The sequence below is a fragment of the Diospyros lotus genome, chromosome 1 (assembly GCF_014633365.1).
Source record: "Diospyros lotus cultivar Yz01 chromosome 1, ASM1463336v1, whole genome shotgun sequence".
Taxonomy (NCBI): domain Eukaryota; kingdom Viridiplantae; phylum Streptophyta; class Magnoliopsida; order Ericales; family Ebenaceae; genus Diospyros; species Diospyros lotus.
In genome coordinates, this window is record NC_068338.1 from 3,698,735 (window position 1) to 3,842,913 (window position 144,179).

Here is a 144,179-nt window from a genome sequence, read left to right on the forward strand (position 1 = left end):
CTGATGTATGATGGCTGAAAGTTCGTGCCTCAAGAGTAAGAGGCTTTGTTAAGAAATGGGGAGATTTGAAAAGTCCTAATGAAATTGAAGTTGGGCGAGAAAAATTTGGCTAGAAGACCACTACAAGAGTGGGGGTGTAACCATGATAGCTTGTTGTGGTGTGGACCAAAGGCACGAGTCATCCTACCGGTGCGATGCATAAGTGATTGTGCAGATGGTAACAAGCCATTCACTTGTGCCACGCACCGTGGGTGATGATGAGGGCTGATTAATGGTCCTGCGACCTAAAGCGCAATGGTAGGATCCTGGACTCGTGGTAGGGTAAATAGCCAAGGTAAGGCCTAGCATGGGGACATAATTGTAAAATCTGAAATGGGGTGAAGAATTGAAGAGGGGTTGCTCAGTGAAGAGTTCCCTTGTATGGGTAAGAGACCCCTACTAGCATGTGATATCGGCTAGTAAGTACCTTGTGTGCTTAAATGCAAAGAACTCCTGGTTAGGAGAAGGAGGTGGCCCGAGCATGGTTAAGCTCGAGGTGAGATTGTAATGGTGCGTGCATCGTCAAGCTCGAGTTGGACTCGGGTAATGCACGTATGGTTGAACTGTGTAATTACCTGGCATGGTGTTAGATAAGTTGATTTTGCGTAATCATATCGAAATTGAGGGTCGGCTGGTCAAGGTAGAAGGCCATGTATGAAATGGTCGAAGTTGGCAAGGTAGGCCAAATGGGTGCTTCCCGTGTAGTACTAGCACGATAAGTTGATCGGTAATGAGAGGTTGCCATGAGGATCAACTTAGACTATCCGTGCATGTGATAATGGCGGTATGCCATGATGAATGGGTGTCGGAGTGTCTTGTGGGCACTAAAAGAGACATTGCGGTGGATGATCAGTGCTAAAACGTTGCTGGTTGGACCAGCGTAAAATCGTGGCCATGTGATTTGGCAGTGTGAAACGTTGTCGTGTGTGATCGGCGTAAAACCGTGGTAGACTGATCAGTGAAGCAATGTTAGTGAAAGTTGTTTGATTGATGGAAAATGGGAAGTGGGCAGCAAAGTGATGCTTCGCGGTAGAGAAAATCCATCTGTAGATGGATAGCGTTGCAATAAGCGATACCAGTGACCAAAGGCGCGGCTTGGCGGGAGGCCAAAGCGGTATTCGATCGGTGAATGTCCTCGAGAGTCGGAGGATCAAAAGCCTAAAGCAAAGCCTTGAGGTAGGTGTAACCCAAGGTAAATGTGAGAAATGAATAGGCTATGAGGTTCTTGAGCACAAAAAAAAATTGCCATGTAACCTGAGAATGCGATTATCTTGGGCAGGAGATTATGGTAAGGTGAATTTCGAGGACGAAATTCTTTTAAGGAGGGTGGAATGTAACACCCGGTGTAACCGGTGTTAAGAGAATAGGAAAAGAAGTAAGTATACTTCCAAAAATGCCCTTGAGGAAGTGATGATCCTTGAGATTGAGAATGCCCATGAGAAGGGTATTTCGGTAATTTGGATAGAGAAATCCAATAAAGGGGTATTTTGGTAAATTAAAAATAATTCCTATGAAGAATTAGGTGTGTAAGTGAATAAAAATCCCAATTTGGTATTTATGTGGAGATATATGGGATTAATAAATTCACAAAGAGTAATTGGGAATTTTGGAATTTAATTCCATAAAGGAAATTTAATTTTGAAATAGGGAAAATGGTGGATATTAAATTATTTGAGGAGAATAATTATATTTTCCCTAAGTTGTGAATTAATGTGGTAATGCCACTTGGAGAGATGAGATTAAACTTGGAAGCCAAGGTTAGTGTCTTGTTGTGACACTTGGCATTTTGTGGTTCAAGTATAATTGGGTGAATTAAATAAATGCAAAAGTTATGATAATTGGTCTTGTAAGCATTTAATGAGAGGCATAATTATATGGATTAAAGTAAATCCAAAAGAAAATGGTAAATGGTCACCATGCCTTGGAAAATATGAGGGATTTATTTAAATGAGAAAGAAACTATTATGTCTTTCAAGTGGTCTCTCATGTGATGGTTATGAAAATAGTCTCATTTAAGTAAATGAGAAATAAATGAAAAATGCAAGTGATCTAAGGGCTTAGATGCATTCTTGAGAAGTAGAATGAATCCAAAGGTGAGGATTCAAAGAGAAGAAATAGCATGGATTGCCAAATATTAAGAGATGAGTGGTTGAGATTAAATCTTTCAAAAGCACTTGGATTGTGCTTTAAATTGAAGGTTGAGATCTTCTCTTATAAAGTGAATAAAATCCAATGGATGAGAGTAATCAAGACCAAAGCACATGGATTGTGCTTTCTTGTGTGGTTGGGATTTTCTTTCAAAAAGCAAATGGAAATCAAGGGCTAAGATCAAGTCTTGAAATTGAGATTTCAAGACAAGAGTAGTATTTAAAGGGAAAGTAAGCCCTTGTCTCAAGTTTTGCCATTTCAAGGAGAGAAAGAAAATGAGAGGAAGGAAGAGTTGTCTTCCAAGGAGAAGAAAGGGAGAAAATGAAAGAATGGAGAAGAAAGGAAGATCAAATCAAGGTAAGATCCATTCTTCTCTTCTCTACTTAGTGATCTTATATGCAAGGAAAGTGAGTTTTTGTTTTAATGCCATCCTAGATGGGAGAAGAGAATGGGGAAGCTCTCTTGAGAAGAAGATTTAAAGCTTCAAAGAGAAGATTGTTAAGGTAAGGGATGGCCCCAAGTGGTGGAGGCCTTGCATTGCATTGTAAGTAGGTTGCATAAATCTTTATGTATCTTTTTGCATGCTTTACTTGTTCATGAGACCTATGGCCATGGGGGGTGGGAAAGAAGTGGTAGGTTGATGCCTCAAACCATGTTGGGTTGTGAGGATGGAATGACCTAACCATACTTGCATGCATTTGTTATTACATAGACTTGTTATGCTTATATTTACTTTGCATATGCACCCTTACTGAGCTTTTGAGCTCATGAGGTTTTATCCTCCCCTTGTAGGTTGTTCTTATGCCAAAGAAGAAAAGGGAATGTGTTGGAAGCTTGTGGTTGAAGCTCATGGTGTATCATTTTATTTTTGTTGTAAAGCTAAGGTTATGGCTTGAGAAGCCTAGGTTTGTGGTGTTCAATTTGTGGTTTAATGGCTTAGGGAAGCCTATTATTGGTAAGTGCTTCATGTGATGTATGTTAAGGGTTGCAAGGGCTTGTGAAGGCCTAGAACCATGAATGTAATTTATTTTGGAATAAATTGTGAGTTTGGAGAAAAGAATTTTTGTTGTAAAAAATAGGCTTGGAAATTGGAAATGTGGAAATTTTCAATGCATTTTTTGGAGTGGAATTTCTGGAAAATTTGGGGTTTTATAGCCCAAAGAAAAGAAAAAAAAAAAAACAAGAGAGAAGGAGGGAAACCAGCAGCTGGAAGCTGCTGGAAATCAGCAGCAGCAGGCTGCAGCCTGCACGCGGGCGGCCGCCCGGCATGCGCAGCCAGCGCCCAGCGGGGCCCCACGCGGGCCCCGGGCGTGCCAGTGGGCCCCGCCGGCCAATTTTTTTAAAAAAATTGGAATTTTGGGAGAAATTGGGGCATTTCTAAATCGATTTTGGGCCCCGGAAGAATTTTCAAAGCAAATGGATTTTCGGGCATTTTTGGAGAAAACACCGAAAATTTGGAAAATTGAAAATGATGAGTTTTTCCTCCAAAATTGGTGATCCATCAATGGATTGGTTTAAATGGTGATTTTTTTTAGAGCCCGATAAAATTCTTCGATGAAAAAGAATTAACGAGAAAATGGCGATTGGGCGCCTGAAGGAGATTTTCCTTATAGCCAATGCAGTGTGGCTAAAGCCCAATTCTGCTAGCGAATCTTGGGATTCCGCGAAGGGAAGGTCGAGCCTAGTTCCCACCTAGGGTGTTTCGTCTTGAAACATGGCCCACCCTTCGCCAAAGGCCGGGCAGGTGGACAATTCGGGTGATTGTTCACGAGTAACACCCGTAAGTGGGAGCGGGGCGTTACACCCCCTAACCCGATGGCATGCACCTCCCCTTGTTTCGAATGCTCCATAACACCCAATCCAATAATCTGACGGCCTTCCAATGTTGTCAAAATATTACCCGAGCGTGTCTCGTTGTCTAGGTGATCCTCCAAAAGTCCACGCATCGCAGGGAGCACCTGGCTGGGGTCTCTTGTCCGAGTACGAGTGCTCCTTCGAGTTGCGTTAGGCGGGTTTGCTAAACCAGTTGACTTTGTCCCTCTCGACATCTTGCAAACGATTGAGCTTTTTGTTTGTTTCCCACAGACGGTGCTAAATTGTTGCTGCCAAAATACAACAATTAAAATTTCTATGAGTGGGACGTTCATGAATGCCGTCGACCCCGAGATGCGAACAAAGAATGCTTCCGCAGGTGGCTTCCGAAGGATACTTCCAAAACAAACTCCCAAAGCTGGCCCTGTAACGCCTCCTCATCTCAAATAGTACGGTAGGTTTACACCTAGTTGTCCAAGAGGCGTTAGGAAACCCTAGCAGCGAAAACAACGGATCAAACCTGTTGAAATATGTGTAGGGTTCCCATGCAAGCTAAATATGCACAATTCATCTGTTAAAATAACATGTAAGTCCAGTATAACAAAAAGAGGTACAAATCTCCAAATAGTTACAGTACTTTTGAATAGAATTACATAAAATGATAAAATAATGCTTAAACATCCACTGATTCTTTCCTGTGTGCCTCGCTTGCTTCCTTAGTCCCTGGCACACCAAACATACCTATAACGTAGAATGTTCCAGGGGCATCAACCCAAGTCAGATTACAGGAATCCAAGTGAGATGTTCTCAAGAAATGAATAGCTCATGTATGAAAATGCAAGTATGCAAAAATAGAATCCCCTTTGTGGAAGCCATGTCAAGGTGTTGCAATCACCCCCGCGCACGCCATGCTCACCTCAAAACATGCATATGTGACTCCGCGAGTCACTCATGGCGGCCAATAGCTTGCCACAAACAACCATATGCCATAAAGTGATGAAATAAGTAAAACTTCATGCCAAACAAAGGAAGTAAGTGAGCATGTCCACATATAACACAAATGAATCAAATGATGATCAATATGAAGTAAAAAAGATGTAGAGAACCACTTACACTTGCTGTATTTCTTGCTGGACCACCGTTTTTACGAAATTAAGCCCTTTTAAGCTGCAGTTACATACAGTTCGGGTCACCAAACTAAAATATTTTTATATAGGATTGTAGGATATCATTTAAGGAGAAAACTATAAAAATTTCAGAGCAAAAGGCCTAGCCACGCGCCCTCACACACCACCAAAAGTGTGGCCACGCGCCTTCCCGCGCAGCTACGGCAGGCGCGTGTGTCACACGCGCCGAACCCCTGGTTCTTACGGATTCCGTTTTTGATGTTTAAAACGGCCATAACTCCTTCATTTTAACTCCGATTTGACTTTTGTTTGAACCTACGAACTCCCCTTTCAGTGTACTACGATTGTACGAAGAGAAAAGTGGATTACCTCTTTGGTTTCTTCTCTGTTTTTAGTGTTTCCTCATTCTGGTCTTCCTATTTTCGCTTCTTTTGCTTCCTTTCTTTGAATTCTTCTCTCCCTTACTTTTCTCTTCTACTTTTCCTCTACGTGGTCCACCTCTCCAACCCTTTTATAGTCCTTTTACCTCCAAGATCAAGATTGCACTTATCCTCTTAGGTTGGCTATTTCCTTCCCTAGCCATAATGGCTATCTTTGAAAACTTTTACCATTTGATTCTATCTTCTTTAAAAAGCTTTTACTCTTCCAATCTTATTCCTCCATTTGCCCCTTTTGTGACTTTCTAAACAACCCTTCTTATCTTCATCTTTTAGAGAACCAATAGGATTCTTCCAAATCTTCTTACTTTGAATTAAGGATATGAGTAATTATGGTTATCTTAACTTTAAAACTTTTGAGTTAAATCCTCCAATACAATTTCACCAACTTAGGGCTTCTCAAACAAGCCTTTATCATGACAATTATTTGGAGAAGTTATCCTTTATTTTGCATTTAAGTCCCTAAAACCATTTTCATTTGCATGCAAATCCAAAACTTCCATTAAATCACACTTATTACATCATCCATCCTTTACATTATATCCAACCTCTACCTTAAATTTTTGGGGTATTACAGGCCCGCCGGTTGCTTCCGAAGCTAAGTTGTTGTGCTTCCAAATGTGGTATCAGATTGCTTCCAAAGGTTTTTTTCAGGTAGCTTCCGATAGAGAATTGCTGATCACTTGACAAGGTGACTTGAGGGTGGCTTCAAAAGGCAACTTACAGTTGTTTCCGAAGGTGCTGTAAGAGACAGGTTAGAAGGCTTGTGGGACTTTTCCCATGAAGACCCTCCGATGCTTAAGTCAGTGCGGAAGGAGTATATGCGTGAGGAATGGAAAGGAAACTAAGACCTTCAGAAGGTAATTTGTGAGCGAAAACACTAGGGTTCCACGATCCCCTTTGGAGTGTTAAGCTTGGCCTTATATAGAGATCAAGAATGGAGTGCAGGTGATTGCTCAGAAGTTGGCTCCCAAAGGAAGCTTCCGAAGCTCCCTTGAGAAGGACCCTTCCGAAGACCTTTCGAAGCTCCCTCCCGAATCTATGCTGCCTTTAGCTTTCGAAGCTACCTTGCTTCAGTTGAATTCCCTTCTGATTATTATTGGGGCATAATAGGTATGGATTGCCAAATGTGGATATATTTATAAAGGGAGATGAGATGGAGGGTGGAGATTTATTCTCCAAAATAAATCCATGGAGGAGATTTAATCTTTGATAGGCACATGGATTGTGCTTTCTTTGAGTGGTTGAGATTAAGTCTTGGAAAAGGAAAAGTGATCCAAGGGTTGAGATTTATAGAGATCAAGTGGCATGGATTGTGTGTCTTTCAAGGGCAGAGATTTATTCTTATAAAGAAAGATCAAGGGTTAAGATTGAGTCTTGAGTTTGAGATATCAAGACAAGGAAAAATCTCTCAAAGAAAGAAAGAAATTATCAAAGGGAAAGTCTCTTGAAGAAAGTAAGAAAGAAAGAAAGAAATGAAGGAGGAGAAGAAAAGGGAAGAAGAGAAAGGTAAGGGAAAGTCTTCATTTTCTTGTTGCATAAATTCTTTTGCTTCTCTTGATAATGGCTTAGTCTCTTTAGATTTTGTTTCAAGGTTGTTATTGAGAAGAAGTCTTTGGGGAAGCAAAGAGGTTCTTGGAAGCAAGCTTGTTAGGCATCCAAGGATCAAAAAGGTAAGGGATGGCCCCATGTGGAGGTGGCCTTGCAAGTGGGTAAATATGGTTTATAAAATTTTTATGTAGCATTTTCATATAGTGGTTAATACTTGCATTTTATGAGTTCTAGTGTACCTATGGCCATATGAAGGACTAGTGTTGTGGGAAAGGGTAGGTTAATGCCTTAAACCTTGGTGGGTTGTGAGGATGGAATGACCTAGCCTCATTTGCATGCACTTGGCATACATAATCATGTTTTATTCATATTTACATGCATTACACCCTTTTTGAGCTTTATAGCTCATGAGGTTTTCACCCTCACCTTGTAGGTTTTTCATATGTCAAGAGGTTGGGAATGTTGCAAGCTTGAAGCCTTAAAGGATCTAAGATGCTTGATGTAAATTTGTGTTATTTGTTATGGCTTGTGATGTATCAAGCTTGGATGAAGTCTCTTTGGTATATGGTGTTTAATCTCTATGTTGGGATGTATGATTTTATTTTTAATGTGGGATAATGGCTTATGGTATGTTGAAGCCTAAGTCTTAGTATAAATCTCATGCTTGGTACGTGTTGTTAGAAGCACCAAAGGGGATGTATAATATTATTTATTTTGGTGAATGTGGGAGATTTATGCTTTATTTTATGCATATTTAAATTCTGGAAAGTATGGGTTAAAAAAAATAAAAATAAAAGTGAAGAAGTGGGTGGCAGCAACTGGGGCCACCAGGGGGGCATTAGAGGGCCACAGCGGGCAGCAGGCAAGGCCCGGCGCGCATGGGTGCAGGCGTGTGGGGGGGAGCCCACGGGCACGGGTGAGCGCGCTGCCAGCGCCTCGCAGGGCCCCAACTCACCCTGCATTTGTCACTTTTTGTATTTTTCTTTCACTAATCCAGCTGATTTAACAACTAATTATGTTTACAGATAGGATGAGGCGTTTAGACTCGCCAGTGCACGAGTGTGATTGTAGCAGAAAATTTATATGTAATTTTTCCGGGCAAGACCGGGTCGACTCACAGGGAGATTACTCATGGAAGGAGATAACCACACCAGTTCTTTTGATTAACGGAATAATGAAATGAGATCAAACTAAATGTGATATAACTGTAATCTGGAAATGGAGAGATCTTGGGTCAAGACAAATCTGGTGCCAAACCCAACTGATTCACCATATAGCTTTCTGTGATGTAACTAGCAGCTCAAATAGCTTGGGTTTTCAACCATTAAATGTATTACTGAGATGATGATAACTCTTTGTTCAAGCAACCTCCATACATGACATGGAGACTCTATGGTAAGAAGCTATCATAAATCAGTGTATAAATAATGTTTTGACAAAATAATTGCTCGGGGCTTGGGTATGAGAACGTTTCCAGGTCAAGCAGCCCCCATACATGGCATGGAGACTCTAAGTTAGGCGTACGAACCAATCCAAGCCTGAGGTTTTCGTTAATAATATTTCCCAAACTGCTTTTGCTTTTGTTACTTTGACATATGGAGTTCTGTTATATTGATTCATCAGTGGCTTTGGGCACCATCTTTGCCTTAACCCAAGAATCGAATTAGCCACACATCTTCATAGGAAGTGCACGACTAAAACTAATCTCTACAGATGAATACACGATTCGTAAAGGAAATAAACTGAGACAACAGATAAGAACTTGGTAAACTACTGCTGTATTGATTACTGAAACGAACTACAACTTGAAGCAGAAATTAAAATGGACTTGTAATACAGAGCTCAGAATTAGCAAGAACAACTAGTGTAACTGAAGTGCTATATGCAAAGAAAGAAATACAGACAAGAACAAAAATAGGAGAAACAGACAAAAGGAAAGGAAAAAATCTCTGCTTTCAAAATGATCTTCTTCTTTCTTGTATTGTTTTTCTTAGTATCTTCTGCACTCGCCAACTTCTGATTCCAAAGAATGTTGGTCCCTTTTTAAGCTTATGGCGCATGGAAGCGGGGACCATTTGAAAAGTTGTTCAAAAAGTTGGTTGAATTTACCTTAGAGCCACCGCGTGTATTTGCGTATGTCAGAATTTTTGTTCGGCTGCTCATTCAAATGACTAGCAGAGATATTCGAATGCTTGCTGAGTTTCTTTTGGCTGATCGGCTCATTCGAATGAATTTTAGTCCTATTCGAATGAATTTCACGCTTTACTGTTCCTTACACGGCGATTTTCTCGGTCATTCGAATGCAACAGTACTTTCATTCGAATGAATTTCTAATTTTTCTCTTGACTTCTTCATTGCATTCGGATGACTTGGAGAGCATTCGAATATGGAATTCCTTGGGTTGCTTCTCATTTGAATTACTCAGCCTTCATTCGAATAGATTTCCTTTCTTCTTCAACTTCATTCGAATGACTTGGATTTCATTCGAATATGTCTTCACTGTTTCCAAACGATGTGCTCATCCGAATTTCTTCTTATGCTCGGCTCATTCGAATGACTTGGTTTTCATTCGAATATGTCTTCACTGCTTCCAAACGATGTGCTCATCCGAATTTCTTCTTATGCTCGGCTCATTCGAATGACTTGGATTTCATTTGAATATGCACAATCTTATCTTGAGATCTTGATTTTTGTTACATCTTATTCGAATTAGGCCAAGCTTATCTGTATACATACCCGATATCTTGCATATTCGAATGTCTGAATGATTTATTCGAATGTTTGAGTAGCTCTCTTCTGTTTTGCTTCATATTTGAATACCTTTGAAGACTCATTCGAATGGCTTTGACTTTCATTAGGACACCTTTATTTCTTGACTTTTTATTCCTCTTTCAATCATGCTTTTGGAGAGTATGAGTCATTCTTTCATCTCTTTTCCTTCTTTTGGACTGCAACAAGCAATTCTGGAGATTTTAAGTTGATCAAATGGATTAGGAGGTAATAAAAACATAACAAATATTGCATTTTTTTAACATCAATCATCTATATATAAAAAGGTTTCGTAAAAGCATATGTTTAAAATTACATGTTTCATTTTACTTGTTAATGCATAAAAGTTTTCTAAATTACCTTTTTAAATACATATATTCTAACAATCTTATATATGTTTATCAAAAGTTCAAAATCTTTCAAAAGAAATTTTATAAAAAAACTTTTATGATGCATAAATGCTTGCTTGCATTTTTCGCTACTGCACTTGTTTGTAGTTTAAGAAAATATTTTTTCTTCAAATAACTTTACTACATCATAGAATTTCATGATATTTTCAGTATTTACAAAATTAGTCAAAATATTCAATTCACCCCCTCTTGGATAGCCTTTCAAATTTCCTCGATGCATTTTGCTCATATAACACATGTAAAACCAACCTAACAAAAGAAAAATAAAGAAATAACCAGTTTAAACTCACTACATACCAGTCAAGAATGTTATTTCCCATTTTTGGTGACTTAATGCACTACTCCAACGATGGTTCCCCTTCTCTAACAATCTTTTCCTCATTCTTTATTTCTCTAGATCTTTCTTTCTTTTTATTTCATTCTTTTCTTTCTTTCTCTTGACAAAAATGGTTGAGATAGTTCCCCCCCCCCCCAACACACACACACATATAAAAATTTGTGGAAATGGCAAAAAGTAACCACTATTCAAATATAAAATTCCTTTTTATCCCCTTTTTAAAAAAAAACGTTTATGTACTTTCAAACAAACTAATTACATAATATAGCCACTTTGTCAGATTCAACCATTAGTTTATTTAAAAAGTTAGAAAGAAATAAAAATTAAACACAATAATAGTCAAATACTAAAATACCCCTCACCCCCTCATTACCCATTTCACCCACCCACTTCATCTCTCTCACTAAGCAACTGCCCGCCGCCGTCGTGACAGCCACTCGCCGCCGCCGCCGTGACAGCCACTGGACCGCCGACATCAATCTCATCTTGGCTAAACAAGGTTAGAGTTTCTTTGTTGATTTTAATGAAGAAGATGCTGGAAATGGTCGCCGACGACAAAGCTTCATCGGCGACCATGGAGATCGACCGGGCTTCGTCCCGAACGAAGACCCACGGTCGGGCTTCGTTCGCGACGAAGCCCGCTGTGCCCGACGGGCTTCGTCTTTGGGGCTTCGTTGCAGACGAAGCCCGATCGAGCTTCGTCTGCAACGAGCCCCCTGCATCTTGACAAAGCTCGATCGAGCTTCGTTTGCAGGAAGCCCGATGGGGCTTCCTGAATCGAAGCCCTAGCGGGCTTCGTCTAGACGAAGACGAAGCGTCTTCTTCTAGACGAAGCCCGTTAGGGCTTCGATTCAGGAAGCCCGATCGGGCTTCCTACAAACGAAGCTCGATCGAGCTTCGTCTGCAGACGAAGCCCGGGGCTTCCTGAATCAAAGCCCGATCGGGCTTCGTTTAGACGAAGCGTCTTCTTCTAGACGAAGCCCGTTAGGGCTTCGATTCAGGAAGCCCGATCGGGCTTCGTTTGCAGGCCAAGCCCGATCGGGCTTCGTCTCACTGCAACGAAGCCCGATGGGCCGCGACCAAGCCCACAGCCCAATCAGGCTCTCTTGGGCCCCAGCTCGATTATCTCTGCCCAACGAAGCTCGATTAGGTTTGGGTTGCGATGATCTGGCTGCGACAATTGGGCTTCTTCTTCTTTTACTTGTGTTTTTACATGGTCACTATCTAAGACAATTGTTGTTTTTTTTTTTTTTTTTTCCTTACAGATGGCTGAACAACAAACTATAAAATTTACTTATGTTCATACTCATCGAATATTACCGCCCGGAATGCGAGTTACTACTCATTGTGGGATCAAACACCTTGAGGCGATGCGTCGTGCTCTAGACCGATACAAGTTATTAGATAGATTCCTACAGGGCCCATTAGGACATTTCTTAAAGATGCCTTTGTCTCTCCATTTGACTGCACCACAATTGATATATCATGTTCTACTTAGGGAGGTGACATTTCCAGGTGCCCACCACGATGAGATGTGGTTCGAGATTGGTGGCACACCATATAGGTACGGGAGGCAGGAGTTCATACTTATTAGTGGACTCCGATTTGGGGCTATTGATAGGGAAAGCCTTGAACCGAAACCTATTGAGCCGGAGAGTTTACGTAATCGACTATTTCCACAACATAAGAAGGGGGTGACTGGAGACGACCTTGAATTACTTATTAGTACCAGAGAGGACATGGTTTCAGAGGATGCCCTGAAACTGATTTACATTGCTGTGGTCGATATGTTTTTGTTGGGCCAGGATGAGCGCGGGCATGTGGATGATTTCTTGTGGACTATGGCTGAGGATTTACAAGCATTTGAGATGTTCCCTTGGGGCACGTATGTCTACAGTAAGAGTCAACATTACATCCGATTGGCCACGAAAGAAAGAAAATTGACTGGTGAAGGTGGGAAGAAAATCAACCTTTATGGTTTTGTATGGGCGTTTCAAGTACTCTTTCCTTATTGTATATGATTTGTCTATAATAACTAAATGTTTGTATTGTTTTTTAATTTTTATTTTTATTTTTATTTTGCTCTCTACAGTGGTGGTTGATCGAAACGTTCCCATGGATTCAGAATAAATGGGCCGTTAGACTGTCTGATGCAGACATTCCAAGATGCAGAAAATAGCTATCAAAAAAAAGGCCGCAAATAAAAAATTACGACGATTGTCTTAGGAAGGAAGTAAGTGTGCAACTTACCTCTAAATTTTGTTTATTTTTAAATCATATCTATCTAAATAATACAATTTTGCAGGCACGAGGATCGAGTCAGACTCTTGAGCCCACTGATGATGAGCGGGAAATGAATTTTTGGAGATCTTTTAACCCTCAACACTCGGTTGGGGTCGATGTCTATAAATTTGGGGGCGGAGGGGGTGAAAAGGAGGAAGAGAATGGCGGGGATGAGGATAAGGCGAGTAGGATACATTTAGATGAGAAGGGAAAGGAAGAGAATGGGGAGGAGAAGGATAAGGAGAAGGCAAGATTCCCTTATAGTTCGCACCACGGACAATACGAGGTAGGGATATGATTTTTATTTAATAATGGTTTTAATTTATATTTTTTGTAATTGTTTATATATTTTTTATAGGAGGGAAAGGAGGAGAAGGCAAGATTCTCTGATAGTTCGCACCACGGACAATACAAGGTAGGGGTATGATTTTTATTTAATAATGGTTTTAATTTATATTTTTTGTAATTATTTATATATTTTTTATAGGAGGGAAAGGGGGAGAAGGATAAGGAGGAGGTAAGATTTGTTGATAGTTCGCACCACGGACAATACGAGGTAGGGGTATGATTTTTATTATCATAATGGTTTTATATTTTTTTTGTTTGCCTTTTGTAGATCACTGAGATGCTGAAACAAACTCTAGATATGTTGCGGAGAATAGATGGGGAAATGAGTCAGGTGAGGACACAATTGTTGAGACTAGAGAGGGAGCAGGAATCACTAGAGAGGGGGCAAGCAGCACTAGAGAAGGGGCAGGCAGCACTATGTGCTCATCTACGCATCCCGCATATTTCCCCAGATCACAGCGATAATGTTCATGAGCAGTCCCAGGGTGGTGATCAGGTAGATCTTGATCATCACGATGAGGAGCAGGCATCTACATCTAGAGTAAATTCTAAATTTACTTTTATATGTTTTACTTCATTCTAAAATACTATTTTGTAACGGTTAGGTTTTGTTCAGTTACAGGAGGAGGAAGTGGTTAGGGTCGACAGGCGACCTATGCGAGATAGATTGCCATCGCAGTTTCGTCGTCCACCCTTCACCGATCCAACAAAATATAAAAGGAGAAAGAAGGATGCTACTTTGGAGGGGTCGGACGTGGACCCGATGCCGCCGGTACTAGACCCAATGCCGCCGGACATAGAGACAAAGCCCCCTGAGGGTTATATTGAGTTCATAGGTTCTAATGAAAATATTAGGTAAGTAACAATATTTACATTTTTTCTATTTGCATAAACAATATATTCTTACTCTTATTTTTCTTGGTTGTTGTAGTCTTCACACCGGTTTCATTCTTAACCTAACACCGGATGACCTCCGAAACATAGAGAATGAGGCCAACTGGTTGGAGGGTTACCATATCGATAGTTACATGTGTTGTCTGAGACGTATACAGTCTCGGCGTCAATATGACACAAACTACGCTATCATGTCAACTTCGTTTTTTGTGAGTTTGCACTACTTTTTTTTTTTTTTTTTTGCATATTAATTTAATCTATGACCAATATTTTTATTTTATTTTATTTTATTTTATTTTTCAGGCATCCATGGTAAGATTTTGGGAACAGGAGTACGGGGGCAATAGGAGGGTTTTTGTGCCTTCTATCGCATCTGTTCCAGAAGAGTGGATCGGTTTCGTTGACGAGCGCACTGACAGAAGTCTCCCTTGGTGGACAGTCGATTATGTAAGTCTTAATTCATTCTATTTAATTATTTATTTATTTATTTCCGTACGATTGACATATTAAAATAAAATACAGGTGTTGCTCCCTTGTAATGTAGCAAATTCTCATTGGTTTCTCTTAAAGATTTGCTTGAAAGATAGGAGAATTATCATATATGACTCCAATTCCATAAATGAAGATAGTCGTAGGAGCAAGGTCGAAGCTATACAACCACTTGTGAGTTTGTTACCCATTCTACTAAAGAAAGCTGCATATTATGAACATGTAACTGCAACTGCGACGCTAGACAGAGATTGGGAAGTGGAGAATACTGATCCTCAGAAGTTGCCTCAACAACCGGATGGGTAAATTAATTTAAATTATATTACAGGGTCAATTTTCATGAAAATATGGTTATGCTACCAATGTGTGTTATGTCTAATACAGGGCCAGCTGCGGGTGCTACGTTATCAAATATGTCGAGGACATACTGAGGCATAATGAGGATCACTGGCAGATGCACCCAACTGTGGATGTCCGTACCCTCCGAAGACAGATTGGAATATTTTTGTATAGACATAGCACGATAGTATACTTGTAGATCAATAGATTAGAAGATTCTTTGTTTTGTGTTTTTATTTTCATCTAGTTCAAATGTTGTATATTTTTGTATAAGTATAGCAAATAGAAAATTGTATATTGCTCACTTGATGAAATGTGGTTTGCGGTGTTGTTGATGGTAAGGGATAAGTGGTTGTGGTGGCAGTATGTTGTTGGGAAGAGAGACTGAGTCTCTAATGTTGTGATGGTAAATATTGTCATGTTATTATGTTGTTGAACATAGAGACTGAGTCTCTAATGCAGGTTCATTGTCCAAGAAACAAGGGAGACTCTGTCGAAATTTTTAAATTACACTTATGGGGTAATTTGAAGATCATTACATCATGTTGATCCAATGTTAGTAGTTAGAACAATTCATCATGTATTTGTTGTGCATTCTACCTTTAACTAACTTGAACAACGTAACAAGAGATCATTTTAGTGTTAGTGGAACCCATATATTGAGAGGAAAAATGAAAAACTTGGAAATGACTAATGAATTTTTTGTAGTTGTTCCTCACAAAAAGTGAAAAATAATGACTTTGTTGTGATATATACATTTGGGTTTACCCAAATAACATTAAAAGACATTATTTTAGTGGTAATGGAATATATTAATTTGAAGAAAAATCAAGAAAAATAAAAAAAAATCATTTTCGGGCTTCGTGGGCCACAAAACCCGATGGCCGGGTTTTGGTGGCCCACAAAGCCCGATTTTTTTTTTTTTTTTTTGCAATTGAATTTTTTTTTGAAGTTTCCCACTAGTATAGTCTCAAATAACAGTGATTGTTAAGAAATTACACTCTAAGTTTTGAGCAAGTTTATTATCATAGCGTTATTATCTTGCTTTGTCCAATATTATTAGAAGCAATTGATCATGTGTTGGTTGTGTTGATGGTGGATGGACATCCTCACACAAAGTGAAAAATAATGACTTTGTTGTGATATATACATTTGGGTTTACCTAAATAACATTAAAAGACATCATTTTAGTGGTAATGGAATATATTAATTTGAAGAAAAATCAAGAAAAATAAAAAAAAAATCATTTTCGGGCTTCGTGGGCCACAAAGCCCGATGGCCGGGTTTCGTGGGCCACAAAACCCGATGGCCGGGTTTTGGTGGCCCACAAAGCCCGATTTTTTTTTTTTTTTTTTTTGCAATTGAATTTTTTTTGAAGTTTCCCACTAGTATAGTCTCAAATAACAGTGATTGTTAAGAAATTACACTCTAAGTTTTGAGCAAGTTTATTATCATAGCGTTATTATCTTGCTTTGTCCAATATTATTAGAAGCAATTGATCATGTGTTGGTTGTGTTGATGGTGGATGGACATCCTCACACAAAGTGAAAAATAATGACTTTGTTGTGATATATACATTTGGGTTTACCCAAATAACATTAAAAGACATCATTTTAGTGGTAATGGAATATATTAATTTGAAGAAAAATCAAGAAAAATAAAAAAAAAATCATTTTCGGGCTTCGTGGGCCACAAAGCCCGATGGCCGGGTTTCGTGGGCCACAAAACCCGATGGCCGGGTTTTGGTGGCCCACAAAGCCCGATTTTTTTTTTTTTTTTTTGCAATTGAATTTTTTTTGAAGTTTCCCACTAGTATAGTCTCAAATAACAGTGATTGTTAAGAAATTACACTCTAAGTTTTGAGCAAGTTTATTATCATAGCGTTATTATCTTGCTTTGTCCAATATTATTAGAAGCAATTGATCATGTGTTGGTTGTGTTGATGGTGAATGGACATCCTCACACAAAGTGAAAAATAATGACTTTGTTGTGATATATACATTTGGGTTTACCCAAATAACATTAAAAGACATCATTTTAGTGGTAATGGAATATATTAATTTGAAGAAAAATCAAGAAAAATAAAAAAAAAATTATTTTCGGGCTTCGTGGGCCACAAAGCCCGATGGCCGGGTTTTGGTGACCCACAAAGCCCGATTTTTTTTTTTTTTTTTTTTGTAATTGAATTTTTTTTGAAGTTTCCCACTAGTATAATCTCAAATAACAGTGATTGTTAAGAAATTACACTCTAAGTTTTGAGCAAGTTTATTATCATAGCGTTACTATCTTGCTTTGTCCAATATTATTAGAAGCAATTGATCATGTGTTGGTTGTGTTGATGGTGGATGGACATCCTCACACAAAGTGAAAAATAATGACTTTGTTGTGATATATACATTTGGGTTTACCTAAATAACATTAAAAGACATCATTTTAGTGGTAATCGAATATATTAATTTGAAGAAAAATCAAGAAAAATAAAAAAAAAATCATTTTCGGGCTTCGTGGGCCACAAAGCCAGATGGCCGGGTTTCGTGGGCCACAAAACCCGATGGCTGGGTTTTGGTGGCCCACAAAGCCTAATTTTTTTTTTTTTTTTTTGCAATTGAATTTTTTTTGAAGTTTCCCGCTAGTATAGTCTCAAATAACAGTGATTGTTAAGAAATTACACTCTAAGTTTTGAGCAAGTTTATTATCATAGCGTTATTATCTTGTTTTGTCCAATATTATTAGAAGCAATTGATCATGTGTTGGTTGTGTTGATGGTGGATAGACATCCTCACAGAAAGTGAAAAATAATGACTTTGTTATGATATATACATTTGGGTTTACCCAAATAACATTAAAAGACATCATTTTAGTGGTAATGGAATATATTAATTTGAAGAAAAATCAAGAAAAATAAAAAAAAATCATTTTCGGGCTTCGTGGGCCACAAAACCCGATGGCCGGGTTTTGGTGGCCCACAAAGCCCGATTTTTTTTTTTTTTTTTTTGCAATTGAATTTTTTTTTGAAGTTTCCCACTAGTATAGTCTCAAATAACAGTGATTGTTAAGAAATTACACTCTAAGTTTTGAGCAAGTTTATTATCATAGCGTTATTATCTTGCTTTGTCCAATATTATTAGAAGCAATTGATCATGTGTTGGTTGTGTTGATGGTGGATGGACATCCTCACACAAAGTGAAAAATAATGACTTTGTTGTGATATATACATTTGGGTTTACCTAAATAACATTAAAAGACATCATTTTAGTGGTAATGGAATATATTAATTTGAAGAAAAATCAAGAAAAATAAAAAAAAAATCATTTTCGGGCTTCGTGGGCCACAAAGCCCGATGGCCGGGTTTCGTGGGCCACAAAACCCGATGGCCGGGTTTTGGTGGCCCACAAAGCCCGATTTTTTTTTTTTTTTTTTTTGCAATTGAATTTTTTTTGAAGTTTCCCACTAGTATAGTCTCAAATAACAGTGATTGTTAAGAAATTACACTCTAAGTTTTGAGCAAGTTTATTATCATAGCGTTATTATCTTGCTTTGTCCAATATTATTAGAAGCAATTGATCATGTGTTGGTTGTGTTGATGGTGGATGGACATCCTCACACAAAGTGAAAAATAATGACTTTGTTGTGATATATACATTTGGGTTTACCCAAATAACATTAAAAGACATCATTTTAGTGGTAATGGAATATATTAATTTGAAGAAAAATCAAGAAAAATAAAAAAAAAATCATTTTCGGGCTTCGTGGGCCACAAAGCCCGATGGCCGGGTTTCGTGGGCCACAAAACCCGATGGCCGGGTTTTGGTGGCCCACAAAGCCCGATTTTTTTTTTTTTTTTTGCAATTGAATTTTTTTTGAAGTTTCCCACTAGTATAGTCTCAAATAACAGTGATTGTTAAGAAATTACACTCTAAGTTTTGAGCAAGTTTATTATCATAGCGTTATTATCTTGCTTTGTCCAATATTATTAGAAGCAATTGATCATGTGTTGGTTGTGTTGATGGTGAATGGACATCCTCACACAAAGTGAAAAATAATGACTTTGTTGTGATATATACATTTGGGTTTACCCAAATAACATTAAAAGACATCATTTTAGTGGTAATGGAATATATTAATTTGAAGAAAAATCAAGAAAAATAAAAAAAAAAATTATTTTCGGGCTTCGTGGGCCACAAAGCCCGATGGCCGGGTTTCGTGGGCCACAAAACCCGATGGCCGGGTTTTGGTGGCCCACAAAGCCCGATTTTTTTTTTTTTTTTTTTTTGTAATTGAATTTTTTTTGAAGTTTCCCACTAGTATAATCTCAAATAACAGTGATTGTTAAGAAATTACACTCTAAGTTTTGAGCAAGTTTATTATCATAGCGTTACTATCTTGCTTTGTCCAATATTATTAGAAGCAATTGATCATGTGTTGGTTGTGTTGATGGTGGATGGACATCCTCACACAAAGTGAAAAATAATGACTTTGTTGTGATATATACATTTGGGTTTACCTAAATAACATTAAAAGACATCATTTTAGTGGTAATGGAATATATTAATTTGAAGAAAAATCAAGAAAAATAAAAAAAAAATCATTTTCGGGCTTCGTGGGCCACAAAGCCAGATGGCCGGGTTTCGTGGGCCACAAAACCCGATGGCCGGGTTTTGGTGGCCCACAAAGCCTAATTTTTTTTTTTTTTTTTTGCAATTGAATTTTTTTTGAAGTTTCCCGCTAGTATAGTCTCAAATAACAGTGATTGTTAAGAAATTACACTCTAAGTTTTGAGCAAGTTTATTATCATAGCGTTATTATCTTGTTTTGTCCAATATTATTAGAAGCAATTGATCATGTGTTGGTTGTGTTGATGGTGGATAGACATCCTCACAGAAAGTGAAAAATAATGACTTTGTTATGATATATACATTTGGGTTTACCCAAATAACATTAAAAGACATCATTTTAGTGGTAATGGAATATATTAATTTGAAGAAAAATCAAGAAAAATAAAAAAAAAAATCATTTTCGGGCTTCGTGGGCCACAAAGCCCGATGGTCGGGTTTCGTGGGCCACAAAACCCGATGGCCGGGTTTTGGTGGCCCACAAAGCCCGATTTTTTTTTTTTGCAATTGAATTTTTTTTGAAGTTTCCCACTAGTATAGTCTCAAATAACAGTGATTGTTAAGAAATTACACTCTAAGTTTTGAGCAAGTTTATTATCATAGCGTTATTATCTTGCTTTGTCCAATATTATTAAAAGCAATTGATCATGTGTTGGTTGTGTTGATGGTGGATGGACATCCTCACACAAAGTGAAAAATAATGACTTTGTTGTGATATATACATTTGGGTTTACCCAAATAACATTAAAAGACATCATTTTAGTGGTAATGGAATATATTAATTTGAAGAAAAATCAAGAAAAATAAAAAAAAAATCATTTTCGGGCTTCGTGGGCCACAAAGCCCGATGGCCGGGTTTCGTGGGCCACAAAACCCGATGGCCGGGTTTTGGTGGCCCACAAAGCCCAATTTTTTTTTTTTTTTTTTGCAATTGAATTTTTTTTGAAGTTTCCCACTAGTATAGTCTCAAATAACAATGATTGTTAAGAAATTACACTCTAATTTTTGAGCAAGTTTATTATCATAGCGTTATTATCTTGCTTTGTCCAATATTATTAGAAGCAATTGATCATGTGTTGGTTGTGTTGATGGTGGATGGACATCCTCACACAAAGTGAAAAATAATGACTTTGTTGTGATATATACATTTGGGTTTACCTAAATAACATTAAAAGACATCATTTTAGTGGTAATGAAATATATTAATTTGAAGAAAAATCAAGAAAAATAAAAAAAAATCATTTTTGGGCTTCGTGGGCCACAAAGCCTGATGGCCGGGTTTCGTGGGCCATAAAGCCCGATGGTCGGGTTTTGGTGGCCCACAAAGCCCAATTTTTTTTTTTTTTTTTTTTGCAATTAAATTTTTTTTGAAGTTTCCCACTAGTATAGTCTCAAATAATAGTGATTGTTAAGAAATTACACTCTAATTTTTTAGCAAGTTTATCATTGCATCATTTTGGTGCTATTGAAACTGCATTATATACTCAGTTCTTTGCTCAACAACATACTACAACACAAGCTGTCAATTAAATTAATTATTATGAGTTTAGATGAAAGAAATTGAAAGATTACAAATATGAATAAATCTCAATTTCAAATATTAATGTAAAAAATAATATTCATTTCTGAACCCCCGACAAAAAGATATTTGATTGATGTTGTCATCCTTTTTGTATCGTGCCAGTGATTTTTGAGCATTGCTGAAACACAAAGGATATATATGGTCAATAAAAATTCCATTAACACTTTGCGAGTAAAAAACATTTTTTTTTTCACAAACGATCTAACAACTATTGATAACATATGTGATAACATTATATCATACCTGAATGAGTTAATGTCTATTGATTGTTTTCATCATTGACAATATTATCATCACCTGGAATTGACAACTGTATAGGGCACCGACGACGAGTGTGTCCAGTCTCTTTGCAAATGCTGCATTTCCGGCTTGCCCTTGCAGAGGCCCTAGCAGCATCCCTGGATTCTGAAGTAGTGGCTGTGCTCGACTCTCCAATGGAGGAAGTCCATTCATTAGGGCAACCAAGACTGTTGTGTCCTAGTTCACCGCATTTTCCACATTTTTTTCTTCGACGAGCTTCCCCTATGGAAGGAATCCGACCATTTCTCGGTCTACCCGGTTGTCGTCTTTGCACAGGTGGGAGTATAACTATCTGTCTGACGTACGCTGGAAGAACCCAAGCGGCCTTGTTAGGGAGAGGATTGATGGGAAGTGCATATGCGCGTCTGACCCAATCTGTAGTGTAATATGAATGGCAAAGCATATGGTAGTGCACCCTCATGAAACTGTCGCATAAGGCAAAGAAACACATAGTGTTAACATATCACACTAAATTACGAACATAATACGCAAATAAAAGTCAAACCATGATACCTGCTAGCAGCAATTGCATGAAGACATGGCATTTGATCAATGTCCCACTTGCGACAACTGCATATACTCGCAACAATGTCAACTATCCCATCGCCTTCCTTTGCATGTTGCACGAGGTATTTGTTCCCTTGTATTATAGGAACTACACGACATCCTCGGTCTAATGTTTTGGCATGCGCCAAGTTAACATGTGCCACTGCAGCGGAGGTCACAATGGTTTCGAGTCTGGCGGCTGCAGCACGTCTATCACTAAACCATTTCTGAAGCATATGTCTCAAAAATTCATGTGCACTTGTTATAGGCAACCGACGTGCTTTCATCATGCATTTATTGAGAGACTCGGCAATGTTGGTGGTCATCATGGAATATCTTCTTCTTGGACAATATGCACGTGACCACTTTTCTGGTCTTGCTTCCATCAATGTCAGATGAGTCTGAGGATGCATCGATTGTATTTCTGCCAAGTATGTATCACACTCTATTGTGGTGTAACTGTATGCTGCAAGGTAGAATGCAGTCATCACATCTTTTCGCTGTCTACAACGTTTCTTCAAGTTTTTCTTAAGGTGGAAGAAACAAAAGACATGTGGGACAGAAGGGAAGACATGACTCATCGCATTCGCAATGCTTTGGTGACGATCAGAAACAATGACTAAATCTTCTCGCACTCCGATAGCCTCTCTCAATTTCGTCAAAAACCATATCCATGATCTGTCAGACTCACCATCTCCAAATCCAAAAGCGATGGGATAAATCATTTGCTCCCCATCTTTACAAGTTGCAACGAATATCACCCCTTTGTGTTCACCTTTCAAATGTGTGGCATCAACGGCAACAACCGGTCTTATGTAAGATCGAAAACCATGAAGGCAAGCTCCGAGTGCAAAAAATGAATATAAAAAATAATTATTTTCATCTGTCTCTATTGCCGTGATACTGCCAGGATTTGTTTCTTTTAACATGTGAAAATATGAGGGTAGTTGCTGATATGATTCATCTGGATTACCATAAGTAAGTCTCTTTGCATGTTGTAAAGACCTCCAAGCTTTAGTGTACATAATCTGCACACCATGTTGTTCCAGCAACTCCCCCATTAGCATTCTAGGTGTATATTCACTACTCGCCACTCTTTCAGAAAACAAACTTCCGATGACAATAGCCTTCACACTTCGAAAATGTGAATCGTATATGTCCGGAGTACACGTGTGACTCGGCATAAATTTCACCACATGCCAAAATGAACAACCAGGTCTACATCTTGCACGAAGCATAAATTTGCAGTTCACATCCTTGCAACCAGCCTCAAATCGAATTGTGCACGAACGTCTGACTCGATAGTCCATCTTCACATCAACACAATATTGTCCAAATGCCAAAATTAGTTCATGTTTACTTTTAAAGAGTGCACCCATGTGTAAAAGATCACCTTGGTATGGAATAGACACTTCAGGTCTTGTTTCCTCAATTGCATAATTTTCTACACCAGGAACGATCCAGTTTCTTTGTAAATGGTTGTCCTCAAATTGTGAACCTGAAAATCTTACTTCTGGGTACTCCGGACTCACTTCTCTTTCATCACCACCATCATCACTATTATCACCATCGCTATCGTCACTATTATTATCAGTTTCATTATCACAATCATCATCCGTATGTGGAGCGTCATCTGACAAACCACCCATACCATATGTACCAAAATCATCATTTTGCAGTGGACTACGTGCGGATGTAAATGGAACGGCACCTGAATCTTGATTACCACCACTACGTAGGTTACAAACTCCAATATCTTTACAAATCATATCAACATACATCACTTTATATTTTCTGTCATCGCACATAATAAACCTGACACCGTAGTCGTCCTTGATAGGGAACTTGGTAGCTGGAAGTTCGCTTGAGTGTTCCGTTACAAAATGAATGGTGATGTCGTACCTTGTTTTATCAATTCCCGTTACTGTGTACACAATCTCAACCAATTGAGTAAAAGTCGTATTTTTGTAGATTCTCGCACACATCCTATTATCCCCAATATACTTATTATCATTCCATTCCCCGTTCCACACGATGACCAACTGCACTAAATCCATTGTTGCAAGATTGAAAGGAGTAAAAAATTAGTCTCACCATTACCATGGATGCAACGGACCCACACACACCCAAATCGGGTTCATTTCCTTATTAAACCAAGTCATAACTATAAGTAAGTAAGTTTATTTGCTTTTTGAGATTTGTATTTTATTTTCTTTTTCTAAAGAGATGATTTGTACAATTAAACATGATTTTTGACTTATAAACTAACAACCAAGTTATGATAATTTTTCATATGTAATTTAAGAAAAATATTTAAAAATTTTATGAAAAACATTGGAGGATTTTAACATAACACATTTAGGCACAAATGCTTGAAAAGTTAAATTTTGTTAAATAATATGATAAAATTAAATATATTATATTAAATTATATTATTTTACTCATATATAATATTAAATTATTTAACAAAATACTCATATTATTTTAAAAAATAATATATATAAAAACCATATCAGGTTTGTAGGCAACAAAAATCATAATCGGGCTTAGTGGGGGAACAAAGCCCGATCGGGCTTCGTTCCCCCACAAAGCCCTATCGGGCTTTGTTCCGAAACTAAGCCCGATCAACTGTTATCGCCCACAAAACCCATAAACGATGTACAGTTTTGAAATTTTTTTTTTTCACCCGAATTAGAGCAGATTTGGAATGATATCTATCAAAATATGTTCTGCTCACAACTACAATCATTCTACACAACCTTAATAAGCAATGTGAACACAAAAATTATTTTAAAAAAATAAAACAAATACAAATCGAATAGATACCTTGAGATTGGGTGAAATTATTTGTTGGAGAGAAAGAAACTTATTGAATGAGACTTCAGTGAGGTCGCTGCAATTGATAAAGAAGATTGAATGACCCAACAAGCAAAAAGATTGAATGTATGAAGAATGACTGAGTTTGGATAGTTTGACAATGGAGAGAAAGAGAGTAACGTGAATGTGGGAAGATGAGAGAGAAGAAAGGTTATATGAAAGAGATAAGGATATTTTGGTAAATGAGGCTAAGGACAATAGGGTTTTCTATTTTAAAATCTCATTAAGGGTATTTTTGGTATTTTACATAAAAGTGACTATAGAGTGTAATTAGTTTGTTTGAATAGTTAAAAAAGTTTTTTTTCTGTGAAAAGTACAAAAAAGATTTTATACATTTGACTTTGGTCAAATATGAATTCATCCCTAAAAATTTTGGGTAGTTACACATTCACATAAACCCTTTTTGGTTCTTCATATTTCACTTAGACACCCACTTCATTTAAAAAATTCCATAAATGCCCTAACATTTATTAATTTTCTCATTTAACCCCAAACTTTGCACCTTTAAGTTTATTGAGCTCTCAAGAATTCTTAAAATATTCTTAGGTTCACCCTTTAGGGTCTACTTGTACCTATTCGATCTTCTCAAATTTTATCTTTTTACTCTCGTTTCTATTCAATCGAAAGGAGCATGTAATATTGAGTATTATATATTTTGTTCCATGTTCCCAAAACTAAAATAGTTCACATTGAAATTCATGTCCCAATTTTCTCACTTAGTCTTTCTTGCCAACTTTTTTTTTTTTTTTAAAGACTTTAGATCTTTCTTACAAAAAATTGTTGGATGTGGTTCACTAAATTTAATTGGACAATCAAACCAACAACACAAGTGGCAATCAACAGAGGTAATATGTCCATAGTCATTTGGGTTATTTTCCCTACGGGCCTTAATTGGGAATCAATATGGTGCCATAATAGGATGCCTCCTATTCATCATATCCATTGCCATGACATATCTTGGTTGATTGATAACCTACGTGACCGTAGTCCTTGTTATGCCGAAGTTCATGCTCATGCTCATAACATTAAATCATGCATGAAAATAAATTTATAACCCTTATTAAGTGTTATATATAGAGAGAGTTACCTTTCACATTCGAATGTTCTCAAGAGATACCAAATCTTTTAAGGGAAAGGAAAAGCTAGAGGAATACAAAATACAATAATCTTTTTTTTTTTTTTATTTCTTGTTTTGTTACACATTTATGTGTAAGGGTCAAATATTGAAGATAAGAGTCATAAATGGACTTAGTTTATGACGTTTGAATGCAAATGATCCCACAAGAGAAATGGAAATGGGTTTTCTAAAAGTCAATTCTTGCTAAACGAAGTTGCTTTCATTAATGAAATGATCACCGGACATTGTAAAGAACATTATGCGTGAAGACATTTGAAAAAGAAATATAAGTTTCAGGGGGTGAAAGAAAAGAAGGGGCTTGAAATATGCCAAAACAAAGAAGCAAGTATTAAAAGGCTAAAAAGCCAAGGAGCTCACAAACCTGTCTGTGTCAATGTCAATCAAGAAGCCAGCCGATCAAGTTGGGCAGTGAGCTCTTGGTAGACTACTAGGTTGCTCAACTTGTTGGTTTACCAAACTTGTCTAATAAGCTGAAGATTGTTCCAAGAAGTTTAAGAACTAATTAGTTAATTATGTGTTGTTACTTTTTTTTTTTTTTTTTTTTTAAGTAATGAATTAAGGTGTTATAAATGTCCTAGTTTATGAAGAATAACACCTCTAGGAAAAGTAGGGGGTATTACACTTTTTTAAAGTATGCATGCAGTCAAGTACTTGGAAGTAAAAAGATAAGGCGTATATTGTATTGTATGTCTTTCTTGATCTCCCAAGTTAACAGCGACTACTTACATCAGTGTCAACTTCAATGGTAAAATAGTTAATGCATGTTATTAAGAGTTGTAAGTAGTAGCAAGTAGGGATGGCAATACAACAGTAGAGAGCATATGCATGCAGGGGATCCCCATCTCATCCTCAGACCTACATCTCCATTAATTAATTGTTGTTGTTCTGGTTCTAGTGCTTGTACCTTAATTTGAGGATAGTCATTTGTTTAACCCTCCCCCCTCGTTCGTATGCTCATACGGTAAGGTAATAATAGGTATCGATACCCCATAAATTTCATCCAAACAAATTCATAGTTTTAAATAGTTTAATAAAAAAAAAAAAATTAGGCTACTTTTAATTTCAATTATTAGTTACAAAGAAAATAAAAACAACCAAAAGAAATTTATCTACGCCAAGAAACAAAGGAAAAAGAGGAAATGAACAAAACAAATTCTTGATCATATATACTTTGGTTTTTTTTTTTAAAGTATTAGGAGCAATTCCCAGTTTGGGCATGAGGCCAGGCAACGAGCTAATTGTAACTTCATTCATTCATGGTTGATTCCAAAAATTTTAGTTGAATCAAGCTTCTCAAACCAACTTCATTTTTTTTTTTTTTTAAATTAAAGACTTGAAAAATATTGTTGGTCACTTGATACACAATGGCCACTCAAAAAGAGGGGGTGAATTGAGTGTTAAAAACTTAATAAATAGAATTCTTCCATTTTAAAAACTCTTGAGTTTTTTTAATACAAAAAAAAATATTTGTTATAAATATATATATTGTTTGAGAGTGATAACAATATAAATATGCAAACAACAATAATAACACAAGAATATATAGTGATTCGGTGTCTCCAATACCTACTCTACTGTCTCAAGGTCAACCGATACTTGAGGTTTCACTATAACCACACCTAAGTTTTCCAACAAGTTCACCTGGAAAACTTTTACACCACACCGAGATTTTTCCCTTAGCTCACCCTGAAAACTAATACAACAAATACACCTAGATTATTTGGGTTCTAAGAGGCCACTCATAATCCACAATTAATACAAATAAACAATCATATGTCCAACAAACTTGGACTAATATAGATATGAATACAAGAACAAATATTACAAGACAAATGAACAAAAATAATGATACAATTTTTACCACTCGAAGATAATATCTCCTTTGCCTTGGGCTCCAAAAATTTAACTTTAACTTTACAGATTTGTTGGAGCTTCCAACAAATTTGTAACGGCTAGAAAAATCCGACTGTTGGAGTCGACTTCTTTAAAACATGAGTCAACTTTCATTTTAAATAGGAGTCTATTCTAGTTATACAAGAGTCGACTTCTCTAATGCTAGAGTTGACTCTTCGAAATATACCAATGCTGTCAAGTGTACTCTACATAACATGCTCTCAGCTAGGTCGACTAACTTTGCAAGAGTCGACTTCAGCTTAAGGATAGTCGATTCCATTAAACCAAGAGTCGACCTCTGAGGTCAATTTTACAAAAAATAAATTTTATACATATAATAATTGTTTGAAAATATAATCCATATAACATGTATACATTATAAGATATTTACATTTCTTTAGTTTAGTTAAATGTCCTTATTTTCTTTAATTTATATTTTACCTTCCATTTACTTTAATACATAAATGTAAATAAAAAAGTACCCCATTTAGATTCAATAAAAATATCTAAAAAATTAAAATCCATAACAATAAGAAAGTAAAATTTTGAATTTAGAACAAATTCGGGATTTGACGATTTTCTCACCTCCAAAATACATACTTTCTATTTTTTAGAAAATTCATTAAAAATTATTTTAATATCAATGGATATTAGTTATCAAAGTATCAGAAGATAATTTTTAAAAATGAAAATATTTTCTTATATGTCCCCTTATAATGCGTTAATATTTTACTTAGAACAAATAGCATTTCTTGACTTATTTTGATACACAAAATATTATAATACTTAAAATATGTTATCCAAGACATATTGAAATTCCATTAGAAGATTTTAAATATATCAAAAATAATTTTACTAAAATTATATTTTGTTAAATATCAAAACACACAAATAGATTAATTGGAGCAATTTAGCTCAACAAATATTGCTAAGCTAGCTATGTATGGCCCATGAGCTGAATCAAAACAGACGAGAAGAAAGGGGCAGTTGAATAGTGTTCCTCAATTTTATGACTGATTTGCTTTGCATTAAAGGGCGGTTGAGTTGCTCAGGCAAAGAGTGTCCGCACACAATGTCTTGAAGGACTCATAAGAAAGGCCTCTAAGGATGCCTAGAATGACCCAGATAGATGTTGAGGTCCACCAAATTGCCACTATCTACCTAACAAACAATCGAATATTGATAATGTTTTGGCAAATTAAGAATACAAAGTTGCAACAGAGAACTCAAATTGAAAATTAATTGGGTGGGGTGGAGGTGGGGGACTATTACTAACCTAGAACAATATCCGGTCTTGATAAATGTCCAGCGCCCGCATAATCTTCTCTATGAATAATTTCCTGTGTAACCTATACCTGCAAATGCAAATGCAAATGCAAATCCAAATCCAAATCTTCATCTTCTCACCGTACTAACTAAGAAGATGTACAACTAATAGGAGTTTATTTATTAGCTCATGCAAAGAATAACTTAATATCATTACGTACTTGATTGCCACTTCAAGAGTCCGCCTGGCTGGCACCGAAGCTGTTGCCAGTGAAAAGAAGGAAAAAAGAGAGAAAAATCAAATTAAATACCAAAATTTTATTCAAGTTTATATATATGTATTGATATACTTGAATACATCCAGAATATTCAGGTTGTTCTAATAAGGTCTTGTTGTTTCAATAAATTTCTTTACCACCTCTTCTGAAAGGAAAACTGCAAAATGCAAATATCCTCTAATGAAAAAAATTGTAAACATCCATGCTGAAGAACAAACATCATGAGAAGAATGAAAAAGAAAAAAAAGAGGTCCTAAAACCCTAAAAATAAAAAAAGAGGCACACTTAGAAAAAACTTTCAGCGATCTGGAGGTAAATGGAGTTAAATAGAGAGAGAGAGAGACCCGCTTAGTGTCGGCCATGTTAACAAAATTGACAAATGGATCCAATCCCCAACAACGTCCAACCTGGTGTAGTTGGGTGTGTATGTGTGTGTGTATTCGGGAAAATTTTGCAACTATGACCATATCTTGATTTTTCAGGAAAATGAATTTGCTTGCTGAACCAAATTTGAGAGTTGAGCAAGAAATGATAAAAACCAAAAACAGTACATTATCCAGATATAAGCAAACAACTCAATTGAAACATTTTGCAGCAGCATCGAAGGTTTTGTTGTTGCATTAGCAGCTCTAAGCTCTGACATTATATAAGCAGGATACAAGAGGAAGAAGAGGTACCTAGAATTTGTTGGTCATGCTCAGCTGTTGTGGGGAATTCTGCAAGCATCCGTTGGCATTCCTCCTGCAGTTCCTTCACAGCTCTCCTTTCTGCGCTCGGTATTGGAGGAACATCACCGTCTGACCAGATAGGCAAAGTTCTCGCAGCTGCTATGACTGCTCCGTCAACAAAACTCTCTCCATCACTAGCTAACTGACCTGCTGTAAATCACATAGATCATACAACAAAATTAAGCCTGTACTAACTAATAACAGATATATATACCACATTGTGAACATAAAATTATATGGCACGTACTGTTATGGTAATATTCTTCAACTAGGCCAGATATGTTGAAGACTGACAAGAAGGAATCTAGGTGAATACGTGCATTGCCGGAGAACTGAACGACATCCCAAGGGTTCTACATTTTCCAAAACAAAATTACAGTAGTGTTAATTAAAGAAACAGAACTACCAGTAACACTAAAACTGCTAAGCTAACAGATGGATGGAAGATCAGTCTCTAAAATGTCAAAAAGAACAATTTTCTTCTTTATCTTTCTTGGCACTAATTAGATGAAACAAGCCTCAAAAGAACAATATCAAAAGTAAAGTCATAGGATGACAGCTAAAATTAAGATGAGTAACTAAAAGACTACATAATTAAATAGAGAGAGAGAGAGAGAGGGGGGGGAGTACTCCTCTCATTGTAGAACGGAAAGCAATAGAAAGAGGCCCCCCTTCATATGGTTTTCTTCTTTTTGCTAGTTGTTCAATACCTAAAGTTTCTTACACCAATAATTCGTCAGAATAATATTAGAATATCATGTGATATTGACACCTACAAAGTAGATCAAGACTAACTTATTACGGTTTCCAATTTGAAGTTAATAAAAGAAATTACATGCTGGTTCAATATTAGCTATCTTCTAGAAAATGGTGGAGAAGACTTCAAATAAAACGATCAATATAACCAGATCTGACAATCACTTCCCAACAAGAAACCTTAGGACCTGTTCAGTTGTAGAAAAGAGCTCTCATTTTCTGAAAACTTTTTTAACAGAAAAAAGAAATCGAAATCATGTACAAATGACAAAAACTTTTCATTTTAGCAAAAATAATAATAATAATAAGGCCCTGTTCAGTTGTAGAAAACATTTTCTCTTTTCCAATTCTAATATTTTATTAAATAATTGAATTTCTCATTAGAAAATAGAAAAATCAATTTCTAATTTTTCAACTTTATATTATGAATTAGAAAACATCATTCTTTATGTTTTCTAAATTTTCTGAAAATGAATGCTATGATTTTTTGAAACATAAAGTGTTAGTACATCTGTAGTTATAAATTTGAAGTAGAAAACTAGAAAATGCTTTCTGAAACTAAAGGGGGCTCAAGTTTTTTTCGGTTTTTCAGATTTACACTACCAATTGTAAAACACCAAAAAAGTTGTTTTTTAAACATTTCTTCAAAAAGTTTTGGTTGTGTTTAAAATTCAGTTTTCCTTCTCAAGCTCTACTGTCAAACCCCTCACCTGGTCTCCTTCCAGAATCATCTCCTCACACAGAGCATCTCATCACAAATCATCTCCCTCAGGCATCTCTCTCACCACAGAACTCCCTGCTCATCTCAATCATCTCCCTTCTTTGTCATCTTGCTATTTCCAAATCTCCCTCCAAGTTGAGATCTCCCTCAGTCTCCTAGATACTACTAGGGCATTGTTGTTTCACAAAAATGTGCTTAAACAATTTTGGGGAGAAGCTATCCTCACAGCCACTTATGTCATAAACCGACTACCCTCTCGAGTGTTACATTTTCAACCTCCAATGGCAGTCTTATCCCACGTCTATACTGCTCTTCCTATCACAAATCAGCTTAGTCCTGAGGTATTCGAGTGTGTTTTATTTGTTCATGTTCACAGCCCTCATCGGGGGAAGTTGGATCCTAGAGCTCTTAAGTGTGTCTTTGTAGGCTATTCTTTTACACAAAAAGGGCACAAATATTATTATCCTCCGACTAAAAAAATTTTGGTTTCTGCGGATGTTACTTTTGTTGAAACTGAACCCTATTTTACTCACCCTTCTCTTCAAAGGGAGACCTTGAGTGTGGAAGATCAGGATAAGCTACTCCTTCCTAACTTTCTGTAGCCAACTCCAGCTCCTAAACCTCTACTTGAACAACCTGCATTTGAACCTTCCCTTGACCTATTGCCCGAACTTGCATTTGACTTTACCTCACAAGCTCATGAACCTAAATCCTCCCTCCAACTTGTTATCCAAACTGCTGGGGAGGAGACCACCACTGAAAAAAGATTTCTCTAGATTTACTCAAGAAGAAATAATCCAAAACCCGAACCAAGGCTGCACCTATCATCAATTCTAATGCATAGAAAAGAGGTATCATCTATTGACTCATCTTCTAATGTTCATTCAATGGTTGATATTGACCTTCATATAACACTAAGGAAAGGAATTAGAGAGTACACAAAACATCCCTTATATCCACTCTCTCACTTTGTATCCTTTGAAAGATGTTCTCCATATGATAGAAGCTTTCTTACAAATTTACACACAACATCCATTCCTACCACATTATTAGAGGCTTTAAACTGTGAAAATTGGAGGAATGCCATGAATGTTGAAATGCAGGCTCTTGAGAGGAATAATACATGGGAAATTGTGGATTTACCAAAAGGGAAGAAACCTGTTGGGCGCAAATGGGTCTTCACAATCAAGTATAAAACAGATGGGACACTTGAAAGATACAAGGTTAGGTTAGTAGCTATGGGTTATACCCAAACATATGAAATAGACTACCAAGAAACCTTTGCCCCGATAGCCAAAGGAACACGATAAGAATTCTCTTATCCCTAACAGTTAACTTTAATTGGCCTTTGTTATAGTTTGATGTGAAGAATGCTTTCTTGCACGAAGACTTTGAGGAGGAAATTTATATGGACATACCCCCAGGATTCAACAAAACAGACCTGGGACTAGGATTTGTAGACTCAAGAAAGCACTATATAGCCTAAAACAGTCACCTAGAGCTTGGTTCGGGAGATTTTCCAAAGTAATGCAGGCCATGTGTTACAAACTAAGCCGAGGGGACCACACTCTGTTCATAAAACACTCAGATTCAGATTTTCTCACAGCTCTTATTGTTTATGTTGATGACATTATAGTGACAGAAAATGATGAAAATGAGAGGTAGAACTTGGGAAAATGTTTGGCTGAGGAGTTTGAGATTAAGGAACTAGGGAATTTAAAATATTTCCTAAGTATTGAAGTGGCACAATCCAAGCATGGGATATTCATATCCATAGTTATCAAAGGCGCGCCTAGGCGCGAGGCGCCAGTTTGGCGCCTCGCCTTGGCCAAGGCGAGGCGGTTTTGGCGAGGCCCTCGCCTTGCGCGCCTAGGCAATGGGGCGTGAGGCGCGCCTCATGAAACTGAGGTTTTCTACTTAAATCTTGCAGCCCAATCGCGCTTGCCTCTCCTCCCGACTGCATCCAGCCGCGCTTGCCTCTCCTCTCCAGCTCGGTGCTCGCTCCTCACTCCTCTTGACTATAGCATCTACCGTGCTTGCCTCTCCTCCCAACTCGCTGCTCGCTGGCCCTCGCCCGATCTTCCATTCTTCCTCTTCCTCTCTAGCCCTAGCCGCGCGGCCGCGCCTGCCTCCTCTCTTCCTCTTCTCTCCAGCTCGCCCTCGCCCGATCTTCTTCTTCCTCTCCTCTCCAGCTGCGACCCCCTCCTCTCTTTCTCTCCAGCCCCAGCCCGATCCTCCTCTTCCTCTCTGCCGCGCCTACCTCCTCTCTTCCTCTCCTCTCCAGCTCGCTGCTTGCTCGATCTTCCTCTCCAGTCTCCAGCCGCGCCCTTTCTTCTATTCTCCTCTGCTGAGTCTGCCCACGCCACGGTCTTCTCCTCTCTTCCTCGCCTCTTCTCATCTGCTCTTGAGCTCTTCAAGTTGAAGCTGTTAAGGGCCTAAAGCTGCCGCCGCCGCTGCCCACATCTTCTCCTATATTCATAATTTCATATTGTAAGTTCTTTAGTTGTATTTTATTTGTTTATTTCTTGCATTTTTGCTTAATTTATTTTGCTGGCAGCTAGTTGCTGAAATTTGCTTTTAAGTCTTTATAATTTATTTCTATAATTAGGAGAATTTTGATGAAATTGGAACTGTGTTGCAACAGCCCAATAAATGTCGTCAACCACTTCCAAAACGGACCCGGCATGGAATTATTTTGAAGCTGATCCTAATGATAGAAATACCACCACATGTAAATTTTGTTGTAAAGTAACAAAAGGTGGTATATTTCGGGCGAAACAACATCTTGTGGGCGGTTTTAGGAATACTAAAGCTTGTCCAAAATGTCCTCCATCAGTAAAAGAAGAGATTGGAGAGTACATGCAAAAGAAGAAAAATAATAGGGATGAGCGAAATATAGCATCGTTAGATGATGATATTCAATTTGGTGAAGGGTATGATGATGATGATGGTGAGCCGCTGCCTCAAAGTAGAAAAAGACCCAATGTATCTACCGGAAGTGGAAGCGGTACTGGTAGTATTGGTAGTGTTAAAGGGCCAACACAAAAAGGTCCACTTAATGTTTTTCTTAAAGACCCAGAAGTTAATGTGTTGAAAAGCAAGGGCAAAGGAAAGCAAACAAGGTTGGGTGAGCATGATTTTGCAAAAAAAGAGTTAAGAGCTCGAGTTTGTAGAAGCTTTGCACGATGGATGTATGATGCAGGCATTCCATTCAATGTAGTGATATATGACAGTTTTAAAGTATTTATAGAAGCAGTTGGTCAGTATGGTCCGGGTGTGAAGCCGCCTAGTTACCATGAAGTCAGGGTTCCCCTTCTCAAACAAGAGGTGGAAGCCACTCGTAAAATGATGAAAGATCATGAAGAGGCGTGGGCCAAATATGGATGTTCCATTTTGTCAGATGGCTGGAAAGACAAGAGGGAAAGGACATTGATTAACTTTTTAGTCAATTCTCCTAAAGGAAGTATGTTCTTGGAGTCTGTTGATGGTTCTAGCTATTCAAAGACTGGGGAAAAGATGTTTCAATTATTAAGTAAATGTGTGGAAAAGATTAGAGTAAGAAATGTGGTGCAAGTGGTCACCGATAGTGCTTCAAACAATGTTTTAGCAGGTATGAAATTCATTTTTGTAATTTGTATTATGTTTATAAATAGAACAATTTGAATATTCATTAGATATTTATTAAGTACTAATATCTTGTTAATTTCACTCTAAATAATAACAGGAAGATTTTTGGAGACAAAATATCCTACGTTGTTTTGGACACCATGTGCAGCGCACTGTTTGGATTTAATGTTGGAAGATATTTTCAAGTTACCTAATATGAAGAAGACATTTGAGAGAGCTGTTATGGTGAATAGCTATATCTATACTCGTTCGGGTCTAGTAAACATGCTTAGAAGGTTTACTGACAAGAAAGAGTTGTTGAGGCCTGCAAAAACACGGTTTGCAACTGCCTTTATCACTTTGGGCAGGATGCATAGTCTGAAAAGCAACCTTAGAAGGATGTTTACCTCCGAGGAGTGGATGACAAGCAAGTGGGTAAAAGAAGCGGGGGCTAAAAAGGTTGTAGAAGTGATTTTGATGCCTTCATTTTGGAACAATGTTGTATTTGCTTTAAAGGTGGCTGGTCCATTGGTGCGTGTATTGCGCTTAGTGGATGGTGAGAAGAAGCCTGCTATGGGATACATATATGAGGCCATGGATAGGGCCAAAGAAGCGATTGCTAACTCTTTTAATGGGGATGAAAAGAAGTATGCACCCATTTTTCAGATTATTGATAATCGATGGGATGTTCAGCTTCATCGCCCCTTGCACGCAGCTGGTTGGTACTTGAACCCAGAATATTTCTACAAGGCTGAACGTATAGATCCAGAGATCATGACTGGCTTATATGAATGCATTAGAAAGTTAAATCCAGATATAAAGGTTCAAGACCAAATTGATGCTGAGCTTTCGATGTATAACAATGCAGATGGGTTCTTTAGAAACTATATGGCTATTAGAAAGAGAGCTGAGAAATCACTAGGTACACATATATATATTACATTATATATATAATCATTCTAGATAATAGATAATAACTAACCCATGAATTTTATTGGACAGCTGAATGGTGGGCTTCATATGGAATGTCAACACCCACGTTGCAAAAATTTGCAATTAAAATTCTTAGCTTGACTTGTAGTTCATCTGGGTGTGAACGTAATTGGAGTGTGTTTGAAAATGTAAGTGCATTGTACATATACACTTACAATTTTTATTAGTAGTTGGTTTGTTTCATGTAACTTATTCTTAGTATGTTTTTGCATAAATTGTTGCAGCTTCATACTAAACGGAGAAACAGGCTTGATCAACTTCGTTTAAACGACTTGGTGTTTGTGAAATACAATAGAGCATTGAGGCGTCGATATCAAATGCGTGATACCATTGACCCTATCATATTGACCGACATTGATGAAAGCAATGAATGGTTGACTGGAAAACTTGATGAGGAGAATGATAAAGATGATGAAACTGTTTTTCCAGATGACATTGGGGATGGGTTGACATGGAGTAATGTTGCTGCGGCTGCAGGAGTTGGAGAGCCTAGTTATCAATTTAGAACTAAACAAACTCGATCACAATTGGGATCAACTTCGGTTTCGACTTCAAAGCGGCGAGTAACTCAAGAGATTGAAGAGGAGGAAAGTGAGGCAGGGACCGAAGATGATGAAGACTTGGAAGAGGGCGAAGAATTGAGAGATGAAGAAGAAGATGAAGGGGTGATTGAAGGGGATGATGAAGATATTGACCTTGATGTTGATGATCTCCTTGATGATGATTGATTAAAAAAAAATTTTATATTGATTGTGGACTTGTAGTGTTTATGTGTTTGTTTAGAACTTTGCATTATAATTGGTACTTGGTAAAGTTTAAGACTTTAAGTTTGAACTTTGATGATGTTTCTAGTTTAGAATTTGCATGATGAATGAATTAACTTTGATGTTGTTAGTTTATAGAATTTGAAGATAATGAATCATGAATGATATGAATGTGTTATTATTGATAATTTGATAGTTGTTTATGATTTTACAAGATTTTGAGTTTTTTTCCTAAAAGGTGCGCCTCGCTTCGCAAAGGCGCGCCTCGCCTCGTGCGCCTCGCGCCTCAGGCTCCATGACCTTTTGCGCCTCGCGCCTTTCAGAACTATGTTCATATCTCAACGCAAGTATGTTCTTGACCTTTTGAGGGACATAGGGAAAATGGCTTGCAAACCAAGTAGCATCCCGATTGATCCAATAGGGTTCAGTTTAGAATATAATGGAAATAAGACTTCTTATGTCTTTGTATTAGTATAGTTGTTAGTTTCTGTAAAGGGCAGATTTGTCTGTTAGGAAATGTTTTTTATTCTTATGTTTTATGTGTTTAGAATATAACGGAAATATCTCTTAGGTTATTTCCGATTAAGCCTTGTATTTCCTTTTATTGCATTTCAGTCCTTAAGTTGTAACCGCCTCTATCTTTTATAAATAGTGGCGGATAGGTTCTGTTGAGGGTATAAGAGAATCCTTCTATTGTATTCGCACATACGAGTTAGAGAATTGAGAGAGAGCTAGTGCTTGGTCCTTGTTTTCTTGAGAGAGGCTATTGATTATTAGCCTAAGTGTGTGCGAGGAAGAGATCAGAGAGGAAGAGCTGTATTCTTGTTTCTTTGATAGTGGATTCTGTCGGCATCATCTGGCAGTCTGGATGTAGGGCAACTTCTTGCCCGAACCAAGATAAGTCTTCTTGTTCTTCACTGTTGTTGCTTGTTATTCTGATCTGTTTTACATTTCTTTTGTTTCTATCTCTATCGGGTAAGTATTTGGGTGTGAGAGAGTGTTTAATTGTGTGAGGAATCAAATCCAAGACTCAACAGATGTAATTAGCTATTATTTAAGCCTTAATTTTAGCCTTAATTATCGTATAACTTACTATAAATTTCAATGGAAGAATGCTAAACCTAATATAGAGTTCTACTCCTAAAAAGGGTTTTCTCTTTTTTCTATCTTATTCAACATTGTTTTTCTCTCTTTTCCACAATGGATGTTATCCTACTTTCCACTTAGCAAATAGTCCTATTGAGCACGTTTCTTATCCAATGCTAATTATAAGGAGTTCCTACAATTTCAGGCAGCTAAACAACCTTCATCCTCTATCGCCCCTATTGCTTACACTAGTAATTATGTTGCTTGTAATTCTCAATCTACCTTTCTTGGGCCGTAGATTTAGTTTATGGTGCTTCTGATCATATCTTTGATAATATGTCTCTTTTTACTAAAATTAAATGTTTTGAGTCTCTTCCTACCATTACTTTATGTTGAATATTTTGTTTCCTTGAACAGTGTATAGATTATGTTTCCATTTGTTTATTGTTTCTTAAATAGTTGTAATCCTCTTCCCTATTAATAGGGAATGTAATCCCTTGCACATGGTTAAGTGAATAAGAGATTTTTCACTGTTCACTCCTATTTCCTGTATGGTATAAGAGCGAAGCTCCTAGGTTCTTTGGCCTTCATTGCCATTTGTTTGCTACGACCAGTTGCTTCTTCGGCCTTCATAGTCGGGTTTTTTTAGCCTTTATTGCCATCGCCGTCCGCCATTTCCTACAGCCAAAGTTGCTAGCACAAGATTTGCTTTCGACGTTCGAGGGCGGATGCTATCGCCGTCGATCTGCCACTAGATCTGGCAATCAAGTCCGCCATCGATTGCATAGCGGCCTTTGTGGCTTTTGTCTTTAGATCTGGGCTTAGGATCTGAGTTTTTTTTCTGTCAAGCACTAGGAGCAGAAAAGACGAAGGGTCTCCTGCCTCCATCGTCGCCAGTTCATTGCCTTTAGCCTACGGCCTTCAAATTTCCCATTGGTTGTTGCGTGCTCACCTGCGGCTGACCCTTCGCTGTTGCCCGCATCTGCCGTCAACCAAATAATCCTCGGCCACGAGTCGCCTCCGTCCAGATCTACTTTCAGTCGCCATCGTCCTCCATTTTCCAGTAGCCGACGCCCAGATCTGCCCCATCACCGTGCCGATCTAGCCACTGCCATCAGATCTGATCGTTTTCGTGTCAGATTCGACCATCGTTGTCCTTTGTCCATTGTCCCGAGCCACCACAACCTCTCTATCAGCCGTCATCCCTCAGATCTAGTAACCTTCACCTTCACATCTTCGGTGTCGCAACGTCCATCATCTCCGTCTTCTCGACCACTACCACTTCCGTCAACCTTCATCGCCATTGCCACTCCATCAGCTGCTGCTACTCCTGTCAGCCTCGTTGTTTTTTCTATCGCCCATCTCCAATCTCTAACATCACTAACCTAGATTGAGGAGGTGGTGTTGTTATTTCTGGTGAGTTGTTATGACCTCGCTGTGAATCTTTTTTTTTTCTTTCAAGATTTGTTTCAAATTGAAGCGTTCTTGCCCTGATGGCTGTTGGTATTTTCTGCTATGATGACTAACAAAATGCAGGGTGTATGGATAAAAACTCAGCAAGGCAGAGATCAGCCTACACTGAATGCAGAAGAAATTGGGAAACTAAAGTCCTTCTTAAGGACTCTTCAAGGTGACTGCTCTTTGGCTCGAGCATGTGTGTGCCTTAATTCTGAGTTCTTTAATGCCTCATATACAACTAGAAATAACCTTTAGGTCTTAGATTCTGGAGCCACTAATCACATAACATCTAACATAAAATTCTTTGAGACCTTTGAACCAATATCTAGCTCCAGAAAAATTACAGTTGCTAATGGCCAAGCTATCCATATAGTTGGGTAAGGAAAGGTATGTTTAAACTATTAAAGCACTTTGTATTCAGTAGTTTATATTGTAGCTTGGTAGCTTGTTGTGTGCTTTACTATAAGCTGCCTTAGCGCGTTTATTAGTGTGTTGCTGTAAAGCTATAGCTGTTCTCTATATAAACAACAAAGCTATCTGTTTGTTTATTCATTGATTCATTTTGAAATCTGAATTACGAAGTTAGTTCGATTTTCTCTTCTCTTGTTCGCTTATCTCTTCTCTTTTTAGTCGATCTCCTCTTCTAGGGTTTCTGATATTTTACATGGTATCAAAGCCTTCGACGTAAGTCATGGCGTCCGATTCGAATCACTGTACCTCTTCTTCAATTCCTCCTCGTTTGTCTTTCTCTCTTTCCTCGGCTTCGCATACTAGCTTTGGTGCAGTTGCGAAAGCCTTGAACTACATACCAATCAAGCTTGATAACAGGAACTATATTTTTTGGAAAGCTCAAGTTCTAGCTACTATTCGAGCGTTTGATCTAATTCAATTTCTAAACAATTCGACACCTCCTCCAAAGTTTATTATGGATCCAGATAGTGGTGATGCTGAAGCTACGAAGTTGAATGATGACTATATTGATTGGCTACGATCAAACCAGCTTCTTCTTGGCTGGCTTTTCTCAACCATTGATAAAGATGTCCTGGCGCAGATGATTCATTGTGAATCATCTGTTAAGGTATGGTCTACCTTGGAGAAACTTTATTCTAGACAAACTGTTGCAAAATCTTTTCAATTAAAGCAACAATTGCGTTCAGTCAAGAAGGAATCTCTATCTGTTAATGACTACATTTTAAAGATCAAAACGATCAGTCATGCGTTGGCAGCCATAGGAGAACCTCTTCCTGATAAGGAGCTATTATTAGCTATTTTAAATGGATTAGATCATGACTTTGAGACTATTGTTAGCCTTATAACATACTAGATGGATGAAATAGATTTAGAAAAGGTGCAATATCTTCTATTAATGCATGAACAGCGATTAGTCACACAAAATGTGCCACCTTGGACAACTGCTTTTGATTCACCTATGTCATCTTTAATGTATGTTAATGTTGCTTCTTATTCAGCACAAAATGTGTAACACCCCGCCTTACACGGGCGCGTTACTATAAGGAAATTCCCGGGAATCTTTTTTTTTTTTCTTTAAAAGTCTGTCACACACGGCGCCGTGGATACAATCTTCACATGCAGATGAAAAACCCGTCACATAGAATGGCCGACGCCCGCGGTGATTCCAAGAACAATCTTCACATGCAGGTAAAAATCCCGAGAACCCCAGTCTTACTCGCTTAACTAACAAGATCAAAAGACTTAAGACTAAACGAAACATGATATAACACAGCGGAATAAATACATCAAAATGTCGTGGCCTACCACGAGTTTCATACAAAGTATTCCCGTACTGAAATATGTAATACAAACTTTCAAGTGATACAGCGATGTCATACAACTGATTATACATATACCAAAATAATTACTAACATTCCCAAAATGGTACAACGATTATCCACTAAACACCGCTGGCCCCACCGGCCATCTCCTCGATCTCGCAGCTGTCCCTGGCTGGAACGTTGAATGTTCCAGGGGCATAACCCAAGTTAGATGATAAAAACATCTAAGTGATGCCATGAGACAGTTTATACAATGCATGAACAACATATGAGCATGGCATATACAGATAATGACAGCATGAAAATATGTCTAACTTGAGAAATCTCCCTGACATACTCAACTTCCTGTGGAAAAACCATTCCACACACCGTTGGGGTTGACCTTGCCGCGACATACTTAATCCCTTGAGTGCCCTACCGTGTTACTCGTTCACCAAGATTAACCTTGTCCCATTCTCAAGAAGACCCCATCCCGTCCCACATGGACCCAACAACGACTCGAAAATCGATACCCCGATGTTATGAAAATACACGCCATGCACCGACTCGTTTTAAAAGTAAAAACAGTTGATGCAATATATCATATGTTAGATTTGCAAATGATGCCACAATGTACATAAGTGTAACGCCTTTATAAAACAACCCGGTGTTCAGGAGGGTATAACCGCTCACTAGAACCGATCCGATCACGTGGATCCTAAGCTCGGGAGGGTAAAACCACTCACTAGAACCCTCTACACGCACTTCAAATCATATTTAAGACAAGACAAAACTAGAGTCAAACCACTCACCTCAAATTGGAAAAGTTTGGATTTCACCTCGAAAAACGTGCCTCGCCTCGAAATTCGTGCAATCCTTCTTTCCAACTCACCAATCGTCTCCTATTCATTATTAGGACCTCAGAAATCAATATTTCTATTTTTCCTCAATTTTCTCTATTTTTCTTTATTTTTAAACCTTTCTTACCTTCGGAAATTCATAAAAAATACCTAACATCAAGTTTCACCAAATATTTTTCCATGATAATTCCTAAAATAATTTTACAAAAATTACAAAATTAAAATCAAGGACAAACCCTACCTCACGCGCCCTCACGCGCCACCTAGGAGCTCGGCGAGTGAAGCCCACGCGCGACCGGTGCAGTCGTCTTCTCTGGTCTTCTTCTCCGGCTCCGGCGAACTCCAATGCTTCAAATGACCACAGGGGCTTGTAGAGCTTGATGAGGCGACCTCAATGGTGCCTTCAATCGTCGGAAAAAGTCACTGGAGATGGCTTTAAAAGCCAATTGCAGGTCGCGGCGTCGGCAAACCCGATTTTCCGGCCAACTCACTGAAACCTTGCTATTTCTACACCAAACGATCCCAAATTCTCCAGAATTGATCCTTAAAACACAAAGAACAAAAGCCCCCTATCCTTGAGCCTCGATTCAAGCCAAAATGCCCTTAATTTCACTCGATTTTTTTGAAAAAATCTCGGCCTCGAGTGTCTATTTATACCCTCTCTCGACCCGATTTTTCACCACAAATCGGTTGCTCTTATCCCCTTAACCCTAGATCTAGCTTCCTAACCAATCGAGAAGCACCAAATCGAGAGCTAGAACCCTCGAAAAATTCGGCCAAATCGAAAATCTTTTGGCCATTATTTCCAATCACATCAAGGCCATTTTCCGGCCAATGGAAGCTCCTAACGGCCTCATCATCGCCTGGAAGCTATCCTAGAGCCTTCGGGCGACCTGCCCGACGCCTCAGAGGCGGCCGCCGGCAGCCACAGGCGGCCGGTCGGTTTCACACTATGCAATTTTGAAAAATTGCATTTTAGCCCCCAGCCAACTTTTAATTGCATTTTCTTTCATTCTTTGATACCCCTAGACTATCTAATACTTTCACTACAGCCCACAAGATCTATATTTTCCATTTCCTCAAGAAATTTCTAAAAAATTCGTCATTTCGACCTCCCTCGGATATTTTACAAAATCTGTACTTTTGCCCGAACACCCTTATTTGCATGTTTTTGACTTCAAACCTTCGAAAATCCCTTGATCTTGTCGAACATTGATTATTTGGGAAATTTGACCTTTATTGGCTTGCTTGATATAGTCCCTCATCTTCTGTTTAAGTTTTGAGTATTGCACAAAAGCCCGGAACTATAATTAAATACCAAATTTGACCTCAAAATTTCTAAAATGCTTATAATATTGAACACCGGATATTACAAAATGGAAATGGAAATGGATCTGTTCTGAATACAAGAGGGGGTTATAATAATCGAGGAGGTCAATTTGGTACTAGAGGAGGTAGAGGGAGAGGTAGATCGAATGGCAAAAGAATTTATTATCAGCTTTGTGGCAAACCAGGATATTTTGTAGATAAGTGCTACCACAGATTTGATAAGAATTTTTATCAAAATTCTGGTTCTAATTTTGGAAGAGGAAATTTAGGTGGTCCAACTAATTTTCGTGATTCTCAGGCATACCTAGCTTCTGTTGGGGACTCTAGCGAAGGCTACATGACTGATTTAGGTTCATATCATGGCAATGCTCATGGCACTATCCCTCAGCCATCTGAACCTTCATTCTTGCCTTATAATCAGTCTGATCCTGCATGGTTTGTGAATTTTGGTGCCACAAACCACATTACCTTCAATGTTCACAGTCTGTCCAATCATTCACCCTATCATGGCAGTGATAAAGTTACAATTGGTAATGGTAAGTCTTTACCTATCTCAGCTATTGGTGCAACACAACTTTCCTCTTTCTTATCTCCTCAATCTTTTGTTTCTTTATCTCATGTTCTTCATGTTCCTCACATGAAGAAAAATCTGATTAGTGTTTCTCAATTAACTCAAGATAAAAATGTTGTTACTGAATTTGATTCCCATTCATATGTTGTCAAGGACAAGGATTCCAAACAGATGCTACTTCAAGGCCATCTTAGGAATGGACTCTACTACCTGAATTCAGCTTTTGTTCCAGCTGCAATCAGTCCCTCTGTTCATTCTATTGAGCCTATTAATGTTGTTCCATCTACTTCTTTTTCTACATGTAGAAAGCAGTACAATAATGCTTGTAATAATAAGCACTCATTCTGTCATGAGTTGCCGCATCATTGTTTCAGTGTAGTTCACACTAGTTCTGATGTTTGTAAACAATGGCATGCTCGTTTAGGGCATCCATCAACTCGTGTACTGTAGCTTATATTGAATAAAATCCAAGTTCCTTTTTCTCCTATTCCTTTTTGTGATTCCTGCAAGCTTGGGAAATTAAGTCAGCTGCCATTTAATCATTCTGAGATTAAAGCAACTAAACCTTTAGAACTTGTCTATTCCGATTTATGGGGGCCTTCCCCTGTTCTTTCCATTGAGGGTTATAGATACTATATCATCTTTGTGGATGCATATACCCGATATACTTGGCTATATCTTTTGAAACTCAAATCAGATGCTCTACCCACCTTTATAGCCTTTCATAAATTTGTTGAACTGCAATATCACCACAAATTCAAAGCTTTACAAACTGACAATGAGGGAGAGTTTAAGGCCTTTTTGCCTTATCTTTGAAGCTTCGGTATTCAAGCTCGGTTTTCATGTCCCTACACACATCAACAAAATGGTGTGGCCGAGAGAAAACATCGATATATAGCTGAAATGGGGTTAACTCTATTAGCTCATTCCCATATGCCTCTTAAGTATTGGGTAGAAGCCTTTCAAACTGCAATTCATGTCATAAATTTGCTGCCAGCGTCACCTATTAAATTTTCTAGTCCATTTCAGTTGTTGTTTAAGAAACCTCCCAACTATTTGCTTCTCCAGCCATTTGGTTGTGCTTGCTTTCCTTTTCTTAGACCATATTAACAAGCACAAATTTGCTTTTCATACATCCAAATGTGTGTTTCTAAGATATAGTCATTCTCAAGCGAGGTATAAATGTTTGCATCCATTCGGAAGGATCTATGTATCAAGGCATGTTCATTTTAATCCTAATGATTTTCTCTATCCTTCACTGTTTGTTTCTCCTTCTTTTTCATCATCTACTACAAATGTTGGGTTATCTACTTCTCATTTTCAGTCTCTTCCTTCCTATTCCAAATTGTCTAAAGTAGCACCTGTCTTACCTCCTTCCTTGTCAAACTCAGGGGTTTGTCCGCAAGTTTCACTAACTTCTCCTACTATCACTTCTCCTTGTGAAGAGTCATCTGTTCAATCTTTTCCTTCTCCCTCTATTTAGCCGGTTTCAATTCCCAAATCCAAACTGCCCGCTGCTCCTTCTATACATCCTATGATGACCCGCTCTAAAACTCAAAGACTTGTTACTGCCTCCCCTCATGCCTTAGTGAGTTGTCTAGAACCTTATTCAATTCATGAGGCTTTGCTAGATTCTCAATGGTTGCAGGCTATGCAAGAAGAATTTGCAGCATTGCAGAGAAATAAAACTTGGGATCTTGTTCCCTTTTCAGAAGATATGAACATCATTGGCAGTAAATGGGTTTTTAGGGCCAAATATAAGTCAGATGGTTCTATTCTTAAGTATAAAGCAAGGTTGGTTGCTAAGGGTTTTCTACAAACACCTGGTGCGGATTATGCTGAGACCTTTAGCCCTGTTGTAAAGGCTCCAACAATTAGAGTATTGTTTTCATTAGCAGCCATCTTTGGTTGGAATATACAACAAGTTGATATTAATAATGTTTTTCTAAATGGTGACTTGAAATAAACTGTTTACATGACTCAACCTGAGGGTTTTGTGAATTCTCGATATCCCTCTCATGTTTGCAAATTAAAGAAGTCCCTCTATGGTTTAAAACAAGCACATTGTGCTTGGTATGTAAAGCTGAAATCTGCGTTTCAGAATTGGGGCTTCACAAGAGCTACCTCTGATGCTTCTCTCTTCATTAAACGGACTGCTTCTTATGTTTTATTTGCTTTGGTTTATGTTAATGATATTCTGATAATTGGATCAGATTCTGCTGCTCTTCAGCTTTGTATTAGAGATTTGGACAGCACTTTTGCCTTAAAAACACTAGGTTCAGTCAATTACTTCTTAGGGTTTGAAGCTTTTAGAAATCCAGCTGGAATTTACTTAACTCAAGCCAAGTACACTATGGATTTGTTGAAGAAAGCTGATATGTATGACTGTAAGCCTTGTGCAACTCCTGCCACTTCTGCATTTTCTCTTACAAATGAAGGTGAACTATTTTCTAATCCATCTTTGTATTGAACTCTAATTGGCTCTCTTCAATACTTGACATACACTCGGTCGAATATTGCCTTTGTGGTAAATAGATTAAGCCAGTTTTTGGCATCTCCGAAAGTGCAACACTGGGTTGCTTGTAAACAGCTGCTTAGATATTTGAAAGGCACGGTGGGTTATGGTCTTTTCTTCTCTCCCTCACCTGGTAGTTTAGCTCTTTCAGTATACACCGATGCAGATCATGCAGGGTGCAAGGTCACAAGGCGCTCCACCAATAGTTTTATGCCTTTCTTGGCTGTAATCTGATTGTTTGGGGTTCTAGAAAACAAATGGTGGTTGCTCAATCAGTTAGTGAGACTAAATACCGTGCCATTGCTCAAGGTGTAACAAAATTATTATGGCTGAAGTCCTTATTTTCTGAGCTGGGATTTTTAGATTCTATTCCTTCTAAACCTATTGTGTGGACTAACAATTTGGTTGCTAAGAGTATGGTTGAAAATCCAGTTTTTCATGGGAGAACTAAGCACATAGAGCTTGATATTCATTTCATTCAAGAAAAGGTTGAGAAGGATGAAATAGAGATCAGATATGTTCCTACAGAACATCAAATTGCTGATGTTTTTACAAAAGGGCTCTCTCAGGCTCGTTTTCGGTTTTTGTGTAATAAACTTGGCTTAAAATTTTCTCCAGTGCACAAGGGTGGCAATTCAGAAGAGTCCTCATTGAGGGGGAATGTTAAAGCATCTTGTGGGCAGCTTATGGTTTAGGAGAGTTCTAATTGAGGGGGAATGTTAAAGCACTTTGTATTCAGTAGTTTATATTGTAGCTTGGTAGCTTGCTGTGTGTTTTACTTTAAGCTGCCTTAGCGCGTTTATTAGTGTGTTGCTGTAAAGCTTTAGTTGTTCTCTATATAAACAGCAAAGCTATCTATTTGTTTATTCATTGATTCATTTTGAAATCTGAATTACGAAGTTAGTTCGATTTTCTCTTCTCTTGTTCACTTATCTCTTCTCTCTTTAGTTGATCTCCTCTTATAGGGTTTCTGATATTTTACATAAACCCATCTCTACCTACCCAACAAGTACTTTATGTGCCTAGCCCCTCCACCAATCTACTTTCAGTTCACAAGCTTGCCCAAAGCCTTAATTACTATGTAATTTTCTCACCTCATGATTGTGTGTTTTAGGACCTAGCCCCAAGGAAGATAATTGGTGCTGCTAAGACACTTACTGGGTTGTACTACCTACAAGGGAGCAGTGAGCCACTTGTAGGAGATCATCCTAGCTTAGGTCACTCCTCTTCTTTACATACTTCCACTCAGTCCCCTATCTGGCTTCAACATTGATTAGGTCATCCTTTTTTCCTTTTGTCAAAATCTATTCCAGACTTGTTTAAAGGGGTAGATATCAGTATGCTTCATTGTGATGTGTGTTAATTGTCCAAACACCATAGGGTGCCTTGCTATCAGCAATAAACTTTCCTTGTCTCCTTTTTCTTTAGTGCATTCTAATGTGTGGGGGCCTTCTAGAGTCCCTAATTGTTTTGGGGCCAAATGGTTTGTATCCTTTATAGATGACTGCACTAAGATGACATGGGTTTACTTACTCAAAGACAAAGCAGCTATTAACAGAATTCTACCCTTGATTCATAGAATGATTCTCACTCAATTTGGGGTTTCTATTAAAAAGTTTAGGACTGATAATGCAAGAGACTATTTCAACCATCATCTTAATCATTTTTTCCAACAAAAGGGGATTGTTCATGAATCCTCATGTGTGGAAACTCCCAGCAGAATGGAGTTGCTGAGAGAAAGATGAGGCATCTCCTAAATGTTGTTAGGGCTCTCTTGCACCATCATTCAGTTCCCAAAACCTTTTGAGGTGAAGTAGTGTTGACAACAACCTATTTAATCAATAGGGTTCCCTCAAGAGAGTCCTAAATCAACTCTCCCCATTTCAGTGTCTCTCTACTCACTTTCTAGAAATTGATTTACATACTTCTCCCACTCTTAAGATATTTGGTTGTGTGGCTTTTGTCAATGTGTTTAAACATTATCGGGACAAATTTGATGCTTGAGCCCTTAGGTGTGTATTTCTTGGCTATTCTCCTACTCAAAAGGGGTACAAGTGCTATCATCCTCTTACTAGAAAGGTCATTGTATCTAAAGGTGTAACTTTTGTTGAAAATCAATCCTTCTTCAAGGTCCCTACTTCTGGTCCTCAGGGGGAGAGTGTTTTAGTTGACCATGATCTTCCTATTCTAGAAGAGTCTTAGCCCTATCAACTTGATTCTTCTTTGGATCCTAACTCTTCTAATTCTCCTATTTATTCTAATCTTATGACAACAAGTTCAGGAGACTTGGAACCTTCTTTTGATCCTCCAATCTCTGTTCAACCAACAATATCTCCTATGCAATTTAAAGGCTCACCATATGTGTATAAAAGGAAGGAACAACCTAATCTAGGTCCTAAGTGTCATGACCCTGGGGGTTATTTTGCAATCTTTACCTCTACTAAACTGTTGGGGGGAAGTTAGGAGGCGGGAGAGGCTGTTGTAACAGCCTCAAGAGACGGTTAGGAGGATTAGAAGAACCATTGTATAGCTAGAGGTCTTATTAATAAAGAGACCCACGGCACATGGGGTTTTTACCGATTGATTCATGAATAAATCATTCTCTCTCTTGACTTCTCTAATCTCTCTATTCTAATTCTCTTTCCCTCTCTTTCTCGATCGGAATTACTGAAATTGCCAAGTCCTAATTCAAGGACTTGACACTAAGCAAGATCCATCATCTACCCCTCAACTAGGTTTTGAGCTCACTAAGCATTTTGATTTGCCTAACCTTATAAATTGTTATAACCCTAAAAACTTAGACCTGGATTTGCCTATTGCTGTTAGAAAAGGTGTGAGTTGTACACAACACCCTATAGCCAAATTTGTTTCTTATCACGGATTGTCCCTAAAACACAAAAGTTTTTTGTCCTCCCTTGATTCCATAGCTATTCCTAAGACTGCAAAAGAGGCATTACAGAATTAGCATTGGGTACAAGCTATGCAAGAAGAAATGAGGGCCTTAAAAATGAATAATACTTGGGAAATGGTGCCTAGACTGAAGGGGATTCAACCGATAGGGTGCAGATAGGCGTTTAATGTGAAATACAATATTGATGGTACATTGGAAAAATACAAAGCCCAATTAGTGGCTAAGGGCTATACTCAAATATATGGCATAGATTATTTGGAGACATTTGCACCTATGGCAAAAATGACTACAGTAAGGGTTCTCCTATCTTTGACTAGTTGTTATGACTAGGAGTTGATACAACTAGATGTGAAAAATGTCTTCCTACATGGTGACTTGGAGGAAGAGGTATTTATAGACCCACCACCTGGTTTTCCTAATGAAGTTTCAAGTTATGTTTGTAGATTAAAGAAAGTTCTGTATGGATTAAAGCAATCCCCAAGAGCTTGGTATGATCAATTCTCAAGGGCTATGAAGGCAATGGGGTATTAGCAAAGTAGAGGGGATCACACGTCATTCATAAAGCATTCAAGGAAATGTGCTCTAACAACCCTACTTGTTTATGTTGATGACATAATTGTTACTGGCAATGATGAGGATGAGCAGAAATTATTAAAGGGAAATCTGACCCGAGAATTCGACATCAAAGACCTTGGTAGGCTCAAGTATTTCTTGAGAATAGAGGTTGCATATTCAAAGGAGGGTATATTTCTTTCCCAAAGGAAATATACCATGGACTTATTGGAAGAAACTGGATTGCTAGGTGGAAAGGCAGCAAATACTCCCTTGGATCCTAACCAAAAATTACGACCAAGTGATAGTCCATTGATTGATAAGGGGAGATACTAGAGGCTAGTCGTAAGGTTGATTTATTTATCTCACACCAGGCTTGACATAGCTTTTGTTGTCAACTTGGTGAGTTATCAGTTCATGCATAGTCCCACTAAAGAGCACATGCAAGCTATACGGAAGATTTTGTGCTATCTAAAGTCAACACCTGAAAAAGGTCTATTGTTTATGAACAGATTTTGTTCTAAGGGTATAACACACCCGAGAACTTCAACTAAGTTTGTAGAACTCAAACTTGTTAATTGATTCAATGAATAAACATCTATTTATACAAGTTCTAAGCTATCTAATCCTAATATTTAGGAGATAATATACAGCAATAAGATAAACTATAACAGAACTTTAAGCAATAAACAATAAAAGATAACAATCAAATCTAATCCTATTATTTCTCCTGATTTCTAGGAGTTTCAATCTTCAAACTTTCTGCTTATCTTTCCAGCACTTTAGCAGTCTTCTTTATCTCTTTGTAACACTCCTATTTCACTTAGGACTCTCCAACACCCCCCTTCAAGCTAAGGAATAGATATCTCTCATTCCTAGCTTGTTAATGAGAGTCTCAAAGCTTGATCTTGTCATGGATTTGGTGAGCACATCCGCTTCCTGTTCTGCTGTAGGAATATATGTCAATTTGATGTCTCCTTCTTCAATTTCCCGTTGAATGAAACTTCGGTCAATCCTGACATGCTTCGTTCTATCATGTTGTACTGGATTATTAACAATACATATAGCTGATTTACTATCACTGTAAAGCTTTGTTGGCTTTGTTAGAAGTAGTTGTAGATCCTCCATTAATCTTACTAACCAAATTAGCTCACAAATCCCTTGGGCAATGGCCCTAAATTCTGCCTCAGCACTGCTTCTTGCCACTACAGATTGTTTTTTGCTTCTCCATGTGACTAGGTTGCCCCACAATTTTGTGCAAAAACCTGATGTAGACCGGCTATCCATCACTGATCCTGCCCAATCTGCATCAGAATATCCTTCAGCCCCCCTTTCATTACTCTTTTGAAACAATAATCCCTTACCTGGTGTTCCTTTCAAGTATCTCAAAATGTGGTATACAGCTGCCATATGTTGTTGTGTTGGAGCATGCATAAATTGGCTTATGATGCTCACAGAATAAGCTATGTCTGGACGAGTTAAAGACAAATAGATTAGTCTTCCAACTAGTCTTTGATACCTTTCCTTATCCACCTGAGGATCATTATCTCTTTTCACATATTTCCAATTTCTTTCTAGAGGAGTGTATCTTGGTTTGCATCCGATCATTCCTGTATCTCTTAGAAGATCAAGAGTATATTTCCTTTGAGATATTATCATACCTTCTTTACTCCTTGCAATTTCCATCCCCAAAAAATACTTCATTGTTCCCAAGTCTTTTAGCACAAATTCTGCCTTTAGCTTCTGTTTTAGGGCTGCAATTTCTTGAACATCATCCCCTGTAACAATTATATCATCTACATACACAATCAAAATGCATCTTTTTCCATTGGTATGTTTAATAAATAAAGTGTGGTCAGCCTTGTGTGTACCCGAATTGAGTCAAAGTAGAGCTGAATTTCTTAAACCATGCTCTAGGAGATTGCTTTAAACCATAAAGAGATTTATGAAGCTTACATACCTTGCCAATCCTCTCTTCTTTCTCAAACCCGGGTGGAATTTTCATATACACTTCTTCTTCTAATTCTCCATTTAGAAATGCATTCTTGATATCAAATTGAAATAGCTCCCAATCTAAATTCACCGCAATAGACAATAATACTCTAATGGAGTTTAATTTAGCAACTGGAGCAAAGGTTTCTTCATAATCTATTCCATAGGTTTGAGAGTAACCTTGGGCAACAAGCCTAGCCTTATATCTGTCCACACTCCCATCTGAGTTGTATTTAACTGTAAATACCCATTTGCAGCCAATGATCTTCTTATTTTTCGGACTATCAACCACTTCCCATGTGTGATTGCCTTTGAGTGCCCTTATTTCTTCCATCACTGCCTCCTTCCATTTAGAATCAGCTAGGGCTTCTTGGATGTTTCGAGGTATACTCACTCCATCCAAAGTAGTAATAAAGGTCTTGAATTTAGGAGATAACCTAGAATATGTCAAGTAATTGGAGATTGGATGTTTCACACATGATCTGATGCCCTTTCTTATTGCAATAGGAAGATCTAACTCACTGTTAGCAGCATTATTTTCTCCCTCAGTTGCTGGACCTTCCCTCGGTTCTAACAATTGGCTGAATTGAGGAGCTGAACTTTTACCTCGCCTTGAATAGACTTTTATTGGTTTTTCCATGTTCAAGTCTTCTGCTATATCAGTTTCCATAGGTCCAGCTGGGTTTAGAGATTTTTGAGAGGGAGGAAGGCTCAGACAATGAGGCTCAAACAAGGCTGGCTGAGGACAATCAGCAGCAGTTGTTGGATTTGAATCATGATTAGGAATGGGTTGAAGGACTGGAAATAAAATGGGCATAGGAATAGTAGGATCCCAATGGTTGTCCTTCATTTGAGGTGTGGTATTTGAGTAGTATAACTCATTCTCCACAAAGGTTACATCACATGAGATAATAACTTTTTGTGATGTTGGACAAAAGCATTTATACCCCTTTTGAGTAGGAGGATACCCAATGAATATACACTTTAAGGCTCTTGGTTCAAGTTTATGACGATTTGGACTGGTTTGGTAGACATATACTACACATCCGAATACTTTGGGAGGAAGATTGTTTAGAATCCGAACGTGAGGAAAAATAGATGTAAGGTTGTGCAAGGGAGTTTGGTATTTTAGGACTTTGGAAGGCAGCCTATTGATGAGATAAGCGGCTGTTAAGACTGCCTCCCCCCAATATCTATTTGGAATGGAACTTGTGAACATAAGGGATCTAGCCACTTCAAGTAGGTGTCGATTTTTTCTTTCAGCTATTCCATTTTGTTGAGGGGTGTAAGGACAAGTACTTTGGTGAAAGATCCCATTAGTAGTTAGATATTGGGTGAATGGATAAGAAAAGAATTCTTGGCCATTGTCAATCCTAAGAATGCAAATAGAGGACTGAAAAACATTCAAAATGAGTTTATGGAAAATCTGAAAAATAGCACATGCCTCGGATTTTTCTTTCATTAGGTATACCCAGCATAACCTTGTATGGTCATCAATGAATGTTATGAACCATCTTGCACCATTTAAGTTTGGAATTCTAGCTGGGCCCATATATCACTATGAATCAAATGGAATGGTTTTGATGGAGTATATGGGTTTGGTTGATAAGTGCTATGAGTTTGTTTGGCAAGAATGCAATGATCACACTTGAATACCAATTTTTCTTTATTGATAAATAAATTGGGATACAAGCGTTTCAAATATGGAAAACTAGGATGACCAAGACGTCTATGCCATAATAAAATTTCAGAATCTAAGCTAGCTGTAAGAGAAAACCTACGTAGAGCTTGACTAGGAGAATTCTTGTTATTGGAAAGCCAATAAAGTCCATCCCTCTCCTCAGCACTGCCAATCGTCTTCCCCGAGAGTCGGTCCTGAAAAACACAATATGAAGGAAAAAATGTCACAATGCAATCCAAGTCTTTTGTTAATTTGCTCACTGATAACAGACTATATTCTAAGTTTGGCACATATAACATTGATTTGAGCAATAAATCAGCCACATAAACACTTCCCTTTCCTTTTACCAATGATTGTGTTCCATCAGCCATCAAAATATTTAGCCCCTTTTCTTCAATCTGAAAGATATCAAGTGTGGCAGCAGATCCGGTCATATGATTGAATGCTCCGGTATCTACCACCCAACAATCCTTATTTATTTTTCTAGTGGTCAAAGACAAAGGCTAATTACCTTTTTGTGCCATAGATGCTGAGTGACCTGGTGCAACATCCTCCAATTCCCTTGTAATATGAGAGTTTTGTAACAGCTTCTGTAGAAACTCAAGCTGATCATGAGTTAGACTCATACCTGTTTTGTTTTCACTAGTAGGAGCACTTGTTGTTGCATAGGCTAATCTCTCTTTCTCCTTCTTAGACCTAGGTTTCCAGTTTGGGGGTTTTCCATGCAACTTCCAGCAGGTACTTTTGGTGTGATAGGGTCGGTTGCAGTGCTCACACCATTGCTTCTCCTTAGAATTATCTTCCCTCTTTGTAGTAGTAAGGGCTGATCCTGAGTTATGTTCCGTTGTAGATGGCAGCATTACTCTTTTTCTGCTCTCCTCCCGTCTTACCTCTGCAAATACTTCTCGAAGGGATGGTAATGGTTTAGTGCCTAGAAGTTTGCCTCTTACCTCATCCAAATCTGGATTGAGCCCTTGGAGGAAATCAAAAATTCTCTCCTTTTCCAGCATCTTGCTATGCTTTTGGCTGTCTTCTGCACACTTCCAGTCAGGATCATAAAATAGATCCATCTCTTGCCATAACTCCATTAGGTTGTTATAGTATTTTGTCACGCCGAGGCTGCCTTGCTTGGTAGTCCGAATTGCAGCTCTAATCTCGAAACATTGGGCAGTATTTTCAAGATCGAAATAGATTTCTTGAACAGCCTCCCAAATTTCCTTCGTCGTTTTATAGAAAAGGTAGGGTCGACCTATCTTTGGCTCCATAGAGCTGATGATCCAAGCCATCAAGATCGAATTTTCTACCTCCCATCTTTGATAATCTCCTGAATCTTCTGGTGGTGCTGGAATTGCCCCGGTTAGGTAGCCATATTTTCCCTTGCCTTTTATCACCAAGGTTACGGATTGAAACCATTCTCTAAAGTTTCTCCCGTTTAACCTATGTTGGGTGATTTGCAAGGTGTTGCTGTCCAATGACAGGGTGTTGTGAGACGCCACAGTCGCTGGAATTGAGGATTGCTGAAGAGCCGAACTATCAAATGATTCCGCTGCAATTGGAGCTGTATTCCCACGGCCTTGCGGATCCATCTGTCTTGGATCGTGAGGCTAGATAGAGCCGAGCTCTGATACCATGAACAGATTTTGTTCTAAGGGTATAACACACCCGAGAACTTCAACTAAGTTTGTAGAACTCAAACTTGTTAATTGATTCAATGAATAAACATCTATTTATACAAGTTCTAAGCTATCTAATCCTAATATTTAGGAGATAATATACAGCAATAAGATAAACTATAACAGAACTTTAAGCAATAAACAATAAAAGATAACAATCAAATCTAATCCTATTATTTCTCCTGATTTCTAGGAGTTTCAATCTTCAAACTTTCTGCTTATCTTTCCAGCACTTTAGCAGTCTTCTTTATCTCTTTGTAACACTCCTATTTCACTTAGGACTCTCCAACAGTTTAAGTCAGGGCAAAAGTTGAAAGTCAGGGGATACATCGATGCTGACTATGGTGGTTCACTTATTGATAGGAGGTCCACTACTCGCTACTGCATGTTTTTTGGGGGAAATCTAATGTCATGGAGAAGCAAAAAACAAGGGGTTGTGGCCAGGTCTAGTGCTGAAACAGAGTTTAGGGCCAGCAGAGTTTAGGGCAATGACCCTTGGATTGTATGAATTATTGTGGCTGAAAATTGTGCTTAGTGATCTGAAAATACTTGGTCATTGTCTTATGGAGTTAATGTGTGACAACCAATTAGCAATCAACATTGCACACAATCCGATGCAACATGACCGCACTAAGCATGTTGAGATTGATCGCCATTTCATCAAAAAAAAGCTAGATGCAGGAGAGATTTGTTTATCTTTTGTTCCCTCATAAAATCAGCTAACTAATTTGCTCACTAAAGGTTTACCTCTCAGGCAGTTTGAAGAACTTGTAAGCAAGTTGGGAACGATCGATATTCATTCACTAGCTTGAGGAGGAGTGTTGAATATTTTGTTTCCTTGTACAGTGTATAGATTATGTTTCCTTTTGTTTACAGTTTCTTAAATAGTTGTACTCCTCTTCCCTATTAATAGGGAATGCAATCCCTTGCACATGGTTAAGTGAATAAGAAATTTTTCACTGTTCACTCTTATTTCCTACACTTTAGCAGATAGTTTCAAATCCATTGCAAAGGGTTTTGGCCAAGCGAAACCTCTTCCTTTGTTTCCGTTATCCTATGTTCTATATGTGCCTAGTGATCCTTTTAATTTAATCTCCATTAGTCAACTAACTCACACTCTTAATGGCTCTATCACCTTTGGTGTTGATTTTATTGTTGTACAGGATTAGAGTTCGAGGCAAGATATGGTACAAGCCAAGAGTCCAGAGGGCTTTACCATCTCATCCCACCCACAACGCCAATTCTTTGCACACCCAAAGACTCTCCTGCTCCAATTCATGGGCTGCTTGGGACATCCTAATCTATCCAAACTTCAGCTGATGGTTCCTAATCTTTCTGGGCTACATTCTTTAGATCGTGAGTCTTGTCAATTAGGCAAACATCTCTGTATTTTTTTTTCGGTCGAGTAATTAATAGAGTTGAGTCCTGTTTTTCTATTATTTATTTGATTTATTGGATCCTACTCATGTCAGTTCAACTTTAGTATTCTAGTTTTTTGATTGAAACAGTACATACTTTATTACATCACGCTTATGTCCACTTTGTTTTTGGACTAATACTGTTATCGCTTCCAATTATCTTATTAATCGTATGCCCACATTGGTGTTACAAAACAACACACCTCATTCTATTTTATTACCTTGTGACCTAGTTTTCTCTCTTCCTCCTTGTATCTCTGCTATTTCTGAGGTTTTACTTGTTTCTTAATTTGATGTCATTTCTGCTCCGGACTTTGTTTGCTCTTCAACATCTACCTCAACTCCATCTCTTCCAACCTCTCATTGTTGTCCTCATACTACTTTAGAGGATATGCCTGTCAGATTCAGAAGGATTTGGCAATGATTCAATTCTGATCTCTTCTGAGAGGAGAGAGATTACAAGGAAAACGAGAGAGATCTCGTGAAAATGAGGGAGGGAGAGAATTAGAGAAACTGAGAGATAGTGAGAGTAAGAGAATTGAGAGGGAAATGGAAGAGAGAATCAAAGAATTTTCATTCAAACTTTAGATGCCTCTAGTAGAAGGGTTGGCCTCAACTAATAGCTTTCCCGTACAAGTACATAGGTGTTGATATGCAGTAATATCTCTTATAAATATTCCTTGTAATTAGCTGATTACTTGCCATATTTAGATGATACTACTTGCTGTATTTAGATCAATCAATCCCTAAAATTAAGGGAGTTGATTGAGGTTCTTGTAAATATATATAATCAAGAAGGCTGTGAGTGATTCTCAAGCCATATTACACACCAAATATTCTATTCTAACTTGGTATCAAAGCTGGTTCGTCCTGGGGCTGCAAAATCCCTAGTAGCTAGTCTCTCTCATCTCTCACATACAACTAGCCTCTGTCCAAGGCTGGATCTGCTACCCAGACACCTTCAATTGTCCAAGTGAAGGTCCCAATCGTCTACCTTGGTGATTTCAACCGACCCATCAAAGTCCCATCGCCGGAAAGCCCTCCACGCCCTGTCACGCTCCTCCTCTCCTATCGGCACTTGAGAGCCATGCGTCGCCTTCCCGTAGCCAGAACGCCACACCACCGGTCTTGTCTAACTCGTTGGCACCTCCTGGTCCTCTTCCAAGGGTTAGATCTCTAATTACAGGTCTCTGTCTTGGTGGGTCAGATTTCCACCATCTCCTTCCATGGCTTTCGCATTAGAAACTTCATCAGTCACTTCTGAAACACCAAAGAAGGGACTCATATCCTTTGCCTTCTTTGGTAATCCCACTATAACATCAAAAAAACTCAATGGAAAGAATTTCTTGGATTGGCATGCTAGTGTTGATATTTGGTTTTTGGGCCAAGGACTCTCTGAACACCTTACTAAGCAGGCAAAAGACATTCCTGATAATGAAAGAGAACAATGGCAGCGGGCTAATTATCCGTTAGTCTTTTTATTATGGCAATCCATTGATCCCAAATTGTTGGTTCACTTCCGGTCTTATAAAACCTGCTATGATATATGGAAGAAAGCTCAGAGCGTCTACTCTAATGACATACAATGTTTGTATGACTCAGTTCATAATCTCACAACGCTTCAGATGATAGACCATGACTTACCTTCATATCTGAACAAAGCACAATCTACTATTGAAGAGATCAAATTGAGATTGACAGAAGATACCCTTGAAAAGGTGTTAAACAAGCTTGACAAAATGTAATTGGTCTTTGTTCTCCATGATCTTCACAAAGATTTTGAATTTGTTCGAAACCAAGTTCTGACTAATCCTAATAACCCTACGGTGGAGGACCTCATTGATCAGTTATTTCGAGTTCCTTCTCCAAAGGTAACATCGAGATTTGGTTCTCAAACAGTTTCAGAATCCTCGGCCTTTGTCTCTAATTTGGCTGAACGTGGAGGTTGAGGTGGTCATGGCACTAGTAATCATCCACAATGTTCCTATTGTAAACGGCTAGGCCACACTCAAGACCGGTGTTATTCTTTGCATGGCTTCCCAAAAAATTCAGCCAATGTGATTCAATCTCAGGCGTTGGGTAATGAGAAGAAGACTGAGACTGGGAATGATGGTCAGAATGTTTTATCAGACATTGAATTTAAAGAATACCTTCAACTTAAGGCAGCACATCAAGCTTCCTCCTCAGCCACTATAGCTCATACTGGTAATTCTATGGTTTGTCTCTCTCATTCTTTGTCTATTGATTCCTGGATTTTGGACTCTAGTGCTTTCGATCACATAGCCAGTAATCCTTCCCTTTTCTCAAATTTATTATCTCCCAAGACACCACATCACATCACATCACCCTTGCCAATGGCTCTAAAGCTAAGGCCATTGGCATTGGTCAAGCCAAACCTATCTCATCTCTATCCTTAAATTATGTTCTTTTTATACCTTGTTGTCCTTTTAATTTAATTTCTGTTAGTAAACTTACTCACACTTTTAACTACTCCATAACCTTCACTATTGATTCCTTTCTTATACAAGACCAGAGTATGGGACAAAAGATTGGCGCAGGATCTGAATCACGTGGACTTTATTATCTACAGCCTCTTTCCTCTACCATATGTGCTGTCACGAAGTCTCCTCGTCTACTCCACTATCGTTTGGGTCATTCGAGTCTAGATAAGCTAAAGAAGATGGTCCCTCGTTTCTCTCATTTATGGTCCTTAGAGTGTGAGTCGTGTTAACTTGGAAAACATATTCGGGCATCGTTTCCAAGCAAAGGTCAGTCTAGTAAAGCACCCTTTGACATTGTTCATACTGATGTTTGGGGTCTTAGTCGTGTTAGTTCAATCTTAGGTTATCGGTACTTTGTTGCTTTCATAGATGACTTTTCCAGATGCACTTGGATATTTTTAATGAAAGAACGTTCAAAGTTATTTACTATATTTCATAACTTTTGCAATGAAATTTTAACTCAGTTTGGACATCCTATTCGCATTTTAAGGAGTGACAATGCAAAAGAATATTTTTCTGCTTCTTTCAATTCTTTTACGGCATCTCACGACACGGTTCATCAATCCACTTGTCCACACACTCCACAACAAAATGGCATAGCAGAGAGGAAGCATCATCATATTATTGAAACCGCTCGTACTCTTTTATTACATGCTAATGCTCCTTTAAAGTTTTGGACTGATGATGTCCTTATTGCTGGCTACTTAATAAATCGCATGCCATCCTCTCTGTTAAATAACAAAGTACCTTATTCTCTTTTGTTTCCTCAAGAGCCCCTTTACACTGTTCCCCCACGCATTTTTGGTTCTACATGTTTTGTACATGATCTCTTTCTAGGTCTTGATAAATTATCGACTCGTGCTATCAATTGCGTCTTTCTTGGGTATTCTCGGGTTCAGAAAGGGTATCGGTGTTATTCTCCTTCCACACATCGATTTTACATGTCTGCAGATGTCACCTTCTTTGAGAATACTCCCTACTTCACCTCACCAGTGAAACCTAACTTCGTCTCTCAGCTCTTACCAGTTCCTTGCCTTAGTCTACCTGTCTCTACTCCTTCAGGTCCCCCTTTACTTGAATCCTCGACTCCACCAAGACAGTCCTCACCCTGCCCAATTATCACCTATCAACGTAGGTCACAACATCCACGTCCAAAGGCTATTCTTTCTCCAGATCCACCTGATTCATCTTCTGCTCCAACGTCTCCACCTGCTCTGGACCTGCCTGACCCTTCCGCTGACCTGCCCATTGCTCTTCGTAAAGGCGTAAAGGTACACACTCCACTCGTAATTCTCATCCTATCTATAATTTCCTTAGCTATCATCGTTTATCATCATCCCATTATGCCTTTATGTCTGCCTTGTCCATTTCTATTCCTAAAATTGTCCAGGAAGCACTTTCTCATCTAGGTTGGCGACAGGCTATGATTGATGAGATGGCGGCCTCGAATTCCAATCACACATGGACTCTTGTTCCATCCCCTCCTAGGAAGTCTACAGTTGGTTGTCGATGGGTATTTACAGTCAAAGTGAGCCCTGATGGCCAGATCGACCGCCTGAAAGCTCGCCTTATGGCTAAAGGCTATACACACATCTTTGGCCTTGATTATGGTGATACCTTCTCCCCGATTGCCAAGATGGCATCTATTCGTCTTTTCCTCTCTATGGCTTCCATGCATCATTGGCCTCTTCATCAATTGGATATTAAAAATGCCCTCTTGAATGGTCACTCGGAGGAAAAAGTCTACAAGGAGCAACCACCTAGGTGTGTTGCTCAGGGGGAGTCTGGTCTTGTTTGTCGATTACACAAATCTCTCTATGGTCTTAAACAGTCCCCCCGGGCATGGTTTGGCAGGTTCAGTAAAGTTATACAGCAGTTTGGCATGATTCATAGTGAGGCAAATCACTCTGTGTTTTACAAACACTTATCTTCAAATCAATGTATCTATCTTGTGGTCTACGTGGACGATATTGTTATTACAGGAGATGATCATGAAGGCATCAAAGGTCTTAAACAGCACTTATTTTAACATTTTCAAACTAAGGACTTGGGACGACTGTGTTATTTTCTTGGGATTGAAGTAGCCCAATCAAAAACAGGCATTGCCATTACTCAGAGGAAGTATGTTCTTGATATCTTAGAAGAAACTGGGATGCTAGATTGCAAACTAGTCGATACTCTCATGGATCCGAATGTTAAACTTCTACCAGATCAAGGGGAGCCCTATTCAAACCCTAGCAGACATCGGAGGCTGGTGGGAAAGCTAAATTACCTCACTGTGACAGGCCAGATATATCTTTTATTGTTAGCACTGTAAGTCAGTTTCTCAATTCTCCCCATGAGAGTCATTGGGATGTAGTAATTTGAATCCTGAGGTATATTAAGGGCTCCCCTGGCAAAGGCTTAGTTTATGAAGAAAAAGGCCATACTGATATTATGGCATATACAAATGCAGATTGGGCAGGCTCTCCGAGTGATAAGAGATCAACTTCTGGGTACTGTGTTCTCATTTGGGGGAATCTCATATCTTGGAAAAGCAAAAAACAAAGTGTGGTCGCCAGGTCAAGTGCAGAAGCACACTATCGAGCCATGGCCCTTGCCACATGTGAGCTTGTTTGGTTGAAACAATTGCTCCAAGAATTAAAGTTCTGCAAAATAGGTCCTATGAAGCTCATATGTGATAATTAAGCAGCCTTACACATTGCTTCCAATTCAGTATTTCATGAGCGAACCAAACATATAGAGATTGACTGTCACTTCATTTGTGAGAAAATTCTATCGGGAGAAGTCACTACTTCCTTTGTCAACTCTAATGATCAATTGGTAGATATTTTTACTAAATCTCTTAGGGGATCGGGAGTGTCATATATATGTAACAAGCTAGATGCATATGACATATATGCACCAGCTTGAGGGGGAGTGTTGATATGCATTAATATCTCTTGTAAATATTCCTTGTAATTAGCTGATTACTTGCCATATTTAGATGATATTACTTGTTGTATTTAGATCAATCAATCTCTAAAATTAAGGGAGTTAATTGAGGTTCTTGTAAATATATATAATCAAGACGGCTGTGAGTGATTCTCAAGCCATATTACACGCCAAATATTCTATTCTAACTATAGGTTCCCACCAATTATTCATAACCGCCTACGTACTACACGCCTTAGCTCTACCCGCGTACTAACATCTACTACTCTTAACTATTTTTTTTTTTTTATTACAAGATTTCTACTTCTACTATCTCCCTCGTAAGTATATGACAATATACCCTCCCCTTGAGACATTTCTTATCCTTAAGAAATGGTTAGGAGACTGGCTGCTTTTGGTAATTAAGTAGGACCGGGAGATACTCCTAAGTGGGGTTGTCCTGGTGCATGTTGGACCAGCTCACTAGGATCTATATGATCGGAGATCTTTGTTGATAGACCACTCGTCTGTCCATAATGGTAGCTGGTTCTGGAGCAGGGCTGGTGTCCATGGCTCCTTGTGGTAACTGAGAACTGGCCAGCTATGCGCCTACAGCTTTCTTCAATAACGAGACATGAAGCACCGGATGGATTTGTGTCTCCTCCGATAATTGTAGTCTATAGGCCACATTGCCCACCTTAGACACAATAGGAAAAGGGCCAAAATACTTGAGGCTCAACTTGGAGACTAGGCCAGGGGATAAAGACTTGAGATGGGGCCCGTTCAACTTCAAATAGACTGTCTCTCCCACACTGAACTCTCTTTCACTTCTACCATTGTCAGCTAATTGCTTCGTCCGATTTTGAGCCATGGCTAGGTCTTTTTTAAGCTGTTGGAGGATCCGCTGCCTCTTTTGCAAATGTTCATCTTGTGGGACTTGGTAGGGGTGGTTGTAACCAAAAAGGGCCTCAAACGGTGGCATCTTAAAGGCATTATGGTTGCTAGAGTTGTACCACCATTGTGCCAACCTTTCAAGTGAGTGAAACACAAGCATCTTCGGTAGGTCTCCAGGCACTGATTGACTAAGATTGACTCGCTTCGTTTGTCCATCAGTTTGGGGATGGTAGGTAGAGGATAGGTTAAGCTTAGCTCCCAAGGATTTCATCAAGGACTACCATAGGAGACTAGTAAAAACCTTGTCCCTATTAGAAATTATAGTTTTTCGAATCCCATGCACCTTTACCACCCGATCTAAAAAGACCCAAGCCACTTCTTGTGCAGAGTAGGGATGAGTAAGACTTAGGAAGTAGGCAAATTTGGTGAGCCAGTCCACCACTACAAATATCCAATCCTTCCCTTCAGATTTGGTAATCTCTCAATGAAATCCATCGATACACTCTCCCATGCCTGTCTCAAAATTGGTAAAGGTTGTAAGAGCCCTAGATAAGCCACCGTTTCATGCTTGCATCTTTTACACACATCACATGCAAACACAAACTTCATCACCTCCTCTTTGAGCTTGGGCCAGAAAAAAATTACTTAACCTTATGATAGGTGTTCTATGCCCCTGAATGGCCTCTAATTGGGGATTCATGTAGGGCCTATAGTATCTTCCTCTTCAACTCCGTGCAGTTTCCCACAACCAGCCTGCCCTTAAACCTGATCACCCCATTTGCTAGTGTATAACCTTCCTTACTTGTGAGGTCAATTATTAATTGCTCCAAGAGGGTCTTGGCTTGCTCATCTCCCTCAGAACTCTTGACCACTTCCCGACACCACTCTGGAACTAAAGCTGAGATTGAAGCAACTGTTCCCTCTTTATGGCATTGAGATAGAGCATCTGCTACAATGTTCTCTTTCCCCCTATTATACTGAATGACATAATCTAAGCCCATCAATTTAGCCATTCCCTTTCTTTGTAAATGAGTGTGAAGTTTTTGTTGTAGTAGAAACTTCAAACTTTCGTAATCAGTCTTAATGATAAACCTACCCCCCTCTAGGTAGTGTCTCCACTTGTCTATAGCAAAGATAACCACTAACAACTCTTTCTCATATATGCTGAGACCCAGATGTCTTGGGGCTAAGGCTTGACTTATAAAGACTAAAGGCCTGCCTTCTTGCATGAGGACAACCCCTATACCCATCCCACTTGCATTAATCTCCACCACAAACGTCTTACTAAAATCTGGTAGGCCTAGTACTAGGGTTTCACTCATGGCTTTCTTTAATAATTCAAAGACTGCCTTAGCCTTTTGATCCCACACAAAACTATCTTTCTTTAGCAAATCTATGAGTGGCTTGCTAATTCCTCCATACCCTTTCACAAACCTCCTATAGTAGCCGGTTAGCCCCAAAAAACCCCTCAAGGTCTTAATGGTTGTAGGCCTTAGCCAATTGGTCATGGCTGCTGCCTTCTTGGGATCCGTACTCACCCCCAGACCCAATATGATATACCCCAAATATTCCACTTGGCCTTATGCAAAGGCACACTTTGATCTCTTAATATACAATAGGTTGAGTTTAAGAATCTCAAATGTAGTCTTCAAATGTTTTAGATGGGGGCCAAAGATTGGGCTATATATCAGAATATCATCAAAGAACACAAGTACGAAATCTCTAAGGTATGGTTCAAAAATCTGGTTCATTAGTGATTAGAATGTAACTGGTGCATTTGTTAGGCCAAAGGGCATGACAAGGAATTCATAGTGGTCATGGTGGGTTCTAAATGCGGTTTTAGGTATGTTAAGGTGGTTCATCCGGATTTGGTGATAATTGGATCTTAGGTCAAGCTTTTAGAAAAAATGGTAGCATGTTTTAAATCATCTAGCAAGTCTTCAATGAGTGGGATGGGAAATTTGTTCTTGATGGTTATTTCATTTAGCTAGCGGAAATCAATGTAAAACCGCTAAGAACCATCTTTTTTCTTTACCAACAATACGGGGGATGCAAAAGGGCTGTGGTTGGGCCTTATGAGTGATTTGTGGAGCATCTCCTTAACCAATTTTTCTATTTCTGTCTTTTGGTTAGGGGGGTATCGATAGGCACAAACATTAACAAGGTCTGTGTTGGGTTTAAGGTTGATTATGTGGTCAATGGATCTGGTTGGGGGTAAGGCATGAGGCTCTACAAAAAGATTCTCAAATTCAGCTAGTAGCATATTAAGTAGATCAGAGTAGCTCATTGTCAGATTGTAGGGGGCTGCACATGGTCAACATAAATTCTCCTTCTATTTCTAGCTCCTCCTCCCTTCCTTCAGTGGCTTGGATAGAGAACAACTGAGCCACTTGATTTGTAACGACCAGTTAGTGGGTCTAGAGTTTTATTGGGATTATGAGTTTCTATGTGTGATAAATTAGCCTCAAGAATTAGATGTTATAAATATTGTGAGGTGCCTAATTTAAGGGATTGGGATTTTAAAGAAAACTTGGGTTGAGCCCAATGGGAGATTTTGTATATTGCAAGTGTTGTATGGTTGTGAAGCCTTTGGGCCTAAGAATATATATATATATATATATATATTGGGCCCATTGTGTTGGGCTAATGAAATGGGCATTGGGCCCATGAGCATAAAGATTTGTGTATTTTAATTAATCAAAATGAATGAATTATGAAAAGTCTAATGAGGGCTTAATGTTATGTTGAGGCCCTTTTTGGTGGGCTAATGGAAATGGGCCATTATAATTAATTGAGCCAATGAGTTGGGCTTGGACCTATGTAAGTGTATGAGTGGATTTTTGAATTGGGCTTAGGCCCATGTGTAAAATATGAGAGATGGAATTTAATAAATGAAATTATATATATATATATACATTTGTATTTTGTGGATTAAAAGAAAAGAAGAAAAGAATTGTAAAATGCAAAGTGACCAAATGGTCCTTGCTTTATTGAAAAAAAGGTGAGGGCAATTAGGGAATTACATAATGAGGTTGAATAAAGAAAAGGAGAAAGAAATAAGGAAAATGAGAAATTCCAAAAATGGGCAATTGATATTTTGAATTGTGTGAGTGTGCAAGATGGGCAAACTTGTAATTTGGCCAAGGGAGTGGTTGGAAAGTTGATGGGCGACCATCCCTCCCCCATGCTTTCTTTTCTTTTGCTTTTTCTCCATTCTTTTCTTCCTCTCTCTTCTTCCCTTCAGCAGAACTTCTTCTTCTTCTTCTTCTTTTCTTCTTCTTCTCCATTTTGGTGTCCATGGAAGCTTGAAGTGAAGTTGCAGCTGGGTGTATTCTTCTCCATTAGGTTTTTCTTCATCAAAGGCAAGTTCTACTTGCATTTCTTTTTGGTTATGCAAGTTTCTACTCTATTTCTTTTATATTACAAGTTCACGTTAATTCTCCTTGTAATGCAAACTTTGGTTCTTTTTCTCTTGGGTTAAGTTGGTTTCCTTCTTGGTTCCCTTGTCTTCGAGTCTTCTATTTTATTAGAAGATCAAATCATGAGTTTATATTGATCGGTGGATTATTTTCTCATTTCTTTAACTCTTGTGTTTTATCATTGATGGGTCTTTTTGAGAGTTTTCGTCAGGGTCTAGTTCACCCTAAATTCTTAAAGGAATGACACTTGATTGATTAGGAATGTTAGAGAAGCAAGGTTTGGTGTATCTTACTTGGGATGTTGAGTTTTGTAGGTTATCGTTGTTATTTTTAAGTTTCAGGCCTCTGTTGGTCGACCAAGTATTTCTATCAGTCGACCAAGTATGTGTTTTGTTCTTCAGTTGGTCGACCAAGTATTTCTATCGGTCGACCAAGTAAGTGTTTTGTTCTCTGATTGGTCGACCAAGTGTTTTAGTCGGTCGACCAAGTATATGTTTTGCTCTCTGTTAGTCGACCAAGTGTTTCAGTCGGTCGACCAAGTAATAATTCAAACTTCTATTAGTCGACCAAGTATTTCAGTCGGTCGACCAAGTGTTTTAGTCGGTTAACCAAGTGGGCTGTTAGTCGACCAAGTGATAATTTAAGCTTCTGTTAGTCGACCAAGTGTTTTTACTCGGTCGACCAAGTCCCTATTTAGTCGACTAAGCCTTCTTCATCGGTTGACTAAGTCCTCAGTCGGTTAACTAACTCTTTTATTCAGTCAACCAACAGAATGCATTGATTCTTTCTTTTTAGTCTGATTCTTTTCTAATGCTTGCAATTCTTCTCCAAAGCTCTTGTGATGTTTTAGTTGGCTTCAAAAATCATCATGTGGATATGTAAGTGTTCCAAAAATGGGGAAGTTAATTAATGGTGGGAATTAAAAATGAAAATCATGAGTTTTTAATGGTGAATTCATGTAATCAACTTGTTTGACCTGGAGAAATAGTATGAAAATGAATCCCAATGAATAATGCTAAATCACGTGGTGAAAATATCATTAGCTCATGTGAGGATATAATCTTGAAATGTCTAAGTGTGCATGATGATCATGATGAGAACATTTCTAATAATGAAGCATGTCGATATGTTTACTTGAAAACCCTCGTGAGCATTGCATGGTACTATTATTTATGGTATGGAAATGAATCTCAATGAATGATGCTAAATTATGTGAAGAAAATATCATTGGCTCATGCGAGGATATAATCTTGACATGCTTAAGAGCGCATGATGATCATGAGGAACACTGCTAATAATGAACCATGTTTGATATGTTTACTTGAAACCTACATGAGCATTGCATGGTATTATTATTTGCGCACTTATTATTTTGCGCGGCGGTTATGTACCGCGAGGTGAGAAAATGATATCCTAAAGAGCGCCTGACGCGAGTAAAGTGGCCATAAACTCGATAGGTGATGCTCAAGCCAAGTGAATGGCTAAACGATTTTTCTATGTATATGTATGCATGCATGTGAATGAAAGGCCTTGAGGGCCGATATGCTGCATGAAAAATTATATATTCATGAGAAATGAAATGATGCATAAAATGCATAATGATTGAGAAATGAAATGATGCATGAAATGCATAATGTCAATGGCATGGAAATGATCATATTGATTGAGAAATGAAATGATGCATGAAATGCATAATGACAATGGCATGGGAATGATAATAATGAGGGGATCTAATGGGAAATACTACTCGTACTTGGGAAGTCGGGTCTATTCCATTTTGGTTTATCCATGCCTTGACTCCATTGTCTTTATCTGTCGTAATATATATACTTGTTGAGCCTTGTGGCTCACCTTGCTTATTCCTGTCATTCCAGGTGAGGGATAAGCTATTGCTGAGGGCGAGTCCAATGAGGCTAGAGCCCGGGTTTAGTTGTGTACAGGGATGTCCCAGCCTCAAGATCTATGGGTGTAATGTTGAAGGCAGGAAATAGAGGGTTCAATTTGTTGTGAGAACCTTAGTGCCCTTTTATTTGAAAAATGTATGGGCGGTAAACCCAAGATGATAATGTTAAGAGTGTGTAATATTTATTTTGAGCTCCTATTGATAGTGAGCAAATGTGAAGATGTTTTATTTTGGCTCTTGATGATTAGTGAGCAAGTTAAAGGAAAAAAAAAAATAATAATAATAACAATATGGTGTTTATTTTGAGTTTATTGTTCTTGTATCCATTTTGTGACGACCTCCTTTCGGATTTCCTATGCTAGCGGGATGATCCGGGAGAGGGCCGCTACATGATTCACGTGACCATCTTACAAATTCCCAACTCCTTGCTCCCTGCCAGTGTTATCTCTTTATCGAATGTCACCTACATTTTGTTAAAGTCAAAGTAAATTGAGCTGACATACTTCATCCAGTCAACCCCTAACACCACATCACACCCTCCCAATTTTAAGAGCCTCAAATCAGCTTCAAACACTTCTCCTTGCATCTCCTAGCAGAACCAAGTGCAAGCAAACTGGCTCATAACTTTATTGCCATTGGCTATAGTGACTATCAATGGTTGTGTAGGGATCAAAGGGCATTTCAATCTCCTAGCTGTACCCTCATCCAAAAAACTATGGGTGCTCCCACTGTCTATTAGGATCATAAGTCAAGTATCCTCCACTTTCCCCTCTACTTTGATTATCTTACTATTAGTCAATCCTTTTAAGGCATGCAAAGATATCTCTCCATTGTCCTCCTCTTCCTTTCTTGGGGCTTGGATGCTTCCCCCTCCTCAGCTATATCTCCCTCTTCCCCTTCCAATAATAGGAGTTGCTTCTTACATTGGTGGCTAAGGAAGTATTTATCCTGCACTTCAAACAGAGGCCAACCCGCCTCCTCTGTTCTATAGTCCTTCCACCTTGGTTGTTCAGAGTAGGTAATGCCAAATTCTTCATCCTAGGGGTTCCCCTTCCAAACTCTTCAGCGTGGTTCTTACTTTGCAATAGGTTCCTTGGGGCAATTCCCCTATTCATCATCCTCTGCTTCTTCATCGGCAGTTCCACTGTTAGTTTATGGAGCCTAGCACTATCAGTAGCATGCTTGAGAGTCCTAGGCTGGAGCACTTTCTCCATTGGCCTCAACTCCTCGTTCAAGCCACTTTTGAAGCTTGAAACGAAATAGGCCTCCATCAAATAAGAGTTATAATAAGCATCAGGGCCTTCATCTCTTCAAATGGTATTCCATCACCGTCCCTACCGGTTTAATTTTGTTAAAGTCCTCCACCACATCATATAGGCCCTGATCTCCAAACATCTCACAAAAATCCTCAGTGAAATCCTCCCATCTGCAGTCTTCTCGGACCTTAGACCACCCTTAGTACCAAGCATCCCCTGCATCATTAAGGTAAGTCGCTACTATAGGCACTTTCTGCCTCTTTGCTACCCCGTACCATTCAAACATTCGCTCACACCTTCTGATCCACCAATGTAGACTCACTCCATCAAATAATGGAATCTCCAAACGCGACATGGGTAAACCGTGCTGGTCTTGTCCCATCGACACCTCAGGCCGCCGTCCCCATCCATTCTCATCTGGCTTTCTATGATCATCCCTTCTTATAGAGGTTCCGGTTTCCCTCTAGTGCACCCCTTGGCCCTGTATAATTGGATCTGATCTACCCTGCCCCAGCAGAATTGGATCTGATCTCTCCCTAGGAGGAAAGTCAAGAGAGAGACTCATTTGATTTTGCCTTCTAGCTTCCCATCGACGACCATAATAGCCTCATGGTTTCGATTGGAGCCCAACTCCAATTGATGCACTCGCAATTGCAGAACACTCATCAAGGATCCACATTGTCGCACCTAAGTCACCAAGTTCTTCATCCTTGTTCCTTCAGCCATCTTCGTCACCTCTGATCAAGTGGCCAAGGATCGGCTTTGATTCCAAATTATCAGATCAAGAAGGATCTAGTAATGATTCAATTTTGATCTCTTCCAAGATGAGAGATCACAAGGAAAATGAGAGAGATCTCGTGAAAATGAGGGAGGGAGAGAATTAGAGAAACAGAGAGATAGAGAGTGAGGGAATTGAGAGGGAAATAGAAGAGAGAATCAGAGAATTTTCATTCAAACTTTAGTTGCCTCCAATAGAAGGGTCGGCCTCAATTTATAGCCTTCCCGTACAAGTACATAGATTACCGCCAATTATTCATAACGACCTATGTACTACACACCTTAGCTCTACCCGTGTTCAAACATCTACCGCTTTAACTGAATTCTGTTTTATTACAATATTTTCTACTGTCTCCCTCGTAAGTACATGACAATACCTATGCCAACAATCCTATTAACTTACCTTCGTCTTATCGCCTCCACCTATCTTTAGTCCTCCTATTGCTCTTTGCAAAGGTGTATGTACTCGTAATCCTCAAGACCTCATCCCATTTATAATTTTTGAGTTATCATTGTTTATCTGCTCCTTATTATGCCTTTGTTTCTTCACTTTCTATTGTTTATTCCAATGGCCACTAGCAAGGCTCTTCCTTAGGGTGGCACTTGGCTATGATTGATGAAATCACTGACAGCCAGTTGTTGCTGGGTTTATATTGTTAAGGTGGGTCTAGATGGTTAAGTTGACTGTTTGAATGTTTGCTTGGTTGCTAAAGGCTACACAACTTTTTTGCCTAGATTATAGTGTGATTATTTCTCCCATTGCTAAAATTTGTAATGTCCAATTGTTACTTTCTATTTTTGTCATTCAACATTGGCCACTTCATCAATTGGACATTAAAATGCTTTTCTACATGGTGATTACAAGAGGAAGTGTAAACAGAGCAACCACTCGAGTGTTGGCATTATTTGTGAAGCTCCAATCCAGTTTTTGTTTGGGCCAAGGGGTGGACGGCCTTTTGGCAACCCCCCATGGGCCTTCGGGAACCCATGGGCTAGAGGGTCAAAACGGCAACCCTCCTTTCCGTTTCAAGCTGTCGGCGCCCTATTTTCCTTTTGTCTTCATCCGATCTCATCCCAGCCGTTGAATCGCCTATTTATCTCTGCTGGCTCTTTGAGATTTGGACATCGGCAGCCTCCGCCTTATCAGATTGTGTTTGTTCATTCTCGATATTTTTTGTTGTATTAAGCTCTGTATAGGTTTTCGTTTTCTCTCACTGGTGTCTAGGGTTCTTTGCCTCTAATCTTTGTCTGTGATTACGGGGATTTGCTGTTAGAGGGTATTTTTTATCTTGTACAGAGTATCAAGACTGTGATGTATTTGTGGAGGCTGTATCCATTTCCGATTAGTGCAGTGAGCTCTCCTCTTTGGAGCTCAACGTGGACGTAGCCCTCATTAACAGGTGAACCACGGTAAAATCACTTGTGTTCTTTGCTTTGATCTGCTATACTTTTATGTGTATGTGTTTGGTTGTTTCTATCGAATGATTTGTGTATGAAATCGGTCTGTTTATTTTAAAAGGGTTGAGCTTAGTCTCTTCCCAACAATGGTATCAGAGCCCTTATACTTGCAGTATCCACGGCTGAGTTTCTGTTTTACCTCAGTTAGGGTTTACTGTTGTGGTGTCGATTTTTCTCGGTTCCTAGGGTTTATTGAAAGTCTCTCGTTAGTCTATTGTTTTCTTTGCTGAGTGAGTCTTGGTCAGTGTCTAAGGTTTCCTAGACTACCTTCATGCAAGGCGAAGATGACATCAACTCGATTTGAAATCGATACATTCGATGGTAAAAGCAATTTTGGTAGTTGGAAAAAGAAGATGAGAGTCCTACTCTCTCATCACAAAGTGCTTATTGTACTTGAAACCGATGAACAAAAATGGACAGCAGAACAGCTCGCAAGAGCTGATGAGATAAGGGAAGAAGCATTCAATCTTATTTTTCTGCATCTTGATGATAGTGTTATACGCAAGGTAGATGGCATGAATACCCCTATTGAATTATGGAACAAGCTTGAATCATTATACTCTGTTTTGTCTGCTCCTAACTTAGTTTATTTAAAGGGTATGCTATTTAATTTTAAAATGAATATTTCTAAATCTATGGATGAAAACATAGATGAGTTTACCACACTTAGTTTATTGTTAAGAGGAACAAATCAAGCCCTTGGTGATACCAGTGAGGCTATGATCCTTTTAAACTCATTGCCTAATGAATATAATGTGGTTAAACATACTTTGCAATATACTGGTATTGTGCCTAGTCTAGATCTTGTTATTTCTGGAATTAAGGCAAGAGAGTTGGAATTGAATACCTCTAAGAAATCTGCTAACAACCTGTTTGTTAAAGGTAAACCTGATAAGAGAAACAACTCAGGGAATAGTAACCAAACTGCGGGTTCTAGATTTAAGGGTAAAGGTAAAAAGGGTAAACAAAAACCTAAGTGGAAATGCTATCATTGTGGGAAAGAGGGTCACATAAAGAAATATTGTTATGACTTATTAAAGAAACAAAAACAAGGGGGTGATGCATCCATAGCTGCAAGCAGCTCTAATAACCTAGCTGAAGTTCTTACTGTTTCTAGCTCAATTGTTGCTAATGAATGGATAATGGACTCTGGATGTTCATTTCACATGCGCCCAAACATTGAGTGGTTTCAAAATTTTAGTAACAAAGAAACAGGAACTATTTATATGGGTAACAATCAATCTTGTTGTGTTCAAGGCATAGGTGACATATCTTTTAGAGTGCATGATAACAGAATTAAAATACTCACTAATGTTAGATACGTGCCTGGATTAAAAAGAAATCTAATATCTCTTGGTACCTTAGATGAATTTGGTTATTCATATAAAGCTGAAAATGGGTTTATGCATGTCTTTGAGGACAAACACCTGATTCTCACTGGTACTAAAAAGCATGGTCTATATGTCTTAAATGATTATTCTTTGTGTCTATTGTTCAGGGGAGTCTAGATTGATGTGCCATTTATGCAAGTCCCTATATGGTCTGAAACATACACTTGCTTGGCTTGGAAGATTTAGCACTGCTATACAGCAATTGGCATAACTCATAGTGAGGTAGATCATTTTGTTTTCTGTCATCATATTCCATCATGTCAATAATTATATCAATTTGATTGTATAAAAACATTTGTTTCATCACTTTCAAACCAAGGATTTGGGTAGATTGAGATATTTTATGGGAATATAAGTAGCTAAGTTAAAGGATGGTGTTTGTATTTCACAGAGGAAATATGCTCTAAACATACTTTAAGGAACTAGAATGTTGGTATCACAACCTATTGATATTCCCACAGATCCCAATATCAAACTTCTACCAGGATAGTCATAGTTGTAATCAAAGCCTAGCAAATACTGGAGACTTGTTAGAAAAATGACTACCTAATAATAATTTGACCTAAAATTTCCTTCACTCTGAGTGTTGTCAATCAGTTTCTAGATGTTGTGGTCTGGATTCTTAGATAAAGGGAGTACCAGGCTAAGATTTATTATACATAGATCGAGGACGTGTTCAAATGGTTGGCTATTAGATGAAGATTGGGTAGGCTCTCTTCAGATAGGTGCTCAACTTCTGGATATTGTATCCTTGGGAATTGGATCTCCTAGAAAAGGAACAAGCAAAATGTAGGCGCAAGGTCAAGTCCGAAGTTGAATATCAAGCTATGGCTTTAGGAACTTGTGAACTTATATGGCTAAAGCAACTCCTTAAGGAATTGAAATTTGGTGAAACAAACCCTATGCAACTCATATATGATAATCAGGCAACCTTACACATTGCTTTTAATCCAATCTTTCATGAGAGAGTCAAACATAGAGAAATTAATTGTTATCATCATTAATTGCACTTTATCCTAACTAGCTAAATTAGGGTCAGTAACACAACTCATAATGTTGTGTTAACTCAAATGATCACATTCATAGAAATTGACTGTCATTTTTTTTTTAGAGAAAAGATACTTTTCAAAGAGATATGGCTACTGCTTTTGTTAACTCAAATGATCAGTTAGGTGATATGTTTTCCAATCCCTTAGAGGCCCTAGAGTAAATTATATTTGTAACAAGGTTGGTACATGTGATATATATGCTCCAACTTGATGGGGAGCGTTAGTACATGACTGCATATAATTGTATTCGTATAGAGGTGTTTGTGTAAAGTCATGCACATTGTATGCTACATATAACATTCTCAGTAGCATATAGTTAGATTGACCAACACCTTTCTATATCTTCTATCCATTCTGTTTCGCAGAGTTAGTCCTTTTAAGTCAAGTTTCTTTAAGGATACGGTTACTTGTCAAATCAACAAATGTTGGATGGGTTAGTAATTAACTATTTCATCAGGATGCATTTAAAGTTCCACTAACATTATCCAAATCATGACTATTATTTCACAGGTACACGTCTTTGTGAAACTTCTATTTCCGACCACTAACATTTAGCATTGAACAATTTGTGCAAAATTATGTTATCTAAGATTATGAAAAACTGTCTTAAGCTGTGTATGATTGCATTTAACTCTAGGCCTCAGATATATACAGAAAAACATTCTTCAGAACCATCAGGGTAACTTTTGGAAGTATTTCACATAATCCGCATTTGGAGGTCACAAACAAAATTATTTCCATACTTCTAAAATCACCTAGAGTTCTGCCTGCACTGATGATAATAGTTGTGTCAACATGGTAACACAAGCCCATCGCTGAATCTGAAGCAATTATCTGATTATGGGATTGAGCTATCGTGGGTCAATTAGCAATTTAAATAATAGCATGTATAAACTGCAATATTGGATGAAAGTCAGAAGTCACAATAATACCATTACAGGATGCCCATGACATGGTATTAGAGAAAAATACAGACATAATTTATGGTTAATTTCCAGGAAATTTAGAACACCAACAAGAAAATTAAACCCCAATCTTTGCAGGTAAAGCTGTTGTATGCACTAGCTTACTTGTCATCAAACAGTTCAAAAATAATATTATGTTTTTCCATGGGACTACAATGTGTATATGCATTTTATGACACATGCGTGTATATGTAAGTAGACCCACATGAACTGATCAGCTTTTGGTCTAAACTAACATCAAATTTCATAAAATTGGAAAAAGAAAAGGCATGATTTTGTTTCTATCTGCAGAATTTAACATGGTAAGAAAGAAGGAAGTTTCTTTCTTCCCAAAGGTAGGGCCTAGAGCAAATTACCACAGATGACGAAAAGCCATATCTTTGCATGAGCATGTCATTCTTTTGGCGACTCATGTAATTAATTGTCATCTGCAAGATCCTATGAGAGCATCAGTATATCCACATTTCTCAACATTTATGAAGGTGAGCAACAGATACATGGACACAATTAACACAAGATTTAATTGCCAAATGTTTTTGTTTTATCATTATATCTCAAAGTAATTTCTTCAAACTTATAATATGATTCGTGTGTGTCATAATGATGAAAATGCAAATATAAAATATACATTCCACATATTATGACATATTTGAAGAAGCGTATAATGTATGACATATAAAACATGAAAATAATACCTTCCTAGAATTGTATATACTTCTCGCCAAAATACTAACTTCCATGATTGGCAGTTGTATCTAGTGAGGGGGAAATAGTAAAGTGCATTTGGATATTTGACAACATATACGGGATGCTTCAATATACATGACAAATCAACAGATAATTGGTGTTTTGCATTCTACTTGCTAACTAGAAAATCAAATTAAAACTTGATATATAATATATATATATATATAAAACTACATGTGACTCATTTATGCAAAAGATTTATTTTCATATGTTTTTGTATATTTAAAAAACAACATATCAAACCTTAATCACACTAAGAGAGATTGGTCACATGGATTCTTACTTGCTAATCATCTCTATCTATGGTCGCATCCTCAATAAGGCCATTATAACACATATCATGCCTAAGAGTTCTTCACCATGTTTCTCCTCATAGAAACATCAATTGATCTTGTTTTCTCACATGATCAAACAACCTAAATCATGTCTCATGCGTCCTATTTCTAATAGGAGCCAATATGACTTTATGAAATATAGCCCCACTGTTCTATTTTTTCTTGTATGGCTGCACATCTACTGTAAGATCCCCATTATTGTTACACTCATATTTTGCTCATGTTAGTGCTTTACTGCCAACATTATACGCCATAAACAAAACTGGTCTTATAACAGTACGGAAAATTTTTTATTTTTAAATTTATTAGGATTTTATATAGCATAAAACATCAAATGCACTTTTCCATTTTAACCACCTGCTTTCATTCTACGAATAATATCCTCAATAACAATTAATCGAAAATATTGTCAAGATTTGGATGTAGACAGATGTCCAAGACCTTGAATGTAGCAGAATATTTTTTAGAATAAGTTAATTTTCTATTGTAGAGATGACAACTGTAATACTCTCAATTACAAATTGTAACTAATAGAACTTCTTGTAAGAGTGGCTATATAAGCTACTCAAAAGGTTTATTGGGGACAATTCACTAATAAAAGAATTCCATTCTCCCTTGTTTCTCTCTCTTTCAATTCTATCTTTGAAGAAACCTTAATTTGGTCTAGGTTCCTGACAAAGTGGTATCAGAGCAATCGATTCTTGGTTGTTGATCTTGGCGATTTTTAGCAGTTGATCCAAAGTCGAAATTTGAAGGCGAGCAAAGGAGATGGCTGAAGTAACTCGCGTGAAGCAGTTGGAGGTGAGATTGGATACCTTGGAGCTAGGTTTGTGGCAAACTCAAGAGAAGGTGAGTCGTTGCCGAGAGGAGAAGGCTACAACTAGAGAAGTTGTGCAGTTTTTGGAAAGGTTGGATGGGCTTCTGAGAATGTTCTCTAAAATGCCTCAGGCCAGCCTTACCGATGGATTTCCCTCCCAGATCCACTTTAGAGTCGATCTTGACAAGAGCAGGCATCCTTCCTCATGCTTCTACCTCACAAGAAGATGAGGAATGTCCTGAACTGGATCAAATAGTCCAAGTAAGGGGATCTTATCAAAATCACCAACACAAACCGATGCCTAGGTTGGAAATTTCTATGTTTGATGGGGTTAAACCAAGACGGTGGATTAGGAGGTGTGAAAGATTCTTTCAATATTATAATGTGATAGAATGCCAAAAAGTCAACCTAGCAGCAACCTATCTCAATGATATCACTGATGCATGGTATCAAGGATGGAGTAGGATGAGATCTAAATTGAATTCGAATGAATTCATGGAAGAATTTTATGATAGGTTTGCGAGAGATCCATGGCTGATGTGATAGAGGAATTTAATAAGCTGAGACAGGAAGGCTCATTGATAGATTATCAGCTCAAATTTGAGGAGTTGAAATCAATACTGCTTATTTCTCAGCCATAGTTAAATGAGACTTATTTTGTATCAAGTTTTATTAGTGGTTTAAATGAAGAATTGGGACTTACAGTGAAAATGATGCAGCCTGCAACTGTCAAGCAGGCTACTGAGAAAGCCAGATTACAGGAATTGGCATTGGAAGCAATGTTTAGGAAACCTACGTGTTAAGTTGTATATAGAGATAATTGTTATTATGTCATGGCTTATGTCATAGGTTAGTATTATGTCATGATTATGTCATGGTATGTCTATATATAGGTGTATAATATTTTAGTCTATAATAAGAGAAATTCCTCAAACTATCTCTCTCTCTCTCTCTAAATTCTCACACTACGATTCAATCTGAAAGCTATCCTTTGATCGGTCAACAGCCTAAAGGAAATCTTGGGATTGCCAATCCAGGGATGTATAGAGGAAATTTGACCCCTAAGGCTTTACCAAATTCAAATTCGGTTAAACCACTTTCTATGAAACAAAGGAGGCAGCTAGGACTGTGTTTCAAATGTGGAGAGAAATACAGTCTAGGCCATCAGTGTCATAGGCAGTTATTGCAAATGGAAGGATGGGATGAAGAGATAGTAGAAGAAGAGAAGGATGTTACCGGGATTGGATGAAGAGATGGTGGCAACTTACTGTGATTTCTTGGGGATAAGAAATCTTTCAAAGGGTGAGGGGATGTCAAGATCTTAAAGTAGACAGATGTCCAAGACTTTGAATGTAGCAGAATATTTTTTAGAAGTTATTTTTTTGTTGTAGAGCAGACAACTGTAATATTCTCAGTTACAAATTGTAACTGATAGAGCTTCCTATAAGAGTGGCCATATAAACTACTTGAGAGGTTTATTGGGGACAGTTCAGTAATAACAGAATTCAAGTTCTCTCTTTCCTCTTCAATTCTCTCCCTACTTTCTCTCTATTTCTCCCTCATTTCTCTCTCTTTCTCTCTCTCTTTCAATTCTATCTTTGAAGAAATCCTAGTCAAGTCCAAGTACCTGACAAATATCTACACTAATCCATATTAGGAATAACATGATCTTCAAGTCTTACCATAGCAGCATCGATACTTCTATTTTTAATAAACTTAAATATATTTGTTTTCAATCTACCCAACTTCAAGCTTCTAGTTTCTAAGGTATCCCTCCATATCTCAAGCTTATTATTCACCTTGTCTTTTGTCTAATCTATCAAGACGAGGTCCTCCACAAATAACATACACCAAGGCACCTCTTTTGGATGTATTTTGTGAATTCTTCTATCACTAGATCGAAGATAATTACAGAAATATAACAAAATATAAATAAGAAATATATAAGATTATAGTAATTAATAAAAAAATTAAGATAATAAAAAATAACAATAACTATAATAATAAAAGATAATGTTGTGTTCATTCAAAGTTTTGAAAATTTAGCCAAAAAAAAAAAATTGCAAATGAACCAATTCATTGTAGAAAGAAGATTTATAACCAATCCATGTAAGAAAAGGTATAGTTACTTTCGTAATTTAAATACAGAATAAGTATATATGTGTCACGCGTCACCAGCTCTAATACCATATATTTTACTGCTGATTTAATTTTCTTGCATTAGCTATATTGCTGTAACTTTTATTTCAGTATTTCTTTATTAGTAGAGTGGACAAATAGAATATTCGATGCATGTGGCTAGCTGGCTGTTTGTTGCAACGGCCGGGCTGGGAATCTGCCCTTGGGCAACCTACATATAGTCAGTTATCTGGCTATGGAGGGTATGAAATGAGAAGTCACTGAATTCTACTTCTTCCTATCGTTCTTCTTTCTCTCTCTCTTTTCTCTCTTCCTTCCTCTCAAATTCGTTTATGCGACTGCTCTGTTTGAGCAGCACCTATTCCGATTCTAACCGGGTTGGAAATCACGCCATTGCCATGCTTGGGTCGTGACAACTTGGTATCAGAGCTTTGATTCTCGACCGAGAACATTGAACCAATGGTGGACGGGACCAAGATGAAGGAATTGGAGACGCAACTATAGCAAGTCAGCTCGTCATTGGTCGATTTCCAGAACCGAGTCGATCAGTTGGAGTTGGGAGCTACAAGGGAGCACGAAGCAATCGTAGCATTGGACCGCAAGGTTGAGAGCTCTATGGAAGGAATGGAACGCAGGATGGATAGTTCCATTACGAGAGTGCAGGAGGAGTTGGGACCAGATGCAACGATTTATGTTGATGTTCACCGGGCAGCATGCAGTAAGGCTCTCACCTGATTTTCCTCCCAGGGGAAGAACTGAACCCATTCTAGGGGACCATATAATGAACCAAGGAAGCGACCACCGGGAAAATGAGATTGAACCAGAAGAGGAAATGGAAGGATCCGTGAGGAGAAGGAGAGATGACCAAGTTAATCACCAACCACCTAGATTTCCTATGCCTCGAATGGAGATACCAACCTTCGAGGGAGCCAATCCCAGATGGTGGATCAAGAGGTGTGAGAGAGTGTTTGAATGGTATAATATACCTGAGAGGAAGAGGATAACTTTGGCGCCGGCCTACTTTAATGAGGTGGTGGACACATGGTATCAAGGATGTGAGGAAATGGGAAGGATTCACACTTGGGAAGAATTTGCAGAAAAATTGAATGAACACTTCGGGGAAAAAAGCATGGTGGACGTGGTCGAAGAGTTTAATAAGCTGAAGCAGGTTGGGAGTGTCGAATCCTACCAAAAAACGGTTTGAGGAGCTTAAGTCACTTATGATCCACCATAATCCTCACCTGTTTGAAGGTTATTTTGTGTCTAGTTATTTAAGCGGGTTGAATGATGAATTGAGACCTATGGTAAAAGTATTGAAGCCCAAAACGGTCGAGCAGGCGTCAAAAAGCATGCGGCTACAGGAGATGGTGGTTGAAGCTCTAGTAAAGAAGTAGAAGCAGCAACAGAAGAGCATGGGATTGGGGTCGTTTCCTCCGGGGAGTAGGAACCCTACTAGGGAAGCAGCCAAGGAGAATGCTGGGACAAGGAATGTGGCTGGAGGAGGATTCCCATCCTATGGTGGCCGATTGGGAGATCAAAGGAGACTGTCGGGGTTGTGCTATAGGTGTGGGGACAAGTATTTCCCTGGACACCAATGTAAGAGACAAATTTTGCTATTAGAAGGCGATGAGGAAGGGGTGTACGAAGGTGAAGAAGAAGCTGCTGAAGAAGAGTGTGACGGGGAGCACGATGGAGAGATCTCCATACATGCACTCAAGGGAGTCCCTAACAATAAAATAATTAAGGTTGAAGGGAAGGTGAAGGACTGCAGCCTAATTATCTTGATTGATAGTGGAAGCACTCACAGCTTCCTTGATGAAGGAATGGCGGGGAAGCTTAAGTGCAAGTTGGCCAGTACACTACCACTGAGTGTAACCGTGGCCAACGGAAGCAGGGTAATAAGCAAGTCAACATGCCAAGGATTTTGCTGGGAGATGCAAGGAGAACCATTCGAGGCAGACTTGAGACTGTTGGGCTTAGGGGATTGTGATGTCATTTTGGGCGTAGATTGGATGAAAGAAGTTAGTCCTATTAGCTTTGATTTTAATAGGATGGAAGTCTCCTTTAAGAAAGAAGTGAGAAGACTGAGTATGTCTGGAGGAAGGGAAGCAAGAGTATGCAAGATGATAACTGGAAAAAGGCTCCAAAAGGTATTTAAGAACAAGTGGGGAAGGTTAACGCAATTGTTTTCAATTGTGTCAATAGAGGAGGCGTCAGGCAGTGCTAGGCTAGGAGAGGCCTATTTCAGCATTAAGACTCCGAACACCCCTGCGGAATAGGTACAAAACACTGCCTTACTTGATAAATTGCTAATTGAGTTTAATGATCTATTCCAAGAACCAAAAGGACTACCCCCCAACCAAGAGTTTGACCATGTTATTCATCTTAAACCCAACTCGGAGCCTGTTAAAGTGAGATCCTACAGATACCCACCCATTCAGAAATCTATTATAGAAACTATGGTTAGGGAAATGTTGCAACAATCCATTATTAAACCCAGCCATAGCCCCTTTGCTTCTCCGGTTTTATTGGTGAGGAAAAAGGATGGTTCATGGTGCTTTTGTGTGGATTACCGCCAACTTAACGCCATAACTATCAAAGACAAATTCCTTATACCTTTGGTGGAAGATCTCTTGGATGAACTAAGTCAAGCCAAATTCTTTTCTAAACTTGATCTTCGCTCGGGTTATCATCAAATTCGGATGAAACCCAAAGACACCCCTAAAACAGCCTTTAGAACCCATCATGGGCATTTCGAGTTTTTAGTGATGCCATTTGGGCTCACTAATGCCCCTGCTACCTTTCAATTACTAATGAACCGAATCTTTGAGCCTTACCTAAGAAAGTTTATATTAGTTTTCTTCGATGACATACTTATCTATAGCCCCTCTTTTGAAACTCACCTAAAACACCTTAAAACTACCTTTGAGATCCTTAAATCCAATCAGCTCTATATCAAGAGGTCTAAATGTGCTTTTAATCAAAGCCAAGTGGAGTACTTGGGGCATGTGATATCGGAAAATGGAGTTAGCACCGACCAAAGCAAGATAAAGGCAATGTTGAATTGGCCAAAACCCAAATCAGTCTGAGCTTTAAGGGGATTCTTGGGCCTCACAGGTTACTACCGCAGATTTGTCAAAGGATATGGGGTCATTAGCAAGCCATTAACTGGACTCTTGAAGAAGGAAGGGTTTAAGTGGGGTGAAGAAGCTGACATGGCCTTTGAAAGAGTAAAGGAGGCGGTAAGTAGAGTACCCACTTTGGGGCTACCTGATTTTGGCAAACCTTTTGTATTGGAGACAAATGCTTGCGCAACCGGCATTGGGGCAATGTTAATGCAAGAAGGGAGACCGCTGGCCTTTCTTAGCCGTGCACTAAGACCAAGGCATGTGGGGTTAAGCATATATGAGAAGGAGTTCCTAGCTGTGTTAATGGCCGTTGATAAATGACGGCATTATTTTGAAGGAGGGAGATTTATAATTAAAACCGACCATGAAAGCTTAAAGTTTTTATTACAACAGAAATTGCACACTCAGCTACAAAAGAGGGGGATGTCCAAGCTTATGGGGTTGGACTATGTGATCCAGTACCGAAAAGGGAAAGAAAATGTGGTTGCCGATGCTTTGTCCAGGTGTCATAAGGTTGGGGAAGTGGCCCTTAAAACTACGGTAGTCCCTGAGTGGTGCAAGGAAATTATTGACAGCTATGAAGGGAATGCAAGGATTAAACAGATATTGGAAAGAGTTGCTACGGGCAGCAAGGAGGGGGGTGGGTATAGCTTAGGTGGAGGAGTGCTGAGATACCATGGAATGATAGTGGTTGGAGATGATGTTCTCAAGGAGAGGATACTGCGATCCCTTCATGAGTCAGTCTTAGGAGGGCATTTTGGAGTGCAGAACACCTACTTAAGGGTAAAACAATTGTTTTATTGGCAAGGTCTTAAAGCAGAGGTGAAGAAATTTGTCATGGCCTGTGAGGTGTGCAAGCGGGGCAAGAGTGAGATAGTAGCTTATCCTGGGCTTCTACAGCCCTTATCGATTTCGGACCAAGCTTGAGAAAGCATTTCTATGGACTTCATTGAAGGGCTGCCGAAGTCCGAGGGAAGGGATAGCATCTTGGTAGTGGTTGACAAGCTCACAAAGTTCGCATACTTCATAGGGCTGACACATCCTTTTACAGCTCAAGATGTGGCTCGAGTCTTCTTGGATCAGGTGGTTAAGGTTCATGGGGTCCCAAAGACTATTATTTCCGACCGAGACAAAGTGTTTACCAGTATTCTATGGCAAGAGCTCATGAAGGCCTTGGGAATGAGGTTGAACATGTCCACAGCTTATCACCCTTAAACGGATGGCCAAACCGAGAGGGTGAATCAAAGCTTGGAATCTAATCTAAGATGCATGAGTTTCCTGCACCCTAAAGAGTGGCATAAGTGGTTGCCAATGGCACGATGGTGGTACAATTCTAACCACCATTTATCACTCAAAATGTCACCATTCGAGGCTCTTTTTGGGTACCTACCTCCCTTAATACCGGCTGTGGGAAATTACTCAACAGAGGCTAAAGTGGAAGATTATTTGCAGCAAAGGAAAAGGGTATTGCAGCAAATAAAAAGGGAGTTGGCATCCGCTCAAAATAGGATGAAACAAATATCTGACCGCAGAAGAAGTGACCGAGAGTTCGAAGTGGGTGAGGAAGTCTTCCTAAGGCTACGATATCCTCATCTTAAATCCATTTCGTCCGGGCCGGTATCGAAGCTTAGCCCAAAGTATTTCAGGCAATTCCCTATAATTGCCAAGGTTGGCCGAGTGGCTTATCGACTGAAACTCCCTAAGGAGTCTCGCATCCACCCTGTCTTCCATGTCTCGCTATTGAAGAAGTCAGCCGGATCACAGCTGGTGAGTCCTATGCTGCCACAACTACCTAAAGAAGTCAGGAGAATAGTTGAGCCAGAGGTGATATTGGATCGCCGAGTCATCTACAGGCAAGGGGCACCTATCATACAAGTGTTGGTTAAATGGCAGGGCGCAGGAGAGGAAGAGAGCACATGGGAATACCTACCACAGCTGCTGCAGCAGTTTCCCAGATCCACCAGCCTCCTCAACCTTCCTTGAGGACAAGAAAAGGCTAACAGGGGGGGGAAATTGTCACACGTCACCAGCTCTAATACCATATATTTTACTGCTGATTTAATTTTCTTGCATTAGCTATATTGCTGTAACTTTTATTTCAGTATTTCTTTATTAGTAGAGTGGACAAATAGAATATTTGATGCATGTGGCCAGCTGGCTATTTGTTGCAACGGCCGGGCTGGGAATCTGCCCTTGGGCAACCTACATATAGTCAGTTATCTGGCTATGGAGGGTATGAAATGAGAAGTCACTGAATTCTACTTCTTCCTATCGTTCTTCTCTCTCTCTCTCTTTTCTCTCTTCCTTCCTCTCAAATTCATTTATGCGACTGCTCTGTTTGAGCAGCACCTATTCCAATCCTAACCGGGTTGGAAATCACGCCATTGCCACACTTGGGTCGTGACAATATGTTATACCAAACCCATGTAAGAACAGGTATACATACTGAAACAAGTATATCTATTAGGCAAATACGTATAGGAATAGGCATACTACTTGACAAATCAAAGTAGGAATATGGATGTGTAGATGCATATATATTGCATAGAAGGGGAGATAGAGAGAGCATGAAGAGATGTTTGTGTGTGTTTGGGTGTGTGTGTGTGATGCAGGAGCAGTTTTTTTTTTTTTGTTATTAATGTTTTTATTTTTGTTTTATTTGTTTAATTAATATTATTTGTTTAATTATAAAACAAGGAATAGGCATACCCCTTTGATGATGCTAGAACCTCAGATTTCGTGGCATGAGGCAGATTGGAAGAGCAGCTGGCATCTGCACTTGATTTGTCAGGTGGTGGAATCAAAATAGAAGTTTCAGATTTTTATGAAAGGATGCATGCTGAGGATTATTTAGATTGGGAAGCAAGTTTAGAGAATTACTTTTGAGTGGAAACCCATGGCCAAAGACAGGACGATTCTTTTTTTGAAGCTAAAATTGAAAGGTACTGCCCTTCAATGGTGGAGGAATGCTTTAAAGCAGTGCACTTGACAAGTCAAACCAAAAATTCAGACATGGGAGCATATGAAGGCTAAGATGCAGAAGCAATTTTTGCCCGTTGATTATGCCATGGAGTTGTATGAGAGATTTCATTCCTTGAAGCAAGGGGATGACAGTGGAGGAGTACACAACTAAGTTCAATAATCTACCAATTCGGGTTGGGTTAAATGAATCCAATGAACAGATGACCTTATGATATTTGGCCGGTTTGAACCAATCTATAAGAGACCAGATGGGAGTTGTTTGCTTACTTAACCTTGAAGATGCTCAACAATATGCAATAATGGCTGAAAAAAGGGTAGCTTCTTATGCTGCTAGGCATCCTTTAATGACCCGAGTGACTGTTATGTCAAGTCCAAGGTTCCAGCTTCTGTCCAAGGTGGAAAAGTGCCCAAACAGCTTCAAGAAAGGACCAAACAAGCAATAGTTTTGGAAGAACGGCCTCTAGAGCTGTTGGGGGTTCAAGTTGCAAAAGGGAAGGAAATCACCCGCTTTGGAGCTTCAAAAGGTGTTTGTAGCAACCCTACACAATAACGCCAAGTTAATTTTATAGAAACAGAAATTGAGCATGAAGAAGACGATGGTGAACCTGTTTATGATGAATATGTTGAAGATGAGGAGGAAATTGACTTCTTACCTGTACAAGGCAAAAAATTGTTGTCTGGTGGGTTTTATCTATCCCTAAGGTGGTGGAACAAGAAGGTTGGAGAAGACACAGCATATTTCACACCAAGGTAACTTGTGGAGGAAAGGTTTGTGATGTTATTATTGATAATGGTAGTATGGAGATTATTGTATCAAAGGAAGCAGTGGAAAAGTTAAAAATTGCCACGGAAAAGCATCCCCAACCCTATAAAATCTAAAGGATTTGGAAGGATAATGAGATACCTATCACTTCAAGATTGTTAGCTTTATAGTGTTGTACATGCTTAGCCTTGTATATGATTATTAGCTTATTAGCTTTCCTAAGTTGTACCTTGTAGAGTACTATATATACCTTAACACATGAATAAAATAACACTTTTTTGTCTCTTTTTAAAACAAAGATGTTTGGTCCAATTTAACATGGAGAATGTTTACAAGGATGAGGTATGGTGCGATATCTTACCGATGGATGCTTGTCATATTTTATTAGATCACTCCTATCTATTTGATCGTGATATCGAACATCGCAACTAGCCTAACACTTAAACTCTTTGCATGGGTAATAAGAAACTTACTTACACTTTCCGCATGGTAATAAGAAACTTACATTGCAACCTACGAAGGATGAACCTATGAAAGCTATCAAAGGGGACAACGTAAGTTATTTTCTCAAGCCTAACTACTTTGAGAAGGTGACTATGGAGTTGGGAGTTCTTCACATGTTGGTTGGTAGAATTGTACAAAATGAAAGGATAGAAGAAGTTTCATATCCACCACAGTGAAGGCATCACTTGATGAGTTTGCAAATATTGTGAGCGAAGACTTGCCTAAAGGGTTACCGCCAATGAGGGCCACAAAACATGTAATTAATCTAATTCCAAGGGTTACTTTCCCTAACCAAGCCGCATATCTCATGCCACCAAAGCATAGGGGCTGAAATGGCCGAAGTGGAAGACCTAATTGCTCGAGGGTTGGTGTGAGAAAGTAAAATCACAATCAAGTATAGATTTCCAATTCCAAGGTTAGACAACCAATTCTCTAAGATTGACTTCAGAAGCTTATCATTAGATCCGACTCAGGAGTGGGGATGAATGGAAGACAGCTTTTAACATTCTAGATGGCTTATTTGAATGGCCAAAGGCCAATAATGCCTTTTGGTTGTTCCAATGCACCGAGCACTTTCATGCACAAGATAACTGAGGTACAAAGACCTTTCCTAGGTTCTTTCGTCCTCATTTTTTTTTATGATCTATTAATCTATAGTCACATTGAGTATGAGCACCTACATCATGTTAGAAAGGTCGTGGACATTCTTAGACATGAGAAGCTCAATGTTAACTTAAGAAATGCTCTTTTTTTTCTGCAACCATGTGGTGTTCTTGGGTTTTCTTGTTTCACCTGAAGGTTTGAAGCTAGATCCCAACAAAGTTAAAGCCATAATTGAGTGGCCTACACCTCAGTCCATTGGAGATGTTTGTAGTTTTCATGGTTTAGCTTCTTTTTATTGAGGGTTTATTCGCAACTTCAGTGCTATAGTGAGTCCTAACATGGAATACTTGAAAAGGAGGTATCTACATGGACTAAGAAGGCAGAAGAGGCTTTCAAACATGTCAAGACAGCCATGACTCAAGCACCTATTCTGATACTGCCAGATTTTGAAAAGCCCTTTGTGGTCGAGGGTGATGCATCACATGTGGGGATAAGAGTTGTTCTTTAGCCAAGAGGGTAGACCTAGTGTTGTCTTTAGTGAGAAGTTAACTGATGCAAAGCACTGATATTCAACCTATGACTTGGAGTTTTATGCTTTGATTCATGCTCTTCACCATTGGCAACATTATTTGTTATATTGGGATTTTGTGGTGTATTCAAATCATGAGGTGCTTCGGTATTTGAATTCTTGGAAGAAACTCTATCTAAAACATGCAAGGTGGAGTGCTTTTCTACAGCAATTCTCTTTCATTTTGAAGCTAAGTCTGGAGAGTCCAATAGAGTGGCCAATGACCTTAGCATACGTGGTTTCTTATTGGTTGCTTTGCATGCTCAAGTCATTGTCTTTGAGGAGCCAAATTATCAATACCAAAAGATTCATGTTTTAGCCAAATGATGAGATATTTGCAAGGGTCAACCATGGAGTCATCTAATCTACTTATGAGGTAACCAATTATGTATTCCAAAAGGTTCTTTACGTGAACAAATCATTTAGGAATGGTTTGGAAGGGAATTTTGGAATAGATAAACCTTTGGCAATGGTGCGTGAATGTTACTATTGGCCAAAGATGAACCAGGATGTTGAGAGATTGGTGAAGCAATGTAGAGTTTGTCAACTTGCAAAAGGCCAATCCCAGAATACTAGTTTGTATATACCCTTACCACTTGCTACTCCCATGGATTCATCTTATGGACTTTGTTCTTGGGTTGCCTAAAACTGCTAGAGGGCATGATTCTATCCTTGTGGTGGTTGATTGATTTTCCAACATGACTAACTTCATTCCTTGTTCAAGAACCATTAATGCATCGCATGTGGCTAAATTATTTTTGAAAGAATTAGGTGTAGAATTACTTGCTTCGATGACATTGCAGCGGCCATCAATTTACAATCCTTTGCTACTCCAAAATACTTAGAGCTGCCTTCCATCCAAATCACGGCCAACACTAGTTCCTTTGTTGATTCGAGCCCCAAATCTCTCAAATTATCACTCCTTCTCCAGCCATTACCTCTGAAAAACTGATAGGTAGTGCCAACTATACATCTTGGGTTGCATCTATTGAATTATGGTTTTTGGGTCAAGGATATGAGGATCATTTGACTACAAAGGTAGATGATATTCCTATAGCCAAACGGGCAACTTGGAGGAAAGTTGATGCTCTCCTTTGATATTTATTATGGCAATCTATTGATCCTAAACTTCATGTTATTTATAAAGGTTATAGGACTTGCTATCAGTTATGGAACAAAGCTAAAACTCTTTACACTAATGATATCCAACGGCTCTATAATGTTGTGTTCAACATAATTCACTTAAAGCAGCACGATCTCGACATGTCTAAGTTTATTGGCAAACTTGAATCACTTAAAGAGGAGTTTAATTCTCTCAAACCCGTTGGGACTAAAGAGGAGTCCAATGTTGAGGAACAGTTGCAACAGAGAGACAAGTTATTTATGGTACTGGGATTGACAGGCCTTAGACCTGAACTCTCTCCAATTCGAGATTAGATCCTAGCCAGTCCCACTGTTCCCTCTCTAAAGGATGTTTTTGCTTGACTGCTTTGTGCCTCTTCTCTAATCACAGTGCCAGAGAACCCTTCTGCAGACTCTTTAGTTTTAGCCTCACACTAGTGCTAGAGGAGAGTAAGGGGGCGGACAGAGTGGTAATTCAAACAGAGGAAACCGCCCCAAATGCAATTATTGTCACCGATGGGGTCACACTAGAGAGAATTGTCATAAATTATATGGCTGACCTCCTCGTGTTGCTAATGTGGTTCAGGTTATTAATCTAAACTCTCAATCTGAAGCATCAAAGGGTTAATCATTGTCGTCTCTTCTACTGATTGGAGTTGATTGTGAGGAATACCACTAATATCAAGCTAGTAAGCAGTCCACATCCTCTGTTGCTTCGGTAGCTCGCACTGGTAATTTTGTTGCTTGCCTTACTCAGTCTTCTTCACTTGGCCCTTAGGTTATCGATTCTAGTGCATTTAACCATATCTCTAGTAATCAAAGTCTTTTCTCACATCTTAATCATTCCACGTCTTCCTTGTGTCACTCTTGCCAATGGCTCTAAAGTAGTTGCCAAGGGCATTAGTCAAGCTCAACCCCTTCCTTCATTAACTCTGGATTTTGTTCTTTATGTTCCTAGATGTCCTTTTAACCTTGTCTCTTTTAGTAAACTAACCCATGGTCTTAATTGTTCCGTTACCTTTGTTGATAATTCTGTTCTTGTGCAGGACAAGGGTACAAGACAGATCATTGGTATAAGGTGTGAGTCACAAGGACTTTACCATCTTTCCATGCCTCCATCACCAGTTGCTTGCACTTCTATTGAGTTTCCAGCCCTTATCCACAATCGCTTAGAGCATCCTAGCCTTTCCAAACGCTAGAAGATGGTTCCAGGTCTCTCTAGTTTGCCTTCTTTAGATTGTGAGTCGCGTCAGCTTGGTAAACATTGTCGTACTTTGTTTCCCAAGCGTGTTAATAATCGGGCTGCCTGCATCCCTCTTTGAATTGGTTCATACCGATGTTTGGGGTCCTAGTCGTGTCCTTTCTATTTTAGGATTTCAATATTTTGTAACCTTCATTGATGACTATTCTCGATACACTTGGTTATTTTTAATGAAAAATCATTTTGAGTTATAAATCTGATGGATCATTGGACAGGTACAAAGCAAGACTGGTGGCTAAAGGGTATACATAAGTGTATGGGGTAAATTACCTAGATACCTTTGCATCGGTTGCAAAGTTGAATACAGTCAAGGTCCTTCTATCTTTGGCTGCTAATCTAGGCTGGCCACTGGACAATATGATGTAAAAAATGCATTTTTGCATGGGGATCTAGAAGAGGAGGTTTACATGGAATTACCACCAGGATATGGCCCAACAACACAGGAGAAGGTAGTGTGCAAACTGAAAAAGACCCTATGTGGACTAAAACAGTCCCCAAGGGCCTGATTTGGCCAGTTTACAAGTGTGATGCTCAATATGGGATACAAGCAAAGTCAAGGGGATCATACTTTATTCATCCATCACTTGTCCACAAGAGGAGTGACAGTACTCATAGTATATGTGGATGACATTGTAGTCATCAGCAATGATGAGGAAGGCATGAAAAAGCTAAGGGAGTGTTTAATCAGTGAGTTTGAAATTGAAGTACTTTTCAGGCATAGAAGTGGCACATTCAAAAAAAGGAATTTTCATTCCTCAGCAAAAGTACATAGTAGATCTCCTAACTGAAACTGAAATGCTTGGATGTAAGGCAATAAACACTCTCATTGAACCTAATCACAAGTTGGGAGAAGTTCCGAAAGATAGTGTGGTTGATAAGGGGTCCAATCAAAGGCTAGTTGGAAAGCTGATTTATCTAGCTCATACTCGACCAGACATTGCCTATGCAGTGGGAGTGATCAGCCAATTCATGCACAATCCAAAAGAGGCTAACCTAAGGGTAGTGTATAGGATACTACACTAATTGAAGGGAACACCCGGGAAAGGTATTCTATTTAAGAAGAGAGAGGCTATGTCACTTGAGGCTTACACGGAAGCTGACTATGCAGGATCAATTGTGGATAGGAGGTCCACATCAAGCTATTGCACTTTCCTAAGGGGTAATCTTGTGATGTGGAGAAGCAAAAAACAAAGTGTGGTGGCTCGGTCAAGTGCAAAAGCTGAATTCAGATCTATGGCCCTAGTGATGTGTGAGTTAATACGGCTGAAAATATTGTTGGATGATCTTAACATCAAGTGGACAGCTCCTATGAGGCTTTATTGTGATAACAAATTAGTAATAAGTATTGTTCATAATCCAATCCACCATGATAGAACAAAGCATGTTGAAGTTGATAGACATTTCATTAAGGAAAAATTGGACAGTAGCCTAATTTGTACCCCATATATCTCTTCAAGTGACCAATTAGTGGATGTGCTAACTAAAGAGCTACCTGCAGCTATGTTTCACAAGTTGCTTAGCAAGATTGGGATGTATGACATCCACTCTCAATCTTGAGAGGGAATGTCAATGATGAAGGAGCTGATCTTGTCCTTATTCTCGAGTAAGATCAAATCAGCATTAATTGTTATTTGTTTCCTAAAACAAGAGTGTATCTTCTAGAAGATAGATTGCTGTAACTTTCTATTATTTGTTGTATCCTAAATTGTATAGGTTTCCAAAATCAGATTTGGAAACTTTCTCATTTTGTTTTTTAGAAATTTCCGGATTTAGTAGGAAGTCTTGTATATATTTTGATCTACCCTTCAAAGGCAAATAAGATTGAAAGCCTTTTTCCACATCTTTCTTGACAGTAACCAACCCACTGTTAGTTTTAAGAAGCCACCTAGCCACACAAGAAAGCATGTTATCCTTAGCATCTAGCACTTCTATTGTTCTTCAATAGTATCTGGACACCCACAATTTATTGACAATCAACTATAATTAATCTACATCTCCAAGGTGTCAAAGTTAGGATATTTGAGAAAATGACAAAATCAATGTGTAACTTAGTTCGTGTGAACTAAATGTGAGAAAACAATTATGAGAGAAAAACCTAAGAGATTAGTCTCTTAGTGTGTTATTTATAATAGGCACAATAGGCCTAATAACCTACGAGCTTAACCTATGAAATTAGCCTAATTACATTACACATAGTTATAACAAATAAATAAATAAATATGCAATATATCTAATTATACTAATAATTCTAATACTCCCCCTCAAGCTGGAGCATAGATATCATATGCACCAAGCTTGTTACATATATATTCTATCCGATGACCGTTTAGAGACTTGGTGAAGACATCGGTAAGTTGATCACTGGAGTTAACAAACTCTGTAACAATAACACCTTCAACCAACTTTTCTCTAATAAAGTGACAGTCGATTTCAATATGCTTAGTCCGCTCATGGAACATTGGATTGGAAGCAATGTGCAAGGCAGCCTGATTATCACAAACAAGCTTTATAGGAGACACTTCACAAAACTTGAGTTCCTCTAGGAGTTACTTAAGCCAGATGAGCTCACAAGTTGCATTAGCCATAGCCCGATACTCTGCCTCTGCACTAGATCTAGCTACTACATTTTGTTTCTTACTTTTCCAAGGAATCAGATTTCCTCCCACAAGAACACAATATCCAGAGGTCGACCGACGATCAGAAGGAGAGCTGGCCCAATCTGCATCTGCATAACAACAAATATATGTGTGCCCCTTATCCTTATAAAGTAACCATTTACCCGATGCTTGTTTGATATATCTCAGAATCCAGATAACAGCATCCCAGTGAGAATCACATGGAGAATTGAGAAACTGACTCACCACACTCACAGCAAAAGCAATGTCGGGATGAGTGACTGTGAGATAGTTCAATTTGCTTACCAATCTTCTATACCTTCCAGGATCTGAGTAAAACTCCCCCTGTCTCGGCAAGAGTTTGACATTTGGGTCCATTGGGGTGTCAATCGGTTTGCAGTTCACCATACCAGTTTCTTCTAAGATGTCAAGTGCATACTTCCTCTGAGAGATTGAGATCCCATCTCTTGATTAAGCAACTTCAATACCCAAGAAATACCGGAGTTTGCCTAGATCTTTAGTCTGAAAGTGCTGATGGAGATGTTCCTTCAGATTTTGTATACCAATCTGATCGTTCCCTGTGATAACAATGTCATCTACATAAACAACGAGGTAGATACATAAAGAAGAAGAATATTGATAGAAAACTAAACGATCAGCTTCACTTCGAGTGAGACCAAAGGCTTGAACCACAGTGCTGAACCTGCCGAACCACGCTCATGGAGATTGTTTTAGGCCATACAGAGACTTCTTGAGTTTGCAGACTACATTGGACTCCCCCTGAGCAACAAAACCAGGTGGTTGCTCCATATAAACCTCTTCTTGCAAATCACCGTGAAGAAAGGCATTCTTAATGTCCAATTGATAGAGTGGCCAATGACGCGTGGCAGCCATAGAGAGAAATAGGCGAACAGAGGCCATTTTAGCAACTGGAGAGAAGGTATCACTGTAATCCAACCCATAGAACTGTGTAAAGCCTTTGGCAACCAAGTGGGCTTTAAGACTTCCACCTGTCCGTCGGGGCCCACTTTAGGGGTGAACACCCACCGACAACCAACGGGATTCTTTCCTGGTGGCAAAGGCACCAAATCCCAAGTGCCAGTAGAATGCAAAGCACCCATCTCATCTAACATAGCTTGGCGCCAACCAGGATGGGACATGGCTTCACCTGTTGTTTTAGGAATAGAAACAGAAGAAAGGCTCGAAACAAAAGCACTATAAGCAAGTGACAAACGATCATAACACAAAAAATTATAAAGAGGAAGTGGATTGCGAGTAGACCGTGTACCTTTGCGAAGTGCAATAGGAAGGTTGTCGGGCTGAGGATCCATGGCAGGAGTGACCACTGACGGAGAGAGTGAGTCAGGAGAGTCACAGTCAAGAGGAATGTCGGTGCCAGGAGCAGGATGAGGACAACGGTGATAAGTAAGAAGTGGAGGAGTCGAGGAGTGTGGCCTGGAAGATGGAAGTGAAGGGTCCACCGAGGAGGAGACAAACAGATCTAATAAGGGTAACGGAAGAAAAGGAATAGGCAATACCTGGTCAAGGCGCTGTGAATCAGGCTGAACAACTGAGAAGAAGGATTGTTGTTCAAAGAATGTGACATCAGCAGACATAAGATAGCGATTCAACTCAGGAGAGTAACACTTATAGCCTTTCTGCAACCGGAAGTAACCGAGAAAAATACACTTGAGGGATTTGGCAGCAAGTTTATCATGTCCCGGTGAAAAGGAATGCACAAAACAGATACATCCAAATACACGAAGGGAAACAGAATAAAGGGGCTAGGAGGGGAACAAAAGAGAGTGAGGAATGTTGTCCTTTAACACTGAAGATGGCATGCGATTGATCAGATAACACGCAATAAGAACAGCATCTCCCCAGAATTTGGTGGGAAGATTGGCATGTAAAAGTAGTGTTCATGCAGTTTCAATGAGATGGCGATTTTTACGCTCGGCAACACCATTTTGTTGAGGTGTATAAGGACAAGAAGATTGATGCAGAATGCCACAAGTAGTTATAAAAGTAGTAGATTGAGAAGAAAAGTACTCAAGAGCATTATCACTGCGTAAAGTACGTATAGAAACTCCAAACTGTGTTTCTATTTCAGCAGTGAATGTCTGAAAGATAGAAAACAACTCAGACCGACTCTTCATGAGAAACAACCAAGTGCAGCGAGAAAAGTCATCAATGAAAGTAACAAAATATGAGAAACCAAGAGTAGTAGTGACACGACTGGGCCCCCATACATCAGAGTGCACAAGAGAAAAGGGAGCCTCGACCCTATTATTGACACGACTGGAAAAAGAACTACGTACATGTTTACCACGCTGACATGACTCACAATCAAAAATAGACAACGATGACAAACTAGGAACTAATTTCTTCAATTTGGAGAGGCTAGGATGACCAAGACAAGAGTGGAGGAGATCTGGTGAAGCAGCACTTGTGCAAGCCATTGGCACAGCAAGAAAACTAGGGTTTTTAGACCGCTGGAAAAAGATACACAGCGGTGACTAGGGTTTTTCTCACCGGTGGCTCTGATACCATGTGAAAAAACAATTATGAGAGAAAAACCTAAGAGATTAGTCTCTTAGTGTGTTATTTATAATAGGCACAATGGCCCTAATAACCTACGGGCTTAGCCTATGGACTTAGCCTAATTACACATAGTTATAACAAATAAATAAATAAATATGCAATATATCTAATTATACTAATAATTCTAATACTAAGCAAGAGTATTAAATTAGCTATTTAGATGCAATATTTAATGGCTCCAATAGGGTTTGTGTGGTTGCACTTTCATTCACAGATTTCTATTGATGGTTCAACCATAACTTGTCACTATGTACAGAAAGAATGGCTTAAGAACTTCATGATGGTGAAAAATAGGAGCAGATTGTAGAGAATAAAGAGTCTCTCCATTAAGTTGTAACAGAATTCTTTTAGAGACAGAGTACTAACAGCTCTTGTTAACTACCTAATTGTCCGTTAGCATCCAATGGCTGAGATCAAAACAAATGGATGGTGAAGATTCTTTCAGCTGAAGATTCTAGCTTGTCAGTTAGATCAGTCAGTTCTTACTTCTCTGTATATAAGTAGCTCTTGTACTCAAAATCATTGATTCATTCATTCAATAGTACTAATACAATTCTGAGTTTTCTTCAAGTTCTCTGCTTCTTTCTGTTTTTTAAATTTCTCCACAGATTTTGGAAATTTCCAATATTCTACAAAAGCTCAAAGCATCTAAAACTTGTCGCAGTTAAATGGCAATGATGTTATTTGAAGAGTTCCATGTGAAACAGTGGCTCGTTTACGTGGTAGAGATATCTAAAGATTAGTATAAGATGTACCTCATCCCCCTTTTTAATCTGTTGTCCTGCATTTATCATCACCTCAAGCATACGATCCTTAAAACGCCAATGAAGGAAACAATTCGGCCGAAAAGAATGGTTTAACATGTCTGCAAAATGTGATTTAAAAGTATAATTAGTAGACACCAATAACAAGTTGATCAAATGACTAAAAGTTGTAAAACAAGACTCAAGGGAATTGGCATAAACTATTGCTTAGAAAAATGACAGAAGACATTATTGACTTATCAATAATAATAATGATGATGATGAATCTAACTCTGCCCAAGAATTAAGTAAAACAAATTAAGGCATCTCTTTCAGTAGATTCTAAGTTGTCAACTTTCTAACGATGTTATCCTGCACTTTCAAGCTTCCTAGGCTCTTAACAAGTGCACAAATTCATGCATTATTGTTGATGGCAGCTGAAGTACAACTAGATCAGAATATTTTAAATTCCATTAGAAATTCAAAAAGGAATCATTGCTCCCAATGTGAGATCCTGATGAAACTGCATGCCACCTGAATTCAGTAGTATATAGTGCCACTTAAGTGTGAAATCAAACCAACTATATTAGTGCAATTCACAGCATAAGAGACAGATTTTATTTTGATAAGCTATCCAAGTCCATAAAATGAGAAAAAAGACACTATCTTGGGGATGAAGTACTACACATAAGACAATAAAAAAATTAATGAAAAAGCTCACCGGCATAAGGGATAAACATGTTCGCATCTTGAACTAATGCACCAATCCTTGTTTGCAGGTTAATGCATCGAGTTTGTGCCATACTCACTGCCCATAGAAATCTCTCTCTTTCATGAGCAAGACGCTTTATTTTAAGGGGTACAGCAGTGTGCTAAGAAGATGGAATGTACCAAAGTAGTGAGAAACTGATTACAACAGTAGACTAGTAACAGGATACGAGAATTACAAGAGACTGCAATAAGATAAATAAATTACTCTTACCCAATTCTTCTCCCAAAATTCTGAGGCTCGGTGTTGCTGATGTCTCATGGTTGAAGCAAGATTTTGGTCCTGGAGCTCCAAAAGGTCCTCCTACAAGGTTGAACAGCCATGGAGAAATGAAGCAGCTTAGGCAGTAGTCAAGAAGGTTGCAACATGAAGAAGAGTTTTGAATTAGGAATATTGAGAAAGCGCTTCCAATAACATGAAGCAAGCAAATTGCCTCCAAAATTATTAGTGTTCAATATACACCTTCTTTTTCGTTTTTATTTTATTAGAAACTCAAGTAGTAAGGTTATACAAGACCAATCCCTCGTTGAACTGAACTAAACATGGTACCCCCCTGGTCCAAAACACACGCGCACACAAAATTATTGAACCGCCAAAGGCCCAGTTCCAGTGAGGAAACATATGAATTTGTAAGTGGCAAGAATCAAGGAGAGTTGGTGTGGAATACTTGAAAGAGCAAGATTGCTCTGATAACAAATATCATATGGAGCACTCAAAATATTGGAAAAGAAAGTAAGGAAAGAAGAAGTAGAACAAGTTTAAGAAAGAATAAGTTTAGCTGAGAGGGAGACTAATCAAGAGAGAGGGAAACAATATCACTTATATTCGATAATCAAAGGTGTAAATTTTCTAAATACATCATGTGCCTTATAGACAAAAAAAAAAATCCTTTTGGACTATGATCATTTCAATAAAAAGATAAAACAAACCAACTATAACTCTAACATCTAAAAGATAAACTAAAATAAGATAAAAAAAATTGTATAATATTCTTATCATAAGTTCAAACAGTTGTATATTGATAATATGGGACAAGGAAAAAAATCTTCAAAATTATGACAAAACACCCCCAAAGCACCTTCTTCAGCACAAACTTCAACTATAGATAATGTACCCTTAATGTTTTGTGGAAATCACTAATAGACTATAAGACTTATCATCAATGATATGTGTCCAATTCTCTTTAAACCTTATGGAGAAATTTATTTGACCACGTAACACAGTAACGGAGCATCTAAAAGAGTCCTGAGCAAAATTAAATGTAATAAAGTTAGTAAAAAAATTGGGATATCTTATGAGATACATTAAGCTAGGGATAAGCTTAACAGCTTCTAAACATAGACTTCACAATGAAAACATCACCCTTCTCAAGCATGTACTTTGTTAACCAATTTTCAAGCACGACTCTGGGATGACAGTTATTTTGATTACTAGAAGTAGGATCATGACCTTTTCTAGTAATTTTCACAATCCCTGGATTGGCTAGATCACAAAATATAAGCACCGCTTCTTTGTGTAGCAAACTAATAAATGGCATATCCTTTCTTCCCAAGCTGTTTATACCCAACTGAAAAGCAATTTGATAGATGACAAAAACAGGAACTCAGATTTTGAAGACCAAAAGCAAACAACAAACATTTTACTGGACACTGAGCTTTTTGGTCATGCACGTACCTCTGTAGCCAGAAGCAAGCTGGTGCACTCATCAGCACTAGGTAAAAAGTCACCATATAGCTGCCAAAAGTTATCTTTCTGATCAAAAGCAAATAAAAGAAGGCATGCTAACCTCAGATCCCAATCCAGCTGCCACACCAAAGTACGAATTTTAGGACACTACTAAGAGGGGAAAAAACACTAATTTGAAAAGGAAAAAGTCAATAGAATAATTTAATAGGCTGTCAATAGTCTTAAAAAATCAATGAAAACAAGTTCAGAACTCAAAAATGTATCAGGTTTTTTCTGAAATTCAACAATAGTTTCATGACAAAATTCATTAACCATCTATACATTAATAAGGAAGAGAAGAAGGAAACCGATTACCTCAGGATTGGTTGAGTTAATAATATCAAATATTGGATGGCCAATTGGTATTATGTCCGGGAAAAACATCCAAGGGAGCTTCTGACTTATGGTTAACATCAATTCTAAGGGGATTTCCATGATAACCTGTGCAGTCAGGTGCAGTAGGAAATTGCAGTAGAATGTATTTGGTCAATTGAAATTCTGTTTAAGCAATTGATGCAAAACCAATAACAGGCATTTGAATAGTAAAACAGGATAATAGCATTGCAACAGTGAGAAATGAAAAGACTCCTAACTGTGTTATAGTTAAATCACCTCAACCAAAAAAAACTAAAAAAGAAAGGCAACTGACCCTGGGGCGACGAGTCGGTTCAACATCCTTGGAGGCATACACCCCAAAACCATCAGGACCTTCCTTGAATTCAATGCCATAGGCTCTAACACTTCGAACATATCCAATCTTATAGAAATCGGGATCTGCTGGCTCCAGCTGTTTTTGCAATACAGATCTTACAACTTCAGAATATATATAGTACATAAATTCAAACATCAAAACAGTATTTAAGAAAAAACAATAAAGAACCCTATTGAAATCGAAAAGGTCAGTCCTCGAAACTCATAAGAAAAAGTATTGGCTTTTATTTAGTTAATCAGTTGTGTAGTCCAGTGCAGTGTAGCATAGAGTAGTGGGTCAATGTTATGTACCTGAGGAGCAGGTGAATCATGTTGGGGCAGGTGGGGACGTTGAAAGAAAGGGAATGAAGGGGAAGAAGGGGCGATGGTGTCAACAGCAGCGGAGGAAGAAGCAGCAATGGGTCCAATTGTTCTCTCGCCGTTGTTTTTCTTCCTTATATTCAGATGGGCACCTCCCCCGTGCCCCTGTCCGGTGGCGGTACCTTCTCTAAGCAACTAACAAACACAACACAACAGCAAAAATTAGCATACCAACGTTCGAATTGAGAGAGAGACAGAGAGAGAAAGATGCATGCCCGGTGGCGGCGGCAGCGGGGAATGGAAATGTGGGCGAGTTGGTGGAGAAAACTGGGGGAAGCCATTGCCGAGGATCTATGATTCGTTAGTGTTATTATGACGTCTAGACATGAGAAGAGAAGAGACGAGGTGCGTAGAAGAAACAGAAAACCAGCATAGCAGTCGCAGGAAAACCTTATCTACTAGCCCTCCCACTAGAACTCCCGACTCCCCAGGGTTTAGAGGGTTTTTTAAGATGACTTTTAAGTCATCATACTTACAAATTCTGTAAAATTTTAAAATTATTTAACATTTAACTGGATAATATATTTGAATAAATATGTTTTAATTTTTTATTTATATAATTATGTATTTAATTTTAAAAAAATGATAAGTTATAATAACTTAATAAAATAACTAAAATTGGCATGTTATTAAATAATACAAATAAAATTCATAAAAATATTATTTTTTAATAAAAATAAATTATAAATTGATGTCGAACTAATAAAAATTTTGACCATTAGATATTGATAAATTATATATAATTATTAAAAAAATATATTAATATAATATTTTATATTTAAATTTAAGTTTAATTCATAAAAAAGTTAAATATATTAATGCAATAAATATTAATATATATATTGTTGTTACCAAACTACAACAATTAAATTTATTTGTTTTATAATCAGGCAAAACAGAGTCCTTCACAGTAACTGAAACTCTGAGATGTCGTAGGTGAGGTCAACCGAATCTAAACCAGATTCACAATCAGAGAAGGCAGAGGCTTTAGAAGCCCGATGGGGTCCTTAAGGCCTCCGTGGTCACTTGCTCGGAAGGTTTTTTGGGGATCAACGGTTTTAGGGTGGCTCAAAAGGGACTTCAAGGGATTGCACATGCCTTAGTCTACAAGCACAAAGAAAGTTAGAAAGACACACAGGAAACTTCCCTACACAGGCCCTCTGATGACTAAATCAGACAAAAATTCGAGATGTATGTGCAAAAGTATGTGAATATATGTTCAATAGGTATCTTAAGATGTATTCTAGTGTCCCAAATAGTAGGGTAGAATGGGTTTAGAGAGAGAAATGGTAAAGTTTGAATAATCCTTGAAGGTTTAGAAAAATATCCTTTTGCCTTGAAAGAGACATATATTTATAGACATTAGGTAAGGCCCACGATTGAGTCCTCAGACTCTTCCGAGGAATGCATCGGGTGAGCCCGAAGGGCTTGAAGATGTCTCCGGGGGTGAAGCTATAATACCTTATATTTTTATAAGGTTGTCGCATATTTTAGACGAGTTTAAAATACTAAAAAGTTCGTTTAATAGTAAAATAAATCGTCGAATCGACGACAAGAAATGCCTTGGGACTTAGATGTCTAAAGATAAGGGTATAACATCAACGAGTGTCTCGAGACAGAATTTATGATGTCGAGAGAAATCAAATTTGGAATGGTTTTCAGTGTAGTTAAGTTATGGACTGAAAAATAGAATGATGGTAAAGGACTTCCAGGAAGTCAACGGAACCATGTAGAGGCTCTAATTTTGTGATTATAACAACCCTTAAGTGGTTTCGGGATGAAACAAAATGATTTATGGTTGAAACATATATTCGGGCCTAAGTGTAAATTATTAATTTTGGCCGATGGTAGTTAAAACAATAATTTTTCTAAATCTTCAGGGATGAAATGAAGGTTTTAGAACTTATGGGACTTAATGGAATTGTTGGATAAGTCAGGGGCTTCAAGGAGATGGCCAAAATGCAAAAAGAATTTGCAAAAGGGTGAAATTACAATTTTTGGAAAGACTGCCACCGTTCGTGAAAGCCAAAATCGGTGATGGAATGGCCGTGTCTTGTCAAGGTATGGTTGTCATCGTCCTGGGAAGCGTCTGAGCTACGCAAAGGCCGGTGATTGGTCGAAAAGAGGTCAGATTTCACCTATAAATAGGTGAGGGTTTGGGCGAATTTTGAAGTATCAAACCCAAACATTTGAGAATGATTCGAAAGAATTGGTTAGAGTTCTTTTTCTCCCAAGGCATCAAGGATCATTTCTGGAGATTTTGGGGCATTTTCGTGCTGATTTGAAACTGTTTTCGAAGATGGCCGGAAAAGCGCACGATGGTCGAAACTGGATTGAACTTGGCCAATTTGAAGGCCTTCTGGTGGTTGTTTTGGGCCAAGAGGCATGCCAAAGTGATCGACTGGAAGAGGGCTTCCAAGTGGTGAGATCAAAGGAAAATTCCGATAGCCAGCCGATGAGTAACTCGCGGGAGAAAAAGATGCGCATGGGCCTCATGCGTTGTTTCACACGCACAGCCCACCCGTAGGTACGTGAGGGCGCATGGATCAAGGTATTTCTCTGATTTTTTTTTGAATTTTTAGAAAAATAATTTATGATTTATGGTGAAGAAAAATTTGAAAAAATACTTGAGGAGTTATTTATTTTTGAAATTTTTGAGGAGAAAATAGCGAGAAAATAAGGGGAAATTAGGAAAAAAATAGAGATTGATATTCTTTTGAATAAACATAATGGCAAGGGATCGTTGAAGCTCGAGGTTGAGTAATTGTATGCCTAGCACGAGAATCGAGGTCAGCACGAATTTCAAGGAATCCCGAATTAAGTACAAGGTGAGACTCCAATACTCAAACTCCTATTTTGTATAAAGCTCATACTGCATGAAACATGTTTTGTGTAACATTTCTTGTATGAAAAATCCTATTGTTCTCTTACTAGAAATCATATTGCATATATGAAATGTGTTTTTTTGAAAATATATGTTGTTGGTTTTTAACTGTTGTATTTATAAAAATCCGTGTGGCCATACTGTCATACCTATTTGTTGTTGGCCAAGGGCAAAAGTCTGGATATCTCCCAAGAGGTGCTATCCGTGCACCATCAAGAAAGCTGTCATGGGGAAGATCCTGAGCCTAAGGGACAGTAGACATGGTATTTGCATGAGTTTTATGAGACCGGGTCAGGGTGACATGGTTAGAAACCTCCCGAGAGGTGTTATGCGTGCATCATTGAAAAAGCTCTCGTTAGAAGAAGCTAACATGTTCACGATGCACTTCAAAATAGTCCTCGTTGTTTTCTCATACGTTTTATACCTGTTCATGCATTTATATAAACTGTTTTGGAGTTCTTATTAGAAGATTTATCTTCTAATTGGACTGTGTGATGGATAGCGACGGAACAGTTTTGTAACAGATTCAGCGGTGGGATTGGGGCCCATCGCTAATCAGCGACGGGGTGGTTGCCCGCTAACCAACGACTTTTTAAAAATAAATTTTTTTAAAATTATTTAAATTTAAACATAAATTAAAATTATTAATAATTTATATAAATAAAAAATTTTAAAACATTAAAAAAATAAATTTTTTTAATTATTTTCTATAATAATTTTAATAGACAAAATAAAAAAATAATTTTTAACATAAATTAAAAATAAAATTTTAAAAATTTACAATAAATAAAAAAAATTCATATTTAATTATTATTCAAATTTTTTATCTTTTATATTTATTTAAAAGAAAATTTATATATAAATGAAATTAATGATAATTAACAATTTATTTTAATTAATTATTATAAATTAAAAATATATTATTTTAAAAAAAATCAAAATTCATATTAGGTCAAACTAAATTCATATCAAAATTCATAACAAAACTGAATTTGTAAGTCAAACTGATTAATTCATAAATATTCAGTTACAATCACCATCATTTTGTTCCTCATCATCAAAAAACTGATTACTCGGTCCTGGTTGAATTGACGGTCCAGGTTGCTAATAAGACAGGTCAGGTTATTGTAACGCCATCATTTGTCTATTCATTTGCTCTTACCACGCCATCATCTGTTGCTGCCACTGACGCAGCTACACATTCTCATTTTTCACCTCTGTCACCTCCGCATTCATCCGAGACTCAGTGGATTGCAGCTGATTTTCCACCTGGATGACATTGGTTTGAGCAGAATGTAACTCCTCATTCAGTTGGGTGACCCTTAATCTCATTTGTTCTAATTCCGTAGACAAATCATATGAACCACTAGAACTTCTATCAGATCCAACCAGGAAGAATTGTCTACCTTGAGAGTCGAGACCGTAGACACGACACTTCTTGTTCCTACCAGAGACAGCTTGATAAAAAATATGACGTTCGTTGATTGTAGGTGGAAAGGGCGACTTACTACCATCGGCTGATACTAAAGATGCCTCTACACTTAATCTCTCGAACACCTCCTATATAAATTAAAATATTGACGTTGTTAACTAATTAAAAAAATCATTAAATTATAATGTTTATTAAATTGTACAAAATACAATTACCTCGACAGTCTTTGATCTATTATCAATCAACCCACACTTCTTGTCCTTGATTATTCTTTCGAGTGTGGGTTCTCCTAAAAATCTCAAATTCATTGGGCTCGCGGTCTAATTCCCTTGTCTGCATGATAAATATATGAAATAAATAAAAAATAATATAAACTATTATATAAATTTATAAAATTTACATTTAATTAGTAAAAAAATTAATTACCATCCTTCTTTGGCTCTCTGTGAAATGAATGGTTCCACCTGTGTGGATTGACCCACCAATCTTAGATGCGCAATTCTTTTTGTTTTGTTATACTCTCTTCTTGTATTCATCTTCATCCCACTTGGCTTGTAATGCTCGTCGCACCATCGGATCCATCCATTCCCTCTTATTTACACATCCTTTAATTTTGTTCAAATTATTTCTAAAACTTCTCCGACTAGATTTATTCCAAGTGATCCATATACGATCACTCTCATCGGGTTGCCACTTAAACTTCTTATACAAGAAATTAAAAATGAATAAATATGTATACAATTTTAAATTAAAACTTTCTATAATTAAGAATTGCAATTAAACTTACGCTAAATTCGTCTAACCACATCTGTCGTGTTAATTCAGGCACATCATCCCAATGAAGCCAAGCTTCAGTGTACCGTCTCCTCCAAATCTTGGACTGTACACCTGGTGGGCCAACCTCGGGGAAAAAACTGTAAAACCAATATTTATCATGTAAGAAATTACATTTATATGTAAAATAATCACAAACAATTAATTAAAAAGAATATAGTTAAGATACTCACTGATCACAGTTCTGATTGCAAAATAACTCTACTTGGTGATCACTTCGGTCGGTATTAATTGGCTCAGATGGAGTCGGGTCAATATTTTGCACAGGAAAAGATGTCGAAGGATGTACATGTGGTGTCAACATAAATGAGTATGGATATGAACCTCCTATGGGATGAAAAGTAGACCCTGGATAGGGGACAGAATGTGGTGCAGTCTCAGATGGGTGGGACTGTAGTATAACCCATATGATATGGCATAGAGGGGAATGGTTGTTGGAACTGAGGCATGGGAACGAAAGCATGTGGGTGCGATGGGTGAGGATATAAAGGAGTAGACGGAACAGCATGTGTGGAGACAGAAGGAGAAGACTGTGAACCAGCACTACTAGGATTTGGGGAATGTGTGTCCCTATTGTTAGACCGGAAGGTGCTACAGCACATACCAAGAGGGGGGTGAATTGGATATTTTAAAAATCTTGATAGAACTTGAAAACTTTTTGACCCAATTGAGGTTTTAGTGATTTAAAACATAGAACATATGAAATGAAAAATGTAAAGCAAGAAGAATAAATGACACAAAGGATTTATAGTGGTTCGGCTTAAACCAAGCCTAATCCACTACCTTAGCTCCCACTAAGGATTTTAAACCAATTCACTAAAACCTCCTACTTACACAAGTAGTCCCTCTAACTACACAAGCTAGGAAATACAAGAAGTATAACAAAGAGAGGATCTAAGAGATAAATCTCTTAGTTACAATGATCTCTCAAAAATGATACAAGGCTTGAATGAAATAATACAAGTTAAAATCAAAGCCTTGAAGAGAGAAAATTAAAGCACAGAACACTGTAAGCTCGACTAAAATGATTTGTAATTTCTAGATTAACTCATTTCCATCCATTAGTCGTCTCTTGAACTTGCTTGAGTTGTATATATAGGCTTCCATAAAGATTGAAGAGGAAACTAGCTGTTTGTGACCGTTGGAGTTTGAAAAACTAGCCGTTGGAAACTTTCTGCAAAAAATATAGTCGATAGAAGAAAATGCATAGTTAACTATCTTTACAAGTAAAACAAGATATAATCGACAGACAAGAAGGCATAGTCAACTATCTTATAACACAAATTTTCCATAGTCGATAGGCACATAAACATAGTCGACAGATGCAAAAATATGAAGAGAATTTTGAATTTTATGAACAAAAATAGTCGACAGATGAAAAGCCATAGTCGACTATCCTTACATGATAGTTGATAGAGTGAAAAATAGTCGACAGAAACCTTAAATAGTCGATAGATCAAACCAGCATAGTCGACTATTTTCAGACATAGTCGACAGTACTAAACCACATAGTCGACTTGTAATATCCTAAAATTTGAAAATAAATAATAATTATTCAAACTTGTATTTGAGGACATTATTGAATATTTGGGAATTTAAGAGGAAGTATTTATTTATGTGGTTTTGAGGAAAATAAGGAGTTAAAGGTAATTAATTAAATTATTTGGAAATATTTAATAATGATTAATTATTGTATTTGTGGTGATTATTGAATATTTGTGGGTTAAAAGGAAATATTAATTTATTTGGGTATTTGGGAATTTAAGAAAAATGTTTATTTATGTAATTTTGAGGAAATAGGAAATTTAGATATTTAATTAAATTAATTGGGAGTATTTATGAAAATAGTAGAATAAATTAATTTATTGGATTTTTGAAAATTTGGATAAAAGTAGGATTCTCAGAAGTTTCGGGGTGTTTGTGTAATTAAATATGGGGTGCAAGTGAGGTTTTCAGAAGTTCAGTGGTGTTGGTACAAAATTCAAAAAGTGATTGGAAGTCACTTTAAATTTAATTGGAGGCATATTATGGTTGAAGGTGAGTGCGGGCGCGAGCGGCTACGCGTGCACGTGTGCAGGTGGCTGGTGCGAGTTCGAGGCTCGAGGAAAGCAGGTGCGCGGCTAGGGAAAAATGCTGATTTTAATCAGCAGCCCAGCCCCAAAACGACGTCGTTTTGGGGCTAGGCGGTGGCACTAGCTGGCTGCCATGCGGCAGCTTCTGGTGGCCCAATTCTTTGGCTTTTTAAAAGCCAATTTAAGTGAAGTTTCGCTCGAAATTTAGCAGCGAACAGAGAGGAAGATAGGAAGAAGAAGAATAGTGCGCGCAAGGCCATTTTTGAGGAGAAATCCAAGATTAAACTTGGTTTAAATGGGTTTTAATCAGCCAGGTAAGTAAATAAATGTGTATTAATCATTTTGTACGGTTGGACTTTTGTTTTGGGTCCAATTTTATTAATTTTTGTAATGTATATTAATTTACAGCGTGTATTAATTTGGTGGTGTTCAAGCATGGGAACGCTGTAATCAGTTTAAACGAGGCAAGCTTCCTTTATCTTTGCGATCTCCTTTCATTTTATGAACCCCTTGTCTTCCCTTAATTCGTTTCGATATTGCGTATTAATTATATATATAAAATGAGAATTTTATTGACATGATTTAATTTAAAATAAATTTGTGATTTATTGGGATTTTATTTGCGGTGCGCCTACGTGGGATTTTAGACGGCTAAATTATTTATATTACACGGTTAGATTTAATTAATGTGAGCCACCGGTTTATTAATCGCTATTAAACATTTTACTTTGCAGCGGGAGTGCAAGAAATACAAGAAACGGCCGTGTAAAGGCAAGTTCCTAACCTTCTCCTCATGATCTTTAATTCCTGTGAATGACCCCATGATTTCTCGTATTTTATCACCTCCCTTACTCTAATTCGGCACCTAGCCTTATTTGTTGAATTATTGTTCATTTGTTTTAATTTAAATTAAATCCGAGACTTCTAGAGTTTTATTTGTTGTGAGTCTATGGGGGTTTATACCGCCTCCACTCCTTTCGGAATGATGCCAGACCCAATTTGGGGACTAGGTTCCTAGACGTGCGGGTTTATTTACGGTTTTCTCAGGTTTATTTATGGTTCAGTTAGGGCTATCGAGCAGTGAGGCAATGGTCAGCTTTTTGGTGACGTGGAGTAGACTATTGTACGGCCCTGATGTGGACCATCAGGTGGACACTCCTAGTCACCGGTCATTGACCAGAGCCGGGCATTGCTGACTAGCTCTGCCGGTATGTGATTTACTGCACGATTAAACTCATTATATTACTGTTCATAATTTGATATGCACATGGGTACGGGTTGCATGTTGGGATATTCATGTATTGAGTATGCTTAGGACACGGACATTCTAGCTTGGTTAGGTTGCATCCAGCACGGACATATGCATCGTGTGTGGTTTACTATGTGGGCTGAGCATGGCCTGATGCCTGGATGTATGGGCGCCAGTGTATCACATTGATGCTTACTACGCCATTGCATTTCTATGTGCATTGCATGGCTACTGGTAGTTATTAGTTCTCGGACGGGAGGACCGTTCCGAGGGAGCCTATGGCTCGGGTGTCAGGAGTACCGACATGGACGGGTGACTGGAGTATCGACCCGAGACAACGTACGCGCGCAGGTTTGTGGAGATTTATGTTGCCTTTCAGGGTAGCGGCAGGTTGGTATGGGACTTGGGTGCCGTGTGTCTTGTGTGAGCCCTAAGGACCGGTACATGCTTTTATTATGCTATGCTATTGTGTTATAGCGTCTTATGACTTGTGTGTTTATTTTGGGAAGAGTTTATTGGATTTATACAGCCTTCAGCCTTTCTTTTCTTATGCTTGTTGAGTCTCTCGACTCACTTTGTTTTCCATCATTCCAGGTAGTGGCAGCGTGGGCCATGGCAAGGGAGTCATCTTTTAGCGGCAAAGTCGGTATGGTGTACAGGCAGTCTCGTCAATCCCTGTCAACTTTGATGTTTAAGTAAGATTTACTCTATTATTTTGTACTGTACCAAGTCTTTCCTCAAGTCTCGTGTATGTCGGCACAGGAGTCTGTGTTTATTTATTTATCATGTAACCGCTGTGCTAGTGGGGTACCCGTAGTGCATGCATATGTTTAGCTTTGCTTCCGTTGTTCTTATTTTTGTGTATGCATGCCAGGGTAGTTCTTGTCTTGTGTCTCATTCTTTCTCCTTTCGTAAGTGCTCCCATTCGGGTAGTCCAGCTGGTTGGGGATATCCGGGCGGGGGTGCTTACACGACTATCCACAGACATAGTCAACAAAACATAAACACATAGTCGACTATTCCTTTTATAAAAACTGAAACGATAAATAATAACATGAAAAAGAATATTTTGAATTATAAAATTCTTTAACATTGAAATCTCATAACTTTATTTCATCATCAAAATACAATTGTTTTTCATCATCAAAATTATATCAAATGCAAAACATCAATCTCCCCATTTTTGATGATGACAAAATATTTTATGAAATACCCAAAAGTCTCCCCTTTTTTGTCATAAATCAAAAATGATATATTTGAAAGAATTTTAACACAAGATTAGAAGGGGATTGAGCAAAACATCAATGGGGTAAGAGTACATTTGAGAAAAGATAAATTTTTACAAACTCCCCCTTAATAACACATATCAAAAAGATTTATTCTTCCCCTTGATCAAGGCATAAAATTTGAGAATCATTTTAACACTATAACTCCCCCTTAATTTTAGAAACCAATATAAGTTTTCAACAAAATCATAAAGCCACATTTATAACTCAAGATCATCAAAACTTATAAACACAGAGAGTTTAGGGATAGAAAATATACCACCAAGATTAAATTTAGCAAACTCTCTTACTCTTGGTTGGTAAAATGAGGAATGATCTTCTTGTTCACTTCCTCTTTTCTTCATGCTTGATTCATTCATGAAGATTTTTCCTTGAATTTCATTTGAATGACAAGCAACCTGCAAAGATAAATCATCCACAAGCTTTTGGTGCCCAAACCACTTTGGGGTCACCATAGTTAGCATTGAAAATTCCTTTTGGAACCCATATTTGTTTATATCTTGTAGGATGATTTCTTATAAAGCATTTGTTTACATAATGCCCACATTGACCACAATAATGACAAGTGATTTTAGAATGTGAGGCAAAATTTTGTTTTCTTTTCACAAAGCCACCTTGCCCTTTTCTTCTTTTATGAAAATCTTTTCTTTGAATCTCAAGAGCATTTTTCAATTGTTCTTTCTCTTTGTCAGCTTTTTCAAGATATAATTTTAAACATTTATTTTTCTCTTGAAGTTCATCATTTTGAGCTTTCAACATTTTCTTCTCATTATTTCAAGAATCTTTTTCTTCTTTCAATAAGCTCACTTCTTTATCTAAAGATTTTAATTTCTTCTTTAAGACATTGTTTTTCATACTGATATTTTCAAATTCATTCATCAAATCATTGAATGCATCATGCAATTCATCAAAAGTAAATCTTAAAATTAAATCACTAGAATGGGAAGGATTCTCTTCTAAGTTGGTCATAAGACATAGGTTGACCACTTCCTCCACTTGGGATTCATCACCAGAAGATGAATCATCCATTTTCTTTTTGAACTTCTTCTCATACCTCTTAAATGATGGACATTTGGATATGATATGCCCATACTTTTGACATTCATAACATTTAACTGCATTTCTATATTTCTCCCCCTCAAACTTATCCTTCTTCTTCCTTAGGTTTCTTCTTTCCAATTCTTTCAATCTTTTTCTACTGAGGAACCTTTTTGAATTTTCTAGTAATTATCATCAAATCATCATCATCATCACTAGATGAGTGTGAAACTTTGAAAATAAGATTCTTATCTCTATTTTTCTCATCATCATCTCTCTTCATCATGATCTCGTGAGTCATGAGAGATCCAACCAAATCATCAAAAGATAAGTTATCTAAGTCTTTAGCCTCTTGAATAGCTGTCTCTTTGGGGTCCTATTTCTTAGGTAGACTTCTAAGGATTTTTCTAACTTTCTCTCCATTTGAAAAAGTTTTTCCTAAGGCCTCTAAATTTGTGACAATATTATTAAACCTAGTAAGCATCTCATTAATAGGTTCCTAAGATTTCATAGAAAAAAGTTTATACTCATGAATTAGTAAATTTACCTTTGATTCCTTGACTTGACTGGTGCCTTCATGAGTAACCTCTAATTTGTCCCAAATCTCCTTGGCCGTTTTGCATGTTGAGACTCGGTTGAACTCTTCGACACAAAGAGCACAAAACAAAGTGTTCATGGCTCTTGCATTTATCTCCATATCTCTTCTTTCCTTTACTATCCAAGTCTCCATATTTTCCAAATCGGCCAATGTAACCCCTTTCTTAATCACTTGCACAAGGCTTGTGTCCTGTATAAGGGGCATTTTTTTTTTCCAAAAATTAAAGTTAGTACCATTAAAGAAAGGTGGACGAGTGGTGTTTTGACCCTCAACTTTTGATGAGCCGAAAATATGTGCCATTTGACAAGATCTTTTTCCCTAGGTTGTTAAACCAATGAAAAACAGTGGGAACGAGGCTCTGATACCAATTGTTAGATCGGAAGGTGCTATGGCACACACCAAGAGGGGGGTGAATTGGATATTTTAAAAATCCCTATAAGATCGACGTCTTTCTCTACCCTTACTACCCCTACCCCTGCTTTGTTCGGGAGATGAATGCCCTGACATCTGTTTTTGAAATTTCATGAAACAAAAAAACACGATAAAACGTACAAGGTCACAAACATTAAAAAATACAAAAGATTGATATATCATAATATATATATATTTAAATTCACATGCATTCATAAATATATCAATCTTCTTCTACAAATTCATCACTATCTATGTCATCAGACAATAACTCTTCTTCGTCGTCTTCTGATATAGATTCTTCCTCTGCATCTTCTTCTTCTTGCTGAATAATATTTGAAACATCTATTTCCTTGACTATCCCATCTAAATCTTGTAAACTACCTCTAAGGTCATCATTTTGATCAATTTGCGAGAGTTCTAGTATTTCATCCTCCTGGAAAAGTTCTTCCATATTAGCCTCAGGAGCCATTATTGTAGGTCGTGCCTTTGTTTTAATAACAACCATCCAATCACGTTTATCACAGCAAGTGCTGGGGTACAACGCATAATACACTTGTGCAACTTGTTGAGCAAAAATGAAAGGATCATATTTCTTATACCTTCTTGATGATCGAACCTCGATAATACCATACTTTTCGTGAATTTTGGTTCCCCTGGGACTTGGATCGTACCATTCACATTTGAACATAACTACCCTTTTGATTGGTAGGCTTGTATATTCCAATTCAATAATATCTAAAATTTTTCCGTAATAATAGGTCTCTAAGGATCCAACCCCTGTTCCAGGCACGCAAACACCAAAATTTTCAGTAGATCTACTAGTACTCCATTCGACGGTATGAAATTTATATCCGTTCACGAAATATATTGGCCAATACCACACGTTTGGAGTCGGTCCCCATCTTATATTCTGAATTAATGGATTTGTAACAACTTGAGTATTCGAATTAATCTGAGAAAATATTTGAATCATGTAATGTATTTTTAAAGTTTAATTAAAAAATAATCTAATATGAAGTAACATACTTGATGATGGAACCACTTAGGAAAATGTTTCTCGATTTCTTTGTCTATTTCTATGTCTGTGATATTTGAATATAGCTGACGCAATAGATTGGTGTACATGCTGAAAAATTTAAATGATATATCAATCATTTAATCTGAACCAAGAATAAACTTATAAATATATTCATTTAAATTTTAATTCTTACTCGATATAAGGTTCGACCTCTAGAGTATTCAACAAGACATAATTTGGCGGCTTCAAACTCTTTCCCATCCATCCACCTGATTTTCATTACTCCCGCAGCACGGCCTGGATAATTGAACATGGAAATTTGTGGATATGAAAAATCTCCCCCATCGTCATTTCGAGGGACTTTCGTTCTTCTTGATGGAACATTTGGTGCAAAATAATATGAACCAAATGTGGACGTCTCCTCAATTAAATATGTCTCACATATGGATTCTTCTACACCAGCTTTATTGCGAATGTTCTTCTTTAAAGTGTTAAGAAACCTAAATCATTCGAAAATCTCATCAATATAAAATAATTTTATTATCGTTAAAAATTAACGATTCAAATTATACCAGACATACCTTTGAAATGGATACATCCATCTGTATTGTACTGGTCCCCCCACCTTTGCTTTCGTAAACTAAGTGCACTGGGAGATGCTCCATTGGGTTAAACCATCCAGGAAGAAATACACGCTCTAATTTGCATAAAATGATGGGTATATTTTCTTCCATGACATCTAGGTGTTCAATCCTCAATATTGTTGAGCAAATATCTTTGAAATGTTAGAACGGGAGATGCTATGGCACACACCAAGAGGGGGGGTGAATTGGTTATTTTAAAAACTTAATTGATAGAACTTGAAAAACTTTTAATACAGGTTGAAGTTTTAAAGATTTAAAACGTGAAGCATATAAAATGACAAATGTGAATCAAGTGAGGAATGCTTGGAAAGATAAAGATGATTTAAATAACACAAGCACACAAGAACACCAAGATTTATAGTGGTTCGGCTTAACCCAAGCCTAATCCACTACCTTAGCTCCTCACTAAGGATTTTTCAAACCATCCACTAAAACCCCCTACTTAAACCAAGTAGGTCCTCTAGTCCGAGACTAGGAATTACAAAACCTCCCACTCAAATGGGCCCTCTAGCTATCCAAGCTAGGAAAACAAGAAATATATAGTTGGAGAGAATCTAAGAGATGAATCTCTTAGTTACAATGTCTCTCAAAAATGATACAAGGCTTAAATGAATGTAAACAAATTAAGATCACAGCCTTGAAGAGAGAAAATTGAAGCACAGTGAATGTAAATAGAAACGAGTGTAAAATGTAAGCTCAATTCAATTCGTTCCCGTCCATTAGCCTTCTCTTGATCATCTATGACATGTATATATAAGTGTCCCACGAAGTTGAAGAGAAATATAGCCGTTTGGAGCCGTTGGGATTTGAAAAAATAGCCGTTGGAGCTTTCTGCAAAAAGAAATAGTCGACAGAAGAAATATATAGTTGACTATTTTTATAACTAAAGCAAGAAATAGTCGACAGACAAAACGAATAGTCGACTATTTTATAACACAAAATTTCAATAGTCGACAGACACATTCCAATAGTCGACAGATGCTGAGATATGAAGAAATTTTTGAAACTTATGAACAAAAATAGTCGACAGATCAAAAGGCATAGTCGACTATTTTTACTTGATAGTCGACAGATGCTAAAATAGTCGACAGATGCTTAAATAGTCGACAAAACATCAAAAATAGTCGACTATTTTGAAGCATAGTCAACAGAATGAACCTGATAGTCGACTATTCTTTAGAAAAACTTGAATTTTCAATACATCCTTATTCGATTCTTTTAAAACCTCATTTTGATTATCTTGAAAGCAAGTTGAGATTATCAAAAGTATATTTTGAAACAAATCACTCTCAACAAGCAAGTTTTTCAAATCACTCTCAACCATACTCAATATTTCTTCTATAAGTTTTCATATCTTGCTTCAAAGCTTATATACTAAAAATTCATTTTCTCATTCATATAATCCACATAGTAGAAATTGATTTTCATATAGACATTTATCAAAACCATTTCATTTCCAAGAGATATTAGATATCAAAATACCAAGAGATAGTTTTCTAAAATGAACACACTTTCAAAAACATGTTCTAGTTGTTCTTTTGCCTTAGAATTGTTTTGACCAACGATTTCAAGGAGATTCTTTTTAGATCTTAAAACTTGTTTATGCTAATCTCCAACTAATATAAAAGATCATAGATCAAAGCACTTTGAAATTGATTTTTGTTTCCAAACCATATGCTTTGATTGAGAAAAAAAAATACATTTGAAATTTTTCATCATCAAAACTAAACACAAGATCATCAAAACTAAACACAAGAGTAAAAAGAATTTTAAATCTCATCAATATAAAATAATTTTATTATCGTTAAAAATTAACGATTCAAATTATACCAGACATACCTTTGAAACGGATACATCCATCTGTATTGTACTGGTCCCCCCACCTTTGCTTTCGTAAACTAAGTGCACTGGGAGATGCTCCATTGGGTTAAACCATCCGGAAAGAAATACACGCTCTAATTTGCATAAAATGATGGGTATATTTTCTTCCATGACATCTAGGTGTTCAATCCTCAATATTGTTGAGCAAATATCTTTGAAAAACTGGCATAACTCAGTGACTGGATTCCAAACTCGATCTGGTAATACTGCAAATGCCGTTGGAAGTAATCGCTCCATGAGAACATGGCAATCATGACTTTTCAACCCAACTAACTTTGTGTTTCTGATATCAACACACTTACCTAATCTGGAAGCATATCCATCAGGGAGCTTTAAGTTCTTTTATCCACGTAAAAACACTTAACTTTTGTTCCCTTGTGAACGTGTATTGGGTCTTAGGTTTCCAATATTTGCCCCCGCCACGGTCTATTAGTTCAAGTTCTTTGCGCCTATAATATTCTTCAAGGTCCATTCTAGTGTTGGTATTATCTTTAGTTTTATCTTTCAAATCCATAACTGTATTGAAAAGATTGTCAAAAATATTTTTCTCAATATGCATGACATCTAAGTTATGTCGGATCAAATTATCTTTCCAATATGGCAATTCCCAGAAAATGCTTCGTTTTGTCCAATTGTGCTCAACACCATACCCAGGCATCGCACAGTCCTGTAACTGGAGGATAGAGGAAAAATTACAGACTATCTGAAAAATGGTATCTCCAGTTAACCGTGATGGTGGAGAAGAATTATCGACTCTGTTTTTTCTAAATGCACTTGTATTTCTCCAGAAGGCGTGATCCATAGGCAAAAATTGTCTGTGACAGTCAAAAAATGACATCTTTCCACCATACTTGAGGTTGAATGCTTTAGTTTTCTCTATACAATATGGACACACTAATCTACCCGATGTCATCCAACCAGATAACATTCCATAGATAGGAAAATCATTGACGATCCACAATAGAGCAGCCTTCATGAAAAAATTATTTTTGGTTGATATATCACAAGTCAGAACACCTTCGTACCACAACAATTTTAGTTCATCAATTAAAGGCTGTAAGAACACATATATCTTGTTTTTCGGATTTGATGGACCTGAAATAATAGTAGTCAGAAAAAGAAACTCTCTCTTCAAACATAATTCAGGAGGCAAGTTATATGGTGTCACAATAATCGGCTAACAAGAATACGGCCGACCCGAATTACCATATGGAGTGAATCCATCTGCACAAAGACCAAGCCTCACATTTCTAGGATCGGCGACAAAGTTAGGATATTTCTGATCAAAATGTTTCCATACTTCCCCATTAGACGGGTGAGACAAAACACCAGGCTCTTTCCGACTTTCATGATGCCATCTCATGCTTGCAACTGTAACCGTAGAAGCATATATTCTCTACAGTCTTGGTATGAGAGGCAAATTCCACATTTTTTTATAAGAAATTTGTTTAAATTTTCCTTTCCCACTTCTTACAGGTTTAAAACGAGGATGACCGCAAAACTTACAACTAATCTCGGATTAGTCATCTTTGTAATACAACATACACCCATTTGAACAACAATCAATCTTCTGATAACCGAGGCCAAGCTGCGAAACCAATTTCGTGGTATGATAAAAATCAATTGGTACTCGATTACTAGTTGGCATTGTTTGATGCATAAACTGCATGATTTCATTATATCCACCTTCGGGAATGTTATAATCAGACTTTATACTCAACATCCTAACTGCAGTAGAAAGTTCACTTTCTACTTTGCAGTTTGGATACAATGGAGCTTGTGCAGTAGATAACATATCATAAAATGCTTGTGCATTTTCATTCGGTGCTTCATCTACATTGTAAATCTGATAACCACTTCCAGTACCAGTCTCTTGCATTATATATGGCGCATTTGATGGCCTAGTCGCATTTTCATTCGGTGTTTCATCTATATTGTAAGTCAGATAATCACTTCCAGTACCAGTCTCTTGCATTATATATAGCGTATTTGATGGCCCAGCCGCATCCATTACCATCTGTTCATAGGAATTAAACTAATCCCTAAAATTGTCTTATCTATAATATTCATTTTCAACAACCGAATGAGGCACAACGGGCACTTCTTCACCATGATGCGTCCAATAATAATAACCTTTCATGAATCTATGTTTACAAATATCTCTTTTCACCTCATTGACTGATTTAAATCTTAGACACTCGCATTTCATACAAGGACACTTTAACTTTCCTTCTAATCTTATAAAACTTTATTGGGTAGATGCAAATTGAATGAACTCATTGACACCCTTATAAAATTCTTTAGTAATCCCGCCCCTTCTTGGGTTACACCTATTCTCAATCCACTTACGATGCGACGAAATTTTTATTTTAAATTAAATAATATGTATGACCAAAAAAACTATCCTGAAAATTCACAAAACCATCATTTAGTATGTAATTTATAATTGCACTTTCAGACGTACAGAACTTTAAATTTTTTACCAAGTAACAAAAGTTTAACCAAATAATTAATAAATTAATTTATGAATTTTGTGCAAGCAATTGCAATTATAGTGAGATCAACATAGAATATTCCATGTTTGATTCCAGTGCTTGTTGTGCCATTGGCTAGAGCATTGAATTAAATGATCACATCACAAATTAAATCATTTTTGAGCTACAAATTAAATCACATCATAAATTCTAAATTAAAACATTCAAGAATCCACTCACGGCAAGTTTTCATTTTAATTCTAATATTTAATGTTTTGATTTTCTTTAATTCTAATTTGCCCAAATAATATTGATTAAACTTTCAACGACTTAAAAGCTAAACAAAATCACCTAATATACATATATTATTAAAAATTAAAACTCCTATTTTTATTATTCATTCTATGTGTCAAAAAAATGAAATTAAAAACAGTTTCATCCACAAAAAAAATTAAAAATAAAAAAATATATGTTTTAACTTAGAAACAAAAAAAAATTCCAGATGAAAATTTACTCAAAAATTTTAATTTTTTAAAATTTGTTTAAAATCATTATAAAATTTATATCTATTTTTAGATTGAATAATTATTTTTGATATTAAAAATAATAATTACAAAAAACTCTTATATTTTTTGATTTACAATTTTTTATCTATTTAAAATATCATCTATCTATTTTTATTCATTTCTCATCTTCTTTATAATTTAAAATGTAACGTATAAAAGGCACAAGGAGAAGAAACTCTAATTTTTCCTCTATTAAAACTCTTACAAATTATTTAATTTCCTATAATAAAACTCCTATTTTTATTCATTTCTCATATTTTTAATCATTTTACTAATTATTTAATATAATATTTTTTATATTAAACATTTATTTTTAATTTAACCCCCTAACAGCCGTCCCTCCACCAAGTCACAAAGTTTTGAACTATATATTATTTTAAATTTAATTTATTTATTTAGATCACAAAATATATAATAATAATTTATAAAAAATATATAATAAACCCTGCCCCTAACAATTGAGTGCGATTTTGTTCACCCTCTTTAACGAGGGTGAATGTAAATCGCACTCCTAACAATCGCCCCTCCCCCACCACACAGTCATTAAATTTTTATTTATATATTATTTTAATTTTAATTTATTTAATTAAATCACATAATACATAATAATAATACAAAATATATAACAAACCCTCCCTAAGAGTGCTCCCTCCCCCCCCCCCCCCCAACATAGTCACTCAATTTTTAATTATATACTATTTTAAATTTAATTTATTTAATTAAATCACATAATACATAATAATAATACAAAATATATAATAAACCCCAATCGTCCCTCCCCCCCCCAAAAAAAAAACAGTCACTCAATTTTTAATTATATACTATTTTAAATTTATTTTATTTAATTAAATCACATAATATATAATAATAATTTATAAATAATAACAAAAATAATACTAACAAATATTTAAAATTATAACAGAAAATATACTAACAGATTATTTATAAATCTATTATAAATAATACTAACATATTTGTTATTATTTCTGTTGTAAATAGAATATTATTTCAGTTATAAATATAAATCTGTTAGTATTATAACATTAATAAATAACAGTTAATTAATATTATAATAAATATTAACATTAATAGTTAACAAAAATATTAATGTTAACAACATTAACAGAAATACTAACATTAACAATTATTTACAACTTAACAATTAATCAAATAGTGCATATTATGTAAACAGTTAATAAAAATATTAATATTAATAACATTAACATAAATATTAACATTAATAACTATTTACAACTTAACAATTAATCAAATAGTACTTATTATGTAACAAACATTCAATACTGTAATTTAAATTTTAAATAATTAACAACTAAAAATAAAAAATACCTTCAAATCTCGATCAGCTTTAAATGTAAATCACACTAAAATAAAATCACTATCAGTGAGAGTGAGACAGTGAGACAGTGAGAAATGAAGAAGAGATAAAGAAGAGGAAATCAAATTAAGAGTAAAGAGAGAGAAGAGATGTGAGGATCGGAGGGGAGGGGGAGGGGGGCAGGCAGTGCCCGTCACAGTTAGCGCCCCATTTATGTTAAATATATTAAAAAATATTTAATATATATTAATTAATTATTTTAAATTAATATATAAATTTAAAAATAAATAAATATTTTTAAAATATAATTAATTTATAGTTATTTAATTTTACAACATTAAACTAATCAAGAAAAAAATATTTTACAATCAAGAGAGAAGAAAAATGAAAAAAAATTAATAAAAATAAATCAATTACAATTATTTAAAGAATAATGACCAAAAAATAAATACAATATTTTGTAAGAATTTGTAAATTTATTATTAATTGTAGAAGAAGAGATAAAAATTTATTTTTTATTTTTTAAATGATTAATAATATTTATGTTATAAATAAATATAATTTTACTAATTAATTTAAATTAAAAATTACATATATTTTGTAAACTAAAAATGATAAGTATTTTGAGAGAAAACTAAAATCAACAATCATCTGTGACGGACAGTCATCCATCGCAGATGGAGAATTAGTGCCGAATGATTGTTAGTCGGTAGAAAATAAATTCTTAAAAATTAATTTATTTTTTAACTAATAAAATTAATATAGTTCTTTTATAGATATTTGATTTTACTATTTCACATTAATTAAAAAAATAAGTATAAAAGATAAAGAACTAAGGAAAAAAAATAATAGAAATAAAATACTAAAGAGTAATTATTTATTCCAAGTGCATTTAATACAGCTCAACTGTCTTCAGTAGTTTAACTGTCAACTATAAATACTTAGATGTTGCAGCATTAATTAATTATAGGGTTAGAGAACATTTATTATAAGTGTTCAAGTGTTCTAACTTACGAGTTCCTATATTTTATCTCTAATGCTTTAAATTGAGATAATTTTGCAATTACTATTGTTGCATTCATTATTATATGTTTATTTTGTAAACCTTCAATCAATTGAGAAATATTGTCACTGAGAAGTTTAATTCTCATATTAATTATCTCAATTGAGAAATGTTGTATTTTCAAAACAAATTTTAAATTTAATTTAAATATTTTATAAATTTCACATTAAAATTTTATTAATATTTTGTTAAACATTAATTTTGACAACATTACTAAATTGCTGAATTATATAGCATGATATCATATAATTAATGATGAAATTTAAAACAAGTGAAATGTACGTATCATCTAAATATCGTGGTTATTATTTTTATTTTATTTGCATATTATTCATTTAAAAAAATGGGTATTCGCTAAAGGATAACATATTACTCAATAATGAAGATCAATATCTTTAAAAAATGTATGTGTATATAAGACAAATTTAGATTTTAATTTATGTACTATTACATTTTTTTTGTACAGTCATTTTAATTTTTTGTTTTTTAATTACACTTATTTATTTATATTTTTAAGTTAAATTTATTTTTATATAAGTATTTTTAATTTAATTCAACCACTTTACTTTAATGTGTAAAAAAAGAAAAGATAAATACAAGTAAATAGATATAATCAAAATAATGTAATATATCAGTTATCATAATTAAAAATGTATATTTAAATAAATTGCGTCAACAATATAAATTTAATTACTAAAATGTGAAATTAAAGTTTGAATTTCATATTTTATAATTTTTTTTCAAATGTTTACACATTTTGTAAAGTGTAAAAATTATGTTTTGAAATTACAAGTTATTTTATTTTATTTTCTTTTTTTCTTGCGACATATTTATTCCATTGCTAAAGTTTGTTATTTTTTTAGCTACGAATTCCTTCGCTAAATTCAGTGGATGTCACAAAATTGAACGTGTGCTAGGTCCTACCCTCCCCTCATGAGCGCGTCGCATACGTGGCAGTGCTAGGATATTAATCTAAGCAATAATTAAAAGTGTTGCACCTTCGAATCGAACTACCAAAGTTTTGCGATAGATGCGTTTCCATCGCTAAAGTTTTGTATTTTCAATTTATATTATTTTTCTTTTTTTGTGACGGATGCATTCTCGTTGCTATTTTTTAATTTTAAATTTATATTTTTGGTTCTTTTTTAACAGATCTGCTCGCCACATGGTAGCGCTGGAATATTATTCCCAATTATTATCTCAGACTCTTTACTGAATTCGAACCCCCAACCCTCTCATGATCAAGTTTCGCACACGAGCTATCAATCTAGAAGTCTTATTGTTTATTGATGTATATAAAATATATTTATAGTATTCTCTTTCATATATTTTCAGAATTATATTTATACAACAAAATTTCTCAAAGTTATTTAATGATATTATTTTTAATATTAATGTTAGTAAAGGGAAACTTTATTAATTATTATATTAGCATTAAGGAATTATGTTATGTTTAAATGTAAAGTTTTTAATTAAATTTTTAACTTTTTTTTATTTTTAGCGATGGGCTTAACCAGTCATTAAATTTTAATTTTAATTTGATTTTTTTTTATTTTTTCGCGATGGGTTTGGCCTGTCGCTAAATTTTAATTTTGATTTAATTTTTTTTATTTTCTTTTATTTTTATTGACGGGTTCAGCCCCGACGCTAAATTTGAATTTTTTTATTTTTTAATTATTTTTTAGCGACGGGTATATCCCCGTAGCTAAATTTAATTTTTTTTATTTTCTTTTATTTTTTAGCGACGGATTTATCACCTGTCACAAAATTTGTTTTTTTTAAAATTTTTAACATTTTTTTATTCTCTTTTATTTTTTAGCGACGGGTATGCCCCGACACTAAATTTAATTTTTTTTTATTTTCTTTTCTTTTTAGTGACGGGTTCAACCCCATTGCTAATTTTTTTTTTTAATTATTTTATAGCGATGGGTATACCCCGTCGCTAAATTTAATTTTTTTTATTTTCTTTTATTTTTTAGCGACGGGTTTACCCCGTCACTAAATTTTAATTTTAATTTGATTTCTTTTCTCTTTTATTTTTTAGCGACGGGTCTGTCCCCGTCGCTAAATTTAATCTTTTTTAATTTTCTTTTATTTTTTAGCGATGGGTTTATCACCTGTCGCTAAATTTGATTTTTTTTAATTTTTTTTAATTTTCTTTTATTTTTTAGCGACAAGTATGTCCCGTGGCTAAATTTATTTATTTTTTTAATTTTCTTTTATTTTTTAGTGACGGGTGTGTCCCCGTTGCTATTTTTTTTTTAATTTTATTTTATTTTTTAGCGACGGGTATGTCCGTGTCGCTAATTTTTTTTTAATTTTCTTTTATTTTTTAGCGACGAGCATATCTCATGTCGCTAAATTTAATTTTTTTTAATTTCTTTTATTTTTTAGCGACGGTTTGTCCATCACTTATTCCGTCGCTATATTTAGGGATAGATTTTCCGTCGCTAAATTAAAAAAAATTAGCAACGAAAATTCCATCGCTATCCGTTGCTAATTAACGACGGAATAGTTTCGTCACTAATTTTCTTGTAGTGTACTATGGAATAGAAGAGGAAATTCGAAATATTTAAGAAATAAAAGTCTTTTTGTATTAATTTACTTGATGATTATAAATGAGCCAGGCCAACCCTTTATATAGTGGTTGTACGTGACCCTTTAAAGAGATACAACTTGTAAAACAAAGACATGACTGCTGGAAATGAAAATATGTAACCATTGGCCTTGGTAGTTATTGGCAGTTATGGACGATTGCTGGCAATGGGTGCCCAGGTTGACTAGCAGTGGGCGTGCTTCTGTGCCTGCGCACCTGTCACGGCCCTTGCTGGCCCTGCACGATGCCGCATAGCGTAGATGGCTTGTCATTAGGTGCCCCTGCTAGTGCCTGTGCCTTCCTCTTGCGGACTGCACCAAGGGAAGTAGCCCCGGCCGGCCCTGCATACGACATTAAGGCCTTGTCTGTGGCGGGCGCTTCAGCCACTGGCTTGACATGCGCACCAGGCTACAACAAGTGTCGGGTTGTGGCAGTCGCTTGCGGTAAACTTTGGTCATTTCCTGGCACGATGGGAACCTCAGCTGTAGCGGCTGCAACTTATGGGTTCAACATTCCGCGCCCCTTGTGAACCATCTTGTCCTCAAGATTCAAGTGGGGAAACTGGTAGGCAAGATACTTGGTTGACTCCCACATAGCCTCTTCGGGCGCCATGTTCTCCCACTGTACTAGGGCCTCCGGTATCTTCTTGCGATTCTTCTTGACCACTCGATAGTCTAGGACCTTTAAGGGCTAGACTGGCAATGTGGTGTCTTCATTAAGCTCAGGAAAATCGTGCACAACATTTGTAAGATGGCCCACCTTGGCTTTGAGTTGTGACACATGAAAGACTGGATGCACGCGTGTGTCTGCTGGCAAGTTTAACTTGTAGGCAACGGGCCCAATCTTCTTGAGGATCTTATAGGGCCCATAGTATCGGTAGCCCAACTTCATCTTCGCAGCAAGAGTCACACTCTTCTGCCTTCGTGGTCGAAGCTTAACATAAACCATGTCGCCTTCTTGAAATTGCCTATCTTGCCTCCCTTGGTCATAATAATTCTTCATGCGGGTTTGTGCCTTAATCAAGTTGGTTTCTAACTCGTTCAGGAGTTCATCATGCTCCATCAACACTTGATCCACACTGTCCATGGAGGATTGGTTAGAAATATAAGAGATAAGTGTTAGAGGAGTCCGCCCATAAATGGCTTCAAATGGGGTCCACCCCAACGATTGATGGTATGAAGTGTTGTACCAGTATTCTGCCCACGCTATTCGGTCAGCCCACATGTGGGGATTGCTTTGTGAAAAGCAACGGAGGTACTGCTCCAAGGTTCTGTTGGTGACCTCCGTTTGGCCATCCGTTTGTGGGTGGTAAGAGGAACTAGCAGAAAGCTCAGTCCCTAGCATCTTGAACAACTCTTTCCAGAAGTGGCTTATAAAGATTCGGTCCCTGTCAGTGATGATGGTATGTGGCAGCCCATGTAGTCAGACCACCGTTTGCATGAACACTCGAGCAACGGATTGGGCTGTGAACGAGAGGAATGAAATGAGCATATTTGCTCAATCGGTCCACCACGACTAGAATAGAGAAAAATCCTTGGGATTTTGGCAGCTCCTCTACGAAGTCCATTGTTAAGTCCTCTCAGATTTGTTTAGGCATGGGCAAAGGTTGCAGCAATCCGCTAGGGCGTGTGGAGTCACTCTTAGTGTGCTGGCAGGTGTCACACTCAGCCACGTGCCTGGCTATTTGTTGCTTCACACCTTCCCAATAGAAGAGACAGTTAAGTCTTTGCCAGGTGCGATAACTTCCTGAATGGCCTCCCTCTCTTGAATTATGAAAATAACGGATAAGAGTGACCCTTAGATCTTGCATATCTAGCACATATGCTCGGCCCTTGTACAACAAAAGGCCATTTCGTAATTCATAGTTGTCATGGGAAGTGCCTTCTTCAATAGCTTGTATCAATTCTTGGCTTCGCTAGTCGGTTGTGAGTGCATCACATATATGCTGCCAAATGGCCCATGTAAGGCCTGTGATGGGTAACAGTTGTGGCCCATCTTCCAGTCGGGACAAGGCATCAGCCACCTTGTTTTGGGCACCTGGTCGGTACACAATTTCATAATCAAAGCCCATCAATTTTGCCACCTATTTTTGTTGGTCGGGTGTTAGAACTCGTTGTTCCTGTAAGTACCATAAGGGTTGCTGATCAGTAACAATCTTGAAACGCTGCCCCAATAGATAAGGGCACCAAACTCGAACTGCTTCAATGATGGCCAACATCTCTTTGGCATATGCTGACCACATTGCTTTGGTTGGCCCAAGGGCCTTACTGAGGTAGGCCACTGGTCGGTCGCGTTGCACTAGCATAGCGCCAATGCCAACATTGCTGGCGTCTGTATGCACTTCAAATGGTTGGGAGAAATCTCGCATAACCAAGACAGGGGTGCATGTCATGGCTTCCTTGAGTGCTGTGAAAGCTTGGTCCGCCTCATCTGTCCACTAAAAGTTGCCCTTCTTGAGCAATTATTTTAATGGCTTGGCAATGATCCCATAGTGCCGCACAAATTTGCGGTAGTAGCTTATAAGTCCCAAGAAACCTCGTAGTTGGGTAATATTAGTTGGCCGGGGCCAAGACTGCATGGCAGCAATCTTGCGTGCTTCCACCTTAACACCTTCTGGGCAGATCTAATGCCCCAAATACTCTACTTCGGTTTGATCGAATGCGCACTTGAACAATTTAATGCAAAAGTGGGCTTGGGCTAGTATAGTGAGTGCCTGTCGCAAATGATGTAGATGTTGTGCCCATGTCTTAGAATAAATTAATATATCATCAAAAAATACCAAGACAAACTTACGGAGCACTGGCTGGAAAATTTGATTCATTGCCGCTTGAAAAGTCAATGGAGCATTGCACAGTCCGAATGGCATGACAAGATACTCATAATGGCTATGATGGGTCCGGAAGGCTATCTTATGGATGTCTGGCGGGTTCATGCAGACTTGATGGTATCCCGCTTATAAGTCCAACTTTGAAAAGATGGTTGCGCCTCCCAACTCATCCAACATGTCATCGATTGAGGGAATGGGAAATCGATCATTCACTGTGGCTTTATTTAGGGCGCGATAATCAGTACAAAAGCGCCACGTACCGTCTTTTTTCTTGACGAGTAGGATTAGTGAAGAGAAACAGATTTTGGTTGAGCATTTCCTTCACTTTCTTCTCTATTTCATCTTTCTGGTGGTGGGTGTACCTGTATGGGGGTACATTAACAGGCTGTTGCTCATTTATGAGGGGAATGCGATGATCACAAGCCCTGCTTGGTGGTAGAGTGGTAGGTTCTTGCAAGACCGAGGGAAAATCTGCAAGTACCTCTTGAATGTCTGTTGCTATTTCTTCCCTTTGTGGGTCAGTTGTTACTGGAGAATCATCTTGGCTGCGGGGTTGGGTGGCTACTTGAATTGCATAGCATTCACCACCTGCTCGGATCAACTTCTGAATTTCATTTTCTCTAGCTACACGGCTGTGACCAGGCTGCATTGATAAGCATACCTGTCCCCTGAGTGTGAATTCCATGGCGAGTCGCTTATAATCGAACGCCACTTTGCCGAATTGGGATAGCCACTATACACCCAATACGATGTCGACCCCTACCAATGGTATGGCATACAGGTCCACTGTCATTGTAATGTGTTGGATTTTTAGGCTCATGGCCTTACATTGCTAGGTGCATGTCAGCCTTTCACCGCTAGCCACACGCACTTGAAAAGAGTCAATGTGGGTAATCGGGATCTACAGCCTTTGGGCGATCCTTGTGCTGATAAAATTATGTGTTGACCCGTTATCAATAAGCAGATTGACTTCTTTGTTGTGCAACCAGGCTGTGATGCACATGGTTTGTGGTTTGGATGAACCAGCCAAAGCATGTAGGGATACTTCTGGCTATTCTTCAACTTCTGTTGCTGTGCCTTCTACAGGCCAGTTTAGAGGCATATCAGGCTCTGCCTCTTCCCCATCCCATTCCTATGGGTGTTCACATTCAATCAGAAATGCTTGGGCCACCTTACACTTATGACCCGGAGTAAATTTTTCGTTACAATTAAAGCATAGGCCTTGCTCGTGTCGTTTCTGCATTTCTGCCCACGAGAGTCATCGTACGCCTGGGGGAATAGTCTTGTTGGGCATGGCTTGTGGCAGGGGTGGTACCTTCGGCTTGAACCCGCTACTGCTTGCGGCCACGGCAGGGCCTTTGTAGGCATAAGTCTTGCGCATGGACTGCAATTGCTCATCTTTTACCCCTGCTATTTCAATAGCATGCCGCAGGTGGGTGGGCCTGTGCAACTTAACTTTCGTTGCCAGTTCTGGCTTCAAGCCTCCCACGAATGCCCTAATTAAAGCCTTTTCTAGCCAATCCCTTACTTGTGTTGCGACTCTCTCGAATTCTCTTCGGTAATCTCTAAGAGATCCACTTTGTTGCATTTTTGATAGTGCTTCATCATAATCCATGTATCCAGTAGGCCCAAATCTTGTTCAAATTTCCTGCTCAAAGTCTTTCCATCAGATGGTTTTTCCTCGACTCTCATAGGTGTGTGAGAGCCATTGCCACCAATGATTTGCCTCGCCTTCCAAGAAATAGGCAGCATATTCCACCTTTTCCTGGCTAGTCATATCTTGTGTCTTAAAAAATTGATTAGCGCGGCTGAGCCAAGAAATTGGATCTTCGCCATTGAATGTAGGGAATTGTAATCGTGGCTTGAAAACAGATCGATTGTGGCCAGGAGGGTTCACATTGTCTTCTCTTTTGTCATCCCCAGAGTCTCCCTCCGATCTAGAGGCATACCCCTGGCTAACAGAACCATGAGATTGCTGCCTGTGGAATGCTCTACTAATACTTCGCCTTGATGATTGGTGTTGCTCTTGTTGTTGCTCCATCAAAAGCGTGAGTCTTTGCAAATTTTGTTCCACCCTCGAAAACCTCTATTCCAAGGTGTTGGCCATACTTTTTAAGGTCTCGAGGCGTTCACGGTGTGTTGGTACTCCAGCCATTATTGATTGGTTGGTTGAAAAATAATGAAACTTTGGAGAACGTCTTCCAAGCAATTGGGTTGCCTCTCAACGAAAGCACTAATGATGGATGCCTTAGTCCTTAAAAGGTGATTTTACGCCTTGCTACTACGAAATAGAAGGGGAAAATCGAAATATTTAAGAAATAAAGGTCTCTTTGTATTAATTTATTTGATGATTACAAATGAGCCAGGCCAACCCTTTATATAGTGGTTGTACGTGACCCTTCAAAGAGATACAACTTGTAAAAGAAAAGACATGATTGCTGGAAATGAAAATATGCAACCATTGGCCTTGGTAGTTATGGGTGGTTGCTGGCAATGGGTGCCTAGGTTGACTAGCAGTGGGTGTGCTTTTGTGCCTGCGTGCCTGTTACGGCCTTGCTAGCCCTGCACGGTGCCGTATGGCGCAGATGGCCTATCATTAGGTGCCCCTACTAGCGCCTGCGCCTTCCTCTTGTGGACTGCACCAAGGGAAGTGGCCTCGACCGGCCCTGCATGCGGCATTAAGGCTTGGTCTGTGGCGGGCGCTTCAGCCACTGGCTTGATATACGCACCAGGCTACAGCAAGTGTCGGGCTGTGGCAGTTGCTTGCGGCAAACTGTGGTCATTTGCTGGCATGGTGGGAACCTCGGCTGTAGCGGCTGCAACTTGTGGGTTCAACACTATGTCCCTGGAATATTTAAAAGTTTCAGGTTCGACAAGTAGCTCTAAGGGAAAGAAGATAGCTAAAGAATAGTCTTTATAATACCCCATATTTTTGTGAAGATGCCACGAATTTTAAGTGAGTTTAAAATACCGAAAATATGTTTGAATTGGCAACGAGTGACCGAATTAGTCATAGGGAGTACCCTAGAGCTTAGATACCTAAGGTTAAAGGTATATTTTTGACGAGCATCTCGAGGCCAGATTTATGACGCTGAAAGAAATCAAATCAGAAATGGTTTTTGGTTAAGCTAAGTTGTAGCCTAAAAAGACCGAATGATGGTAAGGGGCTTCCGAAAAATTGTATATATTGAATAATTTTGAGTTATTAATTTTGGAATTTTAAGTATATCGATAAATTTGATATTTGAGGGTGTAATTGTAATTAGAGAATTATCCAAACGAAATAATGATAAAATTAAGAGCTTATGTGGTAAAATATTGAAGTTGAGGACTTGAAATAAGGGCCAAAGTGTTATTTGAAAGAAGTTTGGGGTTTTAGCTTGGATTTCAAAAGATCAATTCATTCTAGTTTTGGATTTCAAAAGCCACTCAATTATGGCTTTGAGTCTTTGGAGTCCATGGCTAAGATTTTGACAAGTGGCATAATGTGATTGGTTGGAGAAATCTATAAAAAGGCACCATGGGTTCTTCTCAAATCATTCCAATCAAGTTTGAGGAGTGAAGCACTCTAAGAGGAGGAGTTTGCTCTAGAGAGAGAGAAGGGAGTTCGGCAGGAAGGCGGGAAGAAAGCAGCGAAGAACGAGCCTCGTCGGAGTTACGAGCCTTCGCTGAAATTCACCAAAATCAGTCAGCAAAAAAGCGAGGTAAGTCCTTTTTTTTGATAATCTTGTAGAGGGGGAAGAGAGGGTCGCGTAGGTTCAAACGGGGGTCGAATCGGAGTTAAAATGAGGAAGTTATGGCCGAAATACCAACCCGAGGCAAAGCAGTCCGAGACTGCTGTGTAGCGTGTGAGATACACGCGCCGGATAATAGTTGCGCATGAGGGCGCGTGGCTAGCCTTCTTGGGGCGCGTGAGGGCGCGTGAGGGGTCCTTTTTCCATGAAATTTTCCAGTTATGCCCCTAATTTAATACCCTTCAATCTTGTATAAAAATATTTGGGTTTAGGTTTACCGAAACGTGTATTTTCTGCAGAAACCTAGGCCGTTTGTTGTGAAATTATATCATCAAAGAGATAAACCATCAAGGTGAGACTCCTATACTCCAAATCCTATTTTTTATTCTCTTATGAGAGACTTCTATTGCATGAGACGTGTTTCATGAAGTTCTTATACGCAAACTCTTGTTATTCTCTTCGTGAAATCATGTTGCATATATGAACTATACTTTCCTAAAAATTATATGCTATTGGCTTTTTAACTGTTGCATTTATAAAATTCGTGTGGCCATACTATTGTACCTATTTGTTGTTGGCCGAGGGTAAAAGTCGGATATCCCCCGAGAGGCGCTATGCGTGCGCCATCGAGAAAGCTCTTGTGGGGAAGACCGTGAGCCTAAGGAACAACGGATGTGGTGCTTGCATGAGTGCTATGAAGTCGAGCCAAAGTGACATGGTTAGGGACCTCCCGAGAGGCGCTATGCGTGTGCCATTGAGAAAGCTCTCATTGGAGGAGGCTAATGTGTTCACGAGGCACTTCGGAGTACTTCTCGTTGTCTTCTCATACATTTTATACTTGATCATGCATCGATATAAACTGTTTTTGGAGTTTCTCACTAGAAGATACATCTTCTAATTGGACTATGTCCCTGGAATATTCAAACGTTCCAGATTCGACGAGCGGCTCTAAGGGAAAGGAGGTAGCTGAAGAATAAGTTTAATTTGCTGTCTATAGCATGTTTAGAATATTTTCATTTATATGCGAACCTATGTATGTCTTGGATATGTTTAAGACGTTCAGTTATATCTTGCGAGAGATGATGTCCATGTAATTCATTTTGTAAACGTCTTGAATAATTTTATGATGAATAAAGCATTATGGTTGTGAACCATATCAGGTTCGATCTAGCTTCTGCATTTAAAATTTTAATGCCTGTCTTAGCTATTCAATAATTGGGTTTGTAAGCTGAGAAGGTGAAAATTAGGGTTTTTGGGATGTTGTGTGATGTATGACAGCTATTGAGATATGACAAATTTTATATTCCCGAAATCCTAAGTTATAACACGCTCAAGAAATTTGGGGTGTTACAGTCTTATTTTGTCGCGTGTAGTATGTTTAGCACGTTTTGATTATGTTTGAGGCATTCGATTGTTGCTTACAAGAGATGGTATCCATGTAATGCGTTTTGTAAACGTCTCGAACAACTTCTTATATTATAAATAAAACATTATGGTTATGAACCATATTAGGTTCAATCAAGCTTTATATTACGGGTATTTTCCACTCTACTCCTTATGGGTTGGGCTTGACCTAGCAGGCCGGCCCAATGGCATAAAGCCCAGTAGACCTCGAACTGAATTCATCGAAGCGAGCTTGCACATTGTTGGAGCCTGAGCTCAGATCGCAGGACCAAGCGGGCTTGATACAAGCGAACTCCCAACTACACTTCAAGCGAGCTCCCAGCGACTCTTGCAGTTTGTCAGCCTAACCGATCAGCTCGCATAATGAGAAGATTATATGCCAGAGAATATTAATTGTCTAGGGGCCATCCCAGCTGGGCCATTCAGGCCCAGCTTGGCCCCGTCCTCTCGGCTCATTTGATCGATTAATGTCAGTCCCATCATGGCCTATTGCAACAACATTATTATAGCCACTTCTGGATTTTCGCGCGCCCACCTTAGATCCCATCCTCATTAATGACGCATCCCATCGGCATTAATGAGGGTCTCATCGGCATCTTGCCGCTACATAGGCACTTTGGCCGCCGCTGGATATTCTGTCCCATCACCTCGAGATGTACAGAATATGTAGGGGGACATCTCCTTCTCCTATATATCAGCCAGCTCTCCCTAGAGACATGGTATGCTTTTTCCTGCCAACTTGCTGATACTCTGCATTTGCTTACTCACTTACTTACTTGAGCATCAGAGTATTTTGCAGGGGACGACCGGCCAGCGGATCAACAAATCAAACCAGATAACCCCTTTCTCCCTCTCAGATTCATTACACTAGTGCGGGCTAACGAATCACGGTCGACCAATTTTGAATGTCGACATTTTAGCGCTAGAGGAAGGGCCGCTCTGGTCAATATCAATGCCAAAAATGAGAAATATGAGAGGTTCCGAAGTGATGACCAACCAACTTGCAAACCATGCTAACCAGTTGCCAAAAATTCCATGAGTTAGGGTCACGATTACATCTGCTTCTTACCCCCATGTGGCCCCTACCTTTGGGATAGAGGCGATGCAGGCCTGGCAGTAGCGTCAAGAAGCATTGGAGAATACTGTCATGCAGCTCGCTGACATGGTTAGGGCGCTGGCCCAAACGCAAGTCCAGACAGCATAAATGCAAGCGGGGGTCATGCCACTCGTGGGAGCCCCTTGACCTCTAGGTGGAAGGCTTTCTCCAGATGAAAGAGAAGCCAGAAGAGACCTACGATGAGCTGGATCGGTATGCTCCTCAAATCTGCACTCTCGAATGATAGAAAAATGGGGTGCTATGATGATGAACCATAGGTGCATCCCACTAAATGAAGGGCAGGTGTGAGTCCTTGCAGAGATCGTCGTGAAGACCCTTATGAAGGAATTCGACGACATGGGGATCCACGCCTGGGGAATAACTCAGTCGGAGTCAACCCTAGTTGTGCTACCCACCGCAACTCCCTTGATCGTGAGATGAGGAGGCGACCTCTTCTACGGGATTGCCATTCCCTAGAGCAAGACCCCACACGGGAAAAACAACCCCTCACGAGGCGATTTGCAAATCAAGACCTCATAGTTGGGGAACTACTACTGAGGATCCAGCAGCTGGAGGTGAGACATGAGGCACATAACCGAAGGGAAGACCGTGAAGAGAGGACCCCATTCTCTAGGGAAATCGAGCTGGAGCCTCTCCCTTGCAGATTCAAGGTCCCCAGTATCCCTCAATACAATGGGGATAGCGACCCATATGACCACCTGGATGCTTTCAATGTTCAGATGGACCTGCATACTTCTAGCCCATTAGCAAAATGCTGAGCTTTCCTTATGACCCTGGGAGACTTACCTCAGGCATGGTTAAGAAGGCCCCATCCTCCCAGTATCTGTAATTGGGAGGAGTGCCAGAAGAAATTTATCGACTAGTATAAGTCGCTCCGAAGGCAGCTCGCTCCGACATGTCACCTCGCTATGGTGTTCCAACGGTCTGGAAAATCTTTGAAAGATTATATAGAGAGGTTCAGACGCGAGGTGAATAATGTGGAAAGCCCCTCGGATGAGAGTATCTTGACTGCGATCTCCGCCGGACTTCGAAAGGATGGGAAGCTCTATGAAAGCATCTACAAGTCCCCCGTAAGAGACCTAAGCTAATTCTATGAGCGAGCTGTGAAGGAGGTCCGATGGGAGGAAGCTTTTAGATTGAAAAAACCAAGTGATAAGAAAAAATGGGGAGAAGGCACCAGCCAAAACAAGAAGAGAGGTAATGGTGACACCCGAAAAGAAGACCTAGGGCGGAGTACCAGTGATCAGACTGCCAAAAAGGGAAGGTATGAGCAAGAAGTGGAGAGACCCCCACGTCGAGGTCGATATGAAAGTTATAATGTCCCGTTTGAGTCTCAGGATAGGATCTTTGCCACTGAACAGATGTAACACCCCCTTTCCTAGATCTGTCCGAGAAGAGGTGCTATGGAAAAAAGAAAATAAACTGACTGATAAACTGAATTCTGATACCAATACTGTATATATCAATCAGCTGTAATAAAACTCTGAGTCAACAAAAACTGAAATCATAAACTGCATCTAAGGGAAATCCCTAAACTGAAATATAAAATAAACCTAAACTGATCAAACACTAACTAATAAACTAAGAACTCCCAGACATCTTTGGTCTTGAGTGGCTCCATGTACACACACTACTGGACACTGCTGCTAGGCCCCACATCTGGTACTCCCCCGTTAGGACCTGGAACGGTGAAGAGTACAAGGTGAGCTACAAAGCTCAACAAGTAATAAACTGGAAAGGAAAAACTGAAGCTGAATCAAGAAATATCGATACTGAATAAAACTTATTGAACTTGTACTGAGAGATATAATAATCACTGGATGGCATTATAAGATGTAAAGCACATAAACTGTAAACTAAATGCAGGTATGCAGCTTTGGCACGTAGGCCCACATAATTGTAATACATACCTGGCTGATCTGAATCCTGCATACACAAAAACTGTAAGCACATACTGTGGGCAGTATGCCCCTGGCTCCTTGGTCGACGACAGGCGAGCAAAACAAAACTGAAAACTAAACTGGTGGGATCCCCGCGGACAAGCTGCCTGGCGCGCTTAATGCAATGCTGTGCACATATATATGCTGGCACACAATATGTAGTGCTCCATATAAAATCGTGCCAAATGTTCATACCAAAAATGTATGCACATAATCTCACAAATAATGCTGACCATGTCATAATAATATACTAAACATGTAATCTAATCTTCAATGTATTAGAATACAAAGATTCCATGAACTATGTATTATGGCATGGGCATGATTAGCTCAATATAATCTAGCATTTAAATTCAATAGGTGTATTGACTATTTTATCGAAGTTAAACTTGAATTGGAATTTCTGGAAGCCTACTTGAAATTCTGAGGAGACCCATCCGAATACTAGAAAAAGGGCATATGGATACTCTGAAGGGTATTTGGATAATCTGGGGTAAAGACTTTTGGATACTAAAAGAGACAACTTTAAGAAAACACGGAATTCAGGACAGATTGATACCCTTTCATATTTTTGACATAACTCTCTCTTATCAACTCAGATTTAACTGATTCAAATTGATGTGGAAATAAAAGAGGAAGACCTACAACTTTTATGTTTTGAATTTTCCAAGATTCGGGCTCCATCAAGGTCAAAATTGGCCCGTAAGAGAACAAAAACTTTCTGGAATGCTGAGTGGACATTTTGATACCCTTTTGTATTTTTTCCATAACTCTCTGTTCTGAACTCCGATTGATCTGATTCAAATTGCTATTGAAATACGAGAGAAATACCTAAAACTTTCATATTTTTATTTTTTCTAGATTCGGGCTCCATCAAGGTCAAAATTCGCCCGCAAGAGAACAAAAACTTTCTAGAATGCTGGGTATCCGAATACTGAATTCTTGTATCCAGATACCTTCATCTTCCAAACCCAGAAACGAGACACGGATAGAGACAACATGGATTCAATTTAAAGCTAAATAACAACACAATTCCGAAAGAAATCTTGGGAAACCAAGTCCCAATTGGTAAGAAACAATCATATGAATGAACAAGGGATTAAAACTTGAAGAATCAAAGATAAAGATCCAATGAATAATCTGATCATGCACACTGTTACGCTGATATATATGTATGTAAAAACTGATCTGCAATTCAATATAGATCCTACAAAAGTTGAGTTTGATTGCTACACATGCTCCCGTAGGAATGATTTATAAGGAGAAGAACTTGCCTTTTGATTTGATCAATCAATCGATGATGACCAACGGATGGAACTTGGATGAACTCTAGGCTTCTTCAATTTGTTTTCTTAGTTCTTCACGACGTGACTCTATGCTAGAGTTTAAAGGCTTATATATATGTATATATAAGTAGGAAATACAACCCTAAATCCCATAACTCACACTCCTTTAGTAATTAGGAGACTATAATTTAATCCCTCTTCTCGCAAGGATTCTTCCAACATAATAACTCTTAATTAAATAATTTAATTCTAATTAACAAACCTCTAAAAGACTACCATGTCCTTATATTCAATCCTCACAAATTAATAAGAATCTAATGCTATTTAAATACTATTTTCTCAAATAAAATCTCAATTGCCACATTAAGTAATTAACTCGCAAAATCTTAAACTGAAAATTAATGAAATAAATTAATCAATGCTAAATAAATACTAAACCCTCTGATGGGTCGTTACAACAGAACAAAGAAGACTTTGGAAGACAGCCCCATGAGGACTCCCGACAAATATCGAAACAAAACAAGTTATGTGCCTATCACAATGAGGTAAGACACATCACCTCCGAATGTTGGGAGCTAAAGGACGCGATTGAAGAATTAATCAGGAGGGGCCGACTGCGTGATTATGTGGTGCACTCAAGAGATCAACAGTCCCAGCAACTAGCCCAACCAAGTCCTCATCAAGCTCTCGAACTGGACCAAACCCTTATTGTAAGAACCATTTTTACCATTCATGGAAGGTCTCATATTGCAGGGACTTCTAACAGATCTCACGAACGGTATGTTTGGGAAGGCGGTCACCTTTTGCTCATTGGGAATAATGGCCAAGAAGGGCCATCCAAGAGAGCCAGAGTGGTTTCAGACGATATTGCTTTCACCAAGGATGATTCTAGAGATGTGAACTGGCCACACAACGATGCCCTTGTGGTCCGAGCCTGGATTGACAACATAGAAGTGTGAAGGATCATGGTGGATACAGGTAGTTAGGTAAATGTCATGTATAGAGGGTGTTTTGACCAGATGGGAAAAGGGTCAAACTAGCTGATAGCATCCCCAGAACCGCTGTATGGTTTAACCGGCGATGCAGTAATTCTGAAAGGGCGCATAAGACTCCCACTCATGGTTGGGGAATCAGATCTCCAGGCCACAGCAATGGCGGATTTCCTTGTCATCGATAGCCTCTTTACATACAATGTCGTCATGGGGAGGCCAGCCATGAACGACCTGAATCTAGTTATCTCAACCAAAGCCCTGGCAATCAAGTTCCCGACTCTAAATGGGACTAGGTGCGTAAGAGGCGAGCAGTATTTGGCTAGACGTTGCTATGAGGAAGTACTGAAAATAGGGTTAAAAGGAAAGAAGATCAATATGGTCACTGGAGGGGAAGCGCGAGTCATCAGTAGCAAAGGAGTTAGTCACGATCTAGACCCTCGCGAGGTGGATTGCGACTGAGCTACCAGCCCAACAGACAAACTTAAAGACATTGTAGTCAGCGACATCGATGCTGAAAGGTGCCTCAAGATGGGCAAAGGCCTCACCCTCATGGTAAAGTCCCAACTAACTGATTTTCTTAAAGCAAATTTGGATATATTCGCATGAAACCATGAAAATATGGTAGGAATAAACTCGAATGTAATGCTGCATCAACTCAATATCAATCCCAACCATAAGCCAGTTCGCCAGAAGAGGAGACTCATGATGGCTCAGCGTTATGCGGCCTTGAAAGAAGAGGTAGACAAACTTTTGGCCAACAAATTTATTAGGGAGGCCCATTACCCAACCTGGATGGCGATCCCGGTCCTAGTGAAGAAAAAGAATGGAAAGTGGAGGACCTGCATCGACTTCATGAATTTGAACAAAGTCTGCCCAAAAGACAACTTCCCTGTACCTAGAATCAACCAGTTTGTGGATGCAACAACTGGCCATCAGCTTCTCAGCTTCATGGATGCCTATTTGGGGAACAACCAGATTCCTATGAACCCCGACGAGGATGAGCATACATCATTTGTCACAAATTGGGGGCTATACGGCTACAAGGTAATGCCCTTTGGACTGAAGAATGCAGAAGCAATGTACCAGCTACTGGTTAATATGATGTTCGGGGATCTGATTGGAAAAACCATGGAAGTATACATAGATGATATGCTGGTAAAATCCAAGCAGGTCGCCAACCACATCAGCGACCTAGAGGAGGCATTCTAGGTTTTGAGAAAGTACTAGATGAAGTTGAATCCGCTCAAATGCTTATTTGGTGTGGCTTCTGGGAAATTTTTTGGATTCATGGTAAATGAAAGAGGAATCGAGGCCAACCCAGAGAAAATTTGAGCTTTGCTTGACATGCGATCACCTACCAAGATGAAGGAAGTGCAAAGCCTTAATGACCAGATCGCTGCCTTTAGCAGATTTGTCTCCAAAGCATTCGATAATTCCATTCCATTCTTTAATGTTTTCAAGCAGGCAAAGAGCTTCCTATGGATGGAGGAATGTGAAAACGCTTTCCAACAACTAAAGGAATATATGGGGCGGACTCCCCTCATGTCAAAACTAAAGGAAGGAGAAGAGTTGATCGTCTACCTGGGAGTGTCTAAGTATGCTATCAGTGCAACACTAGTACGAGAAGAAGACCGGGTGCAGTACCTGGTGTATTATATGAGCCATAGACTACTTGATGCTGAAACAAGGTACACCCCTATGGAGAAGCTCGCCTATTCCTTAGTGGTCGCGTCAAGGAAGCTATGCCCCTATTTCCAAGCCCATTAGATTGGCGTATTGACTAATCACCCATTGAAGCAGATCTTACAAAAGCCTGACTCGTCCGGTAGTCTACTCAAGTGGGCCATTGAGCTCGCCTAATTCAATATAGAGTACAAACTAAGGTCGGCCATCAAAGGGAAAGTGCTGGCAGATTTTGTCGCAGAATTCACAGGCCCGGTGGAGAAGCCTGTCCCTTCAGTATTTCCAGTCTGGGAGTTATTTGTGGATGGATCTTCCAGATAATATGGATTCAGAGTTGGTGTGCTCTTGATAAGCCCAGAAGGACACAAGATTCCGTATGCATTGAGGTTTGGGTTCAAAGAAACCAACAATGAAGCAGAGTATGAAACGCTATTGGCAGGTCTACGCTTGCTAAGAGAAGGTAAGGCAGAACGGTTGGCAATTTTTAGTGACTCCCAACTCGTGGTCCGTCAAATACAAAGGGAATATCATGAAAAATGCTCAAAGATGGTAGCCTACCTCCGAAAAGTTCAGGAACAAATTTTCCTCTTCGAGGAGTGCAAGTTAAACCAAGTGCCAAGGAGCTAGAACTCTCACATCGATGCCCTCACTCGCTTGGCGTCAGTAGGAGATGCAGACTCCTTGGGGGCCATTCCCGTGGAGTTCCTAGCTACACCAAGCACTGGAGGATAGACTAAGATGTTAGTAATCGAGCTGAGGCCCATCGTTAAATATTTGCAAGAAGAAAAGTTGCCAGGTGACAAGTTAGAAACGTGACGTACGTGAGCTCGGGCAACCAGATACTATATTCAGAATGATATGCTGTACAAAAGAAGGGTTTTAGCCCCGTTGCTGAGATGCATCGATGAGCCTGATTGCCGAGTAGTTCTCACAGAAATTCATGTCAGTCACTGCGGCAATCATGCTGGCGGGTATCCTTGGCCCAAAAGGCACTTCGCTAGGGGTTTTACTAGCCTATCATGAAGCAAGATGCTATGAATCTGGTGAAGAGGTGTGAAACATGCCAAAGATTTGCAAAGATACCGTGAGCTCCCCCCACCTATCTATAACAAATGAGCAGCCCATGACCCTTCGCTATATGAGGTATCGACCTGATCGGACTACTTCCAACAGATCGTAGCAGATGCAAGCATGCTATAGTTGCTGTTGATTACTTCACCAAGTGGGCAGAAGCAAATGAGCTCGCACAGATATCCACTACAAAGGTAGAAAAGTTTGTATGGAGAAACATTATCTGCAGATTCAGAGTTCCTCAATAGATAGTCACGGACAATGGGACCCAGTTCACTAGCGAGTAGTTCGTCCAATTTTGCAAATCACTAGGGATCAGGAAGAGCTTCACAGCCATGGACCACCCACAAGCCAATGGACAAGTCGAAGCTATCAACAAAATTATCAAGCAGATCTTAAAAACCAAGTTAGAGGCCAGAAAGGGAGCTTGGGTGGACGAGCTGTAAATTGTGCTCTGGGCCTACCGGACCATAGCTTGCACCACCACGGGAGAAACTCCCTTCTCTATGGTATATGGGTCTGAGGCGATGATCCCGATAGAAAATGAAGTGATTAGTCAGGGTGGAGCCACCTTCGATCCAAAGAACAACGACCAGCTACTGGCTGCTAACCTTGATCTACTTAAGGAAGCAAGGGAGCTAGCTCGCATGAGAATAGCAACCTACCAACAGTGCGTGGTGAGATGCTATAATCGGAGGGTTTAGGTCCGGTACTACAACGTTGGCGACCTCATACTGCGCCTTGTGCTCCCTGGAGCTCGTAAGAGCAGCGATGGGATATTGAGCCCAAACTGGGAAGGCCCCTATACTATAAAAGAAAGCCTCAGCAATGGAGTGTATGACTTAGCTGACATGGATGGAGCTGTTCTCCCATGGGCTTGGAATGTAGAGCATCTCCGGCCATATTTTCGATAAGAAAACTTTTCTCTTTCACATGATATTAGCTATCAATTGACATCTCATTTTCACCAGTATTGTTTTATTAAAAATAAGAATCAAAAGATATTCTGGGGTATGGGGGTTATGGTCCGCAAGCTGGGTCCCATTCAACTTGGCTTACGTGCCATGGTTTGGGGATCATCTAAGCATTCACCATAGTCCTCACCCTAGACCAGGCTTCAAAAAAAATTAACCTTGTGTCATGGTTTGGAATCAACCAAGCAACCTCCATTAAATAATTTCGAGTCAAAAGTTCACTAGCTGGGGTCCTTTCATCTTGATGCAAGTCATGGTCTTCGACCTACTTGGGTGATCCCTCTCGACTACATTATTTTTATTCGATTGAATATCTTTAAAAAGTTGCGAGTTGAGACCCATTTCCTCTTGACTTAATGTCATAGCTTGGAACCTACTGATCAACCACTTCCATCGTTTGAGCTAAAGGATCATTAGCTGGGGTCCTCTCATCTTGACTCAAGTCATAGTCTGCGACCTATCTGGATGTTCCTTCTTAGCTCATTAAACTTGTGACAAGCCATGGTATGTTAGCAGGGACCGTCCGCTTGGATATATAGCTTGACAACAACAAGTCAACCATGGTATAATAGATGAGGTTGCAGTAAAATTTTCCCGGACATATATCTTGGCAAGGTTATTAGTGTGACTTATATGTTATTAAAGACGTGCTATCTAAGGGTTTCCTTGCCATTTATACCTTTAACTCATTCAACCTCAGCCATTGGATCATTGCAACTTATGGAACACTTCGCATTCATCGGCTGCACTATAGTTTATAGGTCCCAGGGGCATAATCATGTGCAAAAATGGGGAAACGTGTGCACTAAATGTGCCACAGACAAGATATGCTACATGAAACGACATGATTTGAAGCGATTGGGCAGGAAGTTGAAAGGTGGATTAACAGCTGGAATAGCTGGCACGTGTCAACTCCCAGTTTGAAGATCGTATTGTTAGCTAGGGGGCTTAATGTTATAGGTATTTCTCGCTCTACTTCTTATGGGCTGGGCTTGACCCAGTAGGCCGGCCCAATCGCATAAAGCCCAATAGACCCCGAACTGAGTTTGTCGAAGCGAGCTCGCACATTGTTGGAGCCTGAGCTTAGATCGCAGGACCAAGCGGGCTTGATACGAGGGAACTCCCAACTGCACTTCGAGTGAGCTCCCAATGACTTTTACAATTCATCAGCCTAACCGATTAGCTTGCATAACGAGAAGATTATATGCCATAGAATATTAATGGGCTAGGGGTCATCCCAACTAGGACATTCAGGCCTAGCCTGGCCCCATCCTCTCAGCCCATTTGATCGGTCCATGTTGGTCCCATCCTGACCCCTTACAATAACATCATTATAGCCACTTCTGGATTTTTGCGTGCCCACCTTAGATCCCATCCTCATTAATGATGGATCCCATCGACATTAATGAGGGTCTCGTCGGCACCTTCCCGCTGCATGGACACTTCCACCAACACTGGATATTCTGGCCCATCACTTGTAGACGTACAACATATGCAGGGGGACATCTCCTTCTCCTATATATCATCTAGCTCTCCTTAGAGACATGGTATGCTTTTTCCTGCCAACTTGCTGATACTCTGTATTTACTTACTCACTTACTTACTTGAGCATCGGAGTATTTTGCAGGGGTCGATCGGCCGGCTAATCAACAAACTAAACCAGATAACCCTTTTCTCCCTCTCAGATTCATTACACTAGTGTGGGCCAATGAATCATAGTCGACGTGAACGTCGACACTTTCGGATTTGAAATTTTATCACCTGTCTTAGCTATTCAGTTATTAGGGTTGTTAGGTTGAGAAGGTGAACATTAGGGTTTTTGGGAATTTGTGTGATGTATGTTAGTGATTGTGGAAAAAAAAATTATGTTCTTGAAATTCTAAGTTATAACACCCCCGAAAATTTGGAGTGTTACAGTTGATATTAGAGCGAACCTAAGGAAAAGTTCGCATGCAGCTAGATGAGCAAGCCACCATAAGTTTTTGGAAATTAGGTTAGGATTTTTGAAATATTTAGTGGCATACTCTTGTTGCTTATTCAATTTGAATTGTGCCATGCCTTAGTGATTTAATAATTTTCCCTGTTTTCTCATTAGAAGGTGAATATAAGAAGAAACAGGGGCGAGAGAGGCAATGGCGAAGAAAGCAACACCAACCCTCACCCCGGAAATGGTGTTGGAGGGCAAGGAGATGCATGGGTTGACCTCAGTGAAGGTCAGATGGATAGATCGAGAGAATCCTAAAAGGTATAGTTGGGTGAATTTTAGAATTGCAGCTTGAGCAAAGAAGAGTAGATGCTTTGGAGAGGTATCTATGACAAAACTCACCAGTGTTTCGAGGAAAACCGACAGACGACCCCACAATCAATGAATATTGGTTGGACCAGATCGAGAAGATCCTACATAGATTGAGAATCTTGAATGAGGGCAAGGTTAAGTGTACAACCTATATGCTGGAAGTGGAAGCGACCCAATGGTGGAGGACTATGCAGCGATTGATACATAACCGGGCAGGATCTCAGGGCTCGATGACAGACGTAGAATTGAGGGAGGCACCCCAGATGTTGTGGGAACGGTTTAAGGAACTGTTCAACGAAAAATTATTTCCCACATGCTGGAAATTGGCTAAAGCTCAAGAGTTTATGAGCCTACACCAAGGGAAAAATATGTCTGTGGCCCAATACGAAGATGAATTTTTGTGGTTGATTAAGTATATGTCGCTGTACAGGATGGACGATGTGGAGAAAGGATGAAAATTCTTGTAAGGCTTGCGAATTGAATTCCAATAGCTAATGAGCCTGGTCCACGTGGAATCTTATGCAAACATAGTTTTCAAAGCTATGACGGCCAAGGAAAATATGACGTGAGTGACAGAACTGAAGGCCACGACAGCTCAAAGTGGAGGGCACACAAAGAAACCCAACCCGAATTTGGAACCTCAGTGTAACACCCCAAAATAAAATAAAGTAATTTCAGAATTTTCCAAGTGACTATGAGGCAGTTCATAGAACTAGAAGTCAGTGTAATAAGTTGAATTCATTGAAGGGAGTAGCCTAGAATTCAAGTACTTAGAAGAAAGACATGATATTGACGAGCATCTGAAGACAAGATTTATGATGCTGAAAGAAATTAAAATAGAGACAATTTTTGGTATAGCAAAAATACAACTTGAAAAATCGAATGAACGTAAGGGACTTCCGAAAAGCCAACGGAACCCTAAGGGGGCTCCGATTTTATGTAAGGATTAACCCTGAAGTGATTTTAAGACAAAATGATAGTCCTGTGAGGACACTAGGGCAAAAACATACTTGTCGGGTAGTCTTTAGTTATTAATTTTGGATTTTAAGTATCTTGATGAGAATTAATTAAATCTTTGTGGGTATGATTGCAATTAGAGAAAATACCCAAGCGAGATGATGAAGAAATTTGGGAATTAAATGAATAATTTTTTAAGATATTATATTATATAATTATAATATATGTGTAAATATATATATATGTGCAACTTTACGCCCATGCATATATGGCGATGGAGGCGCCTATAAATTAAGGGAGGGGTGGAAGGAGAAAGGGAAGAAGAGAAGTGGAAAGGTTTGAGAAGAGGAGGTGTGGGCTGCAACAGTGGGCAGTAGCCATGGCCAAAACAACCATGGTCGTTGCAGCAGCTGGTGGTGGACACGATTGAGGACGCGGTGGCGAGTGGAGCTACTGGTGACAGCTACAACTGTCGGAGGTGGACTAGAATGGTCGGATTCAGCCATGGCAACAGTAGCAAAGCTGTTGTGTGGCAACCATGGCAACAAACAACGAACAGGGGTTGTGGTGGCGGCCTTGTGCGATCAGTGGACGAGTTGAAGCGGCGCGCGTGGAAGTGGCCAGAGGAAGCT

At 38.3% G+C, this 144,179-nt stretch overlaps 4 protein-coding genes across 14 annotated transcripts; 2 read left to right on the forward strand and 2 right to left on the reverse strand.

Moving 5' to 3' along the window:
• The first annotated feature begins 11,895 nt into the window (after positions 1-11,895).
• Positions 11,896-13,211, forward strand: LOC127813380 (uncharacterized). Its single transcript, XM_052354328.1, has 2 exons — positions 11,896-12,627; positions 12,936-13,211. The coding sequence occupies exons 1-2, from the start codon at positions 11,896-11,898 to the stop codon at positions 13,209-13,211; spliced, it is 1,008 nt and encodes a 335-aa protein (XP_052210288.1).
• Positions 13,212-21,042: 7,831 nt separating this feature from the next.
• LOC127800497 (uncharacterized) lies at positions 21,043-26,511 on the reverse strand. Of its 4 annotated transcripts, none has more exons than XM_052335146.1 (5): positions 26,401-26,511; positions 24,851-24,917; positions 21,992-24,066; positions 21,476-21,903; positions 21,043-21,296 (listed from the first exon to the last, which is right to left on the reverse strand). In XM_052335146.1, exons 3-5 carry the CDS (start codon positions 24,007-24,009, stop codon positions 21,190-21,192), a joined length of 2,553 nt encoding a protein of 850 aa, XP_052191106.1. In that variant the 5' UTR covers positions 24,010-24,066; positions 24,851-24,917; positions 26,401-26,511; the 3' UTR covers positions 21,043-21,189. The 4 variants fall into 4 exon arrangements, with proteins under 4 accessions (XP_052191106.1, XP_052191116.1, XP_052191088.1 ...); XM_052335156.1 differs by having other exon boundaries at positions 21,992-24,071; XM_052335128.1 differs by having other exon boundaries at positions 21,992-24,917.
• LOC127800513 (protein PLASTID TRANSCRIPTIONALLY ACTIVE 14) lies at positions 25,792-100,297 on the reverse strand. 7 transcript variants are annotated; one of them, XM_052335174.1, is made up of 14 exons: positions 100,097-100,297; positions 99,813-100,016; positions 99,460-99,597; positions 99,126-99,251; positions 98,760-98,888; positions 97,299-97,388; positions 97,038-97,188; positions 96,329-96,438; positions 75,745-75,816; positions 30,452-30,557; positions 30,154-30,354; positions 29,420-29,459; positions 29,209-29,287; positions 25,792-26,509 (listed from the first exon to the last, which is right to left on the reverse strand). In XM_052335174.1, the coding sequence occupies exons 1-13, from the start codon at positions 100,160-100,162 to the stop codon at positions 29,209-29,211; spliced, it is 1,512 nt and encodes a 503-aa protein (XP_052191134.1). In that variant the 5' UTR covers positions 100,163-100,297; the 3' UTR covers positions 25,792-26,509. The 7 variants fall into 7 exon arrangements, with proteins under 7 accessions (XP_052191134.1, XP_052191127.1, XP_052191149.1 ...); XM_052335167.1 differs by lacking the exon at positions 25,792-26,509 and adding an exon at positions 28,916-29,093; XM_052335189.1 differs by lacking the exon at positions 25,792-26,509 and having other exon boundaries at positions 28,916-29,287; positions 98,760-98,819.
• LOC127800554 (protein bfr2-like) lies at positions 35,039-38,121 on the forward strand. 2 transcript variants are annotated; one of them, XR_008022829.1, is made up of 2 exons: positions 35,039-36,408; positions 36,505-38,099. XR_008022829.1 is itself a non-coding variant. In XM_052335242.1 (2 exons), the coding sequence occupies exons 1-2, from the start codon at positions 36,313-36,315 to the stop codon at positions 37,006-37,008; spliced, it is 600 nt and encodes a 199-aa protein (XP_052191202.1). In that variant the 5' UTR covers positions 35,039-36,312; the 3' UTR covers positions 37,009-38,121. The 2 variants fall into 2 exon arrangements, 1 of the variants encoding a protein (XP_052191202.1); XM_052335242.1 differs by having other exon boundaries at positions 36,505-38,121.
• Positions 100,298-144,179: the final 43,882 nt, after the last annotated feature.

What these genes read in the sequence shown, in the direction of transcription:
- LOC127813380 (XM_052354328.1), top strand. Translation starts at nt 11,896, where the DNA reads ATGGCTGAACAACAAACTATAAAATTTACTTATGTTCATACTCATCGA. An exon ending in GTTTTGTATGGGCGTTTCAA is followed by an intron (nt 12,628 to 12,935) that starts GTACTCTTTCCT and finishes ACAATTTTGCAG; the next exon opens with GCACGAGGATCGAGTCAGAC.
- LOC127800497 (XM_052335128.1), bottom strand. Translation starts at nt 24,081, where the DNA reads ATGGATTTAGTGCAGTTGGTCATCGTGTGGAACGGGGAATGGAATGAT. An exon ending in CATGCAATTGCTGCTAGCAG is followed by an intron (nt 21,904 to 21,991) that starts GTATCATGGTTT and finishes CTTATGCGACAG; the next exon opens with TTTCATGAGGGTGCACTACC. An exon ending in TATACAGTTGTCAATTCCAG is followed by an intron (nt 21,297 to 21,475) that starts GTGATGATAATA and finishes TTTGTGTTTCAG; the next exon opens with CAATGCTCAAAAATCACTGG.
- LOC127800554 (XM_052335242.1), top strand. Translation starts at nt 36,313, where the DNA reads ATGTCAACACCCACGTTGCAAAAATTTGCAATTAAAATTCTTAGCTTG. An exon ending in ATTGGAGTGTGTTTGAAAAT is followed by an intron (nt 36,409 to 36,504) that starts GTAAGTGCATTG and finishes AAATTGTTGCAG; the next exon opens with CTTCATACTAAACGGAGAAA.
- LOC127800513 (XM_052335174.1), bottom strand. Translation starts at nt 100,162, where the DNA reads ATGGCTTCCCCCAGTTTTCTCCACCAACTCGCCCACATTTCCATTCCC. An exon ending in TTAACTCAACCAATCCTGAG is followed by an intron (nt 98,889 to 99,125) that starts GTAATCGGTTTC and finishes TTGGTGTGGCAG; the next exon opens with CTGGATTGGGATCTGAGGTT. An exon ending in GCATGACCAACAAATTCTAG is followed by an intron (nt 29,460 to 30,153) that starts GTACCTCTTCTT and finishes CACTGGCAACAG; the next exon opens with CTTCGGTGCCAGCCAGGCGG.